This window comes from Artemia sp. Qi Xiang Cuo, chromosome 11 (genome assembly GCF_049724085.1).
Source record: "Artemia sp. Qi Xiang Cuo chromosome 11, ASM4972408v1, whole genome shotgun sequence".
NCBI lineage: Eukaryota > Metazoa > Arthropoda > Branchiopoda > Anostraca > Artemiidae > Artemia > Artemia sp. Qi Xiang Cuo.
The window spans coordinates 67,278,189-67,422,367 of NC_142804.1; the positions used below are offsets into that span (position 1 = coordinate 67,278,189).

The following is a 144,179-nucleotide window of genomic DNA, read 5'->3' on the forward strand; positions in this document are numbered from 1 at the left end:
CGAACTTCACAAAATTTATGATAAACAAGAGTTTCGGTATCACCTCCTTCTCTCAATGTAACACTCTAAGACCGACTGCACCATGAGGACTTTAATGAGAATCTTTTATATTGTAAATACCTTCTTTTACGCTACCTATTGAAAATAAATATTAAAATCGTATTAGCATTTTAAACTTATGTGCTTTCAGCAATTAATACATTTTTACATTAAATACTAAGTCTAATTTATTAGCTTTTTTTTAAGTTGTTAATAACGAAAATAGTTTCACTACAAACAAGTGTTTGGTTGCTGTTTCCTTCCTTTACTGTAAATAAAAACCAAAAGCCTACTGCGTCATTGGCGCTTCACTGAAAACGAATTATATTACAAATATCTTCTTTTCCAGTTCTTACAGCATTGAAAATAAAATAACAGTGAAATAAATTCTTGAACTGAATGGATCTTTCAACAATTAATATCATTATACATCAAATATTCAATTTGATGTTGTTTATACTTTCCAAGACTGTTCAAGACGCATAGTTTTCAGTAAAGTGCCAATGACGCAGTGGGTTTTAGACTTTTGGTTTTAGGTTTTTAGGTTTTAACGTTAGTTCAACATCCCCCACAATAAACGTTGTAAGTTTTAATTTCCCACTCGAAACTGTTCCTAAGATATTGCTGATATGTCCTTTTGACGACCTGCATACGGATGGCAGGTTGTCATCCGTACAACAGAAATATTCTCTGAAAATTTCACATTCATATATTTATAGGTAGCGTTTGCAATAAGTTTGCAGATTTTGAGCTAGCCAGACGACACTGTGTATTCATTTAATGCTGCTTCTACGGCTACTATAACTAACGATACAAATTACATTAAGTTGAAACTTTTAGGGAACGATATTTGATATTTTAGAGGAGCTAATTTGATTGAGAATTAAAAGTTATAGTGCCCTCTTAAGAGTAAAAAATGAGTGGAGGGCAATCAGCCCTACTCTTTAGCTCACAATTTTCCAGACACTTCCAATCAAAATTTTAAGACAGCCATTTTGTTCAGTATAGCTGAATGGTCTAGTAACTATATATCTAGGGTTATTGGGTAGGTCAACCCCCCATAGTTACGTAATTTAACCATTATGCTTAAAAACTAAACGTTGCCTTAAAATTAAATTAAAACACACTGTTTGTATGCTGATTACCCCAACAATCAGCTTCGAGAACACTTTCAGAAAATTTTACTGAAACCTTCTTCTAAAAGGGTTTTAGCGGTTTGGGACTGATGTTTTGTTAAGCTCAGAAAACCTATAGAAGTATTCTTCATATTTCAAGCTATGAGGTTGGTACTATCTGAGTTGGGTTCAGTCCTTTTAGTTACTGGTTCCAAAGATCTAAGTTATATACGAGGGCAGCCACTTCAAGAATGCTAGATGTTTGTCAGAGAAATTACCTACGGATTGTTCTGGGTACGTGACTGACTGACCGTATCTCAAAGAGTAAAAAAATTTTTTGCATGCTGACCAATGATCCGCGTAGTGCTCATTGATTTTCTGTCTTCGGTCGGGAGTGCAATGTGTGTTTGGGGGCAAATCATTCAGCGCTTCTTTTTGTTTTCCTCCAGATTTAACCAGGTACCCATTTAGAGCTGGGTCGACTCTGGCTGAGCTTACAGAGACACCATTGACTTCAAACAGTAAGCTATATCGGAAATGTGGTGCGATCTTGCTTTCTAGGGCTTTAGTGAGAGAAAGGTTGAGATGGCTAAGACACGTTTGGCGGATGAAGGTGGAGGAGCTGCCAAAGATCGTCATTTACGTCCAACCATCTAGGCAGGGCTTCCACTATCCCCGAATTTTCGGGGATTTCCCCGAAAATCTATGTCTCCCCGAAAAAAAAAACATCGTTCCCCGAATCCCTGAAAATCATTCAATCACGGTGTCACCCCTAGTGAATATCCCTAGCAAACATTACTTTACATACCAAAATTTTTCACTACACTTTTGTTCATTAATTTTCGTCTCCTATGGTACTTTGCATAGAAATCAGGCCGATATAATTTAAGTATAAACGGTTCTTCATATTTTCACAAAAGTGTCATTTTCCTGGATTTAGATAAAACCATTTTGAATGCAGTATTCCAAATGCTATAAGATTCTTACATTTATGTCATTCGTGGTCAAGATACTCTTGACAAAATTAGCCAAGAATTATACTTGAAGTTCTTAAACGGAACACTCAGCTGGATTTTGTGTTTTGAAGTTGAACTTCTAAAGAGGGAGAAATGTTTTGAAAGCCGAATCATAAGTTTAAATTTTGTTTTCTTTTGGTATTTTTGGTTTTGGACTTACTGCACTAATGTTTAATACTTAATGACTGAAGGCATAATATATTGAAGGAATTGATCTTTTTGCCAGGAATTCTTACCATTTAAATTTTTCTTTAATTCGGTGTGTAAATTTTAAGTTCTTTTCTTTTTTTATCTGAGAATTGTATTTGTCACACCACCCTTTATCGTCAATTCACCCAGAACTCCTCACAATTATTATTCTGGTCCCTTCACCTGTGTAATATTTTCAGTGTGTGGAGTATTTTAAACTGCAGTTTCAGGATCTTTTTACGGTCTTGCAAAGCTGTTAGCTAGGCAAAGAAAATTTTACGGAAAACATGTTCTGCTCAAATTCGGGAGAGCCAAGTAAACTTGTTTAAATATTTAGGCCTACCTTTACGCCCTCTAATGCTTGAGCAATTAGTAACCCTGTATGAAGGGTAATTCTGAGATAAAAACAAATTAACTTGAAGAAATTGTGGTATAATTATTTCTTCTTGAGAACTATCCCTAAATACTATATTCTTACCATAAAAAATGCACCACCTCCTCCCCCTCCTAATGAGGTAAAACTTAGCTATATACTATGTACAAGGTCAGGAAATAGGGGATTTAAGTGGAAGTGACCCCAAAAATATTATTCAAAAGAAAATTTCCATTACAGCTTAAAGTAAAAATTTGGTTATTAGACTCATATTGTTTTCTTGTCAAGTTTTATGTTATTGTTGGACTTATTTATCTGGTTAATAATTCCAAATAATGTTAGTGTGAATAAAAATAATAAGTAACTTTTATATGATTTGCAGCCTATAGCTATCATTAGACCCCGGCGCCGCACCGGCGGATCGATCGAACGCCGCCGATGAGAGGCCCGGTCGAACGCCGCCGAAGTGTCGTAACGCCGCCGGCGCGCCGTAGGCGTGCCACCGGTGGCAGAGGTGGTGGCGTTTGGTCGACTTTAAATTAATTTTGCGGCAATTCTTTATTGCGTCAACCGCAAAGTCGGAGCTTTTCCTTCTCGTGTGGTTTAGTATTTCGGTTTTCCTGATTAGAAATCAAGCAGGGCTTGCACTATCCCCGAAATTTCGGGTGTCTCCCCGAATATCTATGCGTCACCCTGAAAAAAATTTGGTTCGCCGAATCCCCGAAAATCACGCAATCACGGTGCCACCCCTAGCGATTTATCAGCAGTGACTTTCCCTGCCAAATATTACTTTGTATACCATAATTCTTCACTGCTCTCTTATTCATTAATTTTAGTCTCTTTTGTTACTTTGAATAAGAATCAAACAGATGCAATATGCTATTGCAAATATTGCAATTTGCACAGTTCTTCATATGTTGACAAAAAAAGTATCGTCTTTATGAAATGAGTATAAGTCATTTCGAAAGCAGTTTCCCAATCGCTATTTCTTACATCATTCGTAGTCAAGAATTTTATTTTCAAGTTGAATAGAAATATAGAACGCATTCACTACTATACAGCTTCAGCCTATTGTTAGATTTTGAAATTGATAGCTGACATATTGTTTCTACAGCTGAATTGTAAGTTTACATATTTTTTTTTTTTTTTTGCTGTTTTTAGATAAAATACACAATTATTTAACGCCTGATATAAAATACAATATTATTACTGTAAAATCTCCCCCCCCCCCCCCAAAAAAAAAAAAACAGCCTTCGGTTGAGACAAAATTTAGCTATAGACTAAGCTATGTACAAGGTTGGGGAGTTAAAGATTGAACCGGAAGTTACCCCAAAAATATGATTCATAAATAAATTGTAAATTATTGCCTATAGGGGGGGGGGATAGGGGGCTATCATTTTTAAATGATAATACCTCATTTTTTTTTTTTTTTGAAAGCAGGGATGCCAAAAAGATAGTTATTTTTTTCATTTAAAGTGGAGACAGAAGAAAATGATATCAAATTCCCTGGGAAACCATTGAAATATTTTTATAGGCCCAGGGCCCCCTATTGGGACTTGTTTATTGTCTTGGGTATTTTGCAATTTCTCATAGGCTACTGGCCTTATTTGGCTTTTGTATGTGCTCCCTTTTAATTAGATTCTTTGGATCTTATGGAAGGCCATGGCGAATCTATCACTCAGTTTTCCAATAATTTGAGGTATATCTGAATAATTTCGACATTTTTGTTGTTGTCTTTGTACCCCGTTAGTCATACCCTCAATTTTTCCTTCAAGGAACACTAAGCTGTTTAACGTTATTTTGCGTGTTTGTTTGAACCATATGGTGACCTTGTTAATTATTCAGTAAATTATTTTTATAATGAAAGATGAGACGCTATCCTATCAAGGTGGTATACAGAGGGGGGGGTAGTGAGGTATTATATTTAAATGATAATAGCTAGAAATTTTATTTATTGAAAGCAGGGATCCCAAAAAGTTCATTTTTTTTTAATTTAAAGCAGATACGGCGTCCTATCAAAGTGGTATCCAGAGGGGGGAGGGGTGTATTGAGCTATCATATTTAAATGATAATACCTCAATTTTTTTATTTAAAGCGGAGACGGTATCCTATCAAGATGGTATCCAGAAGAGGGGCATAGGGAGTTATTATATTTAAGTGATAGTACCTTGATTTTTTTTTCTATTGAAAGCAGGGATGCCAAAAAGTTGAAAAGTTGACAAAATTAAAAAGATTTTCGTGAGATATAGCGTACTTGATACAGCACTTGCATGGTTTTATCGTCCAAAAGGAAAGGGACATATGCGTCCAATCCGGTTTTTTTTTCCTATTGATGAAACGGGTTTACTTTGAAAACATTCATTCATATGTACCAGGCAAATTCACACTAAAACGAATGTGTATGACGAAAGCGATATCGACATCCCCACCTAACGTTGCTCTCGAGTGTCACTGGCACACTTGGTTCTGTGCCCAAGTTACATTAAAAGGCCAGGTCATAATAAAATCTTTTAATTTGGGAGGTTCAAGGAAGAGTCTTTGACAGTCTTGTTACCTCAGAATACCAGATGTTGCAACATTTTTACGTGTCTACAGAGGTTTAAAAAATTCGATCACCTCACAAATGATTACCAAAAATATGAACAAATGTAACATTTTGAATATTATAACACTTTTTTCAAATCTTTGAAGAAAAGCAAAAAAGGCTAAATACGCCTAACTACGATTGAAAGCTATTTTAATAAGAAACTCGTTGGAGATTTCCATGGAAATGACCATAGCAGAGGATTTGAGCTTGGGTGGGAATCAAAGAGGAGTCTAAGTATTTTGACCACAGGTGACTTATTGTTGCGACTTTGTTAAATTTGGCAATTCTTGTGAGCATTTGGAAATCAAAGCTTAAACTCAATAACTGATACTAAGTGTCCTAAGATTTTGCTTGGATTAAAAGTGACGAACTAGGATGAACATTTCAACATCTTCCTGGAGCTACTTCAGTCTGCATATTATTTCATTTAATTACGCTTAAATCGGATGAGCTTTTCATTTTTTACCTAAGAAAATAGCTGGCACTTCATTTTTCTTCATAGCGAATAAACTATTAAGTGTTTTTTGTGTTATTGTAATTGAAGTGTTCTCGTGAGAAGTTTTTATCATGTATTTTTCAATTTTATAAATTTACTCCTTTTAGATACAGTTTATAATTTGACTGATATTAGGTATTTATCAGTTTATAATTTGGAATGAATCCCCAAAAGAAAAAATGAATAATATCGAAAAGAGCAGCCAAAAGCGATAAAAAAGCAGCAGTTCAGCCTTAGCCTACATGACATATATTCTATAAAGAAGCCAAAAAAAACTTTAAAATGAATTTTTTTTAAATTGTAATTAAAAACCAGTTTTTAATACAAGAAGGCTTCTTAGGAGTTCAAAAGAGCAAAAAAAAAAAAAATCAATATCAAAGTCGCCCATTTCAACTGTTTTAAATATGACAAAACAGATATAGGAAAAGGGCATTATGAAAAAATTAAGCTTCTAAGTTCAAACTTATATTCAAAGTTTTTACCCAGATAACTGATGAATTTTGTGATACAGCATTTGGAATTCTATATGTAGTAATGCTCGATGAAAAAAACTACTAATTTTGATAATTATTCATGTTAAGAATGCATAGCTAATAGATACTTCAACTACTCGTATTATGCAAGGGTTCTGAAACGCCACAGCCATTTTTTTTCTACCAGATTTCTACTTCTCTTGATGAATAACGAAGAAGACCAGTTTCCAGCCAGCGACTTGTGAATTTTTGAACTCATGAATATGCTCGAGTCTGTTGTAAATTTAAGTTCTTATTTGAGTAAGACTGATGAAAACATTAATGTTTGCGGTCAACATTGATCGCGCCGGCGGCGCACTGCTGACATCTTACCGGCGGCGCACCGCTGGCGTCTTACCGGTGGCGCGGCGCGGCGTGCTGTTTTTTGTCCCGCCGCCGCCGGTCTTCCCTCATCGGCGCGGCGCCGGGGTCTAGCTATCATGTCCAGGCATTAGATGGGCTGATAAAAAATTGACACTGCAATAAGTACTATATTTGGAACATGGATGGCCACAGGGTTGGTGGGAAGGGTGGAAGCTAACCGGTGACTACATAGTAATTATAAGGTAACAAATGGAAAGGAAAGCATAGCAGATACAAACAATAAAACAAATATATTTTCCGCAGGGGGGGGGAGGTATTTTCCGATTGTATTTTCCACGGGGGCATTTTCAGCGGAAGAGTAGTTTCTGCGGTGGGTATTTTTGGGAGGGGGAGGGGTATTTTTCGGTTTCGGTACTTGTTGAATTTCCAGTAAACATGCGATAAGTGAAATTTCGTAAATGATAATGAAATAAAACAAAGTGTAATAAAAATATAATAGTTTAGAAACAAATTTGGGCTATATATTTTCACATTGTGGGGGGGTTGGGTGGGGTAAAGCATAGTACATTTTAAATACGTAACCAAACATATCCTTGGTACCTTTTTTTGCCCCTTAATACCAAAAACTAAAGTTTAAACATTATTAACGGAGTGAGTAAAAACTCACGAGATAATGGAAACGTGTTTTTCATTGAGATTTCATTAGATTCTAGATGTGGTTCTTCGCGTGTTTGCTGGATTCTTAACAAGTACCCCGATTTTATCCGTGGGGGGATTTTCCAGAGGGTGGGGGGTAAACACCTAAACCATTAGAATCAGTATGAAAAACCAATTTCATTTAGTTCTTGCTTGTTTTAAGTTGCCCCATACTTATAGGTTGAATTTTTTTTGTTTAACTTACCTATATAGAAACCGCAAACAATACTTGTTTTTAATTATTATTAATGAATTACTGAGGTTGATGAAATAATGAAAAACGGCTACTGGTATTTACAGTTCACATGTGTTCAATATTTTTTCTTAGACAATTTTGAAGTTTCCGCCGCAATATCAACAATAAGTGTTTTCAGCTATGATTTCCAATCCCGTGCTCTGGCTCTAAAACCTACTTTGTAAAAGGTTTGATTTACTACGCGGATCCAAGCCCTACTTGAGCCTGAAAACAAAGCTAAAACCGATTTTGGCTTCAAACTTTTTCAACAAAATTTCATTTTGTTTTTTCCCCGAAAACCTCCCGAATTTTGAAGACTTGTCCCCGAAAACTCCCCGAATTTTAAGATTCGAGAGTGGAAGCCTTGCATCTAGGGCCAAACGAAAAGACGGTTATCCTCGAACAGGATGGGAGGATGTCTTGAGAAAATTTTTAAGGGAAATGAGAAGTTCTTGGAAGGGTGTAAACAGGGAGGCTTTGAATAGATTGAAATGGAATAGGAGCGTGTGTAGCTGTGTTGGCCTTAGGCGGCTTGGTGCTGCAGTGAGTTGTTAGTAGGTTGGTACTGTCTTGGGTTTATTTTTACTACTCTTGCCCTATAAGTTTTCTCAGTTTTCAGCGAAATCAATTAAACATATCTGGCATATTTTTAACCTGCTGTTCAGATGGTACAACTTAATCTCTTGTGGTACAACTTTGGTCGGAAAACTGATACAGTTTATCTTAAAGCGTTGCAAAGCGATAAAAACACTGCTTGAAAGATACTACAGATAGAAGATATAGGGTGTGTTCCAGGTGGATATTGCAATTTAATTTGTATTTACTTCAAATTCAATACGAATTAACTGCCAACCTGGAACAGTTTATTAACTAATGCCTTAATATGCATTGTAATTTATTATTAAAACACGAGTAATTTTCCTGAGGAAAATTGAGTAAATATATGAAATATGAAAATATGAAATATGAGTAAAATATTGAGTAAAATATGAAAACATGAGTTCTGATCCCTTAATACTCATTAAAAATTATTAGATTGGTCATTTGCCTCCATTTTTACCACTTTGCTGATGAATGTACAGAAGTTAATTCAGTAAAGACGCTAGTTAACCCTATTCACAAAAATTTGATACTAAATTTAATAAGATTTTAATTTTCGATCGTTCTTGCTGTTAATTCGCTCTCACCTGGAACGAAATATTAAATTTGTATTAAACATTATTAACTTTTCGACGTACCGGGAACACGCCCATACTTTTCTAATCGAAGAAATAGAAGGTTTAAAATTCAAGGAAAAGATGACTGCAGAGCATAATTACATAAAGTTTCTTTTATTAGTTTACCTAGGTAAATCTATCTAAAAATAACTTTTTTTAGAGGCAAATCTAGCCTAGGCTATCTTGTATCGGGAAACCATAGAGAAAAAACAACATGTACAATTAGATTCTTGATCAATGTTCTTTCCAAGTATAATGGCCACTGCTGTATTAATTCTGCCCCAGTCCCCCCATAATGGGTTAGGCTATGTTTTATTATGGAGCAGAAATCAGATGTACTTGAAAAAACTGGTTTCAGTGTAGTAGGCCTACTTCCAGTTTCCCAAGGGAAAAGTTACTAAATACTTGAAACAGCTTATAAATAATTCTAAAATACTTAGGCTATTGGTAAATTTTTCTGATTAGGCTAACAGAAAATTGAGATAGCCAAGAGATAGACATAGGCTTCATCAACCTTTAGGCTAGAAATAGAGTTTCATCCTGAATCCAAATATTAAATATTAATTTGTAGGCTATTGCAAATTTATTTCTCCACCCTAGCAGTCATGTATTGGCATATATCTTTTATATTCTTTACACTCTTTGAGATAGGTGATAAATTTCTATTTGACACTGCAATTTAGCTAGGATGAAAGTGGAAACATCATTTAATGCCTTTTTTATGCTTTTTCATAATACAATAATTACTTCTGTTGTAAATTGCATCTTGAGCCCTTAAAGGAGCCCCAAAGGCATTTCATTTTTGTAATCACACAAAGAAGTTATAACCTAACCAACAAAATACTTGATTTTCAATTAAAACCATTTTCCTACTGTTTGAAGTTTTTTAAATGTCATCAACAAAAATAGCTTTGAATTTTGCAATTTGAAACTTGGCTGTTGACAATTCAGGGTATATTCCAATTCAGGGTACATATTTTCACATTAAGGGGGTGTGGGGGGAGGGTAAAGTTCATGGTAAATTTGCAGTGGGCCATATAATTTAGCTAAAAAAGGATAATAATAGCAACCTGACTATACTTTAATGGTACAATAGGCTGTCTTGTTCACCACGTTTTGTCAATCATAATCAATCTTCAATTTTTAGAACCATGTGCATCTGTTTGATGAACAGACGGTAAAGTTCATGGTAAATTTGCAGTGGGCCATATAATTTAGCTAGGATGAAAGTGAAAAAATCATTTGATGCTCTTCTTATGCTCCATCATAATTCATATAAAATACCTTCAGGGCCCCTTTAAGGGCTCAAGATTCAATTTGCAACAGAAGCAATTATGGTTATATCAAAGAGCATAAAATAGGGCATCAAATGATGTTTTCACTTTCATCCTAACTAAATTATAGTGCAACCTAGAAATTTACCAGATAGGCTAGAATCATCTTTCTGTTAATATATGAATAAAACTGAAATACTGAAAAGATTTATACATCAAAAGATATTTGTTTAGCCTTGTGTCATCTCATAAGGAGGCATGTTAAGAAAACAATTCTTACTTTAAAATATGTATGATGATCCTAGTTCTTATATTATCCAACGGGAGAACCTTTATCATCAAGTCTTTCCTCTAAAATTCCTTCTTTTTTCAGCTTAAGAGAAAAAGTTTCCAAAAATCACCACATTGAGAATTCAATGCTTAAGTCTTTTTAAATTGCCGCCTAATAAGTTCTTTTATAGATAGCGTTCATGCCGGTCTTTTTAATATTTTTTTTTTTTTAAGAGCAGTGGCAAAGGGCAAATAGCTGTGGAGCAAATACAAAATATTAATATCAGTGGCAAAAATAAAAATGTTGCTATAAATATACATATACATAGGCTACAGACAATATACCCCCACACCCCTAATTTGCAAATATATACCCAACATTGCACTCTGAATCTAAATAGAACCAAATGAACTATACCTCAGTCCCTAAATATATCCAAATCATGGTATATATTTGCAACATCAGAGGGTTGGGGGTATATACTATGTATGTATATGTATGTTTACAGCAATATAATTATTTTTTAGTGAGTTTTTTTTTTAATGAGCACTGGCATTAGGTTAGGTTTTAATTTACCACTACTTTTTCTTTAAACACATTTTTTGACACACGTGCTAAACATGTGATAAATGCTATCTATAAAACAACTTATTTGGCGGCAGTTTATAGCGGCAATTTCAAAAGACTTAAGCATTGAACTTTCAACAAGGTGATATTTGGAAACTTTTTCTCTTTTGAGGATTTTTAGAGGAAAGACTTGATGATAAAGGTTCTTCCGTTGGATAATATAAGAACTAAGATCATTATACATATTTTAAAGTATGAATTGTTTTCTTAACATGTCTCCTTATGAGATGACACAAGGCTAAATAAATACCCATCAAAATAGGATAATTAGTATTTCCAAAATGAGGTCCTTGTATATAAGTCAATAATTTAATATTTTCAAGTGTTAGATCTTAAATAATTTCAATATTAAACATATTGATGCATAGCTTAGATTTTTAGCTATTCATTGATACATACAATTCTTCTCAATTCCTCTTTGGTAATAAGGTGTGAGGGTTTTTGTTTTACATAAATTTGCTCAATTGGATAGTGCTTTTTTTTACCCTACCTAAGGTTTTATCTCAATATTTTGGGATAGGCTGGCATGGCTTAGAAATGAGCATAGACCAATTTTTGAATCAGAATTTCACCCTGAATCTAAATATAACATTCTTTTGCATTACAAATTTATTTCCATTGGTTTAATTTAGATCAAGGCATCTATAACAAAATCCTATATTGTATATAAGTACAAACAAACAACATCAGCAAGAGCATATGCAAGTAAATATAATAGATAATGCTACATCTACCTTCTTCACATTTAACAAAGTCTATATATCAATTTATGCTACTGGCTTAATCACTCTGCCATCCCTTAGATTTTTTAACCTTCCGTCTTGATCTTGGAGAATACCTTTTTAGTATTTTTATTAAAAAAAATTTTTTTTGGGTATTTCCATTAAAAGAATATTTTAAAAATGCCCCTCCTCCTGGACTTTGAAAAACATCTAAGCAACAGTTGCAGGCTATATAAGTTTAATGTATCAGAAGGTGCATTTTGGATCCACACAATATTATACAACTAAGGTTTTGTGTGGGTCAGTGTTGTGTTTTCATCACCTCATTGGATTTTGTTTGTACTGCGGAATTTTGTTTGTAACACAATGTATTTTGTTTGGTGGGGAGGCAGGGGGGGAGTTACCATCGGATCACTATTGACGCTTAAGAAGGGAACTAGAACTTTGAATTTCTAATCACTTGAGTCTCCTTGGAAGTTTATACAACCACCTCTTCCATAAAACCTTATATACCCCCGGGGCACAAGTTACAACCCTTAGTTCCCCGCCCTCTGGGGGGGGGGGTATGTTGACCTCGAAATTTTTGTTATTTGATCGTTGGACTATGCCAAAGAAAATGCCAAAGAATATGTTTTGGCTTAATCACTCTGCCACTGTAGGTTCAGGGCAAGTTCACTGATGCAAAGGGAAATGATGTAACTTCTATATATGCATGGAGTTTAGGTAGGAAGGTCTGATTTTTGGTGGTGAAATTGGCAAATGTGGCTTCTCTTCTTGGTCAGTTCTTAGGCTTCTTCTGTTGAATAAAAATCAATGTGAGGATTTCTGATAGAGGATGTATCTGTGTAGGCCATATCTTTGTTTTTGTCTTGACCTGCCAGGGTGCCAGTGATATAAGGGAAGGGGAATGACTTCAATAAAAATGGGTTCTGTTCATTTGCAGCCTGGATCCATCACCAGCTTCAACTACAAAGGATTTAGGATTTTTGTGGTGGGAAATGTTTTTGGGTCTTATCCAAGAGCTATTTACCATTTTTTGTACAAAAACATTGTCACCTGGCTGGAATTTTGGAAGTTTCTGTGCTGATTTGTTGTAAAAAGATTTCTACCTATTCTGTTCAATCAACCTGTATTGCATCCAAGCTTTTCCTATACCGGTATTCCAAAAGGACAACATGAGGGTTGGCTCCACCTTCTTTTTCTTTAGTGAGTATTGTCTTGCAGGTTTGGACTGACTTTTCTACAAACCTATTTGAATTCAGGTATTTAAGGCTAGATGTTTTCAGGCTGCTTCCCCAGGACTGAGCAAAATCTTTGAATTCCTGGGAGAGCAGTTGTGGTCTGCTGTCTGAGGTTATGATCAAGGAGTCTCAAAATGTAAAATAAAAATGGGTTTTCATTTTTTCTATGATGAGTTTGGTTTGGCATTTTTTCAACTTGAAAAATCTGCAATAATATTTACTGATTATGAGATAGCATGCTCTATTCCATTCAAATAAGTCGATACAAAGCTGCTGCCATTGAAGTAATGGTTTCTAGCTGCTTCTTAGTAGTTCTTTCTGGTTGATGACTGTAAACTTTGAACATATTTTACTGTCTGGATGAACTTCACTTTCTACATTCATCTTTGGCCAGTATATGATCATTCTTGCATGCTGGTTAGTTTTGTCTATAGTTAGCATTGTAGAGTTGTATGATGATCTGTTAGCCTTTCAAGAGCACACTGTTGTGGATGCTCACTTTGTGCTAAATATTCCAGAAGGAATATTTTTTTTTCCAACTTATAGCATTATAGAGTTGTATGATGATCTGCTAGCCTTTCAAGAGCACACTGTTGTGGATGCTCACTTTGTGCTAAATATTTCAGAAGGAATATTTTTATTTCTATTCCAACTTTTAGCATTGTAGAGTTGTATGATGATCTGCTCACCTTTCAAGAGCACACTGTTGTGGATGCTCACTTTGTGCTAAATATTCCAGAAGACTGAAATTTCCACCAGGCATGACTGACATTTTGAAGGCCATCAATCACATATAAGAAACCAAGTATTTATGGTCTGTCAGATAATCTGTCTCCATGCCCTCATCTGTCCTTTTTGACTAATTAATTAAAAAAACCTCTAGCATTGTAGAGTTGTATGATGATATGCTAGCCTTTCAAGAGCAAACTGTTGTGGATGCTCACTTTGTGCTAAATATTCCAGAAGGATGAAATTTTCACCAGGCATGACTGACATTTTGAAGGCCATCAATCACATATAAGAGATGTGAGTATTGCTTGTTGGGCATCTTTAAATGTCTCATGCTGGATATTTTCATGTTTAGTGTCACTCACTGGTAAGGTTTTTATCACTGCTTGAACATAGACTTCAATGTTGTTCTGCAATTGAGTGTCTATGTCAGGTAAGTGAAGACATGACAGTGCACCAGGTATTGGTACTTCTACACTATGACTGTATTGGATTTCGAAGTTGTAGGGCTGAATCTGGTTCATCATTGGCTAGAGACAGATGAGCACAGCATGGAGTGGACATGACATGAATGTCTCTAGTGGGCAATGATCAGTAGCAACAAAGACTTTACAACTATAGATGTAGTTGTGGAAGTGTTTGCATTCATGCACATTGGCATACAGCTCTTTCTCTGTCTGTGAAAAGTTCTGTTCTGTATTGCTTTACACCATGAAGCAAAACCAAAGATTTCACCTTTCAAGGATAGTTTGGCTCCCAACCCATGTCTCAGTGCATCAACATTAAGGTTCAATGTTTGCAATCATGTTCAAAAAAAGATAAAATGTCAGATATAGACCTTTTTTACTTCTTCCATTGATGATTTGTGGATAGTTTCCCATTTGAATTCTGTGGCTTTAATTAGATCTCTCAATGGCTTGTTCTTTGAAGATTGATCAGGTATGTATTTCAATAAAAAGTCAACATTCCAAGTAACACCTGAAGCTCCTCTTTTGACTTGAGATTTCACACACCCTTTATTGTTCTTATTTTTTGGGGGTCAGACTTTATTCTCTCTTTACCAATGATTTGTCTAAAGTATTTGACCTGATCTTTTGTAAATTCACTCTTGTCTTTATTGAATTGGATTCCAGTTTCTTTACATCTGTTGAGAACTGCAGCCTGGCTGTGATCATTAACACTACAATGCGTATATGTATATATATATATATATATATATATATATATATATATATATATATATATATATATATATATATATATATATATATATATATATATATATATATATATATATATATATATATATATATATCATATATATATATATCATATATATATATATATTACTGTATGTATTGTGCTGTAATTTTATGGAGCCCTGTAGACTAGAGTAGAATATTTTTATTTACAACACATACATAAATAAGTGTCACAAAACAGTACATATGCCTGGTGGCAAATTGGTATATTACCTATTTTCTGGGTATTTTACATTTTTTATTTGTACTTTACATATTTTACCGTGCCTTGTAGTTATCATTGTGAAAAACTACCCAAAGGCTGGGAGAAACAAGGTTCGAATATGATATTGTTATTGTGATTTTTACTGGAGACACAGAGGGAAAAAAATTAATATAATTGTTAAATGCACTCATAAATTTCGTGGTGAAGTGTTTTTTGACACATAGGTTGTTTTGGTGACAATAACACACTTGTGAAAAAAAAACACACTTGGTAAAACAAACTTTGATGGTAGTAATGCAGCCCTCTATTATCAGAACAATAAACAAAGGACAAAATAAACACTTATTTATTTTTATGCCTAAACTAAGATGGAAGCAGAACAAAATGAAAGGGGATATACTTAATGTTTTTTTAGCTGCTGATGAATGAGTTTGTTTGCAGCGGGTATATCATAAAAAGGAACTAAATTGGAAGCTATAAATGATATTTTTTTCCTGGGAAAGGAGAGAATGATTCTAAAAAAAAATGCTAGATAATTTGATTAGGGAGTGTCTAGAAATTCAAAGAAGCTTGAAGTGTCAAGGGATTGGGACCAAATTAGCCCTGCCTTCATTCCTAAGCAAATCAAAACCTACTTGTTATAAAATGAGTAATAATCGAATTTATGTGTCATAAACTAAATAGTATTTTAACAAAACTTGAATTCATTTATGTTAAAAAAATTCTACCTATTGGTTTTCCAAATAGACGAGGGTTCCTAGGCTTAATCTTTTTAAGCCTAGGAAAATCAAAATCTTCAAAAATTTTCATTAAAAGCAGAAAAAAGATAGACGAAAAAAATGTTCAACAGGTCCTCTAGCTACTGGGCAACTCTAAAACAGCAATTCTACCTTATATTTCCTAGGGAATACCTTATTTTACCAATTTTACTGACTGGGCTTCTATTTTATGGTAATTTTATAACAGTAGCTGTGAGGACATTACAACCCTGGAGGCATAGTTACTAAAGCTTTTGACTGTTCAGATAGATCACTGTTTCAAAATGTTGATTAGTAATGAGGGAAGTGAGTATCTAAATGGGCAAGGAAGCTGGTTGCTCTTTGAGTGCTTTTGACTCTTAAAATGCAAACTAGAACTTTGGTTTCAAATTGAATGAGCCTCCTCTGAAGTTTATACAACCGCCCCTTCCATAACAACCTTATATGTTAACAATGGGCAACTTGTATAACTTACAGCCCTGGGGGCTGGGGGGGGGGCTTCCAAACCTGGAAACAAAATTGTTTGACCTTTGACTATTTTAAACGAAATGACTATTGTGATTGGAAGCCTTTGTGGAAAAAAGTGTGTTTGTGGGGGGGGGGTCACCCTTGGAGATCATATTTGACTCTTAAAAAGGGCACTAGAAATTCTGATTAACCTTATATGTTAACAATGAACAACTTGCATAAATTACTGCCCTTGCCCATGGGGCTGAGGGGGGGGGGGCGTCAAACCTGGAAGCATAGTTATTTGACCTTTGGACCATTTTTAACAAAATGGCTATTTAAAAATCTTGATAACATGAATTTGGCAAAAAGCATGTGATGGTGTTTGTCAAACCCAGTTGCCCTCTGATCACTTTTGACTCTTAAAAAAGGCACTAGAACTTCTGATTTCCATTTGGAAAAAATGAGGCCCCTCCAAAGTTCATACCACTATAAGAGGCAACGCTAAGTGTTGCCTCTAACAAATCCTGTATGTAACCTGTAGATAAATTGTGCGATTATCCAATCATTTTCCCAGAAGCTATTATGAGCACAGCATCCCTGAAACCATAGTTGTTAGAGCTTTTGACTACTTTCAACAATATGGCTATTTCAGAACTTTGATCAGTGTTGAGGGGGGGCTTCTAAAAGGACAAGGATCATTTGCCCTTCAAGCACTTTTCAGCATCCCCTGAAAATTTCAATTATACAAGTACAACCAGAATGCATCTAATGTCTTTTGATTTACTTCAACATCCCATCCAATATTTTCTGAAATTTTTTCAACTGAATATCATGCCTGTTCCTGAGAGATTGCAGCTTAGCCCAGCAAACCATTACTATAGCCTTTTTGGAATTCAGGACTAAATATGCCCCCTTATCACAGTAGTCAATCATATGTATAAACAATGGATCACTTTTATAACATGCAAGTCCTGCATATAACATGCAAATCATGATACACCCTCTGATTTAAGAAAGGATTAATTGCATAATTTACAATCCTTGCCCTGGTGGCTGTTGGGGGTATTGTGTCACTGGAGGTATAGTTACTATACCTTTTGAGTATTTGAAACAAAATCGGTTTTTCAAAATTTTGATCAGTGTTGAGGGGAGGAGGCATCTAAAAAGGGCAGGGGAGATGGTTGCCCTCCAATAGCTCTTTAAAATCCTCTTAATATTTCAGCTGATTGCCCTCAGCTGTTCCTAAGATACTGATGATATGCCTTCCTGACAGCCAGCATGTACACATTGTGTCTTATTGTTTTTGACATCCATCTCCGAAGCTGCAGGGGACCAATTCATCCTGATAGTCATGCTTATTTGAGCTTTATACTATTTTGAGCAAGATGCCTATTTCAAAATTCTGATCAAATGTATTTGGAGTAAGGGTGACTAAAAATGGTATGAGAGGGGGCTGGCAGCCCTCCAAGCACTTTTCAACACCTCTTCAACATGTCCTGAAAGTTTCAACTTAATACCCTTAGCTGGTATTAAAATATTGCAGATCCTTATATTTGATAAAGGGATGCACATAGTGTCTTTTGATTTTGCATAACATACTCTTCAACATTCTCCAAAAATTTGAATTAATACACTTGACCTTAGGGCTATTAGGGGCATTGCATCTCTGGAGGCATAGCTTTTAAAATTTTCAACTAGTTTGAACAAAATGATAATAAAAAATTTCAATCATTGTAGATGAGAGGGGCACCTAAAAAGTCCACGAAGAGGGAAGGGATACTGGTTGCTTTCCAATCTCTCTTCAACATCCCCTCAATGTACCTTGAAAGTAACATTAGCTGTTTGGTAGATATTGCTGATATTCCTTTTTTCACAACCAGCAAGCACATAGTTTACTTGATTGTGTTTGGCATCTTTCAAAACGTTTGCTTAGATCCAAGATCAAGCAGTACTCTATTCTTAATAAAAAAAACTTTGTATTAACAATGGGCAACTTACATAACTAACAGGCTGTGATATTTTGTAGATAAATCTTTATTTAAAACCCAGGCACCTATAATAAAGAACACTATAAGCAAAGCAAGCAAGCATAACGCATCAAGGCAAGTAAGCATAAGCACGCAATAACAGCTGGTGCATGACCACAAGAATAAAGCAAGGTATCACATAATGCTACATCCCCCTTCAGCTATTTCCAAGGGATGGGCTCCTTCTACTTCTAGGCATGGAGGCGCTAGGCTTACTCTGCTAACTGCCAATAACTTGGCAAATTATCACTCAATACAGGACACAAAAGAACACTACACCGGGAGGCGCAAGGCTCACTCCTAGAAGGTTCACTTGCTGGCTGGTGGGGCTCAGCTATAGCCATACCTGGCTCGGTGGTGGTATTCGGGAATCTCTGCAATGATCTGTGCAGATTCATGCTTGTGGCAGTGTCAGGACAATCTGCAACCTGTCCCAGGTTTAGTGACCTTGGCACAGCCCAGGAGGGGTACTTCATGGCAGGTCTATCATCAGTTGTGAGTGGGGAGCTGCTTTGATTAAGTGTCTTCGGTTGCGACGAAGGATTGTACCATCTTTAGTTGATAGGTAGTACGATCTAGGCTCATCTGCGTTTTTAATTATTTCCCTGCTTCTCCACGGTGCTTCTGGCTGTTTTCTGAAGAAGACCTGGTCACCTCCTCTGAGTTTGGGATGTTCTCTAGCATGGCGGTCATAGTAGGATTTCTGTCTGTGTTGAGCCATCTCTCTGCTTGCCAAGAATTCAGAAGTCTGTATCACTCTCTTTTCTAAGTGCTTTTCTGTGCATGGCAGTTTTGAGCGGAGCTGGCGGCTCATGAGCATTTGTGAAGTGGTAGCTAAACCATCTATTGGGGTGTTACGGTATTCCAGAATTCCAAGGTACGGGTCCAATCCATTTTCACTTACCTTGGTCATGATGCTCTTGCAAGTCTGGATAATCTTTTCCACTAATCCATTTGACTGGGGGTATATTGGACTTGAAGTTTTTTAACTCAAATCCCCAGTCTCTGGCAAACCTCTTGAATTCTTGGGACACAAATTGTCTACCATTATCGGACATCATGACCTGGGGTATACCATGACGGGCAAAATGCGACTTCAGTTTCAAAATGACTTCTGCAGATGTTAATTCACACAACAGATCAGTTTCAAAACAGCAGCTATGGTAGTCCACCACTAGGAGGTAGCTGGCTCCATGCCAGGTGAATATGTCACAGGCAACTTGTTGCCAGGGGAGAACTGAAACTGGTGAGCAGATAAGTGGCTCTTTTAGCAGACTCCTGCTGTTTTTTTGGCATGTGTAGCAACTGACAATCAGACTTTCTGTGTCTGTGTTCATTCGTGGCCAGTAGATAAGCATCCTGGCTCTCTGTTTAGTTTTCTCCCCTCCTAGGTGTGACATGTGTAGCTGTTTTAACGTGTCGGTTCTCAGACATCCTGGTACCACTATCCTGTCTCCCTGGAATATGATTTCGTCATTGATGCACAGTTCGTGTTGTACTCCCCAAAATGGCAGTACGTGACTAGGACATAGCTTGCGGCAAACTGGCCAGCCGGTTCCTCTAATTTCTCTGAGTGCAGCTAGCTGGGGGTCTTCTTTAGACTGGTTGTGGATTTCTTGCAGTTTTGTATCACTCACCGGAAGTAACTTGACAACTTGGTGTAAATATGCTTCGAGTTCTCTCTGGCTTGCCTTGTCAATGTCTTACAGGTGGATCCTTGATAAAGCATCAGCGACTGGTATTTCAGCGCCAGGTTGGTAAGTGAAACTCAAGTTGTATGGCTGAATCTGGAGCATCATCCTTTGTAGTCTTGCTGGGGCCTTGTGCAAAGGCTGTCGTAAGATGGTTTCAAGAGGGCAATGATCAGTGAACGCATTGACTTGCCTTCCATAAATGTAATGATGGAAGTATTGGCAGCCAAATACAATTGCGTAAAGTTCTTTTTCTAGCTGTGAGTATGTTTGCTTGGTAGACGTAAGGGCTCGTGAAACGTATGCTATTGCCTGTCCATTTGTTGAGATGTATGCTCCTAGGCCATGCGATGAGGCATCAACGGTCAGGTCAATTGAGGTACTTTGGTGATCAAAGAAGTGAAGGTGCGACACAATGGAGCCCTTTATTTCCTTTAAGGCAAAATCGTGCTTTGTTTCCTAAACAAAGTCTTTGTCTTTGCAGATGTCACAAAGGTCCTTGCATTTTGTTGATAGATTAGGGATGTATCTGGCTAAGTAATTTAGCATTCCTAAGAGGGTGGTCAGCTCTTCTTTGTTTGCTGGCTTCAGCATTGCATTAATTGCACGTAGTTACTCTGGATCAGGGTGCATCCCTTTTTCGCCAATCAAATGGCCAAAGTATGTTACCTCTTGTACCCCAAATTTACATTTACTGGGGTTGAACCTCACCCCTTTTGCTCAAGCCCTCTTTAAGACGGCAACAAGACGCTGATTATGCTCTTCCAGGGTTGAACCAAAAACTAGCAGATCGTCTATGATGACTATAATGCGCCTCTGGAATTCGTCCTGCGCTGATATAATGCCAAATGGCATGCGCTTGAAACGGTATCTTCCAAAGATAGTGTTGAATGTAGTTAGGTCTGAGGATTCCTCATCTAGTGACAATGATAAGTATCCTGAACGTGCGTCCAGCTTTGTGAAGTACTTTGCTCCATACAAGTTGGATGTAGAGTCTTCTAGCGTTGGAATAGGGTAGTGGGGTCTTCTGATGGATTTGTTGAGATCAACAGGGTCAATACAGAGACAGAGAGTGCCATCTTTCTTTTGAACAGCCACCATGGAGTTGACCCATTTATTAGGGAGTGTCAGCTTCTCAATGACACTGTCTTTCTCCATTTTCTCAAGCTCTGCTTTAAGCTTGTTGCGAAGAGCTGATGGGATTTTCCTTATAGCATGAACCTTAGGGATGGCTCCGTCCTTCAAATAAATATGGCACTTGCCATCCAGATTTCCCAACCCTTCAAAGACATCATTAAATTCTTTAATAACCTCCGAAACAGAGTTGCAGATTGGTACTTCAGTGCTTGCAGCAGAGATGACATTCACGATCTGTTTAATAAGATTCAGATCCAAGCTTGATCTAAAGCTAATAATGGGAACAGAGCGTTTTTCTACAATTTAGAGATGCTGGTTGGAAGGCCTAGATTGCTCATAGGTACACCTCACAGTATATGTCCCTCGAACGGGAATCTTGCCACCACAGTAACTAGTGAGCTTCTGCTTAGCCTTAGTTATTTCTGGCTTTGGCAAGAGCATGTCAAAATACTTGATAGGAAGGATATTTACTTGCGCTCCTGCGTCAACTTTGAAGCTCACTGGCAACTGGGCGTTTATTTTGCGGGAAACTATGGCTTCTTCCTTGTCGTTTGTTTCCGATACTTCATGCAAAAATATATGGTCCTCATCATCAGAGTTTTCAAGTGTGTTGTTGGTGCCTGAAACTACATTTACGACCTTGTTGCTTCTGCAGACGTGTGCAAAATGGTTAGGCTTATGGCACTTTGTATATGTTTTTCCTTTTGCAGGACATGCATGATTTGAGCTGTAGCTGCCTCCACAGAAGCAGCATTCTCTAGATCTTTGGCTGGTGGCCTTGAACGCTTCGTTTCTTCTGCTTGGGCGGCGATTGATTTTATGAATGGAATCAACTTCTTTTTTATGCTACCCTTGTCAAATGTTCTTAGCTATGCCTGGGTGTTTTCAAACATGTGACAGTTCTCTATAGTTGTTTCAAGGGTTAGGGCATCTCCTTCTACTAGCAGGCACTCTCTGATACGTGGGTTCAGCATTTCACAGACTATTCTATCTCGTACCATTTCATCTGCGTCCCTGTAGCTACAGGCCTTAGCCAAGTTTTTCACCTCTGTTATGTAGCTTTCTGTATTTTCTCCCTCAGGTTGATCACGTTTCTGATAGACATACCTTGCAAACATGCTGTCTATTTTACGTGTTGCATAATCTTTGAATTGTCATGTATGGCTCAAGCCTTTCCTTTTCACTCTCACTGAAGGTATTAAATATCTCTCTTCCCTTGTCTCCTACCCAAATAAGTAGGTAGGCGCACATGATCTTCTCAGTTTTTCCAGATAAAGGGCCAGCAAACATAAGACGAGCATGCTGCTCAAATCGTTTCCACTCATCTGGAAGACACAGCGGGTCCCAACTGATACTTGGCTGGTGGATATCCATTACTGGTTACTCACTTCTGACACCGTGTGATATTTTGTAGATAAATCTTTATTTCAAACCCAGGCACCTATAATAAAGAACACTATAAGCAAAGCAAGCAAGCATAACGCATCAAGGCAAGTAAGCATAAGCACGCAATAGCAGCTGGTGCACAACCACAAGCATAAAGCAAGGTATCACATAATGCTACACAGGCCTTGTCCTTTGAGCTATGGGGGGTTTTGTCATCTCCTGAGTTATAGTTATTTGACCTTTGGACTATTTTGAACAAAATTGCCCTCTCAACATTTTGATTTAATGCATTTGAGGAAAGAAGGGCATAGGCTGGTTGCCCTCCAATTACTTCGCTTTTAAAAAGGGCACTAGAAATTTTGGTTTCCAATTCGATTTCAATCATCTTCTGATAGTTTTTGTGACTGACCCTAAGTCAAACAAAAAGTTGTACAAAACATGCAACTCTATCTGGTTTTCTAGGGCTATAATGAAAGAAAGGTTGAGATGACTAGGGCACATTCAATGGATAAAGGATGCCAAAGATATTTTGTTTTGGCCATCTGTTTGTGGCAAAGTGTGGCAAAATGAGGTGGGAAGAGGTGATAAGGAAGGAAATCTAAAGGAAACTGGAAGTTTATGTTAGGGAGTGAAGTGTGAAGCTTTGAATAGATTGCAGTGGAGGAGGAGCATACACAACTGTGTTGGTCTCAGGTGGCTTGGTGCTGCAGTGAGATTTAGCAGTGGTATTAAGTTTTAGCATATCTTAAAATAATTTTATAAAATCATTTTCAATTCTTTAAAAATAGGATATCTTTGACAGCGTTGAGTTCATTACATACACTGCAAGCCATATTATCTCTGTTTTTTTTTTCTTTTTTTTTATAAATAGATGAGTAAGAATACTGGTTCTAACTGGTTATGCATAAGGTTTTGATATCTCAAATTCTGGTCCACATAAAGAAGAAATTCTTAAGTCTTGAAGAAACTGAAAGGCCACTAAAGTAAGTCAGGGTAGCAATATACATAAGTTTACTGTGTGCTAAACAGTAATAAGTTTTTGTTTTTTTTTTACCTGTGAAAGGAAAGATAGAGGGAAAAAATGTATCCTTTGTAACCCACACACTCAGTACCATATGGATTGTAGGGATGGGTCCCGAAATGCTATTTCCAGCAGCCACGCGGAGAGAGATCTTGGTGTCCTGGTAGACGACGAATTGAAATTTCATATTCATGCACAAGTGACTTTTGCAAAGGTTAATCAGACTCTTGGCTTAATCAAAAGAACGTTCACTAGAAGATCTCCAACTGCTATGACCATGCTATACAAGAGTCTAGTTTGACCAAGGCTAGAGTTTGGAATGTGTATCGTATGCCCAATCAATAAGACAGACCAAGCAGCTCTAGAATCAGTCCAGAGGAGGGCAACGAAATGTATTAGAGACCTCTATGATGTCCCTTATCCATCCCGTCTTCCTAAGCTTAGAATACCATCTCTAACATATCGTCGCAAACGAGGCGATGTGATAACAGCATACAAGCTCCTAAATGCTGAGTATACCATTCCTGGCCTTTTTCAACCGGACAATTCAAACAGAACTCGTGGTCATTCTCAAAAGCTATTCCGGAAACGAGCCAACACCACACTAAGGAACAAGTTCTTCTCAAATAGAGTTGTCAGCTTGTGGAACTCTCTTAGTGAAAAAACAGTAACCTCTACCAGCGTTGATGCGTTCAAGTCATCAGTGGATAGGGAGTGGCTTAACACACCGTGGTGCACCATTTGGGAGGCCACAGATGATGATTAACTGTCATCACTGAAGCTGGCGGACACAGGATTCTTCCTATCGCTACCATGTGCTATTTAAGGTAATTTAAGGTAATTGATTATTTTTGTTTGTTTGATTGTTTTAGTTTTATTTTCTCCATTGCCCGATTTAAAAAATCTTGAGTTGGGTGGTAGTTTTTAGCTACCTCCAGGTTTACCTTGTATTTATATCTCGAGCTGCAGTATAGTTACACTGGTCTATTTAAGAAATTTTCTATCCACATTTACCGTAAATGTGGATAGTAAATGATTTGCGTCTATGGTATGTGTGCTGATCTAGGCAAAATGTTGTCTTCCACTATCGCTATGATAAAGCTTGCAGTTGGTCAGATAGTCTGTCTCAATGCCCTCATCTGTCCTTTTTGACTAATTAATTTAAAAAACTTTCCACAAAACAAGTTTTTCAAAGAAAAGCAAAGAGCTCTATTTAGCCAAAAATGAGCAGAAATTAACATGAGTAGGGTTGATAACCCCCATGCCTTCTCAAGACCAGAACATAATTTGTGCTTTACTGAAAAAAACAAAAAAACAAATAACCATTGATTGTCGGTTTAGTTGACATATACTGATATTTATTCCTTAAAGTTTTGATAATTTTTTATTTATGAAAGTAAAAAAGGGTAAAAAATTAAAATGTATTCTGTTTTCAGTAAAGCACAAATTATGTTCTGGTCTTGAGAAGACATGGGGGTTATCGATTCGCACGAATGTGAATTCAAAAGCATGTGCGTTCCACGGACTCCCTTACCTCTCCTTCCCCTCCTTTCTGTAAGTTTCAAGTAGATTCTCAGGTTTGAGACAAAATGTGGTATACTTACCAAGCATCATATAAAATTCGTCAATCTCTCTAATCTCTAAAATGAGACATACTTGCTTGCCTTTAGTCTTTCAGAAGAAAAGAGCACCTGCTCTCTTGCAAGCATCTAAAACCCTAATGACTGTGAAAGCCCCCGGATGTATATTTGGTGCCGTAACCTGTTTAACATCACGTGATAATTTTGATACTAGGGAATGGCTAATTGTTACAGACATTTAAGTAATATATAAAATAAGATGTGCGGAAAAATTATGAAGTGGTTAGAAATGAAAAACAATGAAAACAAAGAAAAAGAGGAAACAAAACCAAGTATTTATGGTCTGTCAGATAATCTGTCTCCATGCCCTCATCTGTTCTTTTTGACTAATTAATTAAAAAAACTTTTTCCAATTTAAAAAAACTTTAATCTCCAAGCCTTCATCCCTCCCTTTTGAGTAATAATGTAAGGAAATTTCCGCACAACAGGGTAGGGGTGTGAAGGTAAATCCAACCAAAGGTTACCAGGAAAATCTAAATAATTTGGACCTTTCAATGCATTTTTTAAATTTTTTCCCTCCTCCCAATGACAAAACTTATTTTAATGTCCTCCAAAGCATAGACATAGAGCCAAAATCCTAAGATGGAGGGGCGTCACATTGTTTTATGCTTCTTACTTCTAGTCTACCTTGGAAGGAGAGAGAGCACTTTGGATCCATCTTTGAGGGGGTAATCCCACATCATTCCATTTATCAGCAATACTGTTGCTTATCTAGAATGTTGTTTCAATAATGGTGTACTTAGACATGAATTTTCTTCTGAGGATGGTCTGGGGGACTCCCCTTCCTCCCAAAAACTGTAGACTGCCATAGAAACACACTCCTTTTGTACTTTGACCCCTTTCCCCCTTCAGGAATAATCCAAACCCCTTCCAAATATTCCTCTTTTCATTCAAACTTCAGATGCTTTTTTTTGCAAGGTAGGTTTGAATTGAACCAGCCTAAATTAACCAATTTCTTTTGGATTCATTTACACAGCTCTGTATGAAATTGTGTCTTGTATTGATCTAAATGAGCCTACTTGACTCTATTTATTTCTTTTAAATCAAGCATTCTTTCCTTCAGGTAGTGTATTTGCAAGGGACTGCAATATACCTCTTACTCTAAGAGGGACATGGTTCTATCGTGAAAACAGAGTGTACCACACAACTGAAATCAATGCTGATTCGATGAGTGGCAGAGGCTATTGCGTGGCTTCAAATAGTTCTGCAGCAGAATACAACATGGTTTTTAAAGAGGACACATCAAGTTGTTATCACTGTGTCAAGTTTTATGTCAGGACTGTAAATATTTTGGAGAAAGTGGAATGTAAGTTCTGTTTTTGGTTTGTTTAATTTCTTTTAATTTGTCGGTTATTAAAAATAAAATGGTATAGTTGTTTGAGGACATGAAATGTAATGCTATGCACTGTGCCGTTCCTAGGGTTGGTGGTACCTGGAGAAAAATTGATCACAGTCCCCCCTCCCAACTCAAATATAAGCAAAAAAAGCCAAATCAAAGTGGAAAATTTGATCAAAGTGGGCAACCCCCTAGCCGTGCCGCCCTCCAGCTGCAGCTTCCGGTTGCAGCTGACCCTGCCCCCTTTGAACGGCTGTGGCTACGGATGTTTCTGGTTGTATACGACTGAAGCTTAATAATTGGTTTCACCCTCTGGTTTCGCTCCTTAATTCTTAATTTGAGAATAACAATAATAAAAAATGATTTCATTTATTCTAATCGGTTTATTTAATTTTTTCTATCCTTGTCTTTCTTAAAAGCATACCCTTGCAGCCTTGGGTTTTGATGTGCTGTTGATTTGTGATTTTGGGATTTTGATTTATTATAATTTATTGTACTACCACTCAGTGTTACCAGATGTCTGGTTTAAAGTTTTGCCGCCATAAAAGTGAAAATATGCCAAAACCGCCATTTTGCTTGTAAAAATGTGCTGAACAAAAGATTTTCCATAAAAAAAGTCGGTGCAATACGCCAATTTGAAAAAATCAATGCACAACCGCCTCAAAAAAGGGCCCATGTCGCGTAAATGCGCCCCATCTGGTAATTGCTACCACTGCCGAAATGAAACGGGTAAAACAATAGCAACTATACCAACAGATTTTAGCTCAAGAGAATTTCATTGTTTGTTTAATGCCTTTTTTTTACACTGATTATCTGGGAAAATTACAGTATTATCTTGGATAAAAAAGCAACATTTTTGACAAAATTTTTACTATCTGGCTATCACAATATAGGCTACTGCAATTGCTTTTCCTCCATGACAGCCAATTAATGATGTATTCCTGCAAATCTTAGCAGGATCTATAAAATACTTCGGAGTACCAAAAGTAAACTGTAATAAGAAGGCCTGAACACCCTCTGAAAGTTGTCACAGGTTTTTTGGCACTTTCTTCACAGGTTTTGAAAATTGGTAGTGGCAACACTGGTCCCATCTGGTAACTGCCACCACTGCTAAAATGAAACTGGCAAAACAATAGCAACTAAACCAACAGATTTTAGCTCAAGAGAATTTTATTGTTTGTTTAATGCCTGTTTTTACACTGATTATATGGGGAAAATTACAGTATAATCTTGGATAAAACAGCAACATTTGTTACTAAATTTTTGCTATCCGGCCATCACTACATTCAATATAGGCTACTGCAATTGATTTTTATCCCTGACAGCCAATGAATACCATTCTCTTTGAAAGGAAGTGGTTTTCATTGGCTTTCATGTGACGAAAATCAATTTCAGTTGAGAGAGAGAGATAGATTTATTCTAAACAAACAAACAATTTAACATAAGTTTAACGGCCACCCCAAGAAGTAAAAGCTTGTCCAAGGGGGTGGCAAAAATACACTAACATAACAAAACAGTAAAAAAAAAAAACGAAAAAAATAATAACCTATCTATATCACAGTCCCCAAACAGCACCACAAACCTTAAACCTTAACATTTTCATTAAATTTGCTATCATATTCATAATCATCACCCCCAGGAGCCATAAATATTTACCAATATAATTATAAAAAAAAAAAAAAAATAAATAAATAAAATAAAAAAAACTAATTACTATCTTAAACGAAGAAATATCACCTATATTTTTTATATTTTGATCAAGATGGTTCCAACTTCTGATCCCCCTGTGAAGCAAAGAAAACATCGATCGGGCCGAAACTACCAGTGGAATATTAATCTCTGCAGATGACCTAGTATCATAATCATGGACAGAAGATCTCAGGTTAGCCAAGCTATCAAAAACGAGAGGTTTATACCCCTCTGAATCCTAAAAATGAATAGAAGTGTATACAACTCCCGTAATCCGGAAGCTGGCAGTATCTTTACACGCTCATACGCGTTTCGTACCGAATCCCGGGGTTGTAGGCCATCTAACAGCCAAACAGCGTTTTTTAGTAGAACTCGTATTGGCCGAGCAATAGAAGGAAATGTTCCAAGCCAAACGCTACTACCATACAATATATATGGATGGATAAGGGAATAATAAAGAAGGCGCATAACAAAAGGAGGAAAAAAATGCTTAAGTTTTCTCATTATACCCAGGTTGCGAGACACGGTTTTACAAACATAATGTACATGGCGCTTGAATGATAAAACATCATCAATATAAACCCCCAGGTACTTATAAGAACACACCCGCTTTATAGGTCCATACTGTGTTGCAATATCCTGAAACCATGGATAAAAATCTGGTGAACGGGAAAAAATAACAAAATTAGTCTTACCCAGATTAATCTTTAATCTATTTACCCTCAACCAGGAATATAACCTATCAAAAACATCTTTCATGGATGTCTGAAGTAATTCTTCTGCCTTCGCGGTATTAACAGCAACTGTGTCATCAGCAAATAATGATACCGTCTCATTCCTGGGATTTTTGGCCATATCACTAAGATTAAAACAACAACTTGTGATACAATTAGGCATATCATTAATATACAATAAAAAAAGAATCGGACCCCTGCGGGACACCACTAGTCACTGGACGGGGGCCTGATTGTATACAAGTCATCTCTACAAACTGGTACCGGTTACTAAGGAAACTCCGTATAAAGTCAAGAGCTTTACCTCGGATCCCATAGACCTCGCATTTTTCCAGGAGTAGGCCATGGTCATCTGTATCAAAAGCCTTCTGTAGGTCTAGAAACACTGCACCAACCTTAAATCCTTCATCTAAAGCTATGTTAATTATACTAGTCAAAAATATCAATGCATCCTCTGTCTTCATATCTTTTCTGAAACCGAACTGATTATTACGCAACAATTTAAACTTCTCTAAAAAATAGGTCAAACGATTATTAGAAAATTTTTCAATAAGACGAGAAATAAGTGGGAAGACTATTGATGATATTGGGCCACTATTACCCAAATCATTTCTATCATCATCTTTATAAACTGGTGTCACTCTTGCATTTTTTAAACAATCTGGAAACCTTCCTTGACGGAAGCAATCATTAATCAGTGATGTCAAAACACCAGATATACAAGGGAAAATGCATTTCAGAATTTTTAGGCTCACTAAGTCACTACCGGACGAACTATTTTTCATACTATAGATAATATCCCTTAACTCATCTAATGTAATCATCTTTAGATGTAGTGATACATTTGCAGGAGATGGTAGAGTAGATCCAAAGGGTGGGTCATCTGGAGACGAGGAAATCATCTCGGCTATTTGTAGGCCTACTGAACAAAAATGATTTAAAAACTCATTACATATCGCAGTACCATCTGCAATTATAACCTCATTAACAGTCACTTCAGTTGGTAGAATATTAGACCGCTGACCTATAACATTACGGATTATTTGCCAAGTTTTCACCGGGTTACCTTTAACATCCGTGAACTTCATACTAAAATATTTTTGTTTTGCCTCACGGAGGAGATTATTCAAACAATTACGAAAAGCACGGTGCCGCTTTTTATCCTCATCCGTCGGTCTTAAAGCTTGTGACTTAAACAGTCTATCTCTTACATTTATTTTTCGAAGAAGGTCATGCGTTATCCATGGCTTCCTCCCATTATGTTTTCGACCTTTCGAATTCTTCACTGCTCCCACTTCCTTAACCATTTCTAAAAGCTTACTATAAAAGAGTGAAAATTTAGTATTTACATCACTCTCATTTCCAAACAGAGATACCCATTCAATATGAACCATATTATTTTTTAGTTTCAATAGGGCACTACCAACAAAAACTACAACTCTTTTACTCCGTTCAGGAGTTTCCTGCTTAGGGATAGATACCTCAAAATCTGCAAAAATACCAAAGTGGTTAAATTACACACTTACAAGAACTCGTGGCTATATAAAACGTGAATTGGAAAAAATGTTATCCAAAAGTTTAGCAGATGTCCTAGAAACTCTAGCTGGAATGTTAATCGTTGGGAACAGCCCATAAGACATACAAAAATTTAATAACTGAGAAGTCACAAAAGACTCCATATCCAGCATGTTGACATTAAAGTTACCTAGAACAAAACAAGGGTTAGTAATAATTTTTACATTTGCCAGCTGTTCATGAAGATTCTCAAAAAATTCTTGAATAGAACCAGAAGGAGGCCTATATACAATTACTAAATATGTATCAACATTATTCAATTTAGCTTGTAATACTAGTGTTTCACACACCATTTCCTTATATTCACTTAGATCATCTCGGACTCTAACATGGAGATCTTCACAAACATAAGCCGCAAGACCCCCGTGTTGACGTGACTCCTGGTTCCGAATAAGCAAAGTATATCCAGGTATATCTAAAAGAGCAGAATTGTGGTCCTTCAACCAGGTCTCCGTCAAAGCAAACACATGGAAAGGATTAAGTTTACCTAGATTCGCTAAAAAATCAAATGTCGTATTTAGGCCCTTGTAATTCAAATGAAAAATCCAAAAATCATGCGATCCACCATGTCGATACTCAACATCATGGAAATCGTAACTAAAAATAAATTTAGAATCCCTAGGGGGGTTAAAAGCTGGAACCACCAAGTCCAAATTTCTATTAATATATTCATTAAAATAACTATAAAAATTAACCTTCTTATTTTCCAAATCAAATATACTACGAGCCCCCAGGGGTTGAACAAGATCTCTAACCACTATCTATTAAAGATCCAAATGGCCTGTGGTGACGAATAGGGCATGTACCAATCACAATTAAAGATACTCTCTCATTACTCACAACAAAAAATGAAAGAAAAATAATCAAAAGAAAAAATGAAAAGATAAAACACCAAAAGAAGGTATAAATTCTAAATAAAGGCAAACGAAGAAAACAATCATTATTAATCACCAAAGAGCACAATATAATCACACAGAGGGTATCCAATCTAAACTCTAACAGCCAATTAAATTACTTAACTTTACATCACAAACTATAAAAACAAATATAATTTTCCTTGATTAACTACAAACAAGCAGAACATTCACTTCTGCTTTCCAAATCGACCTCTTTGACTAAACCCTCCATAATCATGGCTAATAACCGGTCTAGCAAGTTCACTAGTTATATCAGTCTGAAAATACTTAGCGATCGATCCATCTGGGCGTTTAAATTGAACCCAAAGTGGGAAAGATTTAGAAACCCATGCATCAAAACCTGCATCTCGTAACTGGGCTCGCTTATTAAATAAAATTTTTTCTAGCCCGACGCAACTCAGGGGTAGCATCATCGCTAAGAAACAATTCCTTAAATGTGTCAGTATTCTTATTCTTCAGTTTTTTTGCACGGCAAAATAGGCCATGTTTTGTCTCCTTGTTACTCAGTTTCACCTAAACAATTTTGACATCCTTTTTGCACTCACTCACTTAGAATGGTGATGCTGTAGACTGTTCTAAGCCCACTTTAACAATACCCTGGAACAAAGTAACAGTAACATTTTCACTTTCGCAACCTGCATTCCAAACAATTATGTTTTTACCCCTCTGTTCAATTTCCAGTTTAACAAGCCTATCCGACATTTCCAAAACTGCATTTCCCTGGGCCTTAGCCTCAGCAAAAAGAACTGATAATTGTGATTTCAAGGATGAGTTCTCATTTGTTAGAACTTCAATTCTACTATCATGAATAGCAACTTGAGAACACTGGTCAGACTCGGTCACCTCTAATTTGGAAACACCATCATCAAGTTGTTTTAAATTATCATTCACAATGTCTAGTTTTCTACCATTTTCTTGGACATCTTCAAGTACTTTATTAAAATTTTGTGAAAAAGTTTCCACGGTAATTTGGGTGATAGAACTTCCTGTACTAGTAGCTGTAGAATTCAACGGGTTTTCTGAGTCCTCAGCGGGACGATTACGTTTGCGATTACGACCCATACCAATTAAAGTAAAGAGACTTCGCCCACTTCAAATAGATCAATTATTTGTTACCCACTCTAATCTTAACGTACTGTTGGCTTTGGCCGTTAATTACTTGCACGGCTAAAATTATAACCAGGACAGGTACGCCTCAATAATGGCTAAATATCAAACTTGGGTGATAGAAACGGCAACAGGGGAATATGGGCTTCGAAAATCCGTGAAGTAATCCAAATATGCCACTGAACACTGATAACAAGCACCCTCATGTGAACTATGCTGTTACTCAGGCAAGAGCATAATGATAATTCAAAACATTAAACGAAACTTACTCGCAAGGGGGGAGTTTGACTACCCCCCGAAAATCTAAAAAATGTGCTGTTTATAATCCTTTATATTCCAAGTTTTATAATCCAAACGTTGCGCAATTAGAATCCTTTTTTACTCAAATGTAATTACTATAGCTATTCACTGCATATATTGATCTTCACCGTACCACAGTAAATTAGATTGCAAAAATTACTAATCTAATGGTGCTCGTAAAACGTTCCAATTTCATTATGAAATAAATGTTCTTTTACTTCACTGAGATTAAATTGCGAAACTTACTAATTTGATTATGTTCGAAAAATATCTGTTTTTTGATAGGTGTGATCGCTTTGAACTCTGAATCAGTGTTGCCAGATCGTGAACAAAAAAGTAAGCCGCAGCCTTTGAAAAACAAGCCAAAAATAAGCCAGACAATTTTTTGCCCAAAATCTAACTTTACTTTTAAAGGTGTCCAAGTTTTGACGGCCGTTTTATAGAAATACTCACCACTATTCAGGTCCTTTGATCCTACTGGCATTATCCACCTTTCAATTCGTTCCCTGGCTTGAGGAAGTTCAGTTCCAGTGTAGAGATTATTTTGAGGCTGCATTTAGTAGAATGGCGATAAACCGCTACCCCATGTGGAACTCTAGAGACTACAGAAATTCCCGCGCGCTATGTTCAGAAAATGCTCGACCGTGCTTACTTTCCTGTCCAACATTTCGGGGAAAATTATTGACGAGGACGCCCACCGGCTCGATTTCTCCTGTGTTAGTTCGAGCACTTTCCGTGTGTGCGCCGCAATTTCTGTATCCCATAATTTCACTGAGTCGGACCTCCGATTATTATAATGATACTCTGTGAACAAAGGCGTTTTAATGTCAACATTTCGATTTAGTCAGAGGTTCTTTTTGGCGCAATAGAGTTATTGCCAGAACAAATTCTTAAAATTGTGTCCCAGCCCTTATTTATTGGTTGGAAATAATGATGCATTACTTAATAACGACCGTAACCCGCAGACAAAAACAAAAAAGATCATTAGATCATTGGTTTATTATCACATAGATACACAAACAAAAATCAGATCATTGGGATATTTTCACATATAGATTCATAAAATTTTGGAAATCCCTTTGTGTAAAGTCAAAGTTTTGGAATAAAATCCTTTTCCCAATGCTAAATGCGATGCTAAAACGCCCTTAAAGAGCTACGAAAGATACACAAGGAACACAATCGTACTTTTGTCTTTATCACAAGTCCATTCCAGGGTCATAATTGGCTATCACGAACCACAATACGTCCCTGGGACCAAGAACAAATAAGACTGAGTAGAACCTCCGTCTTTGGTCCAAGCACTGACTATTGGATAACCAGTAAACTCTGAGTGAAGTTGGAGCCAATTTGAGAACCGGCTGAGCACTGAGTAGACGGCCGTCAGCTTTCCCTCATCGCCGCCGCGCATTTGCTAGGACAAGACCGTAGCAGGCATCTAGACGTGTATGATATTTGTAATCAAACACTTTCACTTGTTCTCACTCAATTTTTCATCTCCAATGCTGTACTGCGATGAGCTAGTTGTAAAGGTAACGAATTGCAATCTTCCGCGCCAGCTCCACATCCGCTCAAATTCGCCGGGTATCAGCCGTATTTTATTCGACTCCGTATGGTTGTAGTATCGAGATAGGGAGACGAAGGTTCTTAGTCTTTATTTGTTCTTGCTGGGACGGATCTCCAGTTTCCTGTTTGATGAGCCACATTTTAACGAAGTTCCAACTTTCCACCACTTTAAATGTGGACGGAAAGTCTCGTGGGCCAAATTGGGAATGACACGCGTTATAAATTTCGATATTTTTACGTTAGACAAACTAAGAATTGAATTTTGTTGCTGTGCTGCGAGAGCCAACTCACTCATCAATTTCAGAAGTTTACAACTTATCATAATTATATTGACCTTTAGCGCAAGATGGCTGTCCGAATTCTGGCTGCCAGTTGTTGAGTGAGTGCGTACCTTTTAAGGCACTTTATGACGGGAAAGCTAAAAAAAAGTGGCAGTTTGGAAAAAAATGCTCCAGGGTGGAATTTTCGGTGATTAAGAATATCCGTCTTTCATAGCCCTTTAAGATTGACCAAATGCCTTTAAGATATCACTGAGTTAATCTTCATTGCGGTCAGCGTCAGGCGCATCAGCTCTGCCACATCGTCCACTGTCAGATGCATTTTCAGCTCCATTTTTCGAATATATGGAACTGTTGAACGAAGTCATTTTGGCCGATGGTACGAATGACGAACAGCAGTGGCCACTGACAGACATCCACAGTCGAAAAATCAAAATTGCGTTTAGCTTTGGTAAAAGCATTCTATTCCGAAGCTTTGACTTTACACAGTTCATCATAGAAAACGCTCTCTCAACGACTGCGTTGCTGATAGGCAAACTCAGCAACGACAATGCCCAATTTGCCAAATCCTGAAAGACTGGCTCTCCAATAGGGTCGCGAAACTGAAGCACGTGGACCCAGAACTCAGAGGAGTCTTTTGGAAGTTCTCCGCCACAATGTTCATTCCAGTCAACCTGAAGCAGGCGTCTCCACTAGTTTTCCTTGTCTCCAAATTCTGTCACTGGAATCACACTAAGAGGTAGGTCGGTGAATCTTGGTCTAGTCTGAGATAAACATATTTTCGGAGAGAGAATTCTCAATTTCAGAAGGGAATCAATGGCAAGAGGTAAACGTTTCAGAACTGACCTTGCAGCCGTCTTGAGAAAGCCGTGACAGCGAAGCTTTATTTCCTCTTTCATCTCGCTTGGAAGATCAGCTTCGCTGAGTTCAGAAAGAAAAAAATGCCCAGTCTACCTGGTCGACAGGAAGGTAGTAAATTAGAAACTCAAGGTTGACGTTAAGGGACACTGCAGACGGTCGAAGGATCCTACGCAGGATCTACATGACCAAATCTTTCAGCTCTTGAAACAGACGAAATTGGTCTGCATTCGAATGTTGACATAGTATGTTCACCCTCTGAAAGTCAGCCAATAGCGGTTTCAGAAAGACAATGTATAGACGGTTGTGCTTATCACTGTACATTTCGTGTAAAGTTCTTGCAGTATAGCACCGCTCTTTTTCCTTGGCGATGCGGAAATGTGTTGTCAGTTCGAGGTATTGCTCATCAACTCTACACACTGCAGTGTATCGCGACAACCAGCGTGTACTTGAAGGGGCAACAATTTTAAGGGGCAAATTTCCATGATTTATCAGCCTATATATCTGGCCGTACGCTTCCCTTCGCAACGGGCTTACACTAAACCACTTGTACGTTTCCGAGAGCATAAATTCTAGGTTGCTCGGCAACTCTTCCACCGCCTCGGAAGTGTACAAGTGCAGAGAGTGGCAAACACATTTGAAAAGCTGAAGGTGGGGTAACCCATCTGCTTTCAGCAATGTAAATACAGAGTGATTTGCGCCACGCATGTTATTTGCCCCATCAGTACCAATACCAATCAGGTTTTTGAGAGGTACTTTGCACTCTAAAAGAAATTTTGTGAGTTCTGCGTGGAGTATAATAGCTGTAGTTGATGGTACTTCAACCATTCCTAACGCAGTACACACTATCTTTTTCAACTTCGTTCTGTTATATCGAATGCAAATACACATGAACTTCATTGTAGAGACATCAGTTGACTCATCCAGCATTAGAGAGTACTTACCATCTCTAATGTCAGCCACTATCTCCTTCAGGGTTTCAGGTCCAAGCACATTCTTAATGAGAGCGGAACATTTAGTTCTTTTTAGCCTCACCGATTCACCAATAGGCCCAGGAAATAAGTCTTTGATGATAGTAGAAAGATGGTCGATTGTTCTCACCGACGAGTGACAGGCTACATGAGCAGCCAAGACCAGCTCCGCTTTCCGCGAAGCCAAGTTCGCCGATGTGACTCCTCGAAAATTAGCATTAATTATTCGTGATTATTTCGGCTATGTTTCATAACCGATTATTTCGGCTATGTTTCATAACCGATTATTTCAGCTATGTTTCATAACTTTACTCTGAAAGGGGATGTGGTTGGGGGGGGGGCAAAACGTCCGTCCTGGTTTTCCCCATGAAGGAAAAATCTGAGGGGGATACAATGGTGCATGTTTCTTGGTTAGGACATGGTCTACGAAACGCAGCCCTCCCAACCTCTCTGGGACCGAAGATCGCTTAACACTGTTGTGATATGCCTCTTTACAGAAGCACAAGTGTGTTTCCTTGGTTGATTTCAATGACTGGTCCCCTAACTACGATTGGGTCCCCCATACGCAAAATAACGGGCCACTGGCTATTAATCGTTATCAAATTCTGTTGAGATCTAAATGGTAGATATTATTGGTTGAATGACGTATTTGAGGGCCTCTCTAAAATACACACAGAACTCAAGGTGGGGTTACGACTTCCCAACGAAACAAACACTGGACATTGGACCTTCTTGCTACGAAGTTTTGGAGTAATGCTACAAAGACCACTCTTTCTGGTAGGTCTCTTGATGACAAGAACATAGGGACCCCCCCATTGTTAAGCCATGCTAAAAAGAAAAGTACTCACCGCATTCTGTGACTGGTTTCTGTATGTTGAGACTTGCTGCCTTCTTCTCATGCTTTTTCGATTTCATGTGCTGCTCCAGATCATGTTTGTGAGCCCTAAGCTATGTACCATTGCAGATTTTACACGATGCTTTTGTGTCATCACCTTGAACAGGCTGAAGCCAGCCTTGGAATTTTGTATCTTTCTCCCACACAGACTGATATAGTCTTTCATAACTCTTTTTCTCAACTTTTGTCATACTGGTTCTTGGCGTAACATTTCTTCCTTCTTCAGGTTCCTTGCTGCTTCCTTCATTTTGGCTTCTGGACACCATTTCTCCTGTTTCACTTTCAACAAAATTCTGATTGTTTGTTTCAGTCTTTTTGTTAGGGTTCTGCATATTGCTAGTAATATTGGACGGGGCAGGCTTAACTACGTTAGTAGACCCTGAGGTAGCAATCTGGTTGGCTGAGGTAACAATCTGCTTGGCAGTAGATGCTTGAGGTATACGAAGTTTAGAAAGAGAGGTTTGAACCACCCTTTCTGGGACCAGGACAGGCTTAAGTACTTTAGTAGAGACTGAGGTAACAATGTGCTTGGCAGTAGATGCTTGAGGTACACCAAGTTTTAAAAGAGAGGTTTTAACCACCCTTTCTGGGACTAGTTTTGGTGTCGGACTGCCAGTATCTGAGTGACTGTTCACCACTTCGGAGGTAGAGCCCGCTACGTCTGGTTCCACCAGTTCTTGGACTAATTTTGATTCTTTTAACATTTCTGCCACTGTCTTAGACTTTGGTAGAACAGCTTGTTTTCGCCTGTAGTGGCTGGTGGCACTGCTATCACTGTCCATGCTGTCAGTCTCAGAGTCACTGTCATCTGACTCATCAGGTTCCACCCAATCTTGGGCTGATGAATCATTACACAAATTTGCCACTATTTTAACTTTTTATGGAACAATTCGTCTGAATTTGGTGATGGCACTGCTATCTCTCGTCCCTATACTAATTTCAGGTGCTGATTTGTCTATTAAAGCTCGTTTTGGCTCAGATCCATCACCATCAACACCATCTGTTCCAGCACTGTCCGGTTCAGTTGAGTTGGAAGGCCTAGTAACAGTGAAAAAATTTGAAATTTTTGTCTGCCCGTTTCCATCATATCCAGTTGAAAGTTTCATTTTTATTTTCACTCGGGAGGGTGAATGAGATTCAATCTGAAAAGAGTATGGAAAAATTAACTGAATTTGTAAGTTCATCTTGGAGTAAAAATTGACAATAATGTCCAAGTTAAGCTTGTACTTGTAACAATATTTGAATAATATATCCTGCCTATTCTGACAACTTCTAATAACTAAAAGATGATTTTTTAAACATCTTGAAACATAGCTGGGTTATAGATTTACATTGCAATACTGACTTAAAGAAGTTTAATTTTTGATTTCAGAAGTTTAATTTCAGAAAAAAACTCAGCCCTGGGTCAAATTTGTGCGAGCAAAATCTCAGCCAACAGCTCTCACAAAACCAATAGAAGAGGAATTTCTGAGCTGAGTTCGGCCAAAAGGTTGCACAAACACAAATGAAATAAAAATTGTGAGAAAGGCTGAACTGAGTTCAGAAAAATCGAGCAATGGAAAACGGCCTCAATGTTGAGTTTTCTCATATACTTCCACAAAATAAAGGTTGTAAAATGGCTATATTGACAGTTCTAGAAAAATCTTTCAGTACTGAGATATCAAGAACTATTAAACAGGGGCCTCTCAACAGAAAAAGGGATACGGACAAATAGCATTTGGCAGAGCAGAATCTCAACTTTCTTTTCATTCCCAACAACTATGTTTATACAAGGTTTAAGTACTGATATCAGTCAGAGAAATTAAAGCGAAAATTAAATATGGGCAGTGGCAATTACAAAGGCTCAGGCTCCTGTATTCATATATCTCTTTCTGATATTTCCATTAGTATTATATGGTAATTTATTACATATTAGCTATTAGCCTATATTATATATAACTAATTTCTCTAGTATTTAACTATAGGCTAATACATTGGGAAAAATGAATAGTGAGTCTGAAACAAGATTGATTGCTTCAGGTTTGCTTATGTCACAAGCTGATGCTCATCACTGCTAAAAATGGGGGTGCACACCAGTCATGTACACCAACTATTTTTCTTTGGTATGACCACCATTGTCTGGTAGCCAATGCATTGAGGTACACACCTACCTGCCGTGGGTACCCCCCCCCCATACCAGGTAGGGATTGATTGTGTTATGTACAACCCTCAACATATAATGTACTCCTGCACCCCTGTATTAGTATACCACAGGATCTGTACCTCAGAATTTGATACCTACATCTAACCAAGTGTACTACTCCATATATAGCGTAGTAGGACCTATGCCATGTTTAATGTAGTACTGATTGTGGGGTGTAGTACTCAAATTCTTAGGTACAGATCCTGTGGTGTACTACTGCAGGGGTGAAGTAGTACATTATGTTGATGGTAGTACATAAAACAATTAATATTCCTAACTGCCCCATACCGATTTTCACTTTTGCAAGTATTCTGAGAAAACCCATGACCAGTTTGCTTCTTCCTTTGAGCATATTTAAACTGAATTAGTGCAAAGAAAATCTCAACTATAAATAAATGTATTTTCTCAGAATAGGCCTAGACGAAAAGTGAAAACGGGTATGGGGGTACCTAATATATTGGGGGGGGGCAGTACCCAATGCATTGGGGTGTGTACCCAGTGGGCTAGGCTGTGTACCCAATCTGTTTGTACAGAGATACAAACCACAGAAAATAGCTAGAGTGTACATGACGACAGCATGACGACTCCTGGATGACTCACATGAACTAAACAGCTAAACAAGATCTGTAGATGTTATAGACATGTCTGTTATGAGGTTGATTCCTGGCGTTATTCTATACTAACAAGTAACAGCTAAAATACTGTACCTTCAGCTGTAGTTCAACCCCATGACTTAATGGCTAATGCTTTTTATGCTGTTGTTACATGCTGTTGTTACGAAGCCACGTGTCTCTTAGGATTTGAAAACTCCACCGCACTGCTGCGGTTAGATTCGTATTTTGACCATAGAGTTAAAACGTGATTTTGACCTTTCGTGATCATTCATTCGTTCGTTCGTTCGAGAATCGGATGAATTGCCAAAAAATATAAATTCTTCCCGAAAAAGTAAATCACGCCAAGAAATAAGCCAGTTCAAAATAAAAATAGCCAAGTTTTAAGCCACAAGCCAGTTCCAAAAATTTTCACGCCAGTCGCCAACAAAATAAGCCAGTTTGGCGTAAAATAAGCCAATCTGGCAACACTGCTCTGAATCAATACTGATAGTAAGAAGCTATGTTGAATGCTGGGTAAATAAGAGTGAAGACTAGATTGATTGGTTAACATATAATGATGTATTTCTGCATGTTTTAGCAATATTAAATCTTTCAATGCTTAAAGGACAAAGTAGCAACTGTTTAAAATAAATCTTGCTTTCAGCAAAGGACAAATCTTTCAGTAAAGGATACTCTGGCCTTTAAAGTGCTTAAGGGATGTTAGACTTACTCTTAGATGTGGCAATTTCTGTTTGTTTTAAGGTTTAATTACTGTATACACTTTATTTCTGCTCATATTGAGTTTTAATGTCTCCTTAATTTTCTTTGAAAAACTTGTTTATTCGAATTTTTTCTTAAAATTAATAGCAAAAAAACAATCTAGTTAAAGTTCACATGAACGTTAACTACCACAAACCAGTTTGGTACTCTGATTTACTCTAAATTCAACATAGCTTATTGCAATCGATTGCAATCGATTTTGTCACTGACAGCTAATGAAAACCATTCTCTTTCACAGATATTCCTAATGATTTTAATTGGCTGTCAGTGAAAAAAATCAATTTCAATCGATTGCAATTGATTTTGTCACTGACAGCCAATGAAAACCATTCTCTTTCACAGACAATGATTTTAATTGGCTGTTAGTGAAAAAAAACAAAACAATTTCAATCGATTGCAATCGACTTTTGTCACTGACAGCCAATGAAAACCGTTCTCTTTCACAACTAATGATTTTAATTGGCTGTCAGTGATCAAAAATTAGGTGTCAGTCGACTGCAATGAGCTTCTCTGAATGCAGTGTGAGTATTTTGCTTTCTGTCAGATAGCAAAAGAACTAAAACACATATTGTTATTAGCATTAGTAACACATTTTATTGTTTACATTCATTATTTTATAGATTCTTACCTACATTTAAGGTATATTTAGTATTAGCATAGTAATAGTAGAATTATTTATAAATGTGACGTCCCAGGTGTAACAGCAAAGTTGACCATGCTGCACAGAACGCTGTTTGTTCCAGAACTCTCTTGATTTTTGCTGTACCATAATTTAATCGGCTTGTTTTATTACTTGGTGTTTTTTCTTATGTTGATGTTTCATTTCTGGCTCTTTTTTTCCAATTATGTTATTGGTGCCATTTATTTTGGTGTGGTATGGATGATATATACATTCTTATTATTATTTTGATGGGACATCATTGTTATTATTTGAGTATTAACAATAACAAGTTTGAAAAAAAAAAAATTATTCAGTTTGAATCTTAATTAAATGGTCCTTAAGAATCCTCTTGAAAGTGCCAAACGAGTGGCATTTCTGGACTGAAGAAGGCAGGGAGTTCCAAACCTGATGACAAGCGATGAGGGGATTGAAATCTGACCGCACAGTGGGAGTAGGAGGAATGCAGATATTATGTGACGAACGAAGGTTACATGGACCAGAATCAGAAATAAACTGAGGAGTTTTTTGAAGAGATTTTGGATGATTGCCATGAAGCTTATGAAAAAAAAAAGACGCAAAAGAATTAAGTTATATATAGTTTTTTTTTATACGGGTTCATGTTTATGACGGTTGGGTTTCAATAACATGACGCGTTTTTTTAAAATATTTTACAGAACGCGACCGCAGTGTAGAAGGAAAAGTAGACACCCATACTATGGGGCAATAAGAGACATATGACTGGACAAGGCAGAAAAAAAAGAAGCTTCAGAATAGATCCAGGAAAGGTATGTTTGAGTTTTCGAATGACACCCAAACTCCGTGAGACCTTAACCCTAATCATGGCTATATGGTATCTAAACGAAAGGTTCTCATCAAGCAGGATACCAAGAAACCGGACCAACCGATTCTTTGGTCTAAACAAGGAGCCTTTTGACACCTGAAGATGTGTCAGTTGAGGGAAAGCTACACCAATTCGAGAAAAAATAAGAAAATGTGACTTGGTAACATTCAAGGCCAAGTAATTCGCCTCAAACCATGAAACTGCTCTCTCAAATATTGCCACCAGATTAGACCTGACGTCACATTCCGTCCTCCCTAGAGTCCCAAAAGTGCTGTCGTCAGCAAAAGCAACGAGGCAATCTTCATTAGAAGTAGCATTGGGACACGAAGGAACATCGGGATGACACAGATTGCAGCATACTAGAGGACTGGTGTTCTTGACTACTGAAATCTGATCATTGACATAAATCAGAAATAAAACGGGGCCAAGAACAGATCCCTGTGGGACACCATATTCTACTTCAGAAGGGCTCCGGAAAAGCGGATCAATTGAAATAAGTCTACCAGAAAGATATGATTCAAACCAAGAAAAAGCATTTGATCGTATACCAAAATGCGATAATTTCCAAAGAAGAATATGATGAGTCAAGGAATCAAAAGTTTTACGAACATTCAAAAATAGAACTGCCGGGGTATGACCAAAATCTATTTCCGAATGAATGAAATTCAAGAGAGCTGCGCAAGTATGCTTTGTAGAGTGATTCGCTCGGAATCCAAACTGGAAATCATGGAAAAAATTTTTCACATCCAGAAAACTAAGAAGCCTGGATAGCATAGCCTTCTCAAAAATTTTGCTGAAAACAGATAGAAGAGAAATTGGCCTATAATTAGCAGGATCACTCTGGGACCCACCTTTATACAGCACTATTACCTTAGCTCGCTTGAGTGATTCAGGGAAAATTCCATTCACGAAAGACAGATTAACAAGCTTAGTCAATGGTGACAGAATAGCAGGAAGAACGGCACGGATAACCCTTGTAGGAAATCCGTCCGGCCCTGAAGACGATGAACCTTTAAGTGCATTTACGATCCGAGCTACCTCAAACTCAGAAACAGGGTTCAAGACCATTGACTTTAAACATGGGGGTCCAAGATAGGCTCTGAAATCGCAACGAGGAGTTGTAGAGCTCACAGACGAAGCAGTCGTGTTTCCTATATTAGCAAAATAATAAGTAATCTCTATCAGAACAATTTAATAACCATTGACCAATTTAACGTCAACTATAACCGTTTCTGGTACAGAAGGCGGAGGGGGAGTAGGTTTAAGTACAGAATTAATACTTTTCCATGTCTTCCCAACATCCTTTCCACACTCAGAAAATTTCCTGTGATAATACTGAGACTTGGCCTTCCGACACAGAGAATTAAATATATTCCTATAGACATTGAACCGCTGATGATGAGAAGTAGATGACGAAGCCTTGTATAGTTTCCACAGACAATTTTTCCTTTTCCAGCTTTTATGGAGACCTGGAGTCATCCACGGATTCAGCAGTACTATCCTTTTCGAGGTATGAGGCTTTGGATTCTGGTGGCAAACTTCTAGGATACCCTCTTTTACTGAATCATAAAAGAAATCAAAAGAGCGGTTAAAATCCGATTCAGAATCCAAACTATCCCATGGCTGATCAGTCAAACGAGATTTAAGTAGACTGATCTCACTGACACCAAAACGAAAAAATGGGAGATTAGATGGCGAAACTTTACGGTGCAATCGATTATCAGTCCTATATCGTGAAATAGCAGGGATATGATCAGAAATATCACTAATCATCACCAAATTATCTAAGACATCTAGTGACGAAAAAATATTATCAATAAGTGATGCATGCATCTCAGTACCCCGGGTGGGTATACAAACTGAAGGTAGAGTTCCCGCAGAAAGCATCATTGACAAAAAATCTGCAGCCGAAGCAGAATTTTGATTCAGCAGGTTAAGGTTGAAATCTCCCAGAAGGATTAATTCGCAAGGATGCTTTTGGACTAAGTCCAAAACCTCTTCCAGAATTTTCATAAACGAAGGAATAGATCCACTAGGGGATCTGTAAACCAAACCGACTACTAAATTCTTACAACCTGACTTAATCTCAATAAAAAGGGATTCAAAGACTCCTTCCTCATTTCTACTCAAAATCACTTCGGAAATTATATACAAGATGATCGGCAATATACAGGGCAAGGCCACATTTCGCCATCTGTTTCCGGTTCATCCTCTCCATCCTAAATCTTTGGATATCTAAAAGCATATCCTTTTTTGAATCCAGGAAAGTTTCACACAATCCAATAACATCCGGAGTTCCACCACTGACGATCCGTTTCAGCTCTTCAAAAGAGGAACAAAGTCCCTGAATGTTTAGGTGAAGCACAGAGAAAATACCATCTTGTTTAGAAGAGGCAGAACCACTTAATTGCGAAACATATTTACTTTCAATAACCGATTTAGGATCATTATAATTCCTATTTCTACTTCCAACTGAATTATTAATTATACTTTCTATATCTAAAGGATTATTTTGTAACTCAACAAAACGTTCCCCCAAAGAGTTGACATCACCCTGGTCACTAAAAGAATTAATCATTTTACTTACGGTGGATACATGGCAAGACCTCCCTTAGCCATCTTGCAGCGGCTTATACGTTCCATTTTGTAACCATGGATATCCAATAGCATTTCATTGCCAGAATCCAAAAACGTCTCACATAAACCCGCAACATCAGGCTGTCCATCAGAAACAATTTGTCTTAAATTATCTATTGACGAGGAGAGACCCTGAATATTGAGCTTAAATGCTGTCAGAGAATAATTTTCTTTGGTAACCTCCTCTCCCCCCAAATCCGAAACATATTTACTATAACTAATAGGGTTTATATTAATCGGACTTTGATTAGCCTGACCCACATAATTATTTACGAAACTAATTACATCGAAAGGATTATTTTCAAGCTCGCAAAGCCGACTCTCATGGCTTAAAAAATTCACAAAAACAGGTTTTACTTGGAGTCTATTAAAGTCACCTGATGAACCAAAAAGAAATCTTTCCTTAAATCAATTGCAAAAGAAAAACCTGTCAAAGGATTACAAACAAACAAATAACTAATTGGACAGCAGGTATTATCGGAATGAACCATTAGCACGGAAAGAGAAACAAAAATGAAAAAATAAATAAAGTAAATAAATGAAAATCAATGAACTGTGGAAGGCATTTACAAATTAAGAAAAATACCAACAAGTCACATACTAATGCATTCACGCAAATAGTTTATTTTACGTATACGAGTTTCACCCGGAACTTTGGCTAGAACTTGTCCATGATCCGACCAAACACTTCTTGGACCAAAGGTGCTGCGAGCCGCGTTTAATAGATCGCGACGCTTTTTAGTTAGGTTTTCAGACACAAATACACCTGACTTAACCAACTTACTTTTTGCTGCAAACACTTTTCGAGCAATATCCAATTTTGAAAATTTCACCAGGATGGGGGCAATTTTCACATTCTCAGTTTGAGTAGCAGGCATACGGAATCGATTAGCCTTTAAGAGGTCCATTTTTTTGAAATCTTGCAAGCCCATTATTTGTGTTATCACTTCATTAAGATTATCCATCAATTCCACATTGGGGTTTGGTTTCACACCGTAGAAAATTAGGGTGTCAAATAAGGTATCCTGCTCAAGTTGATCAACCCTGTCCTCTATTTTAGAAATTTTATTTTCAAGCAAGTTCACAGCATTATAAAGTCTTTGAAGGGTTGTTTCAATTTTTTCAAATTTAGCATTATTCAAGGGAAACAGAATTATAAACTTTGTTCACATTATCTTCGCTGATAATTTCAGAAGCTCGGCGATCTTTCATTGTGTCTGATACGACACGAGAAATGTCATTCATTAGGTTGGAAGGGCTGCAAACATGTTACAGCCATAAATGACGTCGTATGACTAAAAATAAAGCTAATTCTAAATGGCAATTACAAAAATTTTCCTTAAAACCCTTAAAATATTCGAACAGTTTATCAGTCTGGCACATAACTTTAAACAAATTAAACATAGCTAAGTATAAAATACCAAGTGTAATGAGTCTATTTACAGACGGCGTTTCAAGCAGTTTCATTTTAAGCATTTTGTGCCTAGAGGACAAAAATATAAATCAGGAATTGCTCGAAATGAACAACGTGGACCTCAAACGAGACAAGATAAAGAGGAAGATTGAAAAAATGTAAAATCATAATGGGTGAAAATGAAAAACCTTGACAATCCAATGTGACAAGACCAATTCGACCAGCTAAGGTAGGGAGCATTATTATTAGCTGCCTTAGGGAGCTAAGGCAGCTAAGGTACAGCAAGTCAACAACGAAAGTGAAGAACAAAGAAATATGCGGTTAGATGATATGCGACAGCGAGAATTACGCAATGAGTTAAAAATAAAAGTAAAGAACAAAGAAATTTGTGGTTAGAAGACATGCGACAACAAGGATTACAATGAATAAAAAACGAAAGTGAAGAACAAAGAAGTATGCGGTTAAGCGCCAGCGAGAATCACAACGCATTAAAAACGAAAGCGAAGACCAAAGACATATATGGTTAGAAGACTTGCGACAACGAGGATCGAAACGGATCAAAAATGAAAGGGAAGAACAAAAAAAATCTGCAGTTAGAAGACAAGTGACAATGAGAATCAATATATACAAGCCTGCCGTGTGCCGAGTGCCAGGGTTTGGTACTGATTATATTATATGAGATATTATATATTACAATGTATTACATTTTGTTTGCAGTTCTGTTCACTTTCAATTAAAATATCCTTATTAAAAAAAAGAATAAAACAGGAGTTCACTTCAAAACAACTCACGTGCATTCCACAAATTAAGAACTTTGCTTTATTCAGAAAATTATTGACTTTAAATAAAAGAGAAAGTAAACAATTATCAAACTACAGGATTTTCTTTAGAAGATTTTCATGCAACTTGTATGAAAACACTGTTTTTGGAATTCGTTGACTATTCACTGTTTATTTTCTTCTTTTTTCATCAAAATAAGGCTTCCCCCTGCCCCCTTTTTATTGTCCAGGTGAAGACTTGGAAAAATATTTGAAGTAAAAAAAAAAACTGTTGTCCTGTAAGATTATAAAATTTTAAAATAAAGATAGAACTCATTCAAAAATTATTTTTTACAAGCTACAAAAGCTGAAGTATGTGCTTTTAGGTAAAAAGAAAAACAGACATGTTAATAAAACTTGAATATCTTGCCCCAAAAAATTGATTAGTCATTGTTCAGTTTTTTCAGTATTAAAAATGTTTGCCAGAATCTCAGTTAATTTGACAATCCGATTGCCAAAGACCAGCTATTCAGCAATAACCCAACCTATCAGGATTTACTTTCCTTTTGATTGATTTACTTTCCTTTTCCATTAATTACTATACTTTCCATCGGAATTGGAGAGTGGGTTTGCGCTTGTTTGACTGGCCTGTCCTCAAAACCTTCAAAAATGTGTAGAAATTGTTTTGACTTTTGATTACCGATTACGTTTCACTGCTGCTAGTTTTAGAAGTTAGGGTGTAAATATTTAACGTATCCTTTATTTAGCAAAGGCTTTCAATTTCCTTTTTTTTATGTGTAGCTGGATGTATAAATCTACGCCAGAATGAATTGCCAACTTTGGAGAATGTATGTAGATCAGTTACAGCCGACATGCAGCTGATAACTCTATTCTTGGAGAATTTTGTTCCTGTCAATTGTCGTTCAGGATTAGAAGGTGTTTGGCAATTCGCTTACCAAGACAGGTCTTTATTTTCTTTTCCTAACAACGTGTTCACCCCACGTTTTATTATTCTCAGTTTTAAGTTGTAACCGAAAGAGTAGGGGTAACTGATAAGAGTGGAAACTTGCTTTAGTAAAAAAAAAGCAAAAAACCTATCACCCATGCCATCTGGTGTCTGGCGAAATTTTAAGGCTGGGTCTATTGTATCTCTTTTAAAACAGTATATTAGCCTACCATAAACATCCAAATACTTGCCTTTTTAGGCAGTTTGAAATGCAAGTTAGGGTAGAGAGCCCAAGACTATTTAACTAGTAGGCCTATCAGTTCAAATCTAGGCCTACTTTGTGCAGACTGAATAGGTATATTGAGTTAAATTAGTTCTTGAAACAATACCGATACAGGTTATTTATTACTCACATAGAAACTTCACCCTTAAATGCTATAAATATACAGATTAGGCTAGGCCTATATCATTATCATATCAGTTATCCAGTTCTGTTTGAAATTTTCTACTTATTTAGAGACTATTAATGTGTTCGCCAGCCACTACGCTGTGTTTGGCGCTAGTAGTTTCTCCAGGGGTGATCTAGTGCATGATGCCCTAGGGAGCTTCCTTAATAAAGATAGAAATGTTACCCTTTAATGAAATCAGAACAATCTAAGGATTTATGGAAGGCCTCGGAGTGAGTCTGAAGAGTGCAATGACTGATGATGGTGTATGTTGAGGGTTTTGTTCAGACTTACCATCTGGACTTTTTTTTTACACACATATACATCCGTTTCTGCCTGATGTTTCAATGCAGAGTTACATGGACTGTGATCTGTGTTAAAATTGTGCTCAGTTGTTGAAATGCCCCAGATATAAACCCTACCCTTGTAACTCTTAACCAAAGGCAGATTGAAGTTGTCAATAATTTCAAGTATCTCGGATCGTACATCAACATCAACGGCGGATGTTGCGAAGAAATCCAATGTCGCATTGCATCAGCTTCCGCCGTCTTCGCACATCTGTGGAAGCCGCAATGGAAATGGAAGGAAATCTACCGGAAAACAAAATCCGTATTTACGATGCCCTAGTCCGATTGGTCTTACTGTATGGCTGCAAGACATGGCCCTTAAAAGTCACCCAGACACACACCCTCAACACTTGAACATATATGCCTGAGGATCATACTGGGGTTACGTCTCAGTGACCGAATCCCAAATACGATAATCTGCCAACTGTCTGATCAGAAGTACGACATCAAAACTATCATTCGACGCCGCCGCTTGTCCTGGTTCCGCCATGTTTGTCGAAAACCGGCCGAGACTGTTACAAATCAAAGCCTACGCTGGAAACGAGCACCTGATTGGAGGAAGCGACACGGAGGACGAGCCAAAACTTGGCTCAACACCGTCAAATTTGACCTTGAGTCGATTGGCGGATTCCGGAGACCTGGTTGCAGATGGGACCCTTCATGGCTCGAAATTATCGCCTCACTAATGCAAGACCGTAACCTGTGGAATTCAACGGTCTGCCAGATCTTATCACCAGGGAGAGCTGCATAGCTTCTGTCCTGATCTAAGTACAAGTACAAGTAAGTAGGCCTATAGATGTTGAAAATCTAGATTAGTGATATGTTGTAATTTTTTTCACAGAGTATTGAACTTTTAAAAGCAAATTATCTATAACGACTTCAACTAATATTGATAAAACCAATTTTTGAAAACCTATTAGAAATTTAAGTACAAACAGAGCAAACAAAACTGTTTTGAAACCTATTAGAAAACTATAACTCCTACTATGGATATTTTCTCCTTGTTTGTGAAATTCTGCAAATGACTTCTATTGAACTAATTGAAAATTGATGAAAAAAAATCATGAAAATTAAAATCATCTTTGCTGTATTTTTTTTTTGGCTTTGTTTCTGGAATGTATTTACAACATGACAAATGTTGCTTTTTAACTATATCAACATATCTGCCCACAGGATGATGAATAGGACTGGGGAATCCCCCTAAAATAACAGCTGTTGCACCCCACCCATAGAATAACTGAACCCTCCACATCGCCTCCGTTCTTTCTCTCTTAAGGGAAAGTCCTGTCTCTACCTGTGAACCTATATGATTGTGTGTACGTATGCTGAAAAAAATTATCTTGAAAGTACTTTGGATTCTAATAACAGTTTTTTTTTGTTTTTTTTTTTTTAGGTACCGTAACACTGGAGAATGTGACCATCCAAATGCTATGATTGAATCTTGTCAAACGGCAGGGTCTCAGTTCTTAATTTCCAATCAAAAATTCACAATTAACTACAGAAAATGTGAAACTATTAAGGAGTCTTTTGATGGAAGTAAGTTTTTTTTATAGTTTATTTAGTTGGAGAGACAAAGAAAGCGGGGGGGGGGGGAGATCTGCAAGATCTTGTTAGGACAGGAGAATGCCCTCTCCCCCTTGTAGAGAAATTTGGATAATGTATTAATTGCGAAAAAAGTATATGAACGATAGGCTGCTGATTTTCTGTGAATGAAGGCACGCCTAGAAAATCCAGGAACTGTGATTCAGATTGTCTTACGTTCTTCTTGATCTTGCAGCAGGATCCGGCTTTTTCCGCCTAACAAGACATCTTAAGTTCATATGTTACTTGGAAACCGTCCTCCACCAAGCTAACTGTAACTTGGCTGACTGACACAGTTTTGCACTGGTGTCTTAGCCTCAAGTGGCCTTGTTCTGCGATGAGTTGTTAGTAGTAGTAGCAGTAAATGGTTCTTATAAAAACAGACAGGCTAAGTTGTTAGGTAGGCGTAAAAAAAAAAAAAAAAAAAAAATATGATCTTACTTCCCCTCTCAAATTTTTCGGCTGTTGACTCCTTATTACAATGTTGAAGATACGTGCACCAGTTTAGTATGAAATTTGACTAACTGTGAAAACAAATTGTAAAAATCTAAGCTATCGGAGATGAATATTATCAAGCCCTTATTTTTGATTTATAGTTTGTTTTTAGTATGGTTTTTTAATGTGGCTTTTGGCTACAGCCGAAATGGAATAAGAATCCTGATCGATTCGTAGACTTCAATATTTCCTTATCTTTCTATCAGCCACAGGATATATTAGATGGCGTTGTGATATTCACAGTAAAAATGTTCTAGCTTCTGATTTTTGGAGTTGTTGCCTTCTATCAAACCTAGACGGAACAGAAGTCGTTGACCTGTTATTTAAAATTTTTAATTAAAATTAGTAACCTTTGTCAGTCATTTCATGATAATATTTATTCGTTTTTTTTTGTTTAAGGGTGCCGGTTTTCGAGTATAACCCACTTTGTAGGCACGCTCTGTAAATGTTTTATTTTTTCGTTGTATCAAGTATTGTAGTGTCAATTTGTCATATAGTGAAATTAGGGTGAAAATTAAAAGAACCTAAAAAATGATTTTCGGGCCAAAATAAGAATGCAGGGGAAAAAACAAAAAGAAATAGCGAACGAATTTGTTTCTGTTCAGAACCGGTAAAAAAAAATTCCAAATAAGAACAAGGAAGAAAACACGAGGAGCAAAATATGCGTCATAGAAGCGGCCCAGTATTTTCTTTTTAAAGTGACACTTCACTATGGAGAGAAGCCCATAGGACTCTCTTACTATCTTACCATGGGAATCTGTATGTAAATAGATAAATAAATCATAAATTCAACTTGCAAAAGTCCTTATTTCATCAGTTAGTTTTTACCGGAGAGATGTCACTACTATGAATTGGTGCTATTCGAGAATGGAGCTTGTATGTCTTTTTCCTAACTCTTTGGGTAAAACAGAATTTATGAGCGTAAACAGTGCAAGGGAAAAATAGTGTAACATAAAGAATGACCGTGGGATTTTGAAGTGACCATTCAGCTGGATATTGAATGGTGCCTGTAATAGAGATATGTCGTTTTGCATTTGAAAAATCCGTTCTACTGCCCTTCTTTGGTTTACGATAGCCCTGTCTCATCGTCTTTTATTTCCCTTTACGATTTAAAATGCTTTTCGAAGGGAGAAGTGGTTTACATGATTATAAAAACAGCTTTTTCATAATCACTAATGATTTTTTATCTATTTATTTTTTTTGAAGAATGAATAAAATTTATTTGCATCTTTAATTGACTTTAAACTGGATTTTAATTAACTAATCTTGATTTATGGCTGTTATGATTTTTTCTCGTTTAACCCGCAATGCTCTGTTGTCTGTGGTGTTAGTATTTTTTTATTATTATTATTATTTCAGACCCTTGATAAAATATCGAAGATTTAATAATCTTTAATTTCCAAAACAACGAATTGTCTATCTCCTACTTAATATATAAATATACAAGGAGAGTACAAACTTTAAAAATTATACAACATAACTAATTTGTAACACATCAAACTTGATTATAAATGAAAAGGACTAAAGATGTAACAATGCTTAAGAGAGGGCCCTGTCAAAACTTTCAAATTTTTGCAAAATATAAATTGCACCTTCTTCTTTTTAACAACTTTTTTTTGCGAACTTAAGAGATTCTTACAATATATGAAATTAACGTAAATCGTATGGCCTTCAAATTTGCATTACTTATAAAAACAGGGTAAATGGAAATTAGTGTGATCTGAAAATTGGCATATAACTTTGCTACTACACAACAGTTATAACGATCTCTGTTGACAACTATTTTCGCATAGCTCTTTATTTTGTCGTTGACCTCTTTGGCTAAACGACAATGTAAGTTGGCATTACTACTGCGCAAATGTATTATAATCCTATAAATATAAATCCATAAATGTAACAAAATTGTAAATTGTAAATATGAAATTATAAATTAAAATAATAAATTAAAATAATAAAAATAAAATTAAAAAATTACAATTATAAATCTAGTAAAATTATAATCCAATTAATGTAAGTGTATTAGAATAAATTGTTATAATCCGTTTATCATGATGACAGTATGTTTTTATGTCATTTATTATTTTTTTGAAAGCTGCCACGCGTAATTTATCGAACTTTCATCTGACACACGGAAAAGAAAGTTTATCCTTCGGAAGGAAAAGATTTAACTGCTTTGTCCTTTTTGAAAGGTTAATGGCAAAATTTTGTTCCATGACATGGTTTATTTCTGAAGTGTGTCTCTTTATTATTTACAGTGTAAACTTTTGTCAATTATAAATATTTATTCTTATGAGAAAGAAAGGCCAGTTGAATTTGTTGTTTTCTTTAAGGTGTGGAGTTTAGTTGCCTTGGTGATTGGTTCGTTGGTAAGAATCATTTTTTCGCCGTTGCAAATACAAAAGAATCTCGTAAGGATGAAAAATATAGATGCTTTTTGAAAAACAGAGATGATGATTTGTATATGGGGCAGTCGGACACACCAGAATGCAACAAATTAAAATCTGTGGAACAAAGTCCTGTTCGATTTCGATTGACACCAGGTGAATTTTTGAACTTATACAGCATATTTAAGCAAATTTTAAAACATCTAAATAAAGAAGATTGCTCGAACTAATCTCTGGTTGGCCAGTTTGTATATTAAATGTATATGTTTATTTCTCTACTATATAAAAAATATACTGTGTTCAAGTTTGAGGAAGAGGACTGAGAGTTGATGAGCATATTCCGCGATGCCAGGCGCATCAAATTTGTCCGATATACAACTAGTCCTCTACCCAGTTTATTCACTAGGTTGTTTTAGTCTGTTGAAACTCAGGTTGAACGGATCAATTGGTGGTTTTGATGAAATAACCACCATAGGGAGATTGACTAGCAGCCTGTAACAAAGCGGTTTTTAAAGTACGCGTTTGTTAAATATTTGAACCTTTAAGTCCGGGCTATGTGTCCTTCATGTCCGAGCTATGGGCTGAGCTTCAAGTCCGTGCGTCAAGTCGATGAGCCCGAGCTGTGTTTTAGTCCTGTCACCTTTAGCATTGGAAACGGCGTCAAATCTGCAATCTTTCACGGGATATTAAAAATAACCCCCAGCTGTTGTGGCGCCACGTGTTAAAACTTACTTTGACTTCTTCATCTCAGACCAGTCTGGTTGATTTAGGCTCTTGGGAAAGTCATTTTTCTTCATTATTTTCTGAAGATCCCTTCTCTTGACACAACATTTCGGTTTATTCTTTTGGGTCATTTTGCAAAGTTAAAGCATGCTAAAACTGTCACGCCGGCATTTATTCAGGCACATATTTGCCCTCTCAAACCAGGTAAAGTATCGGGTTCAGACGGCCCACAACCCGAACATCTGATGCACAAGACAGTACAATTGGTCGAACATCTTGCTATTCTATTCCAGTCTTGTATTGCCCAGCAGCATATTCCTGATGCGCTATGTGAAGGTCTAGTAACGTGCATTTTTAAGAAAAATGAAGACCCGAAATCCTGTGGCGCATATAGACCGATTATTGTATGTTCGACGACTTGTAAGCTTCTTGAGAAGCTTTTCTATAATGAAATTAGCACGAAATGTTATCATGGTGATAACCAATTTGGTTGTCGGGAAGGACTTGGAGCACAGAACGCCCATGAAACTTTTCTAGCAATTCTTGAAATGCATAGAAAATGTAACCCCTACGTTTGTGTCATTGATATTTCAAAGGCTTTTGACTCCCTTCTTCACTCCCAAGCAATTCTGTCTCTCTATTAGTGGAGTTAATCCATATGTTTTTACCTGCCTAAGGCAGTGGTATCAGAAGTCCTCAATCCGGATACGTTTGCATGGTACCGTTAGTAATCGTATTTGCGTGCGCCGTGGTGTTAAGCAAGGTTCTGTTCTTAGTACGGCATTACTTAACAACTATCAGAGTAGTCACTCGATAGATTCCACCTTACTTGATTAAGCCATATACCGACGCAAGTCACTTGTCTTATTCCGATGACATTCTTCTCTTGGCTGATAATCTTGGGGCACTCCAGAACGCCGTTGATGTTGTTTGCTCCGGACTGAAAGCAATTGGTCTTTCAGGTGCTACTCCCAAAACAGAGTTTATTGTCTTTGGACCGGAGATAGCCTCCAATGATACAATACAAGTTGGTCCCGCATTATCTCATCTTCCAGGTCACTTAGGTATTTAGGCTTTCCATTTGGATCTTCAATTAGATCCACTAGGCAGCTTAAAATTGATTCTTTGAAAGAAAAATTAAGAAAATCTTACGGTCTTCTCGCCAGGGTAAAGGGTCAATTTGATAAGAGAACCCTTGGTCGGCTATATAATGCGTTTTTTGCACCACATGTGTTGTTTTTGACACCTTTTTGAAAATTTTTCTCTGCATCCGATAAAAAGCAAATCCTATCGCTGTTCTTTAGGTTCTGCCAAGTATTTTCTTAGTATCTCCATTTGGACATGCAATAGTTACTTTTCCCGACGGTACGGCGTTTTTGAGATTTTTTTTTTATAATGGCAATAAGCTTACCTAAGCTATGGATGTCAGGTATTGTGTTATCTTGGAACGATAATTTCGACTGGACCTGTGCCTGTCATCATCAGGTTCAAATTCAAGACTCTTGCCAGAATATTAAATCACTAAATAAAATAAAACCAAAATCACTGAACAAGACTAATAATAAGTCGAACCTGGAATTATTGGTGTAATATGCCTTGGATTTTGGTAGAGGCGTTGATGTCCTCTATCCTAGTAGACCTAAAAAAGGTTGGATTTAATGATGAAGTGTGGAGTTTTTTGTAAGTTTTCTGCATATGGGTAATGGGCACTCAAAATTTGCTGATGCAAAACTTTCCATTGTCTTTATTGATGGCTGGATTGTTTTTATTCATTCCCAGAGCTTCTCTGATATTCTGCTTTAAGAGTTATCGAACAATAGCAATAAGTTGAGCCTGGTCAAACTCAACGGAGTGAGAAGGGTTTTCAAAAATATGATGGGCCAGTGCAGAAAAAGTATCTTCCTCCTTAAGCTTTGTCTTTTTAAGGCAGGCATCAATGGAATCAGCATGTTCTTTTAATCGGTGATGTAGAGATCTCATGGTACGACCTATATAGGTATCACCACAACTGCAAGGAATCTCATATACTCCTGGTGGATCTGAAGTGATCTTATCTTTGCCTTTGTTTAAGAAGGAGGAGACGGTCATTCCAGAAGGAAAAAACACCTTAAAGCCTAGCTTAGTGAGTTTGGAGCTTAAAATGTCAGTAATCCCCTTAATATAAGGTAATGACAAAAAAGGGTTTATATTCTTCACTCTTAGGGGAGCTCTTGGTTTTTGTCCTAATCTTTCTCCTGGAAATAGCCTTATCAATAACTTGTTGGGGGTAACCATTGCCTATAAGAACATCTTTTATATGATCAAGTTCAGTTTTCAGCTCAAAATCAGAGGAACACACTACAAACGCTCTATCAACTAACGAATAGACTACATAATTTTTAAGGGTGGTTATAAGAGTCATATCTCAGATATCTGTCACAATGAGTTGGCTTTCTATATACACTCAAGTCAAACCTAGTTTCCCGTTTGGTAATGAGAACATCTAAGAAGGGTAAACTGCGGTTATTTTCAAATTCAATGGTGAATTTTATATCTGGATCCTGCTGGTTAAAAGTATTGAGAAAGGATCTTAATTTGTCTTCTGTCCCATTCCAAATTATTAAGCAATCATCTACATATCTCATGTAGAGTTGGAGATCCTTGAAGTCCTACTTGAAGATATTATTTTCGATATATTGTAGAAACACCTCACTAAGAACTGGTGCCAAGGCTGATCCCATTGGTATGCCCCACTTCTGTTTGTAGGTTTGATGCCTGAAAGTGTAGTAAGCATTGTTCAGACATAAAAACGTGAGAATAATGATGTTTGTGGTGTCTAAGCTGGTCAGTTCTTTCCAGGAATCATCATTTTCCAAAGCTGATTGTAAAGCTGGTATAAGTCGGGGCAAGGGTATGCTAGTAAACAAAGATACAACATCAAAACTGCACATATTACCATTATCATGTATAAGAGTCAGGTTGGCCTCAGAGAATGTATTTTGAGATTTGTATAAAAATGGACGAACTGTCACACAGGTTTGCTGACTACTGCAACAGAATTGTTGATTTTTTACTGACTTGCCTTCTATCAAGTGCCTAGCGTTGCTAGTGAGGAAATTTTACAATATTCGACCTATCTACTAAAGCATGAAGAAGACAATGGGAAAGGGATTAATTCAGTACCAATTATGGAATGTGCTGAAGAGAGCGGGAGTGAGTGAGAGGAGCCGTATAGATACTGGGCGGTCTATAGGCCTTAAATTACTGGAAACAGGCAGCTCAAGTACCCGCACTTCCCACAACACATCATTAGAATTAAGTAATTTTAAAGGGAGAACCCGGTGTTAGCTGATTGGAGGATATTTTTATTTTTATCTGAAGATACAGTTGTGGAGTCAAAGGGGTGAAAGGAGTAATTTGGTAGTCCTTATGCCCTTATACAATTTTAGAACTGGAAGAGGATGCTAAAAAAGTGTTTAAAAGCCAATGTTGTCAAGAATTGTGCGTAATTTTTGTCTGTGTCCTTTTTGTTTTTCTTTTCATTTTCTTATACTCCTCTTTAGTGCATTTTGTTGTGTACAGAGGGTAACAATCAATAATTATTATTATTATTATTGACAGAGGGGGAAAAACTCCTCAGAAGAGGAAAAGTGGTTGTAGATGAGAAGACGCTCATTGACAGCACGTCATTCCTTTCCTTGAAATGTTGCAGGTGATTTTGCTGTTTGGTACTATGTTTCTATTAACTGTATTATTTATTCTTGAAAGTTTACCGAGCGAGTCTAGCCAGCCCCAGTATAAAATTAGGAGCCGAATTCGGTAATACTATAACTACAAACAACTCATTCCAATGTACTCAAAGCTTGACTCTACCGGTAAACTTTCTATTCTGACATCTTACCACCCCTTCTGCGGGTGACCTGCTTTTTTGGTACCCAATGTGAGGCCAAAATTCGGCATTAAGACTTTAGGTATTTGACCTATCTCCATACAAGTACCTGGAGGAATCGAGGGGAAAACACGAGAAGTTTCGGATAATTTGCCCCCAGCCACGCATAGCACTCTTGACCAAGACATAAAAATCAGGACATCGGTCCGCTGATTATTGTCTGCATGAGAAAAAGTTTTAAGATTTTAACTTTAGGCATTAGGGCTTAATTCTTGATCTTGTAACAGTAATCGCTCCTGAATAATCAGAGTAAAACAAAGGTTAAATTCGACTTCTTATAAGAAAAATAATTTAAAATAGTCTCAAAGAAAACCAATAACTAATCTACATCTATCTAAAAGACATATAAGGCTAGTTGCTAACAAGGCCGTACCCAGGATTTTTTTTCGGAGGGGTTTTACTCAAAGATTTTTTTTCGGGGGGGGGGGTTACGAAAAAAGAACACTTAAAAAACGCATGCAAAATTTGTTTATATCCATTTTTGTATCGTTTTTACGAGTCAAACAAACATTTGGGAGAGGGGGGGTCAAATCCCCCTGACCCCCCTCTGGTTACGGCCTTAGCTGCTAAACAGCAAGAATAGCATCAAAAATTTGCTTCTCATATGATTTTTCTATGTATGAATAATGATCTTTTTTGGTAGTTTTAGCTGAACTTGCCCAAAGCAATGACACTGGGACTTTTTTATTGTTAGTTTTATTTGTAATTGTCTCTGTCTTTTATCGTAAGTTGAATTTATCTTTATTCTACTTTGTTGCATTGCTGAAACAGGCCATTAGTTATAATTGTTATAGTGATATAATTATTAGGTAATAGTATTATATAATTATTAGGTATAACTATAAAACAAAATATTTCATTTGTCTTTATGCAATTCACTGTCTTTAAAATATCCTTTATCCTGTCTTATAAAATGTCTTATAAAATATCCTTGTTGCACTGTCCTCTTTTTTGCTTGTATGATGAAGAGATTTTAGTCGTTATTTACGAGAATATAGGAAGTTGGATAATAAAGCGTTTTGTCGTGTTTATAGGTCCAACAACCTTCAGATCAAAAGATCCGCGTAGCAATTATCATTTTTCTTTACTCTGATTGAAAATTGTGCCTGTACGGCTGTACCACTGTAAACAGCTTTTGAGTTACCCTAGCTGAACTACTGAATTGTGAAGGAGAGACTTGTTGGAAAAATATAGTATTATGTCTGATATTAACAAATGACTTTGTTAAAAGTATCAAGGTCGTCAAAATAAAAACATTCTTTGACCCCTGGGCACATCTAAGGTTTGTCAAACCTGAAAAATGCGATTTTCTACGATTTTTTTATTTGTTGTTTCAAGATCATCAAGTTTTAAGGGCAGTTTCGTTAGTGTTGCCACGCTGAATCGTGAAAATAAATAAGCAAAACTGATTTATTGAATTTGACACCGCTTTTGGTCTGTAAAAATTCAACCATTAACACTGTTGGTTTTGAAAGACAACGGCATATGCAAAGAAAAGTTAAACCTTTTAAAGCTTCTTAGTGCCATCAGTGGCGTATCCAGGATTTCGTTCCGGGGGGGGGGCCGTCAGTCTACTTTTTTATAGCAGTTTTGTGAGCAAGAAAATTATCTATCATAGTGCAAGAGTTCAGGCAGTGGGTAGGGGGGTAGCTAGGTAAAGAAATTAAAAGTACATACTTGTCATGAGTATTTCCTAGTTGTAGACTTTTTTTGTTTAAGAATGGATGACAATATTTTGCAAACAAAGTCAGAATTAAAAAAAAAGTTAGAAGCAGTGAGAATTTTTATTTTGGGTGAACAGAAATTATTCCGTATATGAAAGGGTCTGTCCCCTCCTCAATACCTCGCTCTTTACGCTAAAGTTTGAATCTTTCACACAACTTTATTTTTTAAAACAATATAAAACTTTAGCGTAAAGAGCGAGGCATTGAGGAGGGGACAAAACAGGGGGAAACAAGACAAAAATGGGGAGAATAGAAGAAAAATATACAACAGAAATTCTGGGAATAGTTGAAGAGATACTTCCCAAGACAAGGTTATCGAGAAGTTAAGCCATGGCTAAGGCTAACAGTTAATATGTGGTTGACAGACCAAAATAATTGGCGCAATTAATTCAAAAGTACGAGTAGAATAAATAATAACGAAATTTCATTTCCACTTCACGTACAATCCGATGCTTAAAATCAGATCCGTTGATACTCCCAAGCAGGCTCGTAGACAGGTACTATTTTCATCGGATGGGATAGTCAGTGATCCAAGGACCGTTATCTTTCAAGGGGTGGCTCAAATTCGCTGCAGTTGGTTTGAGGGTGGATTCTAGGGTAATCGGGGGCGCTGATAACAAATATAGGGGTGCATAAGTTCGCAAGCATATAGAACATGGTCATTTTGGCCTATAAAATCAAATTTGGCCTATAAGGATGTAATACCGCTCTTGATTTTATTTACACGGTAAAATAAACTGAAAACTTTATAAACTTGACATATTCTGAATTCTAAGAACAAGTACTTTCACCTTGTATTTTTACTGTTTCCCCACAACCTTTATTTGTTTTGTTAACCCTTATTTAATTTTGAAAACAAGGTTTTTAAATATACTTTTCTTAGTTTTTTCTATTTTTCTGAAATTTTTCCTTACATAAGTATATTTTTTATGCTTTATTTGAATTCTGCTTGTTATTACGAGTCACACCATGTACCTTTTTAAAAAAAAATCTTAATTCTTGAGCAACTACTTATTTTTTATAAATAACGTCATAGCTTTCAGAAATTAGCCTACAAGAGCAAGTTCTTTTTTTTTTTTGCTGTTAAAAAAAAGTGAAAATGAATCAAACTGCACATCATTCCAACCATCGGAATGTCCTTTACACGTTGTTAATAAAAACAAAGTCAAGACTTTAATATGCAAGAATATATAAGTGCTTGAACAAGAAAATTCCCCCCCCCCCAAAAAAAAGAACATTTTCTGAATAGTGGTGTTTTACTCGAAATATTTTCAAGACAACCAATAATTTTTATCTCACCAAACGATAGATGGCTCTTTTTTTAATCAAATCATGTATTTACATTCTATACACTAATATTTTTCACCACGAAAAACAAAACAAAAAACAGATACCTAATTCTGCGATCGCATGCGCGACTTTGGAATATTTTTTATGCTTTATTTGAGTTCTGCTCGTCATTACGAGTCAAACCATGTGCCTCTTTTCCAAAAAATCTTAATTCTTGAGCAACTATTTGTTTTTCTGTAGTAGTAGATACAATCTGGCTTATGGGGGCTCATATACGAGCCTCAAGGTGGCGAAGCCGTGTGGACGTGTTGTGCAGAGGTGACTAAGGCTGATTTAAGATATTAATTTCTTTAAATCCCAGCATAGGAGGGGCTATGCTGGGATTCGATCCAATCGGTTAGATTGGGTCGACGGTCACTTATGTAGTAGACGGTAAATGTCATGATCAGCAGAAATGTTACTCCTAGTTTTTGGTCCGCCGTATGAATAGGTTTGCAGTAGCATGGAAACTTAACCCAGAGCTGCTTGAGGCCGAGACTAGCAAGATGCTGAAAGTAGTATGCAGCTAGTAAGAAGATATCAGTATCGTTGGCTTGTATTATCGCAAGTGTGCTTTTTCGTATTGCGGCAACTGCTCTGTGGTATAGCACCCGAGTGTCTGCTTCCTCATGGCAAAACGAGACATCGCCATCAACAGAGCTTCCATGAGGCGTAATGGTAATAGCTTTATGTCGACTCACGAAACCTCCAGCGAGATGAACTGTCAGACGGGTCGAAATTTTGTACTCCCAGACCTCGAAAAGAACTTTCAAGAGTCGACCTTTGGCAGAGCGACAACTGAGAATCCCGTCCCAGAGTGTTGCAACTTTGACACTCACCTTATGATAACACCTTATGACACTCATGACATAAACTATATAATCAGATCGAGGAGAGTCTTCAAAAAGCGTATGTGGAATCATTTTTGGCCATGACTGCAAGCCAGACTGTTGCAGAACGTAGTTCAAGGCTGTTGACTCGTTTTGCCATGGGGGGGGGAATTTTCTTGTTCAAGCACTTATATATTCTTGCATATTCAAGTCTTGACTTTGTTTTTATTAACAACGTGTAAAGGACATTCCGATGGTTGGAATGATGTGCAGTTTGATTCATTTTCACTTTTTTTTAACAGCAAAAAAAAAAAAAGAACTTGCTCTTGTAGGCTAATTTCTGAAAGCTATGACGTCATTTAGAAAAAATAAATATTTGCTCAAGGATTAAGATTTTTTTAAAAAAGGTATATGGTTTGATTCGTAATAACGAGCAGAATTCAAATAAAGCATAAAAAAAATATACTTATGTAAGCAAAAAATTCAGAAAAATCAAAAAAACTAAGAAAAGTATATTTAAAAACCGTGTTTTCAAAATTAAATAAGGGTTAACAAAAATAAATAAATAAAGGTTGTGGGGACAAACTAAAAATACCAGGTGAAAATACTTGTTCTTAGAATTCAGAATATGTCAAGTTTATAAAGATTTCAGTTTATTTTACCCTCTAAATAAAATCAAGAGCGGTATGACGTCGTTTCAGGCCGAATTTGACTTTATAGGCCAAAATGATCATTTTATACACGCGTTCAAACTTGTGCACCCCAATATTCGTTATCAGCGCCCCCGATTGCTCTAGAATCCACCCGCAAATCAACTGCTGCGAATTTAAGCCACCCCTTGAAAGATAACGGTCCTTGGATCACTGACTATCCCATCCGATGAAAATAGTACCTGTCTACGAGCCTGCTTGGGAGTATCAACGGATCTGATTTTAAGCATCGGATTGTACGTGAAGTGGAAATGAAATTTCGTTATTATTTATTCTACTCGTACTTTTGAATTAATTGCTCCAATTATTTTGGTCTGTCAACCACATATTAACTGTTAGCCTTAGCCATGGCTTAACTTCTCAATAACCTTGTCTTGGGAAGTCTCTCTTCAACTATTCCCAGAATTTCTGTTGTATATTTTTCTTCTATTCTCCCCATTTTTGTCTTGTGTCCCCCTGTTTTGTCCCCTCCTCTATACCTCGCTCTTTATGCTAAAGTTTTATATTTTTTTACAAAATAAAGTTGGGTGACAGATTCAAACTTTAGCGTGAAGAGCGTGGTATTGAGAAGGGGACAGACCCTTTCATATACGGAATAATTTCTGTTCGTTTTAAGTTTAATTGTCGCTCCTTACTTTCAGTTAAAAAAATTTGTTTTTTTTATTTAATTTCTGAACATTTTTGAATTAACGCAGCTTTGATCTTGACTCATCGTACATGAATAATTAAAACCAAATTTGCATATTAATTTTAATTTTTTGGCTAAATGGCTTTCTCAAAATTTTGTTTCTGATGTAACTTACGAATTAACTTACGTAACGAACTTCTGTATTCGTATGTTATATTACGTATATTACGGAGTTTGCCCCCTAGTCGATACCTAAGATAATTTCTTAAACCACATTGGCCTGACATCACATAAAGAAAGAAAAACGAGCAAAAATGGGGTTTTTATAGGCCAAATGAAAATACTGAAAAAACAGGGAATATTTCGAGAGGACAAACGCCTCTCTTCTTCAGCGCGAAACGAAATAATGTAACCAAGGAAAGTGACAAAGAAAAAAAGAACAAAAACAAACGCGAAAAGTCCATGTGAGAAGAAACACAAAACCAAAGAAAAAAACAAAAACTTAACAGATGTCTGCAATTCAATAAAAGCAGTCAATAATTAAAAAAAAATACCTAAAAACAATAAAAGTGAGTTATTTGCCAATTTCTGCGATTTACAAAAACTCACAAAAAATAAGAGCTACCATTAACAAATGCTAGCGAACAACTGACAAAGAAAAGGAAACAATTCATTCACTCAAAAAACAAAGCGAACCAGCAATTAAATAAGTTGGAGAACTTTGTCATTTGATTTCGGATTTTAATTAATGCATTTCTTGCAGACACCCTTTGAGAGCTAAAGGGTCTCACCCTTTGAGATTTCCATTTTAATTTCCGTTCAAATGAGCCCTCTTACGATATTCTAGGATTATTGTGTTAACACTATCGATCCTGGGAAAATAAAAACAAACAAATAAACACGCATCCGTAATCTTTCTTATGAGAAAAAATACAAAATTCCACTTTTTTGTAGATAGGAGCTTGAAACTTCCGCTTTAGGGTTTTCTGATACGCTGAATCCGATGGTGTGATTTTTCATTAAAGTTCTATGACTTTTTGTTGGTGTTTCCCCCTTTTTTCGAAAATAAGGTAAATTTTCTCAGGCGCGTAAAATTTTGATGGATAAAACTAAACTTAGTGAAACTTATATATTTAAAATCAGCATAAAAATTTGATTCTATTGATGTATCTATGGGTATCAAAATTCTGTTTTTTAGAGTTTCGGTTACTATTGAGCCGAGTCGCTCCTCACTTACAGTTCGTTACCACGAACTGTTTTATACCTTGAACTAAGAACGTTGGGACATACCGTATCTACGGGATGGTGAAAAGTCTTATCAACTGGTGAAGTCTTTAGATAATCGTTATTTTGTGCCACATCATTTTTGACCATAGTAGCATTCCTACTTCAGAATTCGATATTAACACCGTGTCTCGTCGCGGAGAACATGGCGAAGGTGATGATGGATGAGCAAATCAAACTAATCTCCAACAGTAGTGTTTTAAACGGAGAGCATTCAAAGACTTGTAAAATTATCTGACCAGAAAACACCCTTCTTACTTTTAAGACTTTTCCTAATATAGGAACATTGTTCCGAACATTTTATTTACTTGTTAATTTATTTATTATCAATTATTATTTTACAATTAATTAATATATTAAATATATATTATATTTACGTTAATTTATCTCTTAATAAATAATTTTTTATATTCATTGATTAATCTAGTGAGAAATTGTTCTTATTAATTTATTTAAATAAATACATTTATAAAAATTTACTTATATAAGTAATTATTTTATACATATATATATATATATATATATATATATATATATATATATATATATATATATATATATATATATATATATATATATATATATATATATATATATATATATATATATATATATAGTATATATATATATATATATATATATAATTATTTAATTTATTAGTAAGTTGTGGCAATTAATAATTTGTTTTTTCGTCTACTATGGCAGTTTAGTAGTATTGTCAGTTCAGTCTAAGATCACTAGATCGTGTCAAAATTCTGATAGATAGGAAATTCTGTCAAAATTGTGTCAAAATTCTGATCGTGTCAAAAATCGTGATAGATAGGTTATGGCTCTCTTATTAATTATAATTAATTAAATAGTTTTGGTTTTTATGCTTTTTTATATCCTCCTTATTTAAATAAAAAAAAAATTTCACTTTACTGTTGTACTGTAATCTTGCTTTCATGAACGAAATTGAGTCCTTTTCAACTCTCGTTAAAATGAATTCTCTCATGCCATTTCTTCACAACATTAATGCCGTTATGAAACGACTTATACAAATTTCCTTTTGGTTCCGCGCCTTTTGACGAAAAATTATGAAAATTTATCTATCCGTCATACTTTTTTTCTGACCTTTTTTTTTAGCTACTTTGTGTTAGCTCAATGTTACTGTGTAATGATTTATCTAGATTTCAATTAAATTTTTGGATTTATTTGAGAGAAAAACGAAATTTTTGCTCTCGGTTATAAATGGCCACAGAATTTAACATATGATGATTACCTCAAACGCGACTGTCAAAATTTTGGTGACGACTGCTAGTGAAAATTGGTGAAGCATCTAACAACTCTCCATGCGTCCACGGATATCTGTCTCGGTGTTTCTCTTTTGGAGCTGTTGGGGCTGTTTTCCAGTCAACCAATAAATATTAAATTTGTAACCCTTTCTCTCTATTTATTCTTCTCGACATCTTTGTGATCGTATTTTGATGACCAATTTTTTTGAATATTTTCTTTTTATTTTTGTCTTTTTTGTATTTTTCAATATTTATGCTCGCTTGAAATATCTTAACCGTGAGAAGCATGAAAATGTAACATAACGAATAATTGTTATAAGGTAAGAAATACGTGTACAATATATCACTTAAAGTAAGTTTCTGTTATAACGTGTTAGAACTCATTGTTATTCCAGCTGTCAAATTTTTGTCTCTTTTCTTTCCTTTTTTCTTTCTTATTCTTTTTTTTCTTCTAGTCTTATTTCATTTATTTTTCATTAGAAGTGACAAGATGAGAAAAAAATCGAAAAGGAGAAAAAATGGGGATCTTTACAACCAGTGAAAATGAAAATGCAAAGCAAATATTTCGGCCGAAATCTCTGCTTGATCGTCCTCAGTGCAAAATAAGATAATTAAAAAAATATTGTAAAAAAACAACTACTAAAATAAATAAAACAAACCATAAAAAACGCTTAAAATAAAAGCAAAACCCTTCCTAAGTAACGGAAAACGATTCACAGTATATGCCACTACTATATGCTGGTATATACCACTACTCTTACACAGGATAATAACATCAACACAAAATCATTTATTCAAGTTGTGGTATATTTTCACTAATTTTATTTCAGTGAAAAATGAAATTATGGTTCCTCATTATAACTTAATTCAAAAGTGTTCACCGTAAGAGTAATATATAACATAGATCATAAATTTCTTTAACATGGGATCTGAGCCTCATTGTCTATCTACCTGTCAGATTTTTTGTCTCCTTTATTTCCTTTTTTTTATTATTCATTCTTTTTTCATTATAATTTTTTTTTTTCACCAGTGGAAGTCCTGTTTGACTCCTTTATCACTAATTTTATTTCAGTGAAAAATGAAATTGTTGTTCCTGGTTGTAACTTGCCTCAAAATTTCACTGGCGACTGGATCAATACGGCTAATATTGATGCCGATGTTGTCATAAATCAGACGCACATAATTGAAACCTGGCATCCCGATGTTGGCAGATACAGACAGACTATTTATGTCTGTAGGGAGCAGAGAGGCACCCGTTTCTTGATGACGAGACAGAACGTCGACGGCTGGTTAGTCAGTTTTTTCTAATCTTGGGTGCATCAGCTCGAAAAATCGAGCTGTAATATGTAATAAAAGTTGATTCGAGGCATATTTGCTGAAGCATCATTGTGAAAATGTTGCATCCTCTAACATTTGGGCAACCTCTACCACTTCCAATGAAAGTGGAGTTCTTAAATATTAAATTTCGAAATGTGAATAGTAAATTTTGGTACTTGTTTTGAATCCTGTAAGCACGTGAGAAATGAAGTCGTTAATGTTAATGGAATAAAAAAATAGGATGAAAATATAATAGTTTATGAACAAATTTGGGCTATATATCTGCACATTAGGGGGGAGGGGGTAAAGCATAGCAAAAATTAAATACGTAACATAACCTAACCTAGGTACCTTTTTTTGCCCCTTCAACCCCAAAAAACTAAAGTTTAAATCTTCGTCACGTAGTGAGCAATATCTCATTAACCAGCGAAAACCTGTTTTTCATACAGCATCTTTGAGATTTCGATGCGGTCTTTCTTTTGTGCTTACCGGACTCTAAACAAGTAGCTAAATTTCTACAGCCAATAAGACAGGAAATAGCTCACATGAATAATTTGTTTTCGTCGGTTGAATTCTGACTAGCGATGCGAAATTCGACTCCTTTCAGAACCTGGCTCCATGTTTTTGCATTATTTTCGATTTTCAAGCTTTGGAATATATTTCTTTGTACTTTGAGTATGAATTCTGTGCTGTTCATTTCGATGAAATACTAGATGAAAAATGAGAAGAATGCTTCTCTCCAGTTAATGTTTTGTACTTCATATTCCAAATAGACAATATAGTGCATATTATACTTGCAGAGATAAATCCTCTGTATTTCCAAAATAGAAAATAAAGAAGTCTTGTGACGCAGCTGGAAATAATTTAGCGAGTCACTTTGATATACTCCCTCCATATCTGAGAGATTTTTCAATTTATAAATTTGCATTTAATTTTAAAAAAATGCAGGTGTCAAAAAGTGTCTATTCTGAAGGTTGGATTGATTGAAAATATGTTTGACCCTTTTCGGTACAGATTAAAGAAAGGAGAAGAAATTAAAAGTAGTAAGGGATGAGACTGTGTAGTGAAACTTAGGAAAAACTTACAATCATTTCCACAAGTATGGAACAGATGCTGGAAATTTCTGGTAATTTCGTTTTAGAATAGGTCCAACTACAGAATATCCGAAACAATATTATATATAAAAGAATGTACATATTTTAATAGTATTATTACTAATAGTGGTGAATGCAGTGAAGATTTTCTAACGATAGAGGCTTGACAGAATGGGCTAGAATAGCCATTCAAGTAAAAAAAAAAAAAAAAAAAAAAAAAAAAAAAAAAAAAAAACCTAATCTTTCCGTAAACAGAGACACGAGAAGTTTAAGTATTAACTCAATTTGTGATATTATTCTTTTAACGAACACACAGTTAATAATTGTAATAAGGTCTTGCAAAATCACCAGAGGACTAAATTAAATACTAGACCAAGACGAATAGTAGTATTGGATGCCAACAGAAAGATTATTTCACAACAAAATAATTAATTTCAAATTCATTTTCTTATTTTTGTCCAGTTGCTTTTGTGTGGTCACGAGAGTTACTCGTGAGTTACTCGTAATTGTGCATATAAATACCCTGTGCTCTTCATCACATTAATATTAATTGTATATATTGTTCTTATTGATTTGTTCTTATATTTTTTATTGTTTTTAGTTTTATGTTTTATATTTACTCTTTTAATTAGTTTCTCCTGTATTTAGCACAGAAGACGCCTAGTTTTGTCTTTCCTTCTGGCCTTAGGCCGTACTGGCCATAGACCGGCCGTAGACTTTCCTACTGGCCGTAGACCCGTTGTTTTGTTCTTTATTTTGACATATGTTTAAATACATTGAAACATTGCACATTTATATTACCATTAAAATTGCTTTATAAACTGCTGGTAGCCCCCCTCCCCGACCCCAAATAAATGGGGCGAGGTTCAAGGTCTTTTGAACCTTTTGAACCTTTGTGCCTTGTCTTTTGAACCTTTGTGCCGGTAGGCAATTAAATGTAATATTTAATGCTACGTAGAAAAAGATTGTCACAGTGGAAGGGTACTATTACCCCCTCCCCTCCTAGCAGGAATGATAAAAACATAGACCAAAAATGTTCCTGGGAATCAAGGGGAATTACATATCAGTTTTTACCACCCCTTCTTCCTTATGACTAATTTTATATTTATCTGGAGGCTCAATGAGAGTTAGGATATTTAGACATTAAAATGCGCTCTTTGCGACATCTCCACGCCTCCCCCGCCTACAAAACCCACCGGCCCTCCTTCATAATAGCTGATGCGTAATTATACATCACTAAACATAATTTCATGAAAAATCAAGTGAATCAACAAAGTTAAATCAAGCGTTAGGATAAATGTCTGTATTAACCATTTATCTTGTAGAGAGCACGTGACTTCTCAAGAACAATTGCGCCACCATGTGGCATAACCTCCTTTGCAACTGTGAGGCTCAGTGTATAGTTTTTGATACTATAAATCGATTATCTATCTCAGAATTTTCAATCGGTAGCAACTTGGTCCGTTTTTCGGCAAATTCGTAGATTCGTGCCGTGAGATGGCGGAAAACGCCACTTTCCCGTGACACAATCTTTTTAGTCACTTTAAAAGGGCACTAGATCTTTTAATTTTTGTTCAAATGAGCATCTAGTTTAATACGATCACCCTTGGAGAAAAAAATAATAAGCACGTATCCACGATCATTCTTCTGGGGAAAGAAAAATGGAAATTTTCTCATTTTTACAGATAGGAGCTTTCAGTGGTGAATTGAAAAATATTAGTTGACTATTGAACTTTTGCATAAATCGTTAAGAAAATTTTCAGTTTAGCCTCTGATACTACATTTTGTTAGACCTGGTTTGTGGTATAAAGGGGGAGGGGTAAGGGGCTGAAGCTCCCCTATCAAGGGGCTATCGTGCTACAGAATAATATTAGTGCAGACAGTTTCAATCCATAGAAGAAGGCAGGCCTAAAAAAAATTTTCACAGGGGTCTCGAAAACATAAAAAAATAAATTTTTAGCAACGAGTATTTATAGTCATCCATCCGGCCATTATCAGGGGGGAATTTGTCAAATGAATTTGACAAAAAAAGGAAGTGTGCATCTTGAAAATATGCGTGTGCAAGTTTCAAGATGTTTTCGCATATTTGATGTTTTCGCAAGTTTCAAGATGTTTTCGCATGTTTCACATATTTGTGCAAGTTTTCTAGCCTTTTTGCGTTTTTGCTCAGTGAATTGGTGAAAGGTGAGTGAAAACTAAACAAAGTTAACTGCCAACCTTCCACTAGGTTCTGGCCTAAGATAAGTTGCTATGCACTGTTTTGGGTGGTCATGGCTTGCCTTACCCGAGGAAGCTCAAATCCTTCTCATAAAAAGAAAAAAGAAATGATTTGTTTCCTTCTCCAATTACTAACCTTCATTAAAGCCAGCAGCTGAAACAATTTGAACATCCTGGCATCACTTTCAAATGTTCAACTTACTTAAAATAAACAAACATATAAATCATGGTAAGGCTTTTCGGACACCTCATTTAAGGTATCTTAGTCATGAAAAATACCCACAATTTGTTCTGATTTTAGATTGCGGATTTTTTCCCAACTTTCCCTTTTCATTGATTGAGCCACTCAGAAGCCAAATCGATATGTTCTTCTTTTTGGATTGATTTTTTTTTTAGATCGCACTACATTTTAGATTGTAGAATCAAAGCACTTGATAGCTGTAAATGTGTACGTTCTTATAAAATTTTCCGAAAAATAAGAATCAATATTCTAGTTTACCTAAAAGTGTTTTGGCCATGGATTTCTCCCCTTGTTTTCCCATGTCAAGTGGCCAGACTAAAAAACGATAATAATACCTGGAAGGCACATGGCTCTTTACTTAGATAGTGCGACAGCATTGCATTTGATTAGTTAGTTTTCGTCTCTGACGCGCTCAATTGTTTATCAATTTGCAATTGAAGTTTAAGCTTTAGAGTTATCCCTCTAGTAATCAGATAATCTTGTTTACTTTTAGCCAAAAGGACTTCATTTGCTTTGATTTTGTACCGCGTCATCACAACATTATTAGATACAGAAAGAGCGTTGCCCTGAGCATAGATGACTTCTCGACTGTTTGTTCTTGGGCGAGATTTCCTGGTAGGGCGGAATGGAGATACGACCTTTTGTTAAGTATGTTTCTTTTCTTGTATATATTTCTGAATTCGTCTTATTTAGTTTATAGGATAAAATATGGTCATTGAGATTAGTTAAGGTCGATTTATAGATTTTGGTTCGCAGCTAAATATAATTAAAGAAACGCCAAATGTATGTTTGCTGCCAAAAAAGGAAATAAAAAATATTTAAGTATTCAGTGTAAAAAATAGAGGTGAAAGTCAATTTACAATAAAAAAAGACGAAAAAAAACCTACAACCCTTACTTCTATGACTAACAGAGTTTGCTGTGCTTGGTTTCGTGATACTTTGCGTTGCCCTGAGTACATACGACTTCACGACTGTTTGTTCTTGGGCAAGATTTCCTGGTTGGGCTGAATTTAGATGTGACCTTCTGTTGGGTATGTTTCTTTTCTCATATATATTTCTGAATTGGTTTTATTCAGTTTATAGGATAAAGCCTACGCAGGAAGATTAGTTAAGATTCATTTTATAGACCTTGGACACAACTGAATATAAATAAATAGACGCCGAATATTTATTTCTTGCAAAAAAATACCCCTGGTAAAAAAAATAAGGAAACTTAAAGGGAAATTTGAAATAAAATAAAAAAGGAAGACAAACAAGACCACAAACCTTACATTTACGCCCCTTTATCAGTGTGTGCTGTGATTTGTTGTCTGATACTTTGCGTTGCCCTGAGCACAGATGACTTCTCATCTGTTTGTTCTTGGATAAGATTTCTCGGTGTCGCTGATTGAAGATGTGACCTTCTGTGGAGTCTTTTTTAGATTTATTCCTGAATGGATTTTCTTTACTGTATACTATTAACCCTACCCAACAAAATTAGTTAAGATTACTTTTAAAGACCTTGGTTCGCAACTAAATTTAATTAAAGGAACGTCAAGTAAGTGTCTCCTTTTAAAAAGGAAAAAAGATGTAAAACATCAGAGTAAAAATAAGGAAATTTAAGGGCAAATGCAAAATGGAATATAAAACAAGACGAAGCAAGATTGAAAACTACTTCTATGCCCCTGTATCAGAGTGTGTTTGTGATTCTTTGTGTGATATTTCATGTTGGCCCGAGTACAGATCACTTCTCTACTGTTTGTTTTTGGGCTATCTTCCCAGGCATCGCTAATTTTTTCGTATTTATTTTTGAATTCGTTTGGTTTATGTATTCGATAAACACTACTCAGTAAGATAAGTTAAGATTTAATATGAAGACCTTGGTGGAATATAAATATCATAAAAGGAACGTTAGACCTATGTTTTTTGCAACAAAAAAGCGAACAATGTATGCAAGGAAGAAGTTCGAAATAGAATAAAAAATGAAGATGAAGTTTCATGAAGTTTTTCAACTTGAAAATAAATTTCGGCTCTGGTGAAATTGGGAATGAGTTTTTTTATGACCTCGTGGATCTACAGATCACGAAAGAGCGTTGAGCATTGATATCTTCTCAACTGTTTATTCTTGGGCAAGATTTTCCACCGGGCCAAGTAGAGATATGACCTTCTATTAAGTGTGCTTTTGACCACACTCCAAGTGGAGATGTAGGCCTGACTCACATGTATCAATACATGTATCGAGAGGTTCTTTTAGTAGAGCTAAAGATCGTTGGGTTTGATTTCTAGGCATCTGGCTTGACCAAAATCTCCCAATTAACTGACTTGATCAAGATGAAAGTCTCCAGGAGTCTAGGAATCCTTAGAAAGCTAAAACGCATATTTCCATGGTCGGACCTTATAATCTTGTCCTACTTCTTAGGTCAGTCTTTGGCTTCATATTGCCCCGTTATTTGGACAATTGCCACTTCCGTCGATATCCTGATATTGCCCCTTCCGTCGTCGCTGATGCCACTTTTCTAAACTTTACGATAAAGCAAGGACGATTATTCACGCAACTAACCCTTCTACATTTAAACCCTCGCTTTTTTTATATTTCCCTATTTTCTGCCGTGTCGTTCTTTCACTCTTCTACAATTGCATGGCCATGTTCCTGATGCCCTATGTATTAAAATATCCTTTATTTTTGATGAGCTGTCTTATCATCTCCACACTTCCAACAACTTCTTTCACTTTTCTACAATTGCATGGTCTTCTTCCTGATACCCTATGTAATAGCATATCCTTTATTTTTGATGAGCTGTCTTATCATCTCCACACTTCCAACAAATTCTTTCACTCTTCTATGGTTTATGGTCATGTTCCTGATGCCCTATGTAATAACATATCCTTTATTTTTGATGAGCCGTCTTATCATCTCCACACTTCCAACAACTTCATTCACTTTTCTACAATTGCGTGGCCATGTTCCTGATGCTGTCTGTTACAGCATATCCTTTATTTTTGATGTGCCGTCTTATCATCTCCACACTTCCAACAACTTCTTTCACTCTTCTACGATTGCATGGCCATGTTCCTGATGCCATCTGTAATAACATGTCCTTTATTTTTAATGAACCGTCTTATAATCTCCACACTTCCAACAACTTACATATTCCTCATAGTCCATCGTTGCAGTCTGACTTCAATTCTCTCTTTGCTTGTAATACTTTTTTTTTCTGGTACATTTCTTTCTTTTTTCTTTTTTTTTATCCTCCTGTTCCTACCTGGGAATAATGTAATACAGAGGAGACTTTATTGAAGTTATTTTTGCTGTGCATTTATTGTTGAATAAACGGACTTCGGACTCTGAGTTTTTCTTACTTTCAACCCACCCCATTTTTTAACAAATAAATCGTAAAAGAAAGTATAGCGTAAAACTACGGCTTTTCAGAAATATCGCTTGAATATTCTAATTTTGCCTAGAATTTAAATTTCAATACGAGATTTTAGTTCTTAGAGTTAAAAACTTAAAATATTTTGCTACAATTAACAAACGATGAACTATTTCAGTCAATAAATAAAAAAAGCGATTACAGTTTAACGAATAGGACATATAAAGCCGGACTTAAAAAAAAACATATAAAAAATTTTTTTACTGGTGAAAAAAATAATTAAAGAAGGAAACACCCGCGAATATTTTGTAGGGGAAAACAAGGAGTTTTCGACAGGGATGAAATAAGAAAACAAAAAGAGATAAAAACAAGAAGAGAAGTTAAGAATGATTGAAATCCGAAATAAAACAAACCAAATGTACAATTGTTACTTTCCAAACAATTCAGGCAGTAACAAAGTACGCAATTTCTGCTTCTTCTGTCACATTCAGAAAGTAATTAAGGTTAAAATAAAAAAAAGAGACTTATTGGCTTCCATGACAGCTTTCGCTTTGCCATTGAATTTAATTGACTCCCCTTTGAATTTTGTATCGCCGAGTGACGTGTTCTTAGCAAAAGGTCTTTTGTCTTTAGATTTCCCGTGTCTTTATTTATTATAAAGCCAGAAAAGCTTTTTGGTTATATTTATGTGGCTTCCCTTGTCCATTGTTGAAAACCCTGTCTTTAGAAGTAATCGAGGCATCCTTAAACAGTTTAAAATAATGGCAGTGGTTGGAACCATGCTCAGCCAAAGCAGAATAGAAAGTGCTGGGAAGAACAATGATTTCAAATTACACATTTGTCAGCTCAGGTTAAATATATCACTTCTAATCTGGGATCGAATCCCGGGCCCGTATCACCGAGCAGAGATCAGTCCACCGTGTCACCACAGCACAAACATTTCAATTCAAATTAGTTCAAATTTTGAAAAAAATAGAAAGATTCAAAGGGACTCAAATCTAGAGAAAAGATAATTAATTAAAAACAATAAGATTCCGCGTACCTTTTTACTTAGATGGTGGTCAAGAGGGCGAAGTTTTAAGAAATGGGAGTGGCCATTTGTTTTCAATAGATAAAGGAATTATTGCTCGAAGTTATATTAGGATAAGATAATATTTATTCATCATGGAATACACATCCAATATTACCTTTTACTATGCCCCCAAAGGCTCATAGAGCAATTATATTGTGCCTAATTTCGAAAAGGGGTACTTGTAATTTTTTTTCTTATGAATATTTTCAACTATCATGTAGAAACTCGGTGCTTGTTATCTTCATTGGTTATTCAGGAAATGAATGACAAAGCTTTCGATTTAAGCATTTAAGTCATCCCTCCAGGCCCTCAAAATGATCTGGTGCCAGTACCTTACGGTATTTACTACCCTGAACCTCTGTAGGTAGTGTTAACAACCCCTAAGTAGCATAAGAGAGCCAATTATAGCTTCACCTGTGTAGCTAAACCGACTCAAAGCTTGGATTAAAACACTCAAAAGATAGACTTTCCAGATTCTTCTGAGGAGCTCTTCATTTACATGTTGAGTAGTTTCATTTTAATTTATTGGTCTGCTTGTTTTCCAAGGGAGATCATGTATTGTTTGTTTTAAAAGCCTTTTCAATTATCGTTTAGAAAGTCGCTGTTTGTTTACCTTCATTGATTATTCAGGAAATTAAATGCAAAGTTTTCAATTTCCTTGTTTAAATGTTTGCCAGTTTCTTAGTTTACTCAATTACATATATTTTCTATCGTAAATTATAAAAAAAAGATACATCTGCCGTTTGTTAGATTTTTCTATGTTTCTGTATAAAAACTAGCATTTTGATATTTGGAATAATTTCTAGAGAAATTTTTTTTTTTTAATTTGAAATTGTTAGTAGAACGTGTTTTTCTTTTTTATCACGCGTATAACGCGCGTATGGCGGCATGTTCATGCCGCCAGAAACTTATTACTAGGTCATAGCTCCTTTGACCGGTGGCCGGCGTTTACCCCCCCCCCCCCGAAAATATCCTCCACCTCCCTGCGAAGATGCCCCCTTTGTATTTTCCGGGGGGGTAAACGCCTAGAACGCCTTAGACCATAGATCTATGCAACCTACTTGTAATTCCTAAGAACATCTAATAATAATATTGCACTACTAATTACCGATTTTTATATATGTATTGGAATAAATTAATTTAAAATTAGATTCCTTAAAATTTAATGTTACAAAGGTGAAGCTAAGTTTCGCGTTCAAGAAAAATCTGACGTGTCTACCCGTGACAAAATTTATGTCGCTTATGTTTTAACGTTCTCCGGAGAACTTGCATCTCGATCCGGCTTTGCATAATGGTCGAGATAGGAAATGATTCTACTGTATATATCTATCTACTGTGTATAGATGTTAAGGCGATACGATGCTTTAAAAATCATTTTGTGAGCTTCGGCGTCGACTGCCCTTCTCAAAGACGGTCAAGCGAATTCTCTCAGGGGACTAGCTATCATCCAAAAATGTCGAGAATTTGTGTTTTGACTGTGAAATTTGACTGAACATACGGTGGTTTTTTATTTCCTTTTTGTCAGCAAGTTTTTCGATCAAAGCGGATGGCACCACAGAGGCTCCCAAAGCGACCATATTACTCAAATGTAGGACCGTATGCAGGATTTCTGTTCGCGGCGGGGGGGGGGGGTACAGAAAAGAACTTACATTTTCTGATGATCTAAATTTCGTTAAAACTAAGGAACTTTATATTCGACCCAAAATGGGGGAACTTTAATGGGTTTTTCAAAAATTTTTGGAAAAGTAGGTGTTGGATTTTTTTTTTCGTTTATCTGGATCTCTTTACCAAACTCAACAAGTTATGGCAAGACTACTGAATCAGGTCTAAATTATTTGGACATATAAGCTAAAAAATTTATAAGGGACGAGATAGGGTGATTTTTTAAGGTATCGTATAGACCTTAAATGGAAGCTCTAGGGGAAGATAAGGAAAAATCTTCTTTTACATCACCAGATTCGGTCTAAACAACTATTCATAATAAATTTAAAGATAGAGTAGGAGTAAATTAACCAAATTTAGCAAATATTCGGGAAACATGTAGAATTAGTTTTGTTCACACAAGCTCAGTGGCGGATCCAGGGGGGGGGGGTGAGGGGGGTTGCGTGCCCTCCCCCCCCCCTAGCGTAGTCTAAAATAGTGTAATTTACTTAATTAACCCAATTTTGCGTTAATTAAACTTGCTCCTAACGCAAGTTTATCGGATCAACCTATTTTGTGCTCCCCCCCCCTTAGATTTTTTTTTATCGGATCAACCTATTTTGCGCCCACCCCTAAAGAAAATCCTGGATCCGCCCCTGCACAAGCTATTGTAGTCAAGAATAAATTCAAATTAAATGGCGGCCGCACTTACAATATACAATCAGTACACAATATACAATATACAATCATCCCAAATTAGGTCATTACTAGAAAGAGTGGGAATGCCTTATTTATGGAATGACGATCTTGGTTCCCGTGATCTACCAACAAATTTAGTAAACCAGGTATGATTTATCTTAGAGGGTGAAGAAATTCAGTATTGGCAAGGGCTGATATTAAATTCCACTACATTGAATCATTATAATCAGGCTAAACCTAGTTTTGGAGAGGAAATTTATTTTAAATTTAATTTACCGGCTATGATTTTATGTCGATGGATTCAGCTTAGGGCGAATTGCCTCCCAATCCAGAGCAGGCAAATGGTGTTTGACAAGGGGATAGTAAATCCTGATAGTCGGTACGTGTGTCCTCTTTGTAGTGATGAGGACGAAGATTTGAACCATTTTCTCCGAAGGTGCCTTGTGCTCTCTGATTTAACGGAAAAATACTTATATGGGATTGTTTTGCTGCCTCCTGGAATTTTACAAAGTAGTAATCCAACCACAATATTTCGTATTGGTGCGTACATAGAGAAGGGATTAGAAAGAAGGATTATTTGGAATTAAACGGAATTATATGGAATTAAACTTATTTTCTCAATAATTTACCATAAGGTATTTTTTGCTATGTATCATGTTAATGTGTGTTTCGTAATTTGTTCTGTTGTGATTTCTTTATTTTTCATAAATTTTTGTGTGTATATGGCTTTTGGGCTTTTGAAATACACGATCTATCTATCTATACAAAAATAAAACATATATAGTATGCGCCTATGTGCATACAGTATGTACTTATCATCTTACCACTCTTTTCTATTTTCCTAAATTAAAATTTTTTAATTCAAAAAATAAGATTTTATTTAAAAGCAGATAGAGTATCCTTAAATATGGAACCAAGAAGGCGAGTACTCTTTCTATCGATCATCATACTTCTTCTGGTATAAATAAGCGACGGCAAACATTCGCACTATTTCCCCAATTACTCTGAGAAACAAAATAGGAAGTTTTTGAAAAAGAAAAAAAGAAAAAAAAAAAAGAAAAAAAACAACAACAGCAAAAAATAGAATAACAGTACAATAAATTAAAAAGAAGGTAAAACAATTTGGCACCAAACAAATAAAATATCTTAAAACAAAAATGCGTTAAAAAATTCATGCAGGTATTTACTTTATGACCTCAGGAGACATAAATGATCTCTGATGTTTTTCAATACAATTTTACGGGAATTCGTTGTCTGTTTAATATGAATTTTTGAATATTTCGCATTGTTCCTATACATTCCATGAACAGTCTTTGGAAGCTCTAAAAGAGAAGTTGATTTATTTTAATAGCCAAACATCCAACTCCCATTCGATGGCCTGTAGCAGGAAAGTTCAGTTTCGCCCAAAAAGGATATTTACCGTTTACGCAACAGATCCGAGGAGGTATAACCGACGCTCCTCGACCAGAAGTAAATTGTCGCAACAACGTATCTGTTGCGTATGTATGTGATACAGAGCAACGTGACCTTTTTATTGACGTTGATTATTGTGCTGATGTTGATCATTTAGGTCGGCCTGTGGATATTTATAGTAAGTTGTAGGTTGGCAGTAAACACTGGATTGTGAATTAGTAGATGTAGCGCATTTTTCTTAGATTTTTTAGTGTATTTTTTTTCTTTTTGTATAAGAGAGACGTAGTTTCTAGAACTCTTGGTAGCTTTATAACAATTAATTTCAGAAAGAAACTTTTCCATAAAAAGGAAAGAAAACGACATAAATAGTTATTACTAAAACAACATGAAAACAACAAAACACAAGCAGGGATAATTTCTAGACAGAATGAAGAAAAGAAAATATCGAGAAATACGCAGCTAAAGCCTTGCACATTGATAATTAACATAGATAATACATTATTGCAAAATATGATATGACATTGAAGCAATATAACAAACTGCTGTCTTGTATTTATTAAATTGATTTTTTTATTCATTAAATTTCTTAGTACTTAAAGAAAATATTTTCAAATTTAACTTAATAAATGAATGAAGTGACTTTGGAAATATTAAATAAGTGCATAAAATATACTAATTTACTACATTACTTCGGGATGTTATCATGCCCCAAAATTTGGTATATTTGCTACCCCGGGAGAGCAAATGCTTGTTTGTATAATCTTTTTGTAATTCCTCTAATTTGATTAAATAGAGGGCGGATTGCTGTTTCACCATTGCATCAAAATTGTTATTAGAGCTTTCAATTTGGTTTGGTTAATTATCTAAAACTATTTAGTAAATTATTGAGGAAACTATTTATAAAGTTACAAGTTCCACCGCCATATTAACAAAGAAAGAAAAGGGTTTGTGTTCAACTGGTTAAAGCTGAAGTTCCATTTCATTCAGTTGAATTTCAGCCAGCATGCCGCGATTAGAACAATTCCGTCTTCTAGCCTCCCTCTCCTTCTAGCTTCCGTCCCTATCCGTTTTTATCCGTCTATCGTTTCTTATCCGTATTCTTCTGGAAATTATTTATTCGTCTGGATTAGAACAATTCCGTCTTTTAGCCTCCGTCTCCTTCTAGCTTCTAGCCTCCTTCTAGCTTCCGTTCCTATCCGTTTTTATTCATCCATCCGTTTCTTATCCGTATTCGTCTGGAAATTATTTATTCGTCTGGATTAGAACAATTCCGTCTTCTAGCCCCCGTCTCCTTCTAGCTTCTAGCCTCCTTCTAGCTTCCGTCCCTATCCGTTTTGATCCGTCCATCCGTTTCTTAACCGTATTCGTCTGGATTAGAACAATTCCGTCTTCTAGCCTCCGTCTCCTTCTAGCTTCTAGCTTCCGTCCCTATCTGTTTTTATCCGTCAATCCGTTTCTTATCCGTATTCGTCTGGACATTATTTATTCGTCTGGATTAGAACAATTTCGCCTTCTAGCCTCCGTCTCCTTCTAGCTTCTAGCTTCCGTCCCTATCCGTTTTTATCCCTCCATCCGTTTCTTATCCGTATTCTTCTGGAAATTATTTATTTGTCTGGATTAGAGCAATTCCATCTTCTAGCCTCCGTCTCCTTCTAGCTGCTAGCCTCCTTGTAGCTTCCGTCCCTATCCGTTTTTATCCTTCCATCCGTTTCTTATCCGTATTCTTCTGGAAATTATTTATTCGTCTGGATTAGAGCAATTCCGCCTTCTAGTCTCCGCCTCCTTCTAGCTTCTAGCCTCCTTCTAGAGTCCGTCCCTATCCGTTTTTATCCGTCCATTCGTTGCTTATCCGTATTCGTCTGGAAATTATTTATTCGTCTGGATTAGAGCAATTCCGTCTTCTAGTCTCCGCCTCCTTCTAGCTTCTAGCCTCACTCTAGAGTCCGTCCCTATCCGTTTCTTATCCGTATTCTTCTGGAAATTATATATTCGTCTGCATTAGAGCAATTCCGTCTTCTAGACACCGTCTCCTTCTAGCTTCTAGCCTCCTTGTAGCTTCCGTCCCTATCCGTTTTTATCCTTCCATCCGTTTCTTATCCGTATTCTTCTGGAAATTATTTATTCGTCTGGATTAGAACAATTCCGTCTTCTAGCCTCCGTCTTCTTCTAGCTTCTAGCCTCCTTGTAGCTTCCGTCCCTATCCGTTTTTATCCTTCCATCCGTTTCTTATCCGTATTCTTCTGGAAATTATTTATTCGTCTGGATTAGAGCAATTCCGTCTTTTAGCCTCCGCCTCCTTCTAGCTTCTAGCTTCCTTCTAGAGTCCGTCCCTATCCGTTTTTATCCGTTCATTCGTTGCTTATCCGTATTCGTCTGGAAATTATTTATTCGTCTGGATTAGAGCAATTCCGTCTTCTAGCCTCCGTCTCCTTCTAGCTGCTAGCTTCCGTCCCTATCCGTTTTTATCCTTCCATCCGTTTCTTATCCGTATTCTTCTTGAAATTATTTATTCGTCTGGATTAGAGCAATTCCGTCTTCTAGTCTCCACCTCCTTCTAGCTTCTAGCCTCCTTCTAGAGTCCGTCCCTATCCGTTTTTATTCGTCCATTCGTTGCTTATCCGTATTCGTCTGGAAATTATTAATTCGTCTGGATTAGAGCAATTCCGTCTTCTAGCCTCCGTCTCCTTCTAGCTGCTAGCCTCCTTGTAGCTTCCGTCCCTATCCGTTTTTATCCTTCCATCCGTTTCTTATCCGTATTCTTCTGGAAATTATTTATTCGTCTGGATTAGAGCAATACCGTTTTCTAGCCTCCGTCTCCTTCTAGTTTCTAGCCTCCTTGTCGCTTCCGTCCCTATCCGTTTTTATCCTTCCATCCGTTTCTTATCCGTATTCTTCTGGAAATTATTTATTCGTCTGGATTAGAGCAATTCCGTCTTCTAGTCTCCGCCTCCTTTTAGCTTCTAGCCTCCTTCTAGAGTCCGTTCCTATCCGTTTTTATCCTTCCATCCGTTTCTTATCCCTATTCGTCTGGAAATTATTTATAAACTTACAAATATCTAGTGCCGAATTACAATACTTTGTGTTCTAACTAATTAAAGTTGAAAGTCTTGCCAAATTTCAGCTAGCATGCTGCGATGAAAACAATCGCTTCTTCTATCCTTCGTCCCTATCGTTTCTATTCGTCTGTCTGTTTCATAACCGTCTGTGTCCGTTTTATAACAATAATAACGAGTTGTATTAATGACGCTTCTTTTTATCTCTCCAGAATATTCAACACGAGCACAGTACCTTCAAAGAGGTTAGAGGGAAATTCTCACTCTAGCATATAACCCCAGATTTTTACAATTAACCTCATTAAGGGCCCTAAAAAAATTTTAGAAATGAAACATTCCTTTTCCAAAAGAATTTCGATGATTTGACCAAGACATATAAATTTTTAATTTTGTGGAATAATTCCAATTTCCTTGCAATATGTTTTTGTTTCATAAAGGATATGATGAAAAAAAAAACAGCCAAAAAACAAAGATAGGCCAAACAAAAAGTTGCAGATATTTCTTATTTATATATACCTAATTAAAATAAATAAAGCCTAAACAACTTTCGTATTAAAAACAATCATCGAAAAATTATTAGGAACACAATTGTTGAACTGCATTTTGGAAAACAAAACACAATTGGTAAAAAGTACCTAAAAGGAAAAAAACGAAAGAAAAAAATTCACTGCCGTGACTTAATTCTATAATTAACTTGCTAATCTGTAATTAATTTCTAGCTCGCCTTTTTGAACACGCACCAACATCAAACCCCTGATTAATTGCGTGATATTTGGAATAAAACCAAGTAAACTTTTTTTTTAGAAATCTATCACAACTGAAGTAAATTGCCCCCTCTCTTGTCCCTATTAATGGAAGAACTGTAAATAGACACCTTTTTTAGTTTAAAAAGTACTCGAATACGGTGTCAACTAATCTTTGATGGACACTTATTTTACGGTTTTAAAGTTTGATGCTGGCAAAGAACGTTGTATTAATGTTGAACAAAATAGTAAAATATTATATGGTACCCCTTATGGGTGTCATATAACAATCTCTGATAGTAACAATCTCTGATGGACGCTTATTCTACGGTTTTAAAGTTTGATGCTGGCAAAGCACGTTGTGTTATTGTTGAACAAAATAGTAAAATATTATATGACACTCCTTATGGGTGTCATATAACAATCTTTGATAGTAAAGTAAGAATCTTTGATGGGCTTCTATCTACGGTTTTAAAGTTTGATGCTGGCAAAGAAGGTTTCGTAAATGTTGAACAAAATAGTAAAATATTATATGACACCCCTTATGGGTGTCATATAACAATCTTTGATAGTAACAATCTTTGACTTTAAAGTAACAATCTCTGATGGACACTTATTATACGCTTTTAAAGTTTGATGGTGGTAAAGAACATTGTGTTAATGTCGAACAAAATAGTAAAATATTATATGACACCCCTTATGTGTGTCATATAACAATCTTTGATAGTAAAGTAACAATCTTTGATGGGTATTTATCTTCGGTTTTAAAGGTTGATGCTGGCAAAGAACGTTTCTTAAATGTTGAACAAAATAGTAAAATATTATATGATACCCCTTATGGGTGTTAATAGTAACAATCTTTGATAGTAAAGTAACAATCTTTGATGGACACTTATTATACGGTTTTAAAGTTTGATGGTGGTAAAGAACGTTGTGTTAATGTCGAACAAAATAGTAAAATTTTATATGACACCCCTTATGGGTGTCATATAACAATCTTTGATAGTAAAGTAACAATCTTTAATGGGCATTTATCTTCGGTTTTAAAGTTTGATGCTGGCAAAGAACGTTTCTTAAATGTTGAACAAAATAGTAAAATATTATATTATACCCCTTATGGGTGTTAATAGTAACAATCTTTGATAGTAAAGTAACAATCTCTGATGGACACTTATTATACGGTTTTAAAGTTTGATGGTGGTAAAGAACGTTGTGTTAATGTCGAACAAAATAGTAAAATATTATATCACACCCCTTATGGGTGTCATATAACAATCTTTGATAGTAAAGTAACAATCTTTGATGGGCATTTATCTTCGGTTTTAAAGTTTGATGCTGGCAAAGAACGTTTCGTAAATGTTGAACAAAATAGTAAAATATTATATGATACCCCTTATGGGTGTTAATGGTACCAATCTTTGATAGTAAAGTAACAATCTCTGATGGACACTTATTTTACGGTTTTAAAGTTTGATGGTGGTAAAGAACGTTGTGTTAATGTAGAACAAAATAGTAAAATATTATATGACACCCCTTATGGGTGTCATATAACAATCTTTGATAGTAAAGTAACAATCTTTGATGGGCATTTATCTTCGGTTTTAAAGTTTGATGCTGGTAAAGAACGTTTCGTAAATGTTGAACAAAATAGTAAAATATTATATGATACCCCTTATGGGTGTTAATAGTAATAATCTTTGATAGTAAAGTAACAATTTCTGATGGACACTTATTATACGGTTTTAAAGTTTGATGGTGGTAAAGAACGTTGTGTTAATGTCGAACAAAATAGTAAAATATTTCATGACACCCCTTATGGGTGTCATATAACAATCTTTGATAGTAAAGTAACAATCTTTGATGGACACTTATTCTACGGTTTTAAAGTTTGATGCTGGCAAAGAACGTTTCGAAAATGTTGAACAAAATAGTAAAATATTATATGATACCCCTTATGGGTGTTAATAGTAACAATCTTTGATAGTAAAGTAACTATCTCTGATGGACACTTATTATACGGTTTTAAAGTGTGATGTTGGTAAAGAACGTTGTGTTAATGTCGAACAAAATAGTAAAATATTATATGACACCCCTTATGGGTGTCATATAACAATCTTTGATAGTAAAGTAACAATCTTTGATGGGCATTTCTCTTCGGTTTTAAAGTTTGATGCTGGCAAAGAACGTTTCGTAAATGTTGAACAAAATAGTAAAATATTATATGATACCCCTTATGGGTGTTAATTGTAAAAATCTTTGATAGTAAAGTAACAATTTCTGATGGACACTTATTATACGGTTTTAAAGTTTGATGGTGGTAAAGAACGTTGTGTTAATGTCGAACAAAATAGTAAAATATTTCATGACACCCCTTATGGGTGTCATATAACAATCTTTGATAGTAAAGTAACAATCTTTGATGGACACTTATTCTACGGTTTTAAAGTTTGATGCTGGCAAAGAACGTTTCGAAAATGTTGAACAAAATAGTAAAATATTATATGATACCCCTTATGGGTGTTGATAGTAACAATCTTTGATAGTAAAGTAACTATCTCTGATGGACACTTATTATACGGTTTTAAAGTGTGATGTTGGTAAAGAACGTTGTGTTAATGTCGAACAAAATAGTAAAATATTATATGACACCCCTTATGGGTGTCATATAACAATCTTTGATAGTAAAGTAACAATCTTTGATGGACATTTATCTTCGGTTTTAAAGTTTGATGCTGGCAAAGAACGTTTCGTAAATGTTGAACAAAATAGTAAAATATTATATGATACCCCTTATGGGTGTTAATAGTAACAATCTCTGATGGACACTTATTATACGGTTTTAAAGTTTGATGGTGGTAAAGAACGTTGTGTTAATGTCGAACAAAATAGTAAAATACTATATGACACCCCTTATGGGTGTCATATAACAATCTTTGATAGTAAAGTAACAATCTTTGATGGGCATTTCATCTTCGGTTTTAAAGTTTGATGCTGGCAAAGAACGTTTCGTAAATGTTGAACAAAATAGTAAAATATTATATGATACCCCTTATGGGTGTTAATAGTAATAATCTTTGATAGTAAATTAACAATCTCTGATGGACACTTATTATACGGTTTTAAAGTTTGATGGTGGTAAAGAACGTTGTGTTAATGTCGAACAAAATAGAAAAATATTATATGACACCCCTTATGGGTGTCATATAACAATCTTTGATAGTAAAGTAACAATCTTTGATTGGCATTTATCTTCGGTTATAAAGTTTGATGCTGGTAAAGAACGTTGTGTAAATGTCGAACAAAATAGTAAAATATTATATGACACCCCTTATGGGTTTCATATAACAATCTTTGATGGACACTTATTCTACGGTTTTAAAGTTTGTTGCTGGCAAAGAACGTTGTGTTAATGTCGAACAAAATAGTAAAATATTATATGACACCCCTTATGGGTGTCATATAACAATCTTTGATAGTAACAAACTTTGATAGTAACGTAACAATCTTTGATGGACGCATTTTCTGCGGTTTTAAAGTTTGATGCTGGCAAAGAACGTTTTGTAAATGTCGAACAAAATTGTAAAATATTATAAGACGCCCCTTATGGGTATCATATAACAATCTTTGATAGTTAAGTAACAATCTTTGATGGACATTTGTTCTACGGTTTTAAAATTTGATGCTGTCAAAGAACGTTGTGTAAATGTCGAACAAAATAGTAAAATATTATATGACACCCCTTACTGGGGAATGTTTCTTTATTTATTAAGCAGATATGTATGAATTATAGTTTTAGTCATTTCGCAGTAGATTTGATCTGTAGTCATTATTCTTTCTCTTTTGAGCCATACGAGGATAATTGTATAGCTTTAAGCTTTTAAGTTTACGCAATTTTGATGATGAAGCTATTTGTGTCTTTTGTTGTTGCATATCCTATTACAGGCTTCCAAAGTCTAGTTATTAATATTTCTAGTGTGATTTTTTTTAGTATTTATTTGGCTTCCTTATTTATATCAAAACTAATAGGAATAAACCAGCAAGAAAAGTATATTGCATCATTGACAAACAAAAGAATTCAGGAAGTGGCATTTTTCAGAAAATAGCAATGACGAAATGATTACAAGTTGGAATATTTTTCATATGTCTGTAACAGCCATCATCAGCGAAGAAGAATAATTCAAATATATATATATATATATATATATATATATATATATATATATATATATATATATATATATATATATATATATATATATATATATATATATATATATATATATATATATATATATATATAATTCAAACAAAATAAAAAGTTAAAAAAAATGAAGAAAAAACACATAGGATAACGACAAAAATTGTTGGCTTGAATTGTATATAAATAGCTAAATGGAAGAAGTTTTTTATAAAGAGAACAAACTGTGATATTGCTCAAGGTGGTCAAGGCTTTTTTCTGTGGAAACTCAAGCTAGAAACATGTATGAGTCATCTTCAACCGTATAACTGAATTAATAGCTTGCATTATTAATTGATAATCTCCTAAAAGAAACCATAGTATATGCTCGTTTGTGAGGATTTTAAGAAAATTGCCCCCCTCCCCAACACAAAATTCAAAGTTGGCGTAGGTATGCTACCATTAATTTCAAAAAATACAAGAAATCTTCAGACAATGCGGACTATCTCGGATTTCAGGATCCAGTGTTGGTGTCCCAAAAAGTTGTCAAAATGTTAAGTTAAGAAAAAGGAGAGATTGTTGTGAATCTTAAAATTTGGTACAACGTTTCCTAAACTTGTTTGATCACAGACCGGTACGAGGTTTTGAAATTTTTTTGCAATCCATTTTAAGAAAATATTCATTTACAGATCAAATTTTAATTCTTTATATAAGTTCAATTACTTATTTGCTTATTTCATACGCGAACATTTGAAAATAATTATATTAAATTATTTAAATTAATTAAAAAAATTAAATTAATTAAGAAAATTAAATTATGCTATCTAAAACTTTAGTAAATGAATCAATCTTTGCTTCCACATCTTTCGTCCCTTATGGGAAGGCAGATGTTTTTTTTCCATCAAATAACAGTTTAAAGTTCCAAAAGCTTTTCATTTCCCAAGGATGAGGACGCAGCTTTACACGTATAGCGTGAAGTTACCAGAAACTTGTATCGCATTTCCGCTCACGCATGGATATCCTTTTTGACCATTGAATTAATTAGCTGTATGCTTTCAAAAACTTTTCAGACCGATATTACATGTAATATCGATTAAATTATTGAGTTCTTATTTAACTAAGATTAAAATTTCTTTCTTTTTAATTTCGATGGAAAAATAATCTTTAATGGACATATTGTCTGAAGAAATAGCTGGAAAGATGTCTTTAAAACTATTTTTAAGCTCGGAAGAATGCTACGGAATTGAAAGTGATAGTCAAATATTGACGAAGACCACACTGCCTTTCCATATCAAACAAACACAACTTAAAAACAATAGGGAAATTTTTTCCAAGACAGTGCAATTTAAATCGGTGAATATTTCGGCCCTATGTCCAAGGGCCGTCTTCAGCACAACATTAAAGAAAATATATATATAAAAACAAACTTACATTAAAATACGAAGTTTAAAACTAAAAATGCTTTAAAAAAAAAACGCTTTTAAAAAACCTTTAAAACAGCCCCAGTATCCTTACTTCAACAAAGTTCAACCAGGACTGATAAATAAAATGATGAGAGAGGATGAATTCAGTCAAACGAAATAAAATGAAATTATTAACTGCAAGTTTTTAAAGCTAATCTTGCTTTTTTAGCAGCTAGTCTTAAAGGCCTTTTTGTAACGGGTTCAATACTATTGTCAATTGGTTTAATAAAATATTTTGTTAGATCATTTTTAATTAAATTTGAGTATAAAGAATTCAGTGAATAACTGTCTTGGAAAAAATTTCCCTATTGTTTTTAAGTTGTGTTTGTTTGAAAGTGATAGTATTTATAGATGTAAATATCCTCCATTATAATTGGCAAGGGTTTCAATAAATTTATGAAATATTTCAAAAGATTTAGATTTCCGCCTTGAAAATTTTCGTTTCCCTAATCATATTTTTAGTTATCACAGAATGTTTTTCAAATATTTGCTTCTATATGTTGGAATCTATCCTTAAAAGAAAAAATCCCATTTATAGATGGTGGGCGTTCAGGTTTTAGCTTTGAATGTAGCTACCTTTTCTTAGCAACCAAATCAAAGAACTTGCTCCTAAATTGAATTCTTGATTGACACGGTATAGTGATTAACAGGGCATTTGGGATTCTATGGATTTTATTGGAAATTAGGAATTTTGTGGGATTATGGGCTTGGGAATTTCATGGGGTAAGTGGGACTTGGAATTTATGAAAGCTTTTCAGTAAAACCTTAAGATTTGCTGACACGAATTGGCAAAACCCTAAATGAACAATAGGTATTTTGGCATACCTACTCTCATCCCCAATTAATGAAAGGGCCGGACAGAAGCACCATTTTTAAAAAGCGGCTATATTTGATGCTATTTCGTATTATACTCCGGCTTTCGAACTGCGAATTTTTTCTAATAATATTTATTTTTAGCGTGTAAAAAAAAAACTAAGATCGAGTATTTTTAATAATGGATTTGTGGAAGTGTTTTCTGTGTAGGTCTTCCGTCTCGCTTATCCAAAGTGTTTGATATTTGAACCAAAATTCTTCCTTGAGCGTCCATGTATTGCAAATTGGAAATATATGCCAAGGAAACGCTGTTTCTCATTAAAAAAATTCAGCTTTTTATTCGCACGTTTATGGTCTTAAAATGCTTTAAGAAAGCGACTCTGTCTTGCTACCGATTGGATTTTTCTACTCTGAAACTTAAGCATTACTTTAAAATCAATGTTAAGTTATCAAGGTCATATCTAATTTTTTCCAAAAAATATTGCTCATTTCTTCTTGAGGCGCAGCATTTTCTGTTATTTTTTTTTATTACCAAAAATGATTTAGACTTAGGAAAATTTGGAACTAAAACTAAATAATTTTCTATAAAACAACGATATTAAAGAAAAGAAGCTTCTCTTGAAGTATACGCCATTTTGGAAACCTAAGTTGATTACGGCTGTGAGACGCACAGTTACAATATTTGCATTTTTATTAATCATTCTTGCTACGTTTTATTCATGAATTCTTTTCTTCTCGGTTAACTTCGAAGGTTTTCAAATTTATCATCGCCGTAAATTAACAAAGGATTCTATTTCATTTTCTATTTATATTATTTCTTTTCTTCAGCCAAGGATCCCGTTCCAATCCGATGTCCCGTTGCTGGGAAATTTAAGTTCGATCAAAAGGGGGACATTCCTTTTGAAACGCGAATCCTAGGCGGTATTACTGAATCTCCTCGTCCTGATGTCTATTGCAAACAAAATATTTCAGATTTTTCAGTCTGTGATACGGAACAGAAGGAAATTGCAATCAAAGAAAATTACTGTTTGTCTGTGGACTACAAAGGCCGGCCTGTTGATATTTATAGTAAGATGACATTGAGCTTTAAGCATGAATGAATAACAATATGTGTGGCAAGGTGCTTCTGATATTGTACGGCCATTAACCATTTAATAAAATGAGTCAACTGTTTTTTCTAACATATGGGTATAATTATCAAGGTGTTCGGTTTTTTTTGCGGGGGTTGGGGAGGGGGTCAGTTCTTGATTGAATAACAATATGTGTGAATGGTGATGCTTATGTCGCATGGTCATTAACCATTTAGTTAAAATCAGTCCAAGTGTCTCCTAACATATGGGTATAATTCATGAAGAGTTGTTAGTGTTTCCATGGGGGAGGGTTGAATGAATAACAGTATATGTGGAAGGTGATGCTTATATTCTAAGGCTACTAACCATTTAATCAAATCAGTGAAGTGTTTTAACTTTTGGGTATAATCCATGAGGGCTCACTTGGTTTTGAGGGGGGGGGGGGCATTTCCCCCCTCTTTGAAAAAACAAAAATGCATGGGCTCCAAAGAGTGGGGGGGGGCAGTTCTTCTTCCTATTCCGGAAAGACCAAAATACGTGTTAAATTTGGATTGATGTTACATTTTGAATGCTTCGATCATTAAGCCTGCATGAATATCAATATATGGGTTGCTTGGTTGTTAGCCTTTCAATAAAATTAATTTTTTGCTTTTTAATGATAAGATGCATGGCCATTAACCATTCACCGAATTAGCCAAGTGTTTTCTAACACATAAATGTATTTGCTAAAGGCTCAAGGGAGTTTCGGGCGGGGAGCAGTTCATACCTCCTCCACGACGAAAGTACATATGAAGCATAGATTCTTGTATGTACACATGAAGCATAGATTCTTGTATGTACACATGAAGCATAGATTCTTGTAACGTCTCAAATGTTTGGAGCTTAAAGCATGAATGAATAACAATATATGTTGGCCTACTGGGAGTGTCAAGCGGTGTATTTCTTCTTCTCCTTCTAGGAAAAGCCAAATTACAAATGAAGTGTGTTTTTTTTGTACCATTTGAAATGTTCCGAACTTTAAGTGTGAACGAATATGTACTGGAATGTACTGCTTTTGTTGCTCGGTCATTAACTATTTAAGTGCTTTCTAACGCAAATGTATAATTCGTAACTGCCGATTGGAATTTAACAGGGGGTAATTCTTCTTCCCCTTTTGGAAGAGTGAAACACATATTAGGCGTGACTCTTGTACTGTTTCGAATCATTACGCCGCTCATCTGATACGAAGGTATTTATTGTAGCAGCAATACAGTATTATGATAATAACTGAGAAATCATGATAATTATTAATTATGATTTATTAACCATTTTCAAGACATTATAATGAAAAGTATTGTCTAAACTTTATTAATTATTATTTATAAATCGTGGCCGTAAATGTTATTTTGACTCCTTAAATTGCAGTAAATTCTTTAAATTATTTACAATTTACTAATAAACTCTTTAAATTACCTCATACCTAAATATGATTGTATTTCGTATCTAATATACGAGGTATGAACTCATGTAATATTCGAATCAACATGTAATGCTGCTTATCTGACAAGGAGGTATGTATTTTAGTAGATTTACGATAATTATTAATAAATTATGATTGTTATTAATTATATATTATTATTCAAATTATTATCAAAACATTATTAATAATTTTTTACAATGGCCTTATATGTTATTTTGATTCCTCAATTTGCAGTATATCCAGCCATACGCTCAAAGTTAATATAATTTATCCGAATAGTAAAAAAATTTCATTGGTATTTTTTTGATGCATCTAGATATTTTTAGATGATTTGGTTTAAGATCAGGTTTGATAGCTAATATTGTTTTTTGTGGAGTAATTGTTAGAGGAAAGACTGAAAAATTCCATTTCGCCCTTGAATTATATACTGTGTGGGTCCTGGACTTGGATGTTTGCTTTGAATACACTTTATGTGATTTGATGCGTTGCCTCCTTTTAAATGTCCGTTGCCTCCTATGAAAATTGCTCTGACTCCCCTTTCTAGGTTTTTATCTATTAACTGGACAACAATGATGAGAAGAGTAATGTCGAAGAGTTATGGACGTCTTTAAAAAACTACCACGACATTTTTTTATTTAGCTTTTTTCATTTTATTTTTTCATATTAAGTTATTGGAGAAATTTTTGAAGAGTTTTGTTGAAGAGTTATGGACGTCTTCAAAAAACTACCACGACATTTTTTTTTATTTAGCTTTTTTCATTTTTTTTTTAATATTAAGTTATTGGAGAAATTTTTAAGAATTTTGTTGAAGAGTTATGGATGTCTTTAAAAAACTACCATGACATTTTTTTTATTTAGCTTTTTTCATTTTTTTTCATATTAAGTTATTGGAGAAATTTTTGAAGTTTTTTTTGTTGAAGAGTTATGGACGTCTTTAAAAACTACCACGACATTTTTTTTTTATTTAGCTTTTTTCTTTTTTTTAATATTAAGTTATTGGAGAAATTTTTGAAGAGTTTTGTTGAAGAGTTATGGACGTCTTTAAAAAACTACCACGACATTTTTTTTATTTAGCTTTTTTCATTTTGTTTTTTATTTTAATATTAAGTTATTGGAGAAATTTTTGAAGAGTTTTGTTGAAGAGTTATGTACGTCTTTAAAAAACTACCACAACATTTTTTTTTTTATTTATCCTTTTTCATTTTTTTTTTTAAATATTAAGCTATTGGAGAAATTTTTAAGAAATTTATAAAAAACTACCACGACATTTTTTTATTTAGCTTTTTTCATTTTTTTTTTATTTTGTTTTAATATTAAGTTATTGGAGAAATTTTTGAAGAGTTTTGCCGAAGAGTTATGGACGTCCTTAAAAAATTATCACGACATTTTTTTTTTATTTAGCTTTTTAATTTTTTTTTTTATTTTTTTTATTTAGCTTTTTACCTTTTATTTTTTTTAATATTAAGTTATTGGAGAAATTTTTGAAGAGCTTTGTAGAAGAGTTATGGCTGTCTTTAAAAAAACTACCACGACATTTGTTTTTTATTTAGCTTTTTCTATTTTATTTTTATTTTTTTATTATTAAGTTATTGGAGACATTTTTGAAGAGTTTTGTTGAAGAGTTATGGACGTTTTTAAAAACTACTACGACATTTGTTTTTTATTTATCTTTTTTATTTTATTTTTTATTTTGTTTATTATTAAGTTATTGGAGAAATTTTTAAGTACTAAGACTGAAAGGAGTTATTCCAAAATCTTGTTAAATGAAGTATGGATACTAAACCTTACTCTTTATACCATATTTATGTAGTTTCGTTGATATGCAAAAAAGTTGGTTATAGCGATCAGGTGCACGGAAACAGGGTCGGAATCTTGCCTACGGACGAGGCCCATCTTTTTCCTAGATAGAGCGAGATCGAGCCAACACAGGCCGATGAGTTTCCCCGAAGGCCAGGCTGGACACCTCTCCCCCCCCTCTTGGAAGACTAACTTTATATGATTAAGGCAAATTTTAATGATGTATGGGCAACAAATATTACCCCTTTCTGGCAAAAAGTCTTTTTCAACGGCCCATTCTGTAATATTTTGTAGGCTTGTCCCCCAGAAAAAGTGTTTGTCTTGCCCTCTCTCCCCTTCGTGGTTTAAGATAACATTCAGAAAAGCCGAGAATAAAACATCACGAGGAACCCTAAGCAACCACTAATTCCAAAATTAAGTCAGTATTACTGAAACATTGGTCTACGATAAAAAAAAGATAAAAATAAAAATACATGCTGTACATGAATAAAAAGACCTTCGTCTTTTGCCATATATTTGCCATATATTTGCCATAATATTTGCCATAATATTTTGCCATAATATTTGCCAGGATAAATAAAATGAAAATTCGTGTTGCCATGGTAACGCCTTAAATGTTTAGAGTGACGAAGGGCTTTTTAAATTTATAAATAGCCTTGCTTAAAAACGAATTTGAGATTTATCGTCTGAATTAAAGGTATACAAAATCAATGTTAGAAAGTATCTCAATGCTTCGAAAATTATGCTTTCAAAAGTTGAACTTTAAGAGAATGATGAAACCATTTAGAAATGAGAAATAGACTTGCTTTAAATGACGTGTTTAAAAAAATGCAATGATTTGGGAAAAAATGTGATATGTTTTAAGAAATGTGATTTTTTATTATTCGAATTTAGAGGTATCTAAACCATCTGGATAAAAGTATATTCAAATTTTTAAAGATGTAATTTAAATACTTATAAAAGTATATTTTAAAAGAGTTACGATAGAATTTTAAACCTTAAGGAATAACCTTGCTTGAAAAAAACTTAATTGGTTATTATCGGAATTTAAAGGTACTTAAGATCAGAGTTGGAAAAGAACTTAAGTACTTACAAAAGTATGCTTAAAAGTTTAATTTTAAAAGATGCAAGAAAAGTTTTACACGTTTAGAAAAAACTTTGCTTGAAAAAGAATTTGACAATCTGTTATCTGAATTTAGAGGCATCTAGAAACATGTTTCATAAATCTACCAGAATGCTTTGAATATCATACTTTCAAATGTATGACTTGTAAAGGGTGGTGGTTAATTCTCTATATTTAGAAAAACGGAGAAATTTGCTTGATGTAGGAGAATGTGATGATTGATTATAAGGATTTAAATGTTATCTAAAATCAGTGGTGGAAAAATTCTATCCCCCTCCTCACCACCCAAAAAAAACACCAATAGCCGCTGGTCTATTGGCGCCCCCTCGTGTGTGTTTTTTTTTTTAAATATAACCTGTGTATCACTTTTTTGCTTTCGAGAAGATCCTCAGTTTGCTTCTCAGGGGATCTTTTCTTAAGCCACGGTCGGCGCTTTATATACCCAGGGGATCGATCCCTCGAGCATGATATTGGTAGCCATTACTTGGTTCAAGCCATCCAATGTCGGCTGCGTATTCCACAAAATACCCAGCCTTGTGGTCAGATACTGGGGAAAACAGCCTGTGGCTGGAAAGGGGACTGAAATTAGCAGTAGTATGCCTCTAATTATGCCCAATACTCTTAGGGCCGTCATGATGAGGTATTCTTTGTTAGAAAAGAATTTAACGATTTATTGTTTGCATATACAGGTAACTAAACTCAGTGTTTGAAGAGGATTTAAACGTTTTTGATAAGGGCGCAAAAAGACTGTGTCCTAACAATACCTAATTTCTTCTGAATAGCCAGTAAGGGTGTAAGACAAATACCAGTAATCCAGACTACGCTTGGTTGTTATAACCAAAGTATAATCACCTACGGAACAAGTACTGACAAAACCTATCCTCTCCACACAAAAAAAGTGACCCTTTGTATACCTATGCGAACCTGGCAACTAAAAACCGTAGTTATACAATTCATCCCAGTCACTCGTCGCATAATCTAGCATAATTATTGGCTGGAGCAAAGTACTTTTGCTCGGAGCGATTAAGTAGTACAACATTTTGCGTCTAGAGGCGCTGAGGTACGCGGGATCACTTTTGGAGAGTTTTGTCAGTACTTGTTCCGTAGGTGATTATACTCTGGTTCTAACAAACCTGCAAAAATTAATAAATAGAATACGTCAGGAAGCGCTGTATAAGCTCTGTGTTGTAAAGGTTTTAGTTTTAAGAGTTTTAACGAATTCGGATGTGAATTAAAGGAAGGGATATAGTGGGTAAGGGCTATTGTTACTTAAAAAAATTTCGGAGTTCATAAATTTTATATATTATATACATCTTATGGTGGTCTTTTGTGTAATTTCAAAATATTCGTTACTTCTGGAGCTCAGAAATACAGAAGTAAACTCAGTAACTCATCACTCCAATTTTTTGTTAATTTTTTTTTTTCTTTAGTTGTTGTCTGATGTCTAGATCAACTGTATATATGTCTTGGGCTGGATATCGGCATTGAATTTTGAAAAGAGATATTAAAATTCGAAAAGTATTAGAAATTTAGTAAATTTTTTCGGAAGAAAAGTTTAAGTAGCGGTTTTAATACTTAAGGTGATCCAAAGCAAATTAGAGTAGTCGATTTTTGGATGATTTTCGTGAAAAATTGTATTTTTCAATGGGTTTGTTTGTCTTAATTTGTTTATTCCTAAAGGTTCTTCTATCAAAAACTTTTGACGTCTATTCATGTAGAATTTTTCCATCCGGAAATTTAAAATTGAATAGTGTGCATACAAAAAATTGATCATTTCAAATATCGATTAACGGAATGATTGTATCATTATTTAATGTTTTTTAATATCACACATCTTTAAATTTTGTTGAAGAGTAAAATGTTCTGCTTTTTGTCCATAGAATTGTATTTGTCCAGGAATTTCTAGGAAATTCCTTTTAGAAAATATATTGGGAGCGTATTGCTTATTTAAATTTTTTGTGCATTTGCTTATTGTTATTGCATGTGTTGCTTTGGTTTGCTTTACTGTGCTGAAAGCTTTGTAGAATATATTCACTTATTTTACTTTTTTTTTTACTTATTTTAATATTGTTTTTACTTGTTTTCTTAACTTATTTATGCTTATTTTGGTTTTGTTCATTTATCTAAACTTATTCTGTTTGTTTTAGAGAGAGACTGCAAATACTTTTATTTTTCCTTTGTTGCGTTTATATTTACTTATATTATTAAAGATGGAACAGAGGAGCCTTCGCTAATACGTTTGGGGGGGGTTAAAGGCCTGTCGTATCCTTGGAAGACCATGATTTTTGTGAATTCACAATATTTTCATTTATAGTCTTCATAGAATTATCTTCTTTAATTTTTGACGAGTAATCTCTCCCCCCCCCGTCACATGAATCAGCTTCTTGCATACGTGCCTGAAGGAGCCAAAGAATATGTTTGCTTATAGGTGGTTTGTTAATAATTTTTTTTTATTTTTATATCATTTTAATTACAGTTTTGAATTTATTTTTTTATTTTTTTTTATTTACAATAATTTATTTATTTTTATGTACATATATATATATATATATATATATATATATATATATATATATATATATATATATATATATATATATATATATATATATATATATATTTTATCGAATAGGTGACCCTGACTACAAATTAAAGTGTATAGGTTTTTGGAAAGAAAATTTCAGATCGTATCTTATCACTTATGACGAATTGGACGCTTTTAGCAAATATCGTTGCTGGGTAAGCCTTTTTCAAATATTTCTTAAACTGTTTTTTCTACTTTTTTTTCACTAATTTGATTCTCTTCCCGAAATTTCATTAGAGAAAAAAACAGATGCTTCATTGATTTATCCCTTTTTAATTGTCTTTTAACTAGGCTTGTCTTGTTAAAAGACAAGCCTAGTTTCAACTGATCGTAAATGCTGCGTGTCTAAGTAGTGCATTGAATGAAGTTTCATTTAACAGAAAAAAAAGATGCACCACACAAGAGTAAAAGCACAAGTTATTGCACCAGAATAGCATAAGTTATTGCACCATGCACCAGAAAAAGAGAGTTGGAAACTAATAAGAGTAGGGACATATAAAGAGTCAAAAATACAGTTTGCTTCTGAGAAAAAAAAACACCCAGTACCATCTAGCAAATCCAAATAGCTAATCATCAAAATCTGAGCAAAAATATTAGTTATATTGATTTTATACCTTTATAGGTTTTTGTACCTCTCTTGGGGCGGGCACTGGCAGTTTAGTTGAATTTCTTTTTTTGATTGTATATAAAAGTGAACTGAACTCAATTGTTAATTTTCTCTTTTATTTAGTTATCTTTTTTTTATTTTTCTCTTGTATTAGCTTGAGAACTTGGAATTTGGGGTTGAGAACTTGGGCTTCTTTAATTTAAATGCCTAGATCTCTAATTGAAATAAAAACTGAAATTAATTTAAATTTAACTCCATTCAAATTTTTAAGTTAGACTGTGAATTGCTTTACTGTCAACGCCACTAGTAGTGTTACATATCAAAAAGCTTGAGAGTCAGTGCGTCTAACTTGGCCTTCTAGTAACACAGATTAGAATTCTTACATGAGCTAAATACTTTCTAAGACCACACTGGCTATACATGACGTAAGCAGCGTATGTTCGGATCTTGTTCAGTAAACTCAAAAAGTTTAGATTCTTGTTTGTTTTTTTTTTCTATTTTGTTTGGCACCGAGGACAAATTGGCGGAGTTCCTTGTCGAAATGTCTGCTTGTTTTTCGTTTTCATATTTTACCACTGTCTGACAAATCCTCGTTTTCTCACCCTTTTTTGGATTTGTTTTTCATTTAATTTATCCTTTCCTCTCTTAGCTTCATACTTACATGAGCTGGGTTCAAACAAGGTTCAAAATGGTAAATTTTTGCTGAGAAGCTGGTGGTGGGAGGGGTAAGTGGATGTTAGAAGGGAAATCGGCCCTTTTCTTGCCTTCAATAACATGGGTCGAATGTGATTGCACGATTTATGCCGTGTTTAAGAAAACCTTGGGTTGGAAAGTTGACTTTTAGCTTTCAGAGAGGAATGTAGACCTTTAATTTCATTAAAAATTTAATAAGTTTTAATAAAATAATTTAAATCTTCTATTGAATTTTTAAAGTTTAGGTGAGTAACATTGAATTGCCAGTGCCACTAGTACTGCTGTAACCTATCGGGTAGTGGCGTTATAACCTATCTAACGCCATAACCTATATAACCTTCTTGTTATAACCTATTCAAGTCCCAAAACCCCCATTCTATTGACCACATTCTAATTCAGCCACTCCCTTCGAACTACTTCACAGGATATTTCCTTTTCTTCGTCATTGTTATTAGTAGCACAGAATTTGTAATCAATACAGGTGACAAACGACAAATTTTTAATCACATATTTGTAATCACACAATTTGTAATCAATGCAGATGACAAACGACAAATTTGTAATCACACATTTGTGAGCACAGAATTTGTAATCAATACAGTTGACAAACGACAAATTTGTAATCACATATTTGTAAGCACAGAATTTGTAACCAATACAGATGACAAACGACAAATTTGTAATCACACATTTGTAAGCACAGAATTTGTAATCAATACAGGTGACAAACGACAAATTCGTAATCACACATTTGTAAGCACAGAATTTGTAATCAATACAGGTGACAAACGACAAATTTGTAATCACAAATTTGTAAGCACAAAATTTGTAATCAATACAGGTGACAAACGACAAATTTGTAATCACAGATTTGTGAGCACAGAATTTGTAATCAATACAGATGACAAACGACAAATTTGTAATCACACATTTGTAAGCACAGAATTTGTAATCAATACAGTTGACAAACGACAAATTCGTAATCACAGATTTGTAAGCACAGAATTTGTAATCAATACAGGTGACAAACGACAAATTTGTAATCACACATTTGTAAGCACAGAATTTGTAATCAATACAGATGACAAACGACAAATTTGTAATCACACATTTGTAAGCACAGAATTTGTAATCAATACAGGTGACAAACGACAAATTCGTAATCACACATTTGTAAGCACAGATCTCCTTTTTTTATCTCCTTTCACTCTTTGTAATTTTCAAAATACCGAGTATGCCTCCTAAAGGTCCTATAATATAATTACTTGGGACTTTTAAAGGCAGTTCCCAAATACCTAGGTAACCTTTAACACATTCCTTAATTCCATTCTCATAAATGTGTCATTTTGTAACATAGAAGAGGGATACAAAAGATCCTAAGCTAGAAAAGCTTATAAAATGAAAACTAAAATTAAAAAGAATCAATAATGAAGAAACTTGTATTGCAGTTCATTGTAGTTCTTTGAATGAAATAACATCTTTATAGAAACTACGGGGTTTATTTTACGGAGCAAAAGGTACAGGTAAAAAAAAATTCCTCCGATCTCACTTAAGATAATCATTGCATCTGCCCCACCCTTCAGGCGAACTATCCTCTATCCGTCCTTGCGAAGGTACAACAACATTCGATTGTCAGTTTTATTTTGATTTTTCCCATGCATGTTGCATGCTAATAAGTTGTGTTAGAAGCGACTCGTTTGCTATAGGGCAGGGGTAGTTGGCTTTTGGACTATACAAAAACAGAATGCAAATTCAAATCCCAAAAAGCACACCCAACTGCCTCTATATTATTCACTAGCTTGTTGGATAGTATTCCTGAATAGAGAACGTCATGACAGCCACCACCATTTAATATTTTTGTTATAATATTGTATCTTCAGGTTAGAGTGAGATGGCTCCACCTGCAATAGAGCCTTTCCTGAATATTTATGTCATTAAAGACATGTGATATGTTTTACACAGAAAAAAAGAAGATAGTCATAGTCAATGAAAAAAGAAGAATACTTCGGTCGAGACCGAATAAATGTGCTTGTCATGTGCTTGTCACACACCATCTAGCTAGGACATCACTGGGAAAAATATGAAATGTCATTTTTGTAACGAGGAGACGTGATTGTTCAAAATAAATTCCTTCAGAGCTGTCGCATGGTCTCTTTTGTTAGATGCTACATCTTCAATGTCCGCTTTAATAATCCCTCTTCTTATTTATTATGACAGCTGGTTCGATACGATCGGTTGTAGAAGAAAAAGCAAAAAGACGTACACAAAAAGACATCCATGGTCATTCAAGAAATTTGTGGGAAAATTAGGAATCGCATTTTTATAAATAGGAGTTTAAGATTTCTGTTCAAAGGTTCTCAGACTTTTTGAGTGTGATTTTTTTCTCTTCTAATAGTATTGAATCTTCTTTTGCGAAAAACTTTTGATGAGTAAATTTAAAACTCGTGAATTTTAAAATACGAATTTCTCTTTTAATGGCACTAACAATTTGACAAAATTTATTCTTATACTTTTTTTTCTTAATCAAAATTTAAAGCAAATCACTAGCTAAATAAACTTTTTGTAAAGCTTCTTTATGCTTTCACTTTTACATTGATGTACTATTGTACTATTGATTAGGAGGGAGGTGGTTCTATATTTTGGGGTGCAGTCAAGAATTTGGGGACAGTTAGGAGGGTGTTTTTATGCCCTCCTCGCTCTTCATGACTTGCTTCTGTTCTATAGAGAATCAATGGTAACTGAACCATTGGCAGTTGAATTAAAAGGAAATTGCAAGCTACAGTGACGTTTTATGTAATAAAGGAAATACTGCGTGGATAAATGCCGTTTTCTACCGTCACATAATAGGAATCTGGTGTTTCCCAGGAGGCGAATAAACAAACAAACAAATCTTCTAGTGAGTAATGATTCATAAAGTAGTTCAAAAAAAAAAAAAACTCTTGTCGTCGTCTTCAGTGAGAAGCTGCTTACGACACGGTGCTGTATTTCTTTCCTAAAGTCGTATTAACAATCAACTGAAATGGCAAAAGAGTGGTAATGTGACAAGAGCAGTGAAAATAATGTTAAAAAAAAGAACACTACGCTAAGCTTAATATCAGTTAGAAAATAAGTTAAATTAAATTCGAAGTCGACAATTTTTTTCCGCAACATATTTTAGTCTTTTTATTTTGAATAACAATGCTGCTTGGAACCTTAGGATCAGAGGGATCTTTAGCAGTCACGTATGCAGGAATGACTTTCTTATGGGTTATGGGAGGGGGGATGGAAAAAACAGGCACAACATATGGAAAATATTCTAATTTATTAGAAAAGTTAATACAATCTATAGAATTGAGGGGCGTGGGATCGAAGTATCCTTCCCCCCCCACTCCGATGTGTTTGTGTGTAGGTAAGTGGCCACCCTAAATTTAGGGCGAAAATAAGTTCTTTTAGAAATCGCAACATTTTTTGTTTTTTAGAAACAACATTTTTAGGTGGTAATATTTTTGTTTACTTTTGAATTAGCTTACTGGTTCCAAAATATTTGCTAACTGCCGGCCAATTGAAAATACGTCATTTAAGTTACAAAGAGTGGAAGGATGAATTGGTAGTAGCCCCCTTATTTTAACGAAGAAATTTTATTTGCATTGGAGTACCAAGGACATCTAAATAAAAACATTTTATCCCTCGACCCATCTTAGTTCTATTCATTCCTTATAACTACGATTTTCCAAAGTTTTTCTTGTGGCTTTTAAAAATTATGAAGTATGTATTTCAGTATCACATTTTCGGGAAAAATTATGAAGCATGTATTTCAGTATCACATTTTCGTGAAAAATTATGAAGTTTGTATTTCAGTATCACATTTTCGGGAAAACTTATGAAGTATGCATTTCAGTATCACATTTTCGTGAAAAATTATGAAGTTTGTATGTCAGTATCCCATTTTGGGAAAAAATTATGAAGTATGTATTTCAGTATCACATTTTCGTGAAAAATTATGAAGTTTGTATTTCAGTATCACATTTTGGGAAAAAATTATGAAGTATGTATTTCAGTATCACATTTTCGTGAAAAATTATGAAGCTTGTATTTCAGTATCACATTTTCGTGAAAAATTATGAAGTATGTATTTCAGTATCACATTTTCGTGAAAAATTATGAAGTTTGTATTTCAGTATCACATTTTCGTGAAAAAATATGAAGTATGTATTTCAGTATCACATTTTCGTGAAAAATTATGAAGTATGTATTTCAGTATCACATTTTCGTGAAAAATTATGAAGTTTGTATTTCAGAATTAAATTTCCGTGAAAAATTATGAAGTATATATTTCAGTATCACATTCTCGTCAGTGTGGTCCACCTTGAATATAAAGAATCAAAACTAGTTAGTTACATTGGACAATACTCTTTTTGTCAGTAAAAGTGCTAAAACTAACAATCTGTTGATCTCCAAAGGCAACTACACTGTCAAAGGAAAGCTGCTACATTTTTAGCGTGCTGACTTTTCAACCAGTTTTTTTTTGTGCTGCTGCTGCCGAGAACTCTGTGAATGCAAATGGAGATCTTCTTTATTAAAAATTGCATTTCCCAATTTTCTTAATTTTTAAAGAAAAATATGGTTCTCTAAGTCTTTGCTTAACCAATTCAAACACACATAAATATAATCATCAATGAATGAGTTAATTTGTTCATCAAAATCACTAAATGTAAAAGCAAGTTAAAAAAAATTTGTTACTTATTGGACAAATAATCACAATTTGGGAATTAGGAAAATTTAAGATTTTCCTAGAATGAGAAATGGAAAATTATTCTGATTCTTCGAACAATTCCACCATCAAGTTTTGTCTTTAAAGTAAAAAAAGGTGTTATCTTAAGTTCATGTTTATCATACAAATACCCATTACTTGGCCAAGATTCTGACTGGAGACAAGTGGGGTTTCTTATATTAATAGTTAATTGCTTTGTCCTTATGAAGAATGTCAATCCCATGTAAATCATCGTAATAATATCAATTTGCAAAATGTTTAAAGCTGGTCCCTGGGATTAATAAATAACTATAAATATGTGCCATCAGGGGCTCTGATTCGTAAAAATACGGGGGAGGAGGGTAGGATTTGCTTTTTATTTTTTTCCTGAACATAAAAAATTCAAAATCTAGGGAGGGGGCAATTTTTTTCAATGAAAATACAAAAGAAAGGTTTTTTTAATATTGGGAAGGATTCAACTCTGCTATTTTTCGATTTCTTTCAGTGAAAATACAAAAAAGGGTATTTTTCAAAATCAAGTTCGCCCTTTTTGTCTTGTATTCTGCAAGTATTTGGTCTTCTGCAAATGTTTTCTGAAGGTCATTTTGGATAGAAACGAAAAAGGACGGTTAAACGGATTACTACCCTTTATTGTGTTGCTATTCTTTATCCTTTGTATTACTAAAATGGTTGTGACATTATACATAGTCATTCCTCAGTCGCTGTAAGTTCCGACTGTGCGTTCTGTCTACAGACAAAAGGCACATAATACAGATGTCCAACTGAGTAGTTTATTTGTAAATTCTTAGTTTATAGTAACTAATATTAAGTTTAGTAACTGTATAGTAAGTTATATAGTTATAGTATAGTAATAGTATAGTATAATAAGTATAATAGTATAGTATAGTAATAGTATAGTATAGTAAGTATAGTAAGTTATAGTAACTGTATTTGTAAATTCGTAGTTTATTGTAAATTCTGTGGTTGTGGTCGCCTGTTTTCATTTTCTTCCAAAAATGATTCATGAATGTTGCGTGTTAAAATTAAAATACCAGGGGATTAGGCTTTGTTAGGTGAAAAGAAAGATGGTTTTTTAATCTCTTTGGCAAAAAACCTTTAAGTTATTTTATTTTCGGTAAACCTTTTTGCATGTCTATACAGACATATTTTTGTATACTATCGACAATCATATTAAATTATAATGGGCTTTTTAAAATATTTAGCACAGACACGCATCTTTAGCAAAATTTATTACAATTATTCCAAGTATTCAATTCAATTTTATTCTAATAAAAACATAAAACAAACATCAATAACAATTAAGATCCTAGAAGATAACTTGTTTAGTACCAAAAGAAAAAAAAAATTAAAGTAACACTGAAAAAAAAAATATTTTAGAATAAAACCTGGCTATTTAGAGCAAATTTTTTAAAAATGGAAATATTAAATTATAATATCAAGTTTTTTTGTGTTTTTATAATACTTGAAGGAAAGTGTGGCTAGTTCAACATTAGAGGGTCTTTTGTTCCAGTGAATAGTAGATTTGTAAATAGGAGATTGCTGGGCAGCACTTGAAACACATTTAGGAATTTTAAAGGCTCTATTGGATGAACAGAGACAGTGGGCTTCCGAATTATTAATATTATATTAGGTTAGGAGTTGAGGTGGAAGATTATTGTGGAAAGCAGAGTAAGCAAGCGATAAATTTAGTTTTTGTATGATTTGATCAAGTGGAGCTATGCCAAAATCTGAATACAAATCACGAGTTGGATATAGACGGGGAAGCCGAAAAACTGCTTTAATGGCGCGGTTTTGGGTAAATTTGAGTTTTTTAATGAAGGACCGTTTAGTATTTTCCCAAACTGATCCGCAATAAGAAAGGTAAGGAAAAATAAAGGAATAATAGAGGGTAACTAGGATGTCAGGAGGAAAAAAATAATTCACACGGTTAATCATAGCAACTTGTCTCAAAATATTGCTGTTATGTAAGAAATATGATTAGAGAATGACAAGCATGAGTCAATAAATACACCAAGAAACTTGGCAACCTCCACTTGTGGGAGGATGTCGGAGGAGTACCTGAGACCAAGAGCAGGTTGAATAACGTTTTTGTTGCAGGAGGTTCTGAAGAATACTATTTGACTTTTTTTGCTATTAATGGTCATGTTATTCGTAAGGCACCACGCCTGGACTCTGTTCAGAAGGACTTGGGCAGAGGTTATTGCCAATGGTAGATTGGTGCCAGTGATGAAGAAGTTCATGTCATCAGCAAATAATACAGGATACACTGAAGGGCCCAGGTCTATAACAAGATCATTGATATACAGGAGAAATAAAATAGGGCCTAGAACGGAGCCTTGCAGGACACCCCTCCGAGCAGGTAAGGGCTGAGAGGATACTCCACCTAGGCTCACACTCTGTACCTTTCCAGATAGATAAGAATCAAACCAAGAGAGGGGAACACCACGAATACCGTAACTATTTAATTTACTTATTAAAATACTATGATCGACCATGTCAAAGGCCTTAGAAAAATCCAAAAATAAGCCCAATACAGTTTTTTTAAGGTCGAGTTGTGAGCGTATGAACTGTGTGGCGTCAATTAGAGCAGGAGAAGTTGAGAATTTCGGCCTAAAGCCATATTGGTGAGGAGAAATCAAGGATACGGAGTGCTGACTGTCAAACAGAAAGGGAGACAGACGTCTGAAGATGATTCTCTCGAGCACTTTGGATATAACAGGAAGAATTGAGATCGGACGATAATTACCTATCTCAGTTGGATCGCCCTTTTTAAGAACTGGAATAACAATGGCTGACTTTAGTAAATCAGGGAAAACTCCGTGGGTTAAAGATAGGTTGGCAATATGCTTGATGGGCTCGTAGACAAAAGGAGATATGGTCTTCAGGAGCTTATTACTTAATCCAAGACAGTCAGGAGTAAAACTTTTAGGGAGAGAACCGATGATTTGAAGTACCTCATTGCTATCAGTTGGGCAGAAGAACATGGATCTAAAATTGAAGCAAGGGAATACAGCCTGTGAGGAGGAGCGGGAGTCAGTATGAGGAACATTAAAAAAATAATTATTAAATGCGTCAGGCGCATGTAAAGGTTCAATTAATCTACCATTTGTGTCTTTAAGGCGAATATGTATAGACCTAGATTTTCTATTTTTTGAGAGTGTATCATTAATGGTGGACCATATCTTTTTCAGATTTCCTTTGCAATTGAGAATTTTTGTATAATAAAAATTTTTCTTCGCTTCACGGATGAGTTTAGTGTATAAGTTTTTATAATGTTTATAATTAGATAGGTCAATATCACTACGGGTCTTACAGGCTAACTTATATAATTTGTTTTTGCGATATGAGGAGACAATGAGGCTATGTGACATCCAGGGGCAAATAGGGATATTTTTCCGGTTAGGTTTGCGAATAGGAAAAGTTGAATGGATAATCTTACTTAGTCTTTGCGCAAAACCATTTGTGGCAGAATTTACCTCTTGACAATTTAAAATATAGGACCAGTCAGTGGTTCTTAGGCAATTAATAAAATGGTTTACATTTGCAGAACTGTAATTTCGAGTAGGTGTTGGGATATTAGTTCTAGACCGTAGAGGTAGTGGTTGCGAAGGTAGAGACAAGTAAATAAGAAAATGGTCTGACAGATCCGAAAATACTATACTTGAGGACAGGTCATTTGCCATGGAAGTGGATTCAAAAATGTTCTCAATTAATGTTGAAGTTGATCTCACAGGATCGACTATACTGGGGGAAAAAATTGAGGGTAGAAGACCACTCACAGTTACCGATTCAAAAAAAGTGTCAGATTCAATATTTTTACCAACATTAAGTAGGTTGCAATTAAAGTCCCCAAGAACTATTGCCTTTTTATGGGGTAGGTTAATAAAATTAGAAAAATCATCAAACAGATTACAAAAACATGAGGTCAGAAATGGAGGAGGTTTATAAAATAAGGAGAGTATATAGGAATTTTGGCCTATAACTATGTTAACAATTATTGAATAAATACATTTGAGATTTATTTTTGCAGAGAAAATAGATTCGCACTATGATGGCCGGGTAAAATTTATAATCGAACGGATGTAAAGTGAGATACCCCCAGAACTCATTGTCAATCTCCTGGGCATATGGATTATTTGGCAACCAGGGAATAAAAAATCACTAGTGTCATCATTATCGGAAAGTCATGTCTCTGTTTATCCTATTACACCAAAAGGGCAGACACCATTAATTGAAATGAAATCTTTAAACTTGAGCCACTTATCCCGGATGCTTCTGATATTGAAACAAAGAACATTAAGGGAATTATTATTTACTAGTTTTGGCTTCACATTGGTAGTAAAATCGAAAATATCAAGGTATTTACAGCTAGCATTTGTTAAGGTACCAGGGGGGCAGCTTATAGGGTTGGCATGCTGATTATCATCTATATCGGGATAATTAAAAGCAATGTTATTGGAAAGGGATAAATTAGTTAAAAACGAAAAGTCACACATTAAATAGTCGTCAGGCGTTCTGATTGTGACTCAGTCAGCCTATGGTGGCTTAAAACACTCAATTGGAATTTCTGCATCGGAAACTATGGTCTCGCCAAAGTGGGTTTTGGCCAAATTCTTCAGAATAATGCATTTCAACTGATTGGGTAACTCTAATTGGGAGATGAGCATAGAGGTAACTGTAAAGCTGGCTAATTTAAAGTACACGTTTGATTCATCTTCCAAAGCATTTGGAGAAACTGTGTGAAATCTGTGGGGAGTAATTCCATGTAGCTTTGTCGGTCTTGATGTCTTTCCTTGCGTAGGATTTTCCGAAAGGGGGTTCTTCAGGGTTTTTTTGGGGGCACTTGCTATCAAGGGGAACCATGGATTAGTTTTATCTCGGATGAGATTATTCTGAAAACTTTCAACACTAGGGGAAGCATTGGGAACTCTTGGTGTCCTGGGGGCTGCTGGTTGCCTGGGGCCTGTTGGTGGTTCAGGGGCTGTTGGTTGCCTGAGGCCTGTTGGGGGACGGGGGACTCTTGGTGTCCTTGGGACTTGCATTGCTACAAAAGGGATTGGAAGTTGTTGCTCTTTTGCTATTCTTAGTACCTCTGCCCTTTGTTTATGTTTGGGACAGTTTCCTTTATCTAGGGACTGGTGTTTGCCCTTACAATTGGTACATATTGGGTCAGATTGACAGTTTGACTCTTTATGGTCCTTGCCAAGGCAAATCTTACAAATGTTGGAATCCTCTCTACAGTATTTATCTGAGTGCCCAAGCTTTAGACATTTAGTACATTGTAATGGCTTCTTTTCTTTGAAAGGCTTGAAAGATTTTTGTTGGCCAAAGAGGAACACTTTGTCAATATTAAATTGTCCTTGAAGCTCAAACAACACAGTTTTAAAGTTTGAGGTTTCAGTGGTTTCGCAACCAAGGGTATGAACACTAGAGACCGGAATGCATTCATCTTTTTCATTCATCAATGCTTCCATCAGGTCCGAGTTTAGAAATGATTTAGGGATATTGTAGAGAGCTAACTTTGTTTTTATCGTGCTTGGGGACCACAGGTGGGCTGTGACAACAACATCTTCAACACAGTTCAGCTCCATTACCTTCTTAACTGATTAGGATTCGTTCAAAAGGATATCAAGGGATCCTGATCTGTTTATATTCATTTTAAAGTTGCAACAAATGGTCTTGAAGAGGAAAATTCACAACTTAGGTAGATCACGGTTGTTAAACATGCAATTATCAGATTGGGGAAATAGTTGAATAATTACCGGGGAATCGGCTGGATTCCTTGAAGGGTTGTTCGTGGTATCGGTTTGATGTATTATTGCTGAATCTGGTGGACTTTTTGTTCTCTGTCTTCTACGCTTAGCCGAGTTTACTATCTTAAAGCCTTCTTCATCTTTTTCAGTATCAGTTGTTGAGGGTGATGGACATTGGGTGGTATCCATGTTTAGGGTATGAATACTCTTCAGAGAGGTCGCTGGTACATACGCAGTTATAGGGGGGGGGGTTCTAGCAAGGACTTTTAAAGATGATTGAAATCGTGACTTACTCATATCCCAATCAGGAGGTTGTTTTGGAGGCTCCTTTTTTCCAGACATTTGAGCTATTCAAACTCACAAATTCGAACACTAATTAGAAATTGTTTCACAATAAATTCAAAATAATCAACAGTAACGAGAAAAGTACCAGTAATCTGGTTTAGTGTTTACTAATCAGTTGCCAAAAATTTAAATATTCACTATTTTAACAAAGTTAAATAGATTAATGGGCCCTAAGCAAATTCTCTCAAAGTTGTCTAGATGTTTTTTGTTGTTGTTTTTTATACCGAAAAATGGTAGCATGTCAATTTTCAGAAAAAACTACATAGCCGTTTTCGAGAAAAAAATTACAGATAAATATACATATTTACAATTACTGTTCGTTAGAACACCAAGTAATCAGAATTTCTTGTGATTACTTTTAGTCCTATCACCAGTTTTAACCTTATGATCATTTAATAAACATAGCAAAACCGTCCTCTAACACACAGTACCATCATCACTAAAATCTTCAAATGATCGCGAAATCAATAAAATCACCATTGCCTAAAATCTGACCCCTTGCTTTAAAACTCCAGGATAGGCCAGTTGGAATGTTGGGATTTTTTTTTCTGTTGTTCTGTCTTATTTTGAAGGTACACTCTATGAATATATTCGATCAAATTCCAATCAAATGATACCGAAATAGTTCTTTTGATGTTGGTTTTGTAAAACCTTCAGAGGTTGCTCACTAATGTTTTTATTTTTATTTTTATTCTTTGCTTTGTAATCTGATTTCTGTCACTTGGTTAGTTTGCAGTCTGAGACTAAAAAATTTACCATCATATAAACCTTGTTGATTCACGAGAAAAATCATAGATCGTCGAAAATTAATTCAGAACTGTCGAAAAATAATTAAAATAGCTGGTTTATATCTACAACTCTTTTCTTTTGATTTATTGCTATGAATGAAAAAAAAGGCGGGCTGGATGATTTCTATTCCTAATATTCGCTTGATTTTGTGTTGTGACAAATTTATAGATTAATCAAATATTAAAAGTGAAATATGAGCAAAGGAATTTTTTTTTTGTTTATAAAGAAATTGGTGATAAGGATTGTCAAACAGTTCGTTGCAAAAGTTAGGAGCCTGAGAAAAATCGCCCCATTTTTGAATAGGGGCAAAGCATCCCTAAAAGGGTGAATGATCATGATGGAGGCAATACCATCAACTTTAGTCAAGGAATTTGCGAACAATTTGTGAAGTTGCTGATAGTGTCTTCCGGAAGAAAGTTAGGACTACAGTTAGGACTAAAGTTAGGAATATTGGTAAAAAAGCTTTATGTTAAATAGAGAGGAGAAGGGGCTTGTACAAGAATTGTATATGAAAACAGAAGGAATGTAAAGGAAGTGGAGAAAGTATTAACATATGAACTAAGGAGGTATGTAAGGGAGGCCATGGATAAAATTGTCTAGGATCTGGGAGATGCACCTAGACGGCATAATAGTAAAATATTGTATTGGCATGTTTACAAATTGAGAGTCAATCCGGACTTGGCCCTGTTAAAGATAGGAATGGGGCCACAATTGGTGATAAGGAAAGAGTTAAAGAGAGATTGGCAGAATATTTTGAGAATCTGCTAAACCGAGATATAGTTGCAGGAAAAGACATAGAGGAAAGTAAAAAAAAAAAAAATTGTGATACCTTGGATTGGAAGGAAGATTTGTTTTGTGAGGTAGAATTAGCGACAATACCAAAAGGATTAAAAAATAATATGGCTCCAGGTGCTGATAGTGGGGTAAATGAGTTTCTTAAATATGGTGGCTCTTAGGTTAGAAATAAGTCACCGAAGATTATGAATATGATTTTTGAAAAAGGGAAAGTACCTAATGGTTTTAGGAAAACCTTAATTAAGCCATCGTATAAGAAAGACGATAGGAGTGAGTGTGGTATCGAGGTATCGAGGCATTAGTCTGGTCTCTGTAGGTAGCAAATTACTTAGTACTGTGGTGCTTTTTAGACTGAGAGATGCCGTAGACAAAGTTTTAAGAGAAGAACAGTGCGGTTTTAGAAAAGATAGAGGATGTGTCGACCAAATTTTCACTCTTAGGTTAATAATTGAAAAGTACCTGAGTTGTCAAACACCTTTGGTCCTCAGTTCTATAGATTATGAGCAAGCGTTCGATTCTATTGATAGAAGAGCTTTAGCAAAGGTCTTATTCTTGTATGGCATACCAGAAAAATACAATAAAGTGATTAGTGCTATGTATGAGAATAACACTTCTGCGGTTAAGGTTGGAAATGAGGTTAGCAGCTGGTTTTTTATTAAATCAGGAGTTGAGCAGGGTTGTGTTCTATATTCTTTATATGGATCATTTTGATAGACTTTGTCTTAAATAGCACATGGAAGGCAATGGGACACCACGGAATCGAATGGGGAGGAACAAGTCTCCTGGCCTTAGATTATGCTGATGATTTAAATATCCTAGACGAAAGTGTGAGCCAAATGAATGAACTTTAAGAGGTTTTTCGAGTTTAGGGTGCTGGAATATGTTTTAAAATTAATGTTAAGAAGACTACGTCACTAAGGCTAGGAATAAGTGAAGATGAAAAGGTGACGTTGGATAACGAAAATATTGATTAGTTTGGCAGCTTCACTTACCTTGGTAGTATTATTAGTAAAGACCTTGGGAGCAGTGAAGATGTTAAAAGTAGAATAGCCAAGGCTCAGGGTGTTCTTTTTTCGCAGTTAAAAAAAAGTTTGGAAGAATTGGCAGAGTCGCAAACCAAGATTAGAATATTGGAAGCTACAGTGATGACGATGGTCAAATATGGTTCTAAAGCATGGGCGCTCTGAAAAGCGGATGAAGATTTGCTAGATGTTTTCCAAAGAAATTGCTTAAGGATTGTTCTGGGTACCCGGCTGACTGACCGTATTTCAAACAATAGGCTGTACGTAAAATGTGGTTCAATCCCGATTCCTAGGGCTATAATTAAAGAAAGGTTGAGATGGCTAGGGCGCCTTCTGCGGATGAAGGATGACAGATTGCCGAATATTGTCCTTTTCGGCCAACTGTCTAGGGCTAAACGGCAGGCAGGTCGTTCCCGTCTGGGGAGGGAGGATGTCATAAAGAAAGATTTAAAGGACATGCGAACATCCTGGGAGGGTGTAAAGAGGGAGGGTTTGAACAGATTGGGATGTAGGAGGAGCGTGTGTAGCTGTGTTGGCCTCAGGTGGCATGGTGCTGCCGTGAGTTGTTAGTAATAGTAGTAGTAATTTGCTTGAGAATATTTGCTAGACTAATGCATTGTGTTTTCAGGCTCAAAATAGTAAAAAAAACCTCGAATTAAAATTAAAACTCAAAAGTGAAAATTAGGCTTTCGTGTTTTGATTTGTTTTGAAATTTTATGACATGAAACAAATAAAACTAATTTGAGAATTTCGATTCGTTTCTTATGCCTACGCTTCGCGCTGAAACATCTAGATTAATTTACATGATTTCGGTTCTTCTTTCATCATTAATAAACTTGTCTTTTTCTTTTATTTTGATTTCTTCCTTTCTTAGGTGTATCAGCGAGCGGACTTGACAAAAGTGTTGTTGTCTCAAGCCTTGGGCCCATTTTGCTCTGTGAGACAAGAAGTTACCAGCTGGAATTACACCGAGGGAGCCGCTGTGGCCTTAAAGATGGAGGAATACGAAAGAGAGCGTAAGTTTTTAGGTGTACGTGAAAAGAAAAATTCGCAATGCAATAAACCGTTTCAGAAATATGTACACGAGAGTAGTGGCGGTTCTGGCCTTTTTTGCGCCTGGGGCAAAATCTTAATTAGTGCCCCCTTCCCTGTGTCCCACAAAATTGTAAGGCTAAATTTTAACATAATTTTATTTATTAACAAATTTATTGATTAATTAAGAAATTTATTGATTAATTAAGAAATTCTATTGTTATTTTTTTATTATTATTATTTTAATTAAATCTTTATTAATTATTTAAGTTATTACTATTTAATTACCTTTTAAATATGTTTTTATTTAATTAATTAATTGATAATGTACTTATTATTTTCCTTTATGAACTGCACCCTCTGCTTTATCTTAATTAAAATAAAATTTGAAAAATTACAACGTGAGACATTTTGGGCCCCTAAAATTTCTGTACTTGGGACAAATGCCTACTCTGTCCCTATCTAAATACCGCCTCTGCACGTGAGTCATGTAGTCAAGTTCATTATGATTTACTTTTAGTTTTTTATTTTTTTATGTCTTCTTTTAGAGTCGGTTAATCTGTTTCTTGATCCGTCCGCTAATCTTATATTAGCATTGCACGACAACGTGGGATAAAAACGGTGGAATTTATTGTACCGTAACTAACTTTCGTAAAGCTTGTACAAAATTTATTGTACATATAATATGAATTTAGCAATAACTCATTTTATAAACGTTTACATGATGAGAACTGCTGAATGTGGAATGACACCCAATTAATTATCAGCTGAACGCCCGCTTATGAAGTTTAAATTTCTTTTAAATATCATTACGTTTATTACGTAGTCAACTTACCGATCGGTGTTAGCCAGCCATTAGACCACCCATTATTGTTTGATTATGTTGCTATTATCCGTCGCCATAATTATCACCATTCTTTTTGCGCTATATCTTTTACGCTATATTTACACTATATCTTCTTGTACCCATACGTCCGGCGAGTGCGAGTTTGCCCGTCCGGCGAGCGCGAGTTAGAGCGCGAGTTTGCCCATTTTCAATTTCCACTTCTGGTTGAGATCCTGTACTGAATTAAATAAAAAAAACAAGTTTTTTTAACTGAAAGTAAGGAACGACGTTAAAACTTAAAACGAACAGAAATTATTCCGTATATGAAGGGGGCTGTCCCCTCCTCAACGCCTCGCTCTTTACGCTAAAGTTTTTTTATTGTTTAAAAAAATAGAGTTGTGAGAAAGTCAAACTTTAGCTTAAAGAGCGAGGCGTTGAGGAGGGGACAGACCCCTTCATATACGGAATAATTTCTGTTCGTTTTAAGTTTTAACGTCGTTCCTTACTTTCACTTAAAAAAACTTTTTTTTTTTATTTAATTTTTGAACGTTTTTGAATTAATGCAGGTTTTGATTTTGGCTCACCGTACATGAATAATTAAAACAAAATTTGCATATTATATTTGGTTAAATGGCTTTCTCGAAACTTGTTTAATTTTATTTACGAACGTTTTTATTAGTAATAAATATACGTAACTTAGAATTAACTTACGTAACGAACTTCTATATTCATAAATTTTTAACACGTATATTAGGGGGTTCGCCCCCTAGTCAATACCCTGCTCTTTAAACTACAGTTCGAATTTTTTTTTCCGGTTCTTTAAAAATGACCTCTTAATCACAATCAGTTGATCAGTTGAAAAACTTGTCTTTTTTTATTTAATTCCTGATCTTTTTCTTTAATAATGCTGGGAAATCCGGCGCCCCCGGCATAGCACTGTCCGTTCCCCCCTGAACACTTCCTTCAGGGAAAGATCCTTCCATATCGCCCCCGAACCTCTCCTTCCCCCTCCTCCCACAAAAAATCTCCTCTGAAAAAGTCTGTATACTTACCAATAACCAATACTATATGTTAACATTGAGTAAAGTTCATAACTTTCAGCCCTCCCCCTTGGGACTTTGGGGGATCAAGTCATCCTAAAAGACATTTTTATCATATTTTCGACCATGCTGAACAAAATGGCTATCTCAAAATTTTGATCGGGTGACTTTGGGAAAAAAATGAACGTGGGAGGGGGCCTAGTTGCCCTCCATTTTTTTTGGTCTTTTAAAAAGGTCACTAGAACTTTTAATTTTCGTTCCAATGAGCCCTCCCACGATATTATAGGACCACTGGGTCGATACGATCACCCCTGAAAAAAAAAACAAAAAACAAAAAAACAAACAAATAAACACGCATCCGTGAACTTTTTTCTGGAAAAAAAAGGAAAGCTCCACATTTTTGCAGATATGAGCTTGAAACCTCTACAGTGGGGTTCTCTGATACACTGAATACGATCGTGTGATTTTCATTAAGGTTCTATAACTTTTAGGGGGTCTTTCCCCCTTTTTTCGAAAATCAGCCAAATTTTCTCAGTCACTTAACTTTTGATGGGTAAGATTAAACTTGATGAAACTTATATATTTGAAATCAGAATCGAAATATGATTCTTTTGATGTATCTATTAGTATCAAAATCCCGTTTTTTAGAGTTTCGGTTACCATTGAGCCGGGTTGCTCCTTACTTACAGTTCGTTACCACGAACTGTTTGATAGACGGATAAGTGTCTCTGTATACCCTATGTATTTTTATCCCATTTCTGGCTAGGTAAATAGATGCTGCAAGATTACAGGTAGTTTCTAAGAAGGGAAAGTAGATCCCTAGCGCTGGCGTTTTTCAGCAGGGGAGGGGATACCAGGGGTCAAACGTGTCTCAGTAAATAAAAATATTCGGGACTGGTAGAAAAACATCTCCTGAGCTGAACAGCTAGTAATTCCTGCCGGATGATGCAAACACTAATTGTTCCATATTTCTTAAAAAATAACTGCTTCGAAAGGGTCTAGTTTGCCCACCTTGGAAGAATTCTCTGATGAATTTTTATTCCTGCCTCACCTAACAAAAAAAATATATATATATACATATATATATATGTCTTGCATCTACATTTACTCTCAACCTTAAATATTCAGTGTGAGCTGAATATAGTAAACTAAAAATAATAAACCCCGCCCCTTCATTTTCAGGGCAATTCTTCGTCTGTTCAACTTCTACCTCTGCTATTTACTTTTATGGGAAAATGTGAATTCAGTTGTCGTGAAGGGGAATCTCAGCCCTTACAAAGAATGCTTTGAACTTTGAGTTTCCAATCGAATGTACCTCCTCCCAAATTTTGGCGACCACCCCTTCCATAGGAAGTGGCAGAAATTTTTTTTATAATTTATATAAATTAATATATATATATATATATATATATATATATATATATATATATATATATATATATATATATATATATACATATATATATATATGGAATGCACATCACTCTTCACGTATCGAAGCTAATGCGTCTGATATGAAAGAGTTTTTTTTTGGTATCACAATCGCAATAGTGATATAAACAATTTTTCATCAAGCTTATCGTTTTATCTTGTCAGTACAAACTTGCTGATTGCCTGAATAGTAGAAGAGTCGAACGCTCTGGATAAAGTATATTTAGTTATCTGAAATTTCAGTCTGATAGAAGAGGGGTCGCAAGGAAGCCCGGGGGTAAGAAAGGGCATGGGAGGAGCTGACTACCCTCCAATCAGTTTTGGTTGTTACAAAAAGCACTTGAAAACTATCATTTTTCTGTTGAATCGACCACCCCCCAGGGATTTACTACCACACCTTCTGTACGAAGTGGCAAAAAAAAAATAAAAAAAAAAAAAAATACGTAGATTGCAAGTTGCTCTTCATGGAGTCGAGGCTATTCCGTTGAATCAGATATGAAAGAGTTTTTTGTTTTTATTTATTTATTGCATTAACGCTTTATTGAGCTTATGCGTGGGCTTATCATTTTGTATCGTTAATTCGAACTTGGTGACCGCCTCAATAGTAGAAGAGTCGAAATCTCTCTGGATAAAGCAAGCCATAGCTATATGGAATTTCAACCCGATGCCATGAGAGTTGAAGGGACGCCCGGTGGCAGGGAAGGGTTCTAATCAATTTTTGATTACTGAAAAAAATATAAATGTTTTTACTTTTATAACTTTAATAAATCAAATAATATTAACATTTTGATTACTAAATATCAGTATATTTATATTAAACTGACAATGCACATTTATTTGTATTTTTTCAGTAAAGTGCAAGTTATGTTCTGGCATTGGGAAGGCATAGGGGTTTTGCGCCCAACTTATGTTAATTTCTAGTCGTTTTGAGTTTGACTCTTTTAATTATTGTAATTTCTGTTCGTTTTGGGTTTCATATATTTATCGATGCTGATTAATGGTAGTTTCACGCTTGGTAGATATATGATTTTTTTGCTCATTTTTTGTTTAATGGAGTTCTTTACTTTTCTTTGAAAAACTTATTTTGTGGAAAAAGTTTTTTTTAATTAATTTCTGTTCGTTTTATATTGACATAGTCTTTTCAAGGAAAAAGAAAATAATGCTTTGAATCTTTTCGTTTTTTCAGAATTTATAGTTTGGCCTGCTATTTGTATGCTGGAGAAAAAAATCAGCAATTTTTAACAACATACACCCTTTTAAAACTCTAGACACAAATAGTACTGCTTAATTTAGTTTCATACCTCCTCTAGTTGACCTGAAATGGAAAACTTGATACCATTCGCATACAAATCTTTTTACTTTCTTTGATAGCTTGGATACACTTACGATATTTTGATTTGATTTAATTTTAAAAGGAGAAATGGGAGGGTTGGCGTAGGAGGGCGGGAGATTAGTTGCCCTCAAATCACTTTCAACTATTAAAAAGGGCATCAGCCCTTTCTATTTTCAATCGAATGAGCCCTTTTCGAAGTTCCCACGACAACTCCTTCGATACGAAGTGCCCTGGTCTAAACAACAACAAAAAATAATACATTATACCCACTTTGATCTTTACTATAAAAATGTCAAGCCTTCCAATCACTTTCGACTATTAAAATGGGCGCTAGGCCTTTCGATTTCCAATTGAATGAGCCCTTTTGCAAACGACAACGCTTTCTATAAACACCTTATATGCCCCAGGGCATAAATCACAACCCTTACCCTAAGGTCTGTTAGGTTGGTTGTCATCCTCTAAGACCGAATTTCCAGAACTTTCAACTACGTTAAAGAACATGGCTATCTCAAAATTTTGATTGGATGTGTTTGGGGAAATGGTGAGCGTGAGAGGGGCGGTAGTCGCTCTTCAATCACTTTCAACCCTTAAAAATGGCCCTAGACCATTCAATTTCCAATCAAATGAGCCGTTTTGAAGCTTCTACGACCAAAATTTCAATAAAGATCTTATATGCCCCCGGGGCATAATTTACAACCCTTGCCCTGAGTGCTTGGGGGGGGGGGTGTCATTCTCAAAGACTTAATTTCCAGAACTTTCTACTACGTTGAACAAAATGGCTATCTGAAAATTTTGATTGAATGTTAGGAGGAATGGTGGGCGTGAGAGGGGGGTTAGTTACCCTCCAATCACTTTCGACTATTACAAAGGGCACTTGCCCTCTCAATTTCGAATTGAATGAACCCCTTTTGAAGTTTTACGACAACTCTATCATAAAAACCTTATATTCCCCCAGAGCAGAACTTACAGCCTTTGCCCTTGGTGCTCTGGGGGGTTTATCATCCTTAAATACATCATTTTCAGAGCTTTCAGCTACGTTGAACAAAATGGCTATCTCTAAACTTTGATTGAATGTTTTTGGGAAAATGATGGGTGTAAGAGGGGGGACAATTACTTTCCATTCACTTTCGACTATTAAAAAGTACAATTTCAATTTCCAATCAAATTAGCCATTTTGGAATTTCTATAACAACTTTATTTATAAACTTTATATGCCTCCAGGGCATAAATTACAATTGTGGCACTGAGGGCTCTGAGGGGGTTATCATCCTAAAAAACCTAAATTCAAGAACTGTCAAATACGTTGAACTCAAAATTTTGATTGGATGTGTTTGGGAAAATGTTGGACGTGAGAGGGGTGGTAGTCGCTCTCCAATCACTTTCAACTATTAAAAAAGGCACTAGCCCTTTCAATTTCCAATTGAATGAGCCCTTTTGAAGTTTCTACACTTTCAATAAAAACCTTATACGCCCCATAACTTACAACCCTTGCCCTGAGGGCTGTGAGGGGTGGAAGGGGTTGTCATCCTTAAAGACCTAATTTCCAAATTATTCAACTACGCTGAATAAAATGGCTATTTAAAATATTGATTGGATGTGCTTGGACAAAAGATGGGCTTGAGAGGGGGGTTAGTTGCCTTCAAATCACTTTCGACTATTAAAAAAGGCACTAGCCCTTTGAATTTTAAATCGAATGAGCCCCTTTTCAAGTTTTTACGACAGAAGATTCAATAAAAAACCTTAGAAGCCCCAAGGGCATAACATATAACCCTTGTCATGCAGACTGGGGGGGGGGGGAGTGTCCTGCTCAAAGGTATAATTCCCTGAACTTTGAACTGCGTGGAACAAAATGGCTATCTCAAAATCTTTATTGGATGTGTTTGGGCAAATGGTGGGCGTGGAAGGGGTGTTAGTTGCCTTCCAATCACTTTCGATTATTAAAAAGAGGACTAGCCCTTCTAATTTCCAATCGAATGAGCCCTTTTCGAAGTTTCTACGACAACACGTTATATAAGAACCTTATATGCCCCCTGGGCATAATTTACAACCCTTGCCCTGAGGGCTGTGGGGGGGGGGGGCGCGTCATCCTCAAAGACCTAATTTTCAGAACTTAAAACTACGTTGAATAAAATGGCTATATATATATATATATATATATATATATATATATATATATATATATATATATATATATATATATATATATGTATATATATATATATATATACCAAGGCCGTATCCAGGGGGGATTACCTGGTTTGAACACCCCCCCCCCCCCCCGAAACTTTTCACCGAGTCGAAAATTAGTAAAACCTTATTAAAAATTAGTAAAATTAGTCGAAAACCGAGTCAAAAATTAGTAACCCCCCCCCCCCCCGAACAAAAATCCTGGATCCGCTCTTGATATAAACCCTTTCCTTCTCTCTCTCTCTCTCTCTTTCTTTCTGTTTCTCTCTCTCCCTCTTTTACTCCATCAGTCGAGAATGACATTTAATGCTAGTATTATCAAATTTCGTTGGATAGAAACCATAAAAACATAAGCATAGAAATTGAACAAATCAAATAATCCTTTGTTGTTGTTCCCCTTGGCTTAACTTCCTTTTTGTTCGCCTTAGGCACTTGCTGATTTTGTTTGATTAGAACCAACAATGAAAAGGTAAAAAAAAGGGGGGGGGGGAAGCTTTAATAAGACATCCCCCTAAGACGAGTTAGCAATACATAAATACTATATGATTTTTCTTTCTTGCGACTGTATATTCCATTTCCATTGTTTTTTCAATTATGTATTGGTAGAAAGCGAAAAAGTAATTAATGCTTTTGAGCTTGCACTTTGTATTAGTTTGTTTTTCGTGAAAGCAAGGAATAATGCATAAAATCAAGATATTCTCTAAAGCTGGAAAATATCCTTTCGCTTCTTTTTCCCCTTTCTCCTTTCGACTCTTCTTTGTTTTTTTGTCTTTTTCTCATTCGCAGAGATAAAGATTCAAAGAGCTTTTCTTTATAGTTTTTATTAAAAACTATCAGCAAAGTAGTAAAAAAAAAAAATTTTTTTGTTTTCTTTTTCCTCTTCCTATTCTCCCCCCCCCTCCCTCCATACTTGTGCTTGTCTCTCTCTCTCTTCTTTTTCTTCTCTCTCTCTCTCTTCTCTCTCTCTCTCTCTCTCTCTCTCTCTCTCTCTCTCTCTCTCTCTCTCTCTCTCTCTCTCTCTATTCCTCTCTCTCGCTTTCCTCTTCTCTTTCTTCTCAGCGAATTATAAGTATTATTTTTGTTGTTTTTTAGGTGATCAATGTCCTATGAACTTCGATGATGGAACGAATCCATGGAGCACTCAAGAAGCTTACATCCAAGTCTTTAGGTTTGGTCGATCAAGTGCATCAAAATTGTTTACTTTTTCCATTCCGTTAATTATAATCTGGAAGTTACTTGCATTTGCTGCATATTAGAAAGCAAAGCGGTGAAGGGTCTTTGTTACATAGCTACTTCTGTGCACACCTCGCGTAATTGACGTTTTACTGAATATGACTCTACGATTAACCGAGTTCAAACCCTCAACTCCCCCCTCCCGAAATTTTATCAGACCTGTAACAACGTAACAAAATGCATATAAGTAAATTTTTGAAACGTTTTGTGTAAGTTAGAATCAATTTTCGTGTAAGTTGCGAAATTTGTCACCTAGTTACAAACTAAGTTACAACTTGTAACTTAGTTAAAATTGTAGCTTAGAGGCTCACGAAGAGGCGTCATAAAGGCGCCTCCCGAGTTAGTGACACAAAAAAGCCATAAGCTACATCTTTTTCGACTCAATAAAGAACAAGCGAATCAATAAGAGTTCCAAATAGGGATAGGTCCTTTATTAGACAGTGAAACAAAAATATAAAACAAAGACTCTAAGTATTTCGATGACACAGTCGGTCATCATCCTCAGTAGAGTTGATGATGATTTCAACATCATCAGTAACTCTACTGATGATGATAACCGACTGTGTCATCGAAATATTTAGAGTGTTTGTTTTATATTTTTGTTTCACTGTATAATAAAAGGACCTATCCCTATTTCGAACTCTTATTGATTTCGTCATAGAAAAGGCAGTGTGCTCATGGAGAAAAATAGTAACACGCGAATCCTATAAAAGATTATAAAGTATAAAGAATCATATAAAGGCCTGAGAAATTGGTGGAGTAGGGGAGAAGGGGGCTTAAGTACAATCATTTTCTTTAAAGAATTTGAACAAAACACGCTGTAAAATGTGTGACCCGTATTTTGTCTAGTAATTATGTGCTAATTTATGCTTTGTATGTGGTTGCATCTTCTGATTCCGACAGAAAAGAATCTCTAGTGCCTGCATGTCTGAGACCAGATCCCATTAATCAGTTCTAAAACCAGTACAAATCTTATTTTCAGTACGCGTTTAATGACGTTAGTTCATTTATCGACACTAGTTTGTTCGCCTCTTGGGATTATATGGTTTTGCTATTATACGAGGTGTGCTCGTGGCAGCTGTATTATAATGTTTGCCATACTAATCCATGCAATAATTTTAGTAATTGTGTTTGATTTATATAGCCCTTAGTTTACGCTGGTGCAGCATTTAGCCCTTAGTTTACGCTGGTGCAGCATTTAGCCCTTATTTTACGCTTTACTGCAAGCAGATTTTTGCCTCGAAATCGAACGATTATGCGTCTCGAGACAAAGCTCTGGCTTCAATACTGGAACAAACGCTCCATGGAGGGGTTTGATTCAGTGGTTTGGGTCGATTCAATTACTTCTTCGACTCCCTGGCTCTATTAAGTATTCACTTATTTTTTAAATAATAAAATTGTATGTAACGGAGCGGTTGGGGGGTATCAGAGTTTTTGGGATTTTTAGGTAGAGCATGACAAAAAACTGGGGATCTTTTTAAGCAAACAGTGACCTATGTGACATGCAATACGTGTGCTGCTCTGGATTAGGGCCTATTTACACTTAGATTTTGTTATTGCAGAGTAGTTCTAATTTGAGCCAATCAAATTTTTAATAGGATTTTCTGATTGGCTGAAAATTTTTATGAAGAATTCGGATTGGCTCACATTGACCCTAGATTATTCCCAGCATTAGTAAATTTTCATTGTTAATGAGGCCTAAATCACGTATTGGCTGGTATTGCTAGTCCTTTATGGAAACCAAGACTTCGTAAAATCAAGAGAACAACAAAGTGAATACAAATAATCTTATCATGTTAAAAATCAAACGAGGGATTCTCTAAACCCTAATTCTAATGGAAAAAATGTGCTCATGTCCTTGCATGTCCGTTTTCTTTTTTTAGTTTGTTGATAAATGCTATGATACGTGGGATTTATTATCCAACTTGCAATCTGGTCCACCTGACGTGTCAGTGGGCTTGCCGGATTCTTTAGCAATATACAAAAGTAATATCTGCATACAAGCAGAATTTTGCACACATTCATGAAAATGCTTATACAAAAGTAAAGCACTTGCTCAAATTGCAATACATTTGTGTAAACTAAGGGTTATCCTGTATATAACCATTTTGAGGTGTCTTATAATTTTGCTATTTTTATAGAACCATAGAGATATTACGAACCGCAGTTATAAAGTAACTCACTAGCTTTGAATATCCGCACGTGTGATATCAATGACTGGGCGGCAGAAGATCCTTCGATCCCGGCCGGAACTTAAATTGTGGCCTATGAGAATGGTAGAAAACTTTAGTCCAACAATGCTTTTGGCGCAAACCGTTCCTTTTTAATTATATAAAGTCTTGGATTAAAGTGTCCGCATCCCTGCATTCCTATAATATTGTCTATCTTAAACCCTTCCCACAAATAAGCTCAAGTAAAGGCATTAGCTACGGGTATCATGATGCAAGTTAGTTTGCTATATCTTACGATCCCTTTTAAAGCTGGTACCTACATTTTCGATATTTCACAATTGAAGCTGTCGGTGAACATTTTCGTGTAATAAATTTCAATGGTATTAAACCAAAATTCTGAGGTCTTTTTTTCGGACATATAATGAATAACTATAAAAACCAAGAGAGTAGTCAGTCTGTTCAGTAGTATATCTCTATGGTTTTATTGCATTGAAGTTATGTAAATGTTGTATAGTATTAGTTGAATTTCTCTTTATAGATATAATGTTTATTAAAAGCAATTCGAAAATATTTCACACGCCTAAAATGTTTCATAATGTTTATTTTTCTAGTTTAAAGTAATGTTCGTGGGAGGGAGTGGGGTGTTTATCCCATATATTGTGGCCTTTTATTTTTGTTCAGGATTTTAATTTTAGACGACTATCTTGCGATGTACCAAGTTATACGGTAAAACTAAAGTCGGGTCTTCGGTACCCGGGGCAGCAATTAGATAATTTGGGTGCCTAAGAAACTGAAGGTATTTAAAAATGGGGATACCAATTGGCGATTTCAGTGCTTAGGGGAATCAGTACAATACTGCATAAAACATGATAGTGCCACCATGTATACAGGGTGCCAACGGTTTCTTTACTTGCCAAAATCGTTTTGCTAGGAAAATAAAAGTCAATAGTACATATAGAAGAAAAAAGGGGAATTGTTCGATATTTTACCTTAGACCCCCCCCCCCCTACGAAGAACCTAACATGTGTTATCATAAGAATTGAAATTTATTTTTGCTTATCATGTTGTCTATTATATTTGCTGGTCTTCAGAGGTAATTGAGAAACTGCTGTCCCAACTTAAAATGCCTTTGGGTTACGAAATTAGGAAGCTGCCACCCCAGGTTTTTAAATCTAAACGAGCACCAATCTGAGTACTAAAGACCCGAATTTAGTGAGAACCCTAATTAAGTGCAAATTTCTCACAAATCTATTTTCCCTCATCTTGCGGATAAAAAAAAAACAAAAAAAATCGTCGCATACAAACAAATTTTCTTTGCTTTTTTTTCTCAGCCAAACAAGAGGTTAGTGTGCAGCTGTTTTGAAAACATTTCTTCCTAAATACATACCGTCTTATGTTAATACAGTAGTTCGAAACCTTTAAAATTCATAAGCGTAACGTAAGATATTCCAATGATTCTTAACACGAGTTTCCTTTTGAGAAATGTTGATGGTAAGAGCATATATTGTTTCAAACTTCTGCTTTGCTAGCTATTGAAGTCGAACAGTTTGAGCTCAAAATACTAAAGGTCTTTTTTGTGGGGGATATGCTATATATATTATTATAATTATATCTGTATGTAGGATTTGCTATATCCTAAGTTATAATATATCTGTATGTCAGTATTTCATTGTTAAAAACAACTTATATTTCATTTATTACGTCCGGTATAAAATCAATGCCACCAAAAACGCATATTGAGAATTATTTTCAGCAGGAGAGGGGGGAGGGGGTGGGAGGAAGGGGTATATATTTGAAAAATACATAGAATGTTGGTATGCGTTGTAAAAAAACATACCCGGACAAAATGATTTACTCTCATTGAAATAAAATGAAGATTCAGTATTAATTTCCATCATCTTAAATGATGTAATCACAATTTAAAGCGGATTATTTAGTGTTTTTTCAAAGGTTTTTAATGAAATATGTATTTTATAGTATTAATATATCCGTCCATTTCATTGCCTCATATTTGCCAGTTTTGCATGTATTTGAATGAATCCGTCCTTAATATGCATTAAAATGTATTTTATTTCGTTTTGTATTTCCTTTACTTTATTCCATTAAAACTTTTAGAATGTTTTGTCTCCTTTCTTTATGAAATATACTTCTCCAGATATCTTTCTTAGAACCTAAGAAACAATTTACTTTTTAAGGAAGCAACTAGTGTGATTAATATACACGGGGAAAAGGGAGGAATTTTTCTATTATGGAGAAATATGACCTTGACTCTTGTTATTATTCTTATTATGTCAATACAGAGAAAATTTGAAATGTTAGGTGGAATATGAAATATCATTTCATCAACATCCTGGTGAAATATGTTTTGAAAGTCCATATTCAAAACATATTAAATACATTTTCACAGTTCTGGGATATACATGATTGATTATTGGCATTGCTGTATCGATTAATAAGAAAATGAACGAAATATGCGTAAGAAAAGACTTGTAATTAAGAAAGTTAGGTGAAATATGATGTATCATTGAACCATCATTTCAGCTATATACTGGTCAAATATGTTTTGAATGTCCATATTTATAACATATCAAATACATTTTAACAGTTCAGGAGTATATATCATTGATTGTAGGCATTGCTGTATCGATTAATAGGAAAATGAACGAAATATGCGTTAGAAGAGAGGCTTGTAATTAAGAAAGTTAGGTGAAATATGATGTACCATTGAACCTTCATTTCAGCTACAGCCTAGTGAAATATGTTTTGAATGTCCGAATCCAAAACATATTTAATATATTTTCGCAGTTCTGGAGTATATATGATTGATTATAGGCATTGCTGTATCGATTAATAGGAAAATGAACGAAATATGCGTAAGAAGAGGCTTGTAATTAAGAAAGTTAGGTGAAATATGATGTATCATTGAACCTTCATTTCAGCTACATACTGTTCAAATATGTTTTGAATGTCCATATCCATAACATATCAAATACATTTTCACAGTTCAGGAATATATATCATTGGTTATAGGCATTGCTGTATCGATTAATAGGAAAATGAACGAAATATGCGTAAGAAGAGAGGCTTGTAATTAAGAAAGTTAGGTGAAATATGATGTACCATTGAACCTTCATTTCAGCTACAGCCTAGTGAAATATGTTTTGAATGTCCGAATCCAAAACATATTTAATATATTTTCGCAGTTCTGGAGTATATATGATTGATTATAGGCATTGCTGTATCGATTAATAGGAAAATGAACGAAATATGCGTAAGAAGAGGCTTGTAATTAAGAAAGTTAGGTGAAATATGATGTATCATTGAACCTTCATTTCAGCTACATACTGTTCAAATATGTTTTGAATGTCCATATCCATAACATATCAAATACATTTTCACAGTTCAGGAATATATATCATTGATTATAGGCATTGCTGTATCGATTAATAGGAAAATGAACGAAATATGCGTAAGAAGAGGCTTGTAATTAAAAAAGTTAGGTGAAATATGATGTATCATTGAACCTTCATTTCAGCTGCATCCTAGTGAAATATGTTTAGAATGTCCGAATCCAAAACATATTTAATATATTTTCGCAGTTCTGGAGTATATTTGATCGATTATAGGCATTGCTGTATCGATTAATAGGAAAATGAACGAAATATGCGTAAGAACAGACTTGTAATTAAGAAAGTTAGGTGAAATATGATGTATCATTGAACCTTCATTTCAGCTGCATACTGGTCAAATATGTTTCGAATGTCCATATCCATAACATATCAAATACATTTTCACAGTTCAGGAGTATATATCATTGATTGTAGGCATTGCTGTATCGATTAATAGGAAAATGAACGAAATATGCGTTAGAAGAGAAGCTTGTAATTAAGAAAGTTAGGTGAAATATGATGTACCATTGAACCTTCATTTCAGCTACATCCTAGTGAAATATGTTTTGAATGTCCGAATCCAAAACATGTTTAATATATTTTCGCAGTTCTGGAGTATATATGATTGATTATAGGCATTGCTGTTGTAATTAAGAAAGTTAGGTGAAATATGATTAGGTGAAATATGATATAATCCAAAAATCAGTAAAGATTCAAGATATGAGGGAGAAAGAGACCCCCCCTCTCTGTGTCAGTGCCTGAAGACGTAGCACATCAATAACCAAAAGAACATATGACGGGTTCGTATTAAAATCGATTAATTACTTTTATAAGTAGGTTAGATCGTTCAGAAACACCGATTAGATCAACTCAGCCACAGACCCAGGTGTGTCCGTAAAGCCCTAAAAGAACTAAGCTCGTAGATCAGAGATAATTCTGAAGAGCTATTGAAATTTCTGACTTTCTTTCGTAGCAATGATGAACCTTTTTTTTGTCAAATGCTCTTAGATTTTATCGAAATAATATTCTACTTACTATAGCAAATTGGCCATGCTGGCTACTTGGGACTAAAGCAAAATATCAAATACTCCACTTTTAATAGAAAAAAACAATTGTAAATTAATTACTTAACGAAATGTTTCTTCGTTGAAACTGGGGATCAAGTTTCAGCCTGTTTTTGTTCACCATTCTTGGCCTTATGGAAATAATGCACAGCACATTTGCGGGCATGGAAAAGAACAGGGCGAAGTAATTCATTCATTTTAGGTAAGTCATTCTAAGTTTTAAGTAACTTTAAGTATTTAAGTAAAATAGCATCAAGTTATTTGCACGAAACTTGATCCGTTGAAATTTGAGTATAGGGTAGAAAATAAATTTGCCATTTTGTCAAACAACTGTCAAACAACATTTTGTCAACATTTTGACAACATTTTGTCAAACAAAACGGGTTTTAATCCTTAAATGTTTGAATACTCACTTTTAAATTTGAATACACTTTGTATTGAGAGATTTTAACTAACATTTACTTTCAAAATTCTTACCTGTCAAATAAATTCTGGGGGAGAGGGATATGAATATGTCATTTTTATTATAAAAAGATACATCGTTTATGGTTATTTGATGCAATGTCATTGAAAAGGAGACATGGAAGACAGTATTCGACATGCAGTAACGAACATAACTACCAGCTTTCCCCGAAAAGGTTGATTCCACTTATTAAAAAAAAACGAATTCTGTAACACATAATTTGTAATTTTTATCTTGTTTTGCGGTGTTAATTTTGGAGTTTTCATTCTTTTTTTTAAAATTAATTTTGTTTTTCATTAACTTCATATATCATTTGCTTTTTCTTAATTCTATGTCAAAACTCAATCTAGATTGAAAATTTCTGCATGAACACAACCTATATTGATCAGTTAACAGCCTTCCCGTTTGTTAAGGGACGATTATTGAATTTTGATTTTTGTTTCTTTATTAAGTATTGTATTCTTTTAAAAGTTTAAAAAGGTTTACTTTTGTAAGAAAAATTAGATCGTTAGAATGTAAAAAAATCAAACGTTACGTCGCAAGAACAATTCTATTTTTTACACAATGTAATCTGCCACATTGATTGATAGTCGCTATACGTCAAGTAACTACGTCATGTTAAAGGATTAACACCCTAACTGTGGCTTATCGAAAAAAGGCTGTAAAAAAACAGCTAACAGTGCCATAATGGCAAGAAAAAAAATCGAAACGACCAGTACGTTCATAATCTAGTAATTTGAGGTGCAACTAAATCCGTTTTAATTCTTTCTAGCGATATACGGAACGTTTTGCATTTTCCAGCACATTCGCAAATACATGTCCACTAGTTTTCATTTTTTTAACCCTTCCATTTACAGTAAATTGAGGGTTTGGAGCTAGCTTTAGATCAAAAAGGGGAGAGGGGGGGGAGTTTTCTTCATGTAGTTGAGTTTTCATAATCACGTATAGACAAAAAAAAACATTACTCGGTACAAATACGTGCATGAGGGGGGAATCAGCACCCCCAAAGTTGAATATTTTAGTTTTCCATATAGTTCCCTGCATTTAGACTCCGGCGCCGCACCAATGTGGGAAGACTGGCAGTGGTGGGGCAAAAAAGCAGCGACAGCGCACAGCCGGTCCGCCACCGGTAAGATATTGCCAGCGGCGCAAAAGTTTGAAATATATGACAGGAGGTTTTTGTAGTGTTGTGTCGTTATTTGTCCTGTCTGTGTCACGTCTGTTGTTGTTAAAGTTGCGTTTTGGAAGTTTTTCATTCAAAAAATATATGACTTAGAATGTTTTTTAGGGTAGGGTTGTGGTTTATCTTTTTTGTGTTACCTCTGCTTTAAAGTGAATTTTGAAAGTTTTTTGTTTGAAACGTTTGACTTGGGATATAGTTGTGGTTTTAATTCGTGGTTTATCTTATCAGTGTTACCTTTGTTGAGGTTTCAAAGTACTTTTTGGAAGCCTTTCGTTTGAAATTTATGATTAAAGATGTTTTTGCAGTGTTTATTCGGGGTTTATTTTATCTGTGTTACCTGTGCTGATATTTCAAAGGGCATTATTGGAAGTTTTTCGTTTGAAATGCATGACTTAAGATGTTTTTGTACTGATGTTTCATGTTTACTTTGTCTGCGTGACCTTTCTTGACATTTCACACTCACTAGCCCACAGTCTCATCTGTACAGAATCTCTTATGTTATTATGCCAACTGCAAAAATTTTTTTTTTAACTATGTTGGCAGAACCCATCGCAACTTTAATTATGTTGGTAGAACTCATCAAAATTTAGAATAACACCAACAACACCACAAAGATAATATATCCAAAGCTTTAAATTCTGAAAGTAAAAATAGTACTTTTGATTCCGCTTTAAGCAGTCATATTTATGATAATCCTAGCCATAAAATGCTTTTTGAAGAAACTTGTCAATGTCTATTAAGAATAATAGCAACTATTAATAGCAATGATTTATGCATAAAAAAGGTTTTGTGACAGGTAATTGAAATTGAAATCAAAATAAATATTATTACTTCTTTAAATGTGGATTTAGGGGAATATTCACTTAATGCATAATATACAAATTTAATTACAAATGATTCAACTAAATATATTAAGAAACCAGCAAACAAATCTGCTCAACTTGTAATGGGAAGACCTTCTAGGCTGGCTGCCAAAAATGCAAGAATAGCTTTGAAAGCTTGCCTGTAAGTGTTTCTTATTCCTTTAGAATGAATTGTCTTTTTTTCACTTCTCTTTGTGTACCAGTCCTGGTTGAACTTCCTTGAAGAAATGATGCTTGGGCTGTTCTTTAATATAGGGTTGAAATATTCATTTGAAGTCGCGTTCCACTGTCTTGAATATAAAATACTTTCCCTATTGTTTTACTTATTGTTTATACCCTTTTTACCACCTAATATACAAAATTGTATCCATTATTAAATTTTACATAGATTTATCGCAAAGTGATGTTGCTTTTTTTCTTGAAACAAAATATAACTTACTAAAATATTGAAAGAAATACTTATACAGTGTCATCTTCATAAAGACATCATAATTACAGTTGATTTTTGTTTGAATTCTTATGCTCTATTTACATTCTAATGATACTAAACTTAATATGTAAAATTGTTTACGAGTCTAGCTTGAGTAAATAAGTTAAAATTTCAGAAAGAGCAAAATAAACCTAAAAATGTTACATATATTTATGGCATAATTATGCCGCTTTTTTTTCTTGAAAAAAAACCAAACTCGCTCAAATATTTAAGAAAAATGATTATGGAGTGCCATTTTTAAAAGACATTATAATTTCAGTTAATTTTTTCCTTAATTCTTTTAGATAATTTCACAATACTGGAAGAACAAAAAAAATACAAATGTAGATAGTCACTTCTTTCAGAAATCGCCAAAAACATATTGACGAGATAAAAACAAAATATTAATAATTTTTCTATAGAATAGTCTAATTACCGCCAAAGCAATCTTTTTCGGATTAACTTCGAAGCCAAAATGAAAGCTCAGAAGGTCGTTGTGAGCTCGCAAGCTCACAACAACAAGCTGACAAACTTGTTGTTCTAAAGTTTGCCACCCACTAGAATTTGGAGATAGCTTGTAAGTTCATCATCTTTCACAAGATGTAAAACTGTTAAGTTTGTTTTGAAATTAAAGTAAGCTATAATATCTAAAAATATATATAAAAATGACAAATATAAATATATAAGAAAATATAAACAAAGTGAAATAATAATCAAGCTACAACGTCCCATATTCTATATGGGACGTTATTAAAGTAAGCTATAATATCTAAAAATATATATAAAAATGACAAATATAAATATATAAGAAAATATGAACAAAATGAAATAATAATCAAGCTACAACGTCCCATATTCTATCGTTAATAAGAGTTGAAGGGCAGTCCCGAGGTTTGTCAGATTATAATCTCCCAACAGAACATCAGAAGGTCATCCTCCATCAGTTAGTTCAAGCTGATGTGTAGCCTCCGATGCTATTCAAGCTTCACCGCTGCTTTTAGTTCAGTCTCAGGTATTTGATGCTCATGCAGTAAAAGTTAGGATCATTTTTCTGGGGTTCATCACCTCCAATACAACAACGTTATGACTGATAATAAGGGGAAGTCCAATTTCAGGCAAAGCATATTTTAACTAGTTTTAGATACTTTAAAGTTATTAAGGGTATTTTGCTCTTCAATATCCCTGTAAGGGAAAAGTGTCTTTAAATCAAAAAAGAATTTACTAGAATTAATTATTGGTTGTTTCGGCAAATCGTTCTCTCTTCTTGACTAAACTTCACAATTATAAAATTCGTTCCCCTACATTCCAAAATTTCACATCTGTTATATTTTTAGAGTCGCTGCTAGAGTAAAAATATCTCCGTTGCCACCCTCTAATGCCTGGATATAACCCTGGACTATACACAAAATTTTTTTAATTTTGCAATCGTCTTTACAAATTGGCATTAAGAATTGAAAAGAAATTACCAAAAAAAAAATTAGCAGACTTCCATATGTAGCCAAAAGCTCTATTAAGGCGTTAAGAGGGAGGAAGGGCTCTATGATGCTGATTTAGACATAAATTATCTAAGTCTAATGAAGTAAGAATATTGTTATTACAACTTTTTTGTTTGAAGAGGGGAAACATTGATAAATTAAAAAGTGAAAAGTGATATATTTACAGGCCAGAGAGTGTTAAAGTGTAATATTGTATGTTTATTTTATAATCCATTAATCTTGTATACCAAATGTAGATTTAGTTTATCCAAGGTTAGGTCAATTTTGAAAACAATCTTAAAACACCTGATGTACTTATATGCTAGAGACGTACATAAGGCTTTTTTAGGGGCAGAGGGGGGGGGGGGGGTTAGTTTACTCAAAAGAAAGTATCAGATTCAGATTTCCAAAGGAAATACCTGTATACTACAAATTGGTCCATCTCTCTGCAGTAAATAGGATTTAAACATAATTCAAATATGCTCTACATTAATCGATAATGAATCAGGGTTCCCACTATTTTCTTGAAATGGTTTTCCAGGAAATCTTCTGCTACTACCCAGCCACGATACAAGTCAAGCTATTACAACTCGGATACCACAAGATAGCTAATTTGACAGGTTATATATATATATATATATATATATATATATATATATATATATATATATATATATATATATATATATATATATATATATATATATATATATATACTATATATATATATATATATATATATATATATATATATATATATATATATATATATATATATATATATATATATATATATATATATATATATATATATATATATATATATATATATATATATATATATATATATATATATATATACAAATCTTTGAATTTGCCAACCGAACAACCAGTATTTTAAGCCTAGGAGTCTAGCTGGACAGAAGGAAACATATGAAGAAAACAATTCTTATACCAGAATATGCAGACAATTCTAGTTAACATATTTTTCAGGGGAGAACCTTTATCTTCACTTCTTTCCTTGTTTTTACAGTTTTTCTAAGAAATTTATGAATTTCTTATGACCTATATATTCACAAAATTTATACCCCAGCTCCCTAATGTGCAAATATATACCTAGAAATGCATCCTCATTCTATTGCATCAAAAATGAAGGCTGGGCAACATTCCTATATTATCATCATAGAGGCAAATAATTTGAGATAGAAATAAATATAAAAATAAAAGTTCAAAATAGGGATAAAATCCTTTTTACTAGACAGTGTATAGAGATTCTTTACAGAAGAACAGTATAAGAAGATAAATTCTTTACATTGTGTTGCTTTTTGTTGCTCTACAAGTAAAGGATAGCCGGTGGGATTGTTAGAAATCAATCTGTGCAGGTAAAATATCGATATAATCTAATATGCATAATATCATTTCTTAAATAATTGCGGAGACCACATTGCTTTTCCATGACGATAAAATAAAAGTTAAAAATAGAGATAAAATCCTTTTTAACAGAGAATGTATAGAAATTCACAAAAAATACCAGATATTTTGGTAACATATACAGTGACTGTCATCAGTAGTAAAACTCAACTAAAACAATTTAAAACAAAAGTTTATACGATCTCAAATAAAACTACTTATTGCTTAATTCTTTAATTCTTTTGAAAGCAAAGGCGGAAGCTAGCCTCTTTGACCTTCTTGGATTCGGTTCATTAGCGTTCAATGATATAAAATTTGGACAAAGGTCAACTACATTGGGTGAACTGAACTTTTATTAAAGTCAGATTTTAATTAACATGGGATTTTAAAAAATTATCAGGTAAATTACCTAATTTACCTGTATCCCCAATCAAATCATTATTCTTGAATAAAATTTTCTTTATTTCAAGAGTCTCACGGAAATTTTGCTCTAAACCCCGATCTCTAGAAACCAGCCTGAAGTAAAAGCCCATCGCCCATCGCCGTGGCCATCGCCCTATGTTCAGTGCTGCCAAATTTTGAAGAAAATATCCCTCGCCGATCGCCCAATCTTTCAAATTAATTACAGTGTTGTCAAATTTTGTCTCCCTAAACCAAAAGAACTATTAAAAATACTTTAACACAATTACTTCAGAGCAGAGGAGATTCTAAGGGGTTAGATACTATTTTTAGAAATTAAACCATATCTGGTTGACTAGTAGCTCATTTTAAAGCCCTTTGTTCTCTGATTTATATTATATACGTTTTACTGCGTTTCAAAGTCTTGATTTCAGTTTAGTTCACAAATAAACTTCTTCAAAGATATTCAAAATCCTTGCCTTACAAAAAAAGCGGGCGACGGCCTTACTTTGGCTTATTATACCCTATACAGTGTTTTTATTAAGTGAAAAACAATAGCCCTTGTATTTATCATAAAATTCAGTATTTTTTTCATTGCTACAGCTCTTTGTGACTTTCTTATTCAACCAGGGCGATTTCTTTATCGCCCTAGTCTTAAAATTCCATCTATAAGGTCAAAGAATTAGAAAAAGTTTCCTATTCTTGTCAAAACCTTGAGTGCTATCTTCAGACAGATGAGACGTTTCAAATGAGCTGTCACTTGCCACAAATCGGAGTAATTTCACAATTGGCTCATAGCAGAGGAGAGTCTAAGGGGTCAGACACTATTGTTTGGGACTAAACACTATCTGCTTGAATAGTAGCTCTTTTTAAAGCCCTTTTCTATCTGATTAACAGTATTTACCTCTTACCGAGTTTAAAAGTCTTGAATTCAATTAGTAGTATCCATATACACAGTCCTAATTACACATGGAATTACACAAGCCTGAGGCATGAATATACAGAGCAGCTTAACCAGTACATTGACTTACCAAGGACAGTTAGCTATTACTGTGAACGATACATGAGTTACCAGACTGGTTTTTGAGGCAACACTCACGATTACAAGAATATACAGTGTAGTTTGACGAGCATTGCAAAAAGCGACCAATCCTTTTATATTATAGACATATAAAGCGATCAAACACGTTTTAGAACCATGGGCGAGATTGTGTAATGCAATCAGACTGGTTTAGACATAGGTTTCTAAGCCAAAACTTTTGATCGTCACATTACGTATTCAAAAGGTTTATTGCACCTTCTGTAAAAATACTGGTTTCAGTCATAGGGTGGGAAAATCATGTTATTCGTATGAATAAGGTTTTTTTTTACTAAAGATACATCCAAGCCGTGCGTGTTTCTGACTCAAAAATTGTATGAAGGTGGTAAAAAAAGAGTGAAACTGATTATTAGATAAGGTGACCCCGAAGGGCTTGTTAACTCAGGCAATTTGTTATAAATTTGGAAAAACACCAATCTCTGAATATGGTTAATAGAATGACATTATGAGTTGACCTAGCTTTACCTCTACGATGTGTTCTGTATAATACACAAGTGGTGTTTGAAAAGTGTTGTCAATTTTAAATAGGGTTAAAGTTATAGTATACTAAATAGTTGATACTAATAGAGATGAAGATGGAAGAAAAGAATTTTAAGAAAGAAATTCAGAACAATCCATAGGAATCCTTACAAATCAAGTAGTGAGGTATATATGAGTATGAACCATTAAGGATCATAAGCCCCAATGACCCTAAACACCAGGGACCTCAACCCCCAAGGGTCCCCTATCCCCAAACTTCAAGGAGGGTCCCCTCCCCTCCAACTGTTTGCCCCCCCCCCATTTTTTATGTTTTTTTTGAAGTTTTTTTAACTTGTTTTTATTATTTTTTTTAACTTGATATATTTTTCAACTTATTTTTTTTACATCTCTTAGAATGACATGTGACATACTTAAAACAAAAAAATCACATTTAATATTTTCCAAATTCAAAATGAGAATGATATCGAAATGTTAGTCGTAACTTTTACTATTAGAAAAATATTGTTTGTAGTAGCACTTTTTTCTATTGCACTAAATTTTTTTTTGACTTCAAAATTATTCAACGTTTCTTTTGAAGTATCTTAAAATTACATGAACTATGCTTATGGTTTTAACAATTGTACTCTATGCGTGCTCAGAGACACGATGCGGATTTCACAATGGTGCTTTATGTCCCTTTATCGGCACTACCTAGTTTGTTGGATGTATTAAATCAGTATTTTTTACAAAGTGGAACAATAAACACAAATCATATCTCTAAGAAGTGAAGATGACGTATTTTAAGAAAGTATGTTCACATGATCGTGTTATTGTAGCATTGAATGCTGAGAAGGAGTAGTATTTAAACTATGAAATAAGTACAAGTGGTAGCTCTATCTGAAACGTATGCGTGCATTGTCATGAAAGTAAGGAATTAAATTTCTTTGGAGTACCAAAGAAATTCAACTCTTATGATGGTGGATATGCGAGATTGAGATTCCCGGAGATGATTGCACTCAAGTGGAATTCCAACATAAAAATAATAGTTGATGAAGAGAGGCATCTTCTTGCTAGTGCTTGTGGTAACATGTTACCCAGTGTTAAACCATATCGTCAGCTTTCGAGTATTAGCATTCAAATGAAAGCAAAGACGAAAGGAAAGGCTTATTCTTCTGCTAATATAACAAACCATATCTTGTCTACATGCCGGAACTGTTACCTGCGTAAAAATAGTGTGATAATAGACAGTGAAATTGCCAGAAAAATAAAAAGGGAATTGGCAGAAAATATAACTAAGGAATATAAAGATGAATCGGTGAAAAACAAAATACCAGCAAACGTTACTACCATTGGTCAAACAGTCAATGAACCAAATAGTACCAAATACAAAAAGCATATTGACCCTGTCAATGACACACCTGCAAAAATTGTGTATGACTCAAAATGGAATAATGACTATTCTACTGATTACGAACTAAGAGAAGACAATAGCTATAGTATCAAGAGAGAACATGGTAAGCCATTTTATGGAACAGATTCAAAATGTCCAAAGTTGATCATTGATATTAATAATGTATAATAATGTATCTACAATATATTTACATTAATATCATATATGTCATTATTTCATTAAAAAAATGCTATCTATTACTTTGTTATATTACCATTATTTCTAGGGTAAGCTAAGAAAGACATTGAGAGAAGCAAACACCTGACCAAACACACAAGCAAAAAGAGTGAGAGACACATACAAATATATAGATTCAGACATACAAATTGACAAAGACAGGCACTGAGATAAGCAAACACCCTCCCAGAAATTTAGGCCAAGAGAGTGAGAGAGACAAAAAACACATGCAAATATATAGATTCAGATATGCAAAGCAGCAATCACATGCATTGAGATAAGCAAACACCCGTCCAGAAACAAAGACCAAAAGAGTGAAAGAAACAAAAACACCTGTAAATATATAGATTCAGACATGCAAACCATCAATCGCAGGCATTGAGATAGGCAAAGACCCGCCAAGACACATAAGTAGAGGAAGTGAGAGAGACAAAACACATATAAATATATGAATTCCGACATATAAACCGACAAAGACAGTCACAGAGATAAGAAAACACCCACCCAGACAGATAGGCCAAGAGAGTGAGAGTGACAAAAACACATATAAATATATAGATTCTGACATACAAACTGACAAAGACAGGCACTGGGAGAAGAAAACATCCGCCCAGACACATAGGAAAGGAGAGTGGGAGAGATAAAAACACTTACAAATATATTGATTCAGGCATACAAACCGACAGAGACAGACACTGAGATAAGTAAACACCTACCCCAACATATAAGCCAAGAGAGTGAGAGAGACAAAAGTACACGTAAATATATAGATTCAGACATACAAAGCAACAACCACAGGCATTGAGATAGGAAAGTACTCATTCGGACACAATGGCAAAGAGAGTGAGAGCGACAAAAAACACATGTAAATATATAGATTCAGATATACAAAGCAACAACCACAGGCACTGACATCGGAAACAACCCTCTCAGACACATAAGCAGAGAAAGTGAAAGAGACAAACACACATATAAATATATAGGTTCTGACATACAAACCGACAAAGACAGTCCCTGAGATATGCAAAGCAACAATCACATGCATTGAAATAAGCAAACACCCGTCCAGAAACATAGACCAAAAGAGTGAGAGAAACAAAAACACCTGTAAATATATAGATTCAGACATGCAAACCATCAATCACAGGCATTGAGATAGGCAAATACCCTCCCAGACACATAGGCAAAGAGAGTGAGAGAGACAAAACACATATAAATATATGAATTCCGACATATAAACCGACAAAGACAGTCACAGAGATAAGCAAACACCAACCCAGACAGACAGGCCAAGGGAGTGAGAGTTACAAAATCACATATAAATATATAGATTCTGACATACAAACTGACAAAGACAGGCACTGGGAGAAGAAAACATCCGCCCAGACACATAGGGACGGAGAGTAGGAGAGATAAAAACACTTACAAATATACTGATTCAGGCGCACAAACCGACAGAGACAGGCACTGAGATAAGCAAACACCCACCCAAACACATAAGCAAAAAGAGTGAAAGAGATAAAACCACATGTAAATATATAGATTCAGACACACAAAGCAACAATCACAGACATTGAGATAGGCAAATACCCACCCAGACACATAGGCAAAGAGAGTGAGAGAGACAAAAACATATGCAAATATATAGATTCAGATATGCAAAGCAACAATCACATGCATTGAGGTAAGCAAACACCCGTCCAGAAACATAGGCCAAAAGAGTGAGAGGGACAAAAAACACATGTGAATATATAGATTCAGACATGCAAACCATCAATCACAGGCATTGAGATAGGCAAAGACCCGGCCAGACCCATAAGCAGAGGAAGTGAGAGAGACAAAACACATATAAATATATGAATTCCGACATATAAACCGACACAGACAGTTACAGAGATAAGCAAACACCCACATAGACAGACAGGCCCAGAGAGTGAGAGTGACAAAATCACATATAAATATATAGATTCTGACATACAAACTGACAAAGACAGGCACTGGGAGAAGAAAACATCCGCCCAGACACATAGGGAAGGAGAGTAGGAGAGATAAAAACACTTACAAATATACTGATTCAGGCATACAAACCGACAGAGACACTCACTGAGATAAGCAAATACCCACCCAAAAATATAAGCAAAAAGAGTGAGAGAGACAAAACCAAATGTAAATATATAGATTCAGACACACAAAGCAACAATCCCAGACATTGAGATAGGCAAATACCCACCCAGACACAAAGGCAAAGAGAGTGAGAGAGACAAAAAACACATGCAAATATATAGATTCAGATATACAAAGCAACAATCACATGCATTGAAATAAGCAAACACCCTCCCAGAAAAGGTGAAATAGACAAACACACATATAAATATATAGATTCTGACATACAAACCGACAAAGACAGTCACTGAGATAAGCAAAGCAACAATCACATGCATTGAGATAAGCAAACACCCGTCCAGAAACATAGGACAAAAGAGTGAGAGAAACAAAAAACACCTGTAAATATATAGATTCAGACATGCAAACCATCAATCACAGGCATTGAGATAGGCAAATACCCACCCAGACACATAGGCAAAGAGAGTGAGAGAGACAAAAACATATGCAAATATATAGATTCACACATACAAACCAACAATGACAGGCATTGAGATAGACAAACACCCGCCCAGACACATAAGAAAAGAGAGTGAGAGTGACAAAAACACATATAAATATATAGACTCTGACATACAAACTGACAAAGACAGGCACTGGGGGAAGAAAACATCCGCCCAGACACATAGGCAAGGAGAGTGGGAAAGATAAAAACACATGCAAATATGTTGATTCAGACATACAAACCGACAGAGACAGGCTCTGACATAAGCAAACACCCGCCCCAAACACATAAGCAAAAAAAGTGAGAGAGACAAAAAACATTTAAATATATAGATTCAGACATACAAAGCAACATTTACAGGCATTGAGATACAGAAATACCCACCCGGACACATAAACAGAGGAAGTTAGAGAGACAAAAACATATATGAATATATGGATTCTGACATGCAAACCAACAAAGACAGACGCTTGGAGAAGCAAACATCCGCCCAGACACATAGGTAAGGAGACCGGGAGGGATAAAAACACGTGCAAATATATTGATTCAGACATACAAACCAACAGAGACAGGCACTGAGATAAGCAAACACCCTCCGAAGGCACATTGGCACAGAGATTGAGAACCGACAGAGACAGGCACTGAGATAAGCAAACACCCACCCAAACACATAAGCAAAAGAGTGAGAGAGACAAAAACACATGCAAATATATAGATTCAGATACAACAATCGCACAAACAACAAAACAACAATCGAAGGCATTGAGATAGGCATATACCCACCCGAATACATAAGCAGAGGAAGTGAGAGAGACAAAAACACATATAAATATATGGATTCTGACATGAAAACCAACAAAGACAAACACTGGGAGAAGTAAACATCCTTTCAGACACATAGGCAAGGAGAGCGGGAGAGATAAAACACATGCAAATATATTGATTCAGACATAAAAACCGACAGAGACAGGCACTGAGATAAGCAAACACCCGCCAAAGACACATAGGCCCAAAGAGTGAGAGAGACAAAAACGCATGCAAATATATAGATTCAGACATACAAAGCAATAATCCCAGGCATTGAGATAGGAAAACACCCGCCCAGATACATAAGCAGAGGAAGTGAGAGAGACAAAAACACATATAGATATATGGATTCTGACATGCAAACCAACAATGACAGGCATTGAGATAGGCAAACACCCGCCCAGAAACGTTAGCAGAGGTAGTAAGAGAGAGAAAAATATGTATAAATATATGATTCCTGACATGCAACCTAACAATTACAGGCATTGATATAGGCATACACCTACCCAGACACAAAGACCCAGGGATTGAGAGAAACGATAATCCAGGTAAATATTTAGATTCCGACGTACATAGTTACTGTCACAGGCATTGAGACAGGCAAATACCCCGCTCAGACACATAAGCAAAGAGAGTGAGAGACTCAAAAACAAATAAATACATGGATTCTGACAGACAAACCGACAAAGACAGGCACTGGAAGGAGCAAACTTCCGCCCAGACACATAGGCAAAGAGAGTGGGAAAGATAAAAACACATGCAAACATATACATTCAGACCTACAAACTAACAATGACAGGCATCGAGATAGGCAAACACCCTCCCAGACCGTAGGTAAAGAGATGTAAGTAATTAAGTAACAATCTCTTGGCACTTGGAGAAGTAAACATCCGCCCAGACACATAAGTAAAGAGAGTGAGAGAGTAAAAAAACAACAAATAAATATATAGATTCTGACATACAAACCGAAAGAGACAGGCACTGGGAGAAGCAAAAATCCGCACAGACACATAGGCAAAGAGAGTGAGAGAGATAAAAACACATGCAAATATATAAATTCAGACATACAAACCAACAATGACAGGCATTAAGATAGGCAAACTCCCGCCCACACACACACATAAGCAGAGGAAGTGGCGCGCCACTCTAAGTGAACCTACATCAACCCAACTTTTTGGATAGCTCCCTCACTATGACTGTGTGTCTTTGCGGGTGTGCTGCCATCTATAATTGATCTAACCTAAACCCAACGAAATGATGCATAGTCGTATCTTAATGTCTTTCATTGTTGGTTTGTATGTCTGAAACAATATATTTGCAGGTGTTCTTATATCTCCCAATCTCTTTGCCTATGTGTCTGGGTGGATGTTTGCTTCTCCCAGTGCCTTTCTAAGTCGGTTTGTATGTCAAAATCTATACATTTGTTTGCGGTTTTTTGTGTCTCTAACTCTCTTTTTTGTCTCTCTCACTTCCTAGGCTTAAGTGTCTGGGCTGGTGTTTGCCTATCTCGATGCCTGTCATTGTTGGTTTGTAGGTCTGAATCTATACATTTGCATGTGTTTTTATCTCTCCCACTCTCTTTGCCTATGTGTCTGAGTGGAAGTTTGCTTCTCCCAGTGCTTGCCTTTGTCTGATTTTATGTCAAAATCTATATATTTATGTGTTTTTCATTCTCTCATTCTCTTTTCTTATGTGTCTGAGCAGGGTGTATTCCTATCTCAATGCCTGTCATTGTTGCTTTGCATGTCTGAATCTATATATGCGCATGTGTTATTGTCTCTCTCACTCTCTTGGTCTATGTGTCTGGGCGGGTGTTTGCTTATCTCAGTGCCTGTCTTTGTCAGTTTGTATATCAGAATTCATATATTTATACGTATTTTTTCTCTCTCACTTCCTCGGCTTATGTGTCTGGGAGGGTGTTTGCCTATCTCAATGCCTGTCATTGTTGGTTTACATGTCAGAATCCATATATCTATATGTGTTTTTGTCTCTCTAACTTCCTCTGCTTATGTATCTGGGCGGGTGTTTTCCTATCTCAATGCCTGGGATTGCTGCTTTCTTTGTACGAATCTATATATTTGCATGTGTTTTTGTCTCTCTCACTCTCTGGGCCTATTTGTCTTGGGCGGGTGTTTGCTTATCTCAGTGCCTGTCTCAGTCGGTTTGTATGTCTGAATAAATATATTTGCATGTGTTTATATCTCTCCAACTGTCCTTGCCTATGTGTCTGGGTGGATGTTTGCTTCTTCCAGTGTCTGTGTTTGTTGGTTTGCATGTCAGAATCCATATATTTATATGTGTTTTTGTCTCTCTCACTTCCTCTGCTTATGTGTCCGGATGCGTATTTGCCTATCTCAATGCCTGTGATTGTTGCTTTGTTGTTTGTGCGATTGTTGTATCTGAATCTATATATTTGCATGTATTTTTGTCTCTCTCACTCTTTTTGCTTATGTGTTTGGGCAGGTGTTTGCTTATCTCAGTGCCTGTCTCTGTCGGTTCTCAATCTCTGTGCCAATGTGTCTTGGGCGGGTGTTTGTTTATATCAGTGCCTGTCTCCTTCGGTTTTTATGTCTGAATCAATATATTTGCACGTATTTTTATCTCTCCCGGTCTCCTTACCTATGTGTCTGGGCGGATGTTTGCTTCTCCAAGTGTCTGTCTTTGTTGGTTTGCATGTCAGAATCCCTATATTTATATATGTTTTTGTCTCTCTAACTTCCTCTGTTTATGTATCCGGGTGCGTATTTGCCTATCTCAATGCCTGTGATTGTTGCTTTGTATGTCTGAATCTATATATTTACATGTGTTTTTGTCTCTCTCACTCTTTTTGCTTATGTGTTTGGGCGGGTGTTTGCTTATCTCAGTACCTGTCTCTGTCGGTTTTTATGCCTGAATCAATATATTTTCATATGTTTTTATCTCTCCCACTCTCCTTGCCTATATGTCTGGGCAGATGTTTTCTTCTCCCAGTGCCTGCCTTTGTGAGTTTGTATGTCAGAATCTATATATCTATATGTATTTTGGTCACTCTCACTCTCTTTTCTTATGTGTCTGGGCGGGTGTTTGTCTATCTCAATGCCTGTCATTGTTGGTTTGTATGTGTGAATCTATATATGGGCATTCTCTCACTCTCTGGACCTATATGTCTTGGTGGGTGTTTGCTTTTCTCAGTGACAGTCTTTGTCGGTTTGTATGTCAGAATCTATATATTTATATGTGTTTTTGTCTCTTTCACATTCTCTGCTTATGTGTCTGGGAGGGTGGTTGCCGATGTCAATGCCTGTGGTTGATGGTTTGCATATCTGAATCTATATATTTACATGTGTTTTGTGTCTCTCTCACTCTCTTTGCCAATGTGTCTGGGTGGGTATTTGCCTATCTCAATGCCTGTGATTGTTGCTTTGTATGTCTGAATCTATATATTTACATGTGTTTTTATCTCTCTCACTCTCTTTGCTTATGTGTTTGGGCAGGTGTTTGTTTGTCTCAGTGCCTGTCTCTGTCGGTTTTTATGCCTGAATCAATATATTTGCATGAGTTTTTATCTCTCCCACTCTCCTTGCCTACGTGTCT

The 144,179-nt window shown here is 35.3% G+C and overlaps 1 protein-coding gene and 1 pseudogene across 1 annotated transcript; one reads left to right on the forward strand and one right to left on the reverse strand.

Annotated features, from left to right (window-relative positions):
• The first annotated feature begins 8,866 nt into the window (after nucleotides 1–8,866).
• udt (protein undicht) lies at nucleotides 8,867–121,583 on the forward strand. The gene is made up of 11 exons (XM_089096963.1): nucleotides 8,867–8,929; nucleotides 26,304–26,546; nucleotides 48,131–48,293; nucleotides 50,462–50,604; nucleotides 53,475–53,684; nucleotides 67,031–67,247; nucleotides 71,321–71,475; nucleotides 90,080–90,319; nucleotides 97,333–97,439; nucleotides 112,913–113,054; nucleotides 120,980–121,583. Exons 1-11 carry the CDS (start codon nucleotides 8,881–8,883, stop codon nucleotides 121,141–121,143), a joined length of 1,833 nt encoding a protein of 610 aa, XP_088953089.1. The 5' UTR covers nucleotides 8,867–8,880; the 3' UTR covers nucleotides 121,144–121,583.
• LOC148947266 (uncharacterized) lies at nucleotides 34,997–36,305 on the reverse strand (annotated as a pseudogene).
• Nucleotides 121,584–144,179: the final 22,596 nt, after the last annotated feature.

Bases quoted from the DNA above. Each gene is read 5' to 3' on its own strand.
- udt (XM_089096963.1), top strand. From the start codon at position 8,881: ATGACTGCAGAGCATAATTACATAAAGTTTCTTTTATTAGTTTACCTA. The intron at 50,605-53,474 runs GTAAGTTTTTTT...GTTTTCTTTAAG, and splicing joins TAAGGAGTCTTTTGATGGAA to GTGTGGAGTTTAGTTGCCTT. The intron at 53,685-67,030 runs GTGAATTTTTGA...ATTTTATTTCAG, and splicing joins TCGATTTCGATTGACACCAG to TGAAAAATGAAATTGTTGTT.